General features: G+C 28.4%; 1 protein-coding gene and 1 pseudogene across 2 annotated transcripts; both read right to left on the reverse strand.

The window, feature by feature from the left end:
- Positions 1-44,752: 44,752 nt before the first annotated feature.
- Positions 44,753-45,719, reverse strand: LOC111620514 (annotated as a pseudogene).
- A 1,153-nt stretch (positions 45,720-46,872) lies between these two features.
- On the reverse strand, positions 46,873-102,221 carry LOC111620513 (DNA-binding protein SMUBP-2-like). Of its 2 annotated transcripts, XM_023362440.1 has the most exons (17): positions 101,894-102,221; positions 99,122-99,198; positions 93,760-93,923; positions 93,447-93,642; positions 93,219-93,319; positions 90,539-90,699; positions 86,980-87,180; positions 86,678-86,902; positions 84,204-84,301; positions 77,207-77,389; positions 77,025-77,143; positions 69,604-69,698; positions 68,287-68,410; positions 64,326-64,502; positions 58,606-58,783; positions 52,912-53,047; positions 46,873-47,834 (listed from the first exon to the last, which is right to left on the reverse strand). In XM_023362440.1, the coding sequence occupies exons 1-17, from the start codon at positions 101,996-101,998 to the stop codon at positions 47,148-47,150; spliced, it is 3,027 nt and encodes a 1,008-aa protein (XP_023218208.1). In that variant the 5' UTR covers positions 101,999-102,221; the 3' UTR covers positions 46,873-47,147. The 2 variants fall into 2 exon arrangements, with proteins under 2 accessions (XP_023218208.1, XP_023218209.1); XM_023362441.1 differs by lacking the exons at positions 99,122-99,198; positions 101,894-102,221 and adding an exon at positions 94,332-94,429.
- Positions 102,222-137,445: the final 35,224 nt, after the last annotated feature.

Below are 137,445 nucleotides of genomic sequence, written 5' to 3' on the forward strand. Positions count from 1 at the left end.
AATTTTTTAAATTGTTAAATATTTATTTATTTGAAGAATATTAACAATAATATAATATAGTTAAATTAAATATATTTTAAACGAGCCATTATTTTATTGTGACTTCGTCACAATGCCGGACTGCAATTTATTTAATTTAAAATATATGCTCTCCACCTCAAATTAGTAGTGTCTTGCCCCTGTAAATCATACTATTCTTTTAACAATAGAGTCGTGCCGGTCATCTATTAATTGCTTTCAGGGGAAAAGATTTGAAATTTTTATATTGTGTATTCTCTGTTGATGCTTGTGTTTCCTCTGGAGTTGTTCTATGTTTGTGTTTCTCCTGTATAATTCCAAATGACTATACAAGTATTGGAATAAAACATGTGTGTGTATTGTTTTAATTGTTCATTCAGATTTGTTGTCAATACCAAGTTGAATTTGCTGTTATAATCTTTTGTTATTCTTTGTTTTATTGTGTTTTGTTATTCTTTGTTTTATATGTTCTTTGAGTTTGGCCTGTTGTAATTTTAAATAGTTGTAGACTTTGCTTTTGTTCTTAGACTCACAAATGCTTCTATTTCATATGCAAAGTCCTCCACTTTTTCTATTTATTTTTATCTTTTATTGTGTTTCATTGCACACAAGTAACCATTTCAAATACAGTATATACGTTAACAAGAAAGGAATTTTCTTACTCTATACAAATTCTAATTAAGTATCCTACAGCTTATATAACTTTGCTGAGTATATCTCTCAATATACATTTAAAGAATGTTAGTGATTTTTATTGATATAAAACTTATTGTTTTATTTTAAAAACATCATAAAATATTCTTCTAAAATATATTATAAAAAAATAGAAAAAGTAAATTTAGCCTAAATTACTTAATTTAAATGATAAATATTTAACAAAGAGAAACGTTATTGTAGTCGTTACCTATGTTAATATTAACTTAGAAAAGTTTTGAAAATGTTATTTTTGTATTTTGTATGTTAATTTTATTGTTTTAACTAAGTTGTATTTAAATATAAAATAGATAAAGCAATAAAATTAACATATAAAGTACTAAATGCAAAAGTAAATGTACTAAAATTATTATAATCAAACAAAAAAAAAATAATGAAACTATGATAAATAGGTCTAAAACACGAATTAATAATTTAAAATTTTGTTTACAATAGAATTAAAAACTTTCATTTAACTCTCCATATATTAAAATACTTAACTTGTTTATTAGAAAATTAAACTGTAAATTAATTAGTTCTAGTTTAAATTTAATTAACTATTTATACATTTTTAATAATTAAAAATTTGAAATTAAATTAATTATATAGAAATGTTCTTTATTAATTTAAGAGAAAAGAAAATATAGTAATGAATAAAATTAATATTTAATTATGATATTTACTATGTTTTTATAAGGATACAGTTCAATATTTCGTGTTCATTTCTGGATATTATCTTCAAAATAAAATAATATAGTAGCACGAAATATTTAAAAATTAAAATAAACATATTGTTAGTTTAATATTTAAAAAAAAATAAAATAAAACAAGGAATTTTATATGATTTATTCTTTTTCTATATTTTAATGAAAAAATAATTCAATTAAATAAATTATAAGCGAAAGATTTTATTGCGAAGATAATAAAATAATCCTCATTTGCTACTACAATTAATCATAAAATAATTAATAATTTACATTAAAAACATAATAAATAAATTATCAATTAATTAATTTAAAAGCTAAATTAAAAATTAAAAACCGTTATTTTAATATTGAATTAAATAATATTTTTAAAAAAATCGAATAAAATTTAAATTTACAAAAGAAGCATTTTATCTAACAACACGTAAAAATATCCAGATGAAAAATGTTAAAGAATGTCTTCTAACGGTCAGTTCACATTCCGTCATATTGCCAGACAGCGCGTAAATTCGGCCACCCCATAAGTCCTTTTACAACATAATCAACAAAACTGTAAATGGCAGCCATATCGTCGCTTGACACCAGCATATTTCATTACACGGCACGGTACGGAAAGGACGTAATTACTGCACCTATCCTTAACTAGTGGAGACACACCCGCCCTCATAAATAATGAGGACGTTTGTAAGATAGCAGAACCCGCTTCTGTAAAGCTCATAAATCATGAGCTCTCTGATGTCTGTTTTATATATATATATATATACACACACAAATTCAGTACATATATGAAGAAGAAGAAACAAAGAAAATACTGTTTTGAAATCAATGGACCTTTATTATTTGATTGCCATTGTAGAGGATATCGCAGCTGTGACATTTCAACTAAACCCCAAACCTTTAAGAGCCTAAAGACAAAAATAAAATGAAAAAAAAAGGTTTAATCAATCTGAACTATTGAGTGAGTAAAAGAGAAGTTAAGCGCTCTTAAGTCGCGAGATGGATGGAACAGACTTTTTTTTTATTTTTATTTTTTTATTTTTATATTTTTTGAAGAAACTTTCACCTTGAGCTTTTTCGTATAACTTGAACTCGACTGTATTCAATAAAATCGAATTTCATAGATGTATCTCAGTGGTTGTAGTTGAAGTTTCGATAATAAAATTTCTTTAGAAATTCTGCTGATGAAGTCTTTATGATTGAGATAGATGATATTTCTTCGGAAGTTAGCAAACAAAGGAAAAAGTTTTAAAGCACTTTAAGCCACGATAACGAAAAAATTCTATCATTATTTTTGGATCTAAATTTCTATAATATTACTGCCAAAAACGAAATATAAATCGTTAATATAGTTAAGTAGATTTTTTTTCAATTGTTTTAAAAATAATAACAATTGAAGCTGAGTATTTTATTAAGTATATAGAATGGGGGGATAATTTTGTAGATCACGTGATTTACATGCGGCTACGACGTTTAACATTAAGCTCTTGTTAATCTGCATGGTAATCACGTAGCCGTAAAATCACACGATCGGAATAACGATTAGCATGAGAATAGCTCGAGTTTTACGATCACATATTTTACACAACTCATTAGCAGCTTTAAATACTTGATTATGGGTTAATATAGAAATAATGTACAAATAATCGATTACAGTCGAGTCGTAATTTTCATAACAGAAAAAAAATATTTAAACCCGACCTTTTCACATTCTTTCAAATATCGCATGCGACGGTCGCGCGTCGTGTCGCTATTAATTCGAGTTTTATATTTCTCGAATACTTTTTCCCTTATTTGCGTTAATACATTGAAGAATTTTGCTAATATTAGCAAATTTAACGAACAATGAATTCGATAGGAGATTAGTATTACGGAATATATGCAATAGATTAAGTCTCTGCTATGCGAAGCGATGCAACCAAGCGCACAGTGAGCGAAAAGAGATAATATGTTAAGTGATAATACATTCGCATCAATAAAATTGTATTTTATTGTTAAATTAATATAGAAATTTTAGCATTTTAAATATATTTTGCAGTTTAGAATATACTCAAATTTCTCTTCGTCTCACAGCGTATTTTATCCTTTATTTAATTCGAAAATTATCCGAATTAATCATTAGCAATTTTAATTTGTAGAAATTTTATGATTTAACTCATTGTGAATTACTTTAATATGAATCGATGATATTTAATTGCTTTTAACTGACAAATTTCTGTGTTATTTGTACGGATACGCATTAATTCCTTTGTAATTCGTCATTGATTTATGCAAATTATATTCGAGGAAGCTCCGAATTTTCTAGTTAGAGGATTATGGATTGTGTTTATGTACTTCGATTTCTACGTAATTTAGCTTTGGTTTTTCTTTTTTTCCTGATTATCGAAAGAACAGAGAATGCCAACATTATTTAAATAACAAGAAATTAAAGTATGTATTTCTTCATTAAAAATAAATATAACGTGTATATATATATATATATATATTCTTTTAGAGATAGTATTTGTTAATTAATCACGACACGAAAAATTAAATTTTTTGTTTCGTTGTAATTCTTTCAAAATTTTAGATAATATTCCAATAAAAATTAGAAATATTTATTTAAAAACGTTAAAACTTTATAAAATGCTTACTTCTAACTTCGTTTACTACTTGATCTCACTCCATATACCTTAATCTGAGTGCCATTTTAAAAGATGTGATATATAAAACACGAGCAACTTTTTCAATAAGCTCCATACCAATTTAAAATGGCGGCATTTGTGAGAAGTATTTGATTTCTTTATGAAGAGAAGAGAAAAATTGAATTTATAAATTCAGTTTTCCTCTTCTCTTCATAAAAATTGTGAAAGGATATACATGTTTAGTAGGGTCTTTCAGATGTCGAGAGAAGCTCGAACCATTTACCTTTTTTGAAATATTTCATTATATTTGAGAAAGAAAACGTTAAAGCATTGTTTGAAAATATAAAATTTGACCAAAAAATAAGGTTTCTTTTTACATCGGAATGAATAATTAATGGTTCAGCGAACGTGAGGCCCGAGACAAGTGTTTCTGCTGACCTCCCTTCAATGGACTCTGATGTTTAGAAAAAAGATCAAAAGTTAAAATTTCTTGGTCTAGTGTTCTTTCTTAATAATTAAGGACAGTAGACAAAAATATAAGTTTAAGTAATATTTTTTAGACTGTAAATGAATAAATTGTTTAAATGAAGTGATAACGCCCAAAATAATCAATTATATCTATTATTTTAATATGTTAAATAGTTTTATACTTACAAATTATTTGAAAAAATATTAAAAATTAAAATTTTACAAAGACAAAAATCATAAATTCAATGTAAATTTTATGCGCAATCATGGGAGAAAGTATGCAAATGAAGTTATATGAAACATTTGCATATAGTATACAGAGATATACTGTAATAATCATTGAGAAAACAAGAAATATACCACGTGGATGTCAATTCAGAGCACCTGAAACTAGAAAAATTTGGATATTTCATAGCGGCGGAGCAGCCCAGAGGGAAATTGTTACTGCAATTAGCTGTTCTTAATGTTCTGTAGCTAATAAAATGCGGAATTGACGGAGTCTAAAGCGTCCTAGAAGAAAAAGTTGTTTATCATCTTGTGACAAAATACAGATTTATTTAATTAATTTGATCTAAGTTGTCAACGAGTAAAATCAAAAGTGCTTCTGGGCTTTTCTGTTCAACTCTAGCTATTTCTCGAATTTTCACAAAACTAATGAGGAAACCAACATTAACAAAGAAACATAAAAATTGCTCATTTGGATATGGCAAGAAATACCATGAGCTGGACTGATCAATGATACAGTATATTATTTTTAGATGTAAAAAAGTTTAACCTTGATAGGCTCGATGGTTGTCAAAAGTATTGACATGACTTAAGAGCCGAAGTTGATTTGAAAATTGAGTCAACAAATCAATAGTGGCTCCGTGGTGGTTTGAGCTGCATTTTCTGCACAAGGAAAGATTGATATCATCTTTGTTCCTCGATATTTGATCTCTAAATCCTATTGGACTCTATTGGAAGATCAACTTAGTATGTTCATATTCTTTGATGTGAAAATTTTATCTTTCAGCAGAATAACTCATCTTGTCACAATTCAAAAATGATGAAACAATGGTTTTCTTGAAATAATATTGAAGTTTTACACGACCTGCAAGCTCCCCAGATCTGAATCCAAAAGAGAATCTGTGGGAGCTTTTTAGGTTTACTTACACATATAGGAGACAATTTTCAACAGATGCAGACCTAAAACAAGCCATTTAAAAATGTTGGAATAAAATCCCAGATGAGCTGCTGATTAAATTGATTGATTCAATGCCGAATAGAAAGTATGATGTTATTCTATTAAACTATTTAACACAGTAAAACAATAGATATAAATTATTGTTTTATATGTTATTATTTCGTTTAAACATTTTATTCATTTACAGTCTAAAAACATTACACATATTTTTGTGTAACAATGTATTATGATTTCAATAGTTTCATATAAAAATTTTTCTATCCTGGATAAGAATTCAAATGTTTAGTAGGACAAAATAGTTCTTTACTTGGTAATTGGCTGATAAATTACTCTTTGCATTACCCTATTCTTAATCGATTAGGCTAAGTTAAAATATAAATATTTAATCAAAACTTTACTTTTTAAATATTTTATCAACACATTTGTGTATACTTTTGACAGTGTAATCAAGAAAAAACTTAACAAACTACCAAATTAACAACTATTCACATTATTATATCTATGAAATTCTAATGTAATTAGTTTGGTTTACATTTTCATTAATATTTTAATGATAATTAATAATACACGAATAAAGCAAATCTTAATTAACAGTTTATTACTATTATTATTATTATTATTTAACTAATTGATTATAATTTAAATAAGAGTTTAGAAATAATTATTTAATGATGAAATTTCTTAAATTTAAAATATATTAGTGGAATAAATCTTTTCATGGGGTCGAATAATATATAATGGTATTGTGTTTTTTGAAAAATACATATATTCCGTACAAAATAATTGATTTATCTCTATAATATCTTGTATTTTTAATACAGTATTCTATTTATACCCGTGTCGTTCTTATTTTGCCCAAGTAGACGAAGTATCAGTATGGTCATTTGAATAGCCAGTAGATACAGAAACCCAGCCAAATTGCTTCACTGACATCAAAATTTAGTCTTCTGTATACATAAAAAAGTGCATTTAAAATCAAAATAGATCTAGTTTAGTTAGTTTTATTGATTTTCATAATATATTTTGGGCTATAAAAAAAGAGATGGGGTCTATATATATGACTAGACCCGACCTTATTTTCAAAATTTGCATTAATTCTCAGTCATTGTGTTTCTAATAATAAAATTTACGTAATAAATTTATTTAAACAATAATTATTATTATCATAAAAAATTAATTTATTCAAATTTCTGTCGATCCATTTAAGAATATAGCTTTTTATAAATAAATGTCTAAAATTCTTAATAATACAATATTTTTTTTTAATATAAACGCATTACGAATTAAATTAAAAATAGCATCTAAATATATAAGATTAAGTGCAAAACTAGGCATCTTTTAGTTATTTTGATTAATTCTAAACAACTGGAAAAAAATCTTCATTAAATATTTTCAAATTAGGCAAGAAAGCTCATTAGTTTCACATCGTTCTTATATGCAGCCATAGCATATATAAGCAAACTGTGCAGCATGTCAGATTAGCGAAGTAACCTCCATTATCGACCTCTCCGTTTTTCTGGATTAACAAATCCGTAGGGGTTGTCTTTCCGTAAATTTCTATCTCAAATGAAAATATATTGCTCCGAGTGGGAATAACTTGGAACGATTCGTTCGATAAGTTCATTACTTACTCCATATTTTGTGCGAATTGAAAAGTATGTAATATAAAAATTCTCCATACATTAATTTTCATTTTTCTTTGACTTCCAGTAATAAAATAATAATAATAATAAAAATACTTGCTTCGTGTATATGTTGGCTTCAATAAATTGTTGAACGTTGTTGTTATTTTAATTGCGAATCATCGATTAACGTCGAAGAATAATTCAATATAAATCTTATCTTTTATGAAATGAAATGAAACATATAAATAATTAAGTTCTTTAATTCCTTTTGGGAATATTTACCATTACTTGCTTTTAAAAGATATTTAATTGCTAAATCGTTATTCATTTTGAATATTTATGTACCTTAACTTTATTTTAAAGTATCAACTTTGATACTTTTATGTAGAAAAGCAGCTTGAGTATTATATTTTTAACGACTGGAAAGTTATTTCTTTGTGTCGATGTCTCTTCTCTCGGAAGACTGATGGCTTTTTAATTTTATGTTTTCAGGAATTTCAGATCGAATTTTACTAGATGTTTCATTATTCGTCTTTCCTAACTTTTCCATAAACATTCTTTTGGTTTTTCTTCCATTTTTCATTGAAAAGTAAAGTAAGAAATTGATGCCAAATATTTTAATGTTAACAAAAACCATATTTTAAGACAACATTTGCTAATACATTTAAGTCGAAACGAGTATGTGCGCATTCTTTTCAAGTTGCATACCATCCCGCGGCCATGTTTACTCCTTTTTTTTTAATACTCTTCCTATAAATTCTATTAGACATAGTTGCTCTGGAATTTTAAAGAATAAACATTTTTGTTCTTAATTTTCTATTCTTTTTAAAATTTTTATTCGTTACTACTACAATTCCAGTATTTAATTTACTTTGAATACTTTAACACACTCGTTTATATATATATAATTACATATTTATTATTTTAATAGTTATATTTAACTAAATAATTAGCTTGGTAATAAAAAGCATAATAATAACAATACTGCATATTAAAGATTATAATATAATTTTGAAAATTAAAAATGAATACATTCGAATACAAATTTTTTGGATTATTAAATGTTAAATTACTTAATGTCAAATATCAAATGAAATGTTAAAGAATTTCATATTAAATACTCAACCGTAATTTATTGTACAATTATTAGAAGTTTCAATTGTAGAAATACGTGTATAATCGAATATACAATTTACTGTTGAGGAATAAACATGGCGGCCTTTTCTGAAAGAAAATTTCAAGTGTTGCAACGCCACCTAACATTTTTGAAGAAAATTATTTTGTGCACGTATTTGAAAACGTTTACTAATAACTTTAATAGAGGGCTAAACTTATAAATCAGTATAAATCGATAGATAAATTTGTTAAACTCAAATCGAAAGTTCTTGTAACTCATAACAGAAATTTAAGAAAATTCATGTTAAATTGTTAAAAATATTTAGATGGCTCCGTAAATATTATTATTATGACGACAGTTGTTCATAAATATTCAACATTATATAAAATATTTTACTACTAATTCAAATATGGAACGTGCTTGCTTCACGTCATTCTTTCCGAAATTATCTAATTTATTAAAGCTATTTATCTAAATAAGAGCATTCAGATTCTTTGTAAGAGTCTGAATTCTATGAATCCGATCCGGACTTTCGGGATATATTTATGAACAATTTAAAATCAAGATGTTCCTCATCCTTCATACATGTTGGCTAACTCTATTATAAATCAGACAGGCGCCTTAAGAGAAAAATTGGTACTGACTTTCCAGTACGCGAATTGTCGTTGACTGTAATTTGTTTAATCTTTTTTATATAAATTACGTACTTTAATATTTTAAATTAGATATTATATAAATTAATATCAATATAATTATGTATGCTAAAGAGAGAGAGAGTAATGGGGAATATGGTATGTCGTATGGTATCCAAAAGGAGGACGTGTCCTCTTTTTTGAGTACAGTATGGTGGACATGGCCTCCATTTTTAGTAAAAATACTTTATAAATCGCTTAAGTATTACTGTCAAAATAAATAACTAAATATTCCTTTTATAAATGTGAAGTCATTTTCTTTAGACTTATCATATGAATGGTGAGTCTAATTAGGGGAGGCTTTTGTCCACAATAGAGATGATTGTATTGGTATAATATTGATTGTAAACTAAATAATAGATATATAAATATTGTTGTATTTCTTGCCTTAAATCTTAATTATTAAATATTTTATATTTTCTGGTATTAAATTATGAATTTTTTAAAATCTAAGTGCACTCAGTCGCGTCGTATTCTTTGTCGCTTAGATAGGTTTCAGTTGAAAGGAGGAAGAAAATCTTCGTGTTCATTTATCAATATAGGAATTTTGATTCCGTCTCATCCTGATATAAATCTCTGATAGATTAAGATAAATGCATTGAGTTGATTAACGTGCTTTACTTAATACCATCAGATGCATGTTAATCGATATCGGTACGCATTTCATCGTACAATATAAATCTGATGTATATCACTCATCCTTTACGTTTCTAATCAATCAAGCTTACATTAGAATACCTAACTCTAAATACAATAATTAGCAAATGTACTTTATTAATCGCTTGACATCCTTTCTACAACATTTTCAATAGTAAATTATGTCAATTGCTTTTTTGTGTGACTTAAATCTACTTTACATTATAGATTAATAATAATTTACTACTGCTTTTGAAATAAAATTCTAAAGAAAAATAGATTGCGTGCTTTTTAAACAAAGTAGTAAGATTTTATGATGATATTCCATTCCTATAGGAGTTAAATTTGCTTGTAAAATATTATTTTATGACCCTATTTTGATGCTTATTTAATATAAACTATGCCTTTTGATAATATTAAAACTATTTTTAAGTTTTAGATTATAACAAATTTTAAACTAAATTGCTTCACATGCCATAAAAAAATAAGTTTTTATACCCTTTATATATTCAATCTAAGGGTTTTTCGTCATTCAATTTTCTATGCTTTTATTACAGCAAGTGTGTGAAATACAAAATGGCGAATACTGTTTAAGATAAGTTAAGCGTATTTAATTTACAAGAAAATAAAGGAAAAATTAATTTTATTCTTTATAAATTCTTTCAACAAAATAACAGTTAATCAATCTCTTTTTTTTTTTTTTGTCTTTTAAGAGAGGTTTTTCCCCTTAAATTATGAAAATAATAATATTATTACTTTAATTATACTTTATACAGGCAAAAATAAATATATTGTTTATATTTAAATTAAATTTTATAATGAATATGTTTGTAATAAATTTTTTTCTGGTATCTTTTGTTAAATTTTTAATCTTAATTATACTATGGACAACCCATCTTCTAACAAACTCTTATTATAGTTAATGCTTTCCTAGGGACAAAGAATAATATTGGTTTGACCTTAATAACGGTTTAAACTTTCACTTAATTAAAATTTATATTTTAGTTCTACTTAATTTATTATTTCATGAGAGCAAAGTCAACGTTAACGATCAATCAATCTAGTAGAAAAGGAAATTTAAGAATGTAGGCGAGTACATGGAGGGGATATTCTTAATAAAGGGGATCATTGAACGAATACTTTCTTCTAAAGTACAAATTGTAGGCTTCAGGTTTAATACTAAACAATGTTTCATCTCAGGCGTTAAAGAAAGAAGAAATAAAAGTATCTGAATCGAATAGAAGGCGATTTTCTGCGGATTTTCTTTCCTTTTCCCGAAGAAAAAAAAAACTGTTTCTTCAATTCGGAGCATAACCTACGGCACTCGATTCATCCTGCAACTTTCAATTTATTGATTTCCGGCCCGGCTGATAAGATTTGTTTTTCTTTATAACTTTAATATTAATGTTATATACCGAGTATTATTAGTCTATGAGTCGATTAACGTTAATTTCATTTAACCGTGTACATATATTGAATAAATTTTACGCTATGGCTCCATTTTAAACAAGAGTAATTTTATTATCGTTTATTATCTTAACGGATAGAATTTCGATTCATTTCAAAAATGAGTGGTTTTTAGTATGGAAATGTAGGAGGGAGTTATCCACCATCTGCCACGATATGCCTCTCCTCTCCCCCCTCTGGGTGATCCGACTCATCGTCCTGATACAACCACACAAGAGGAATACTTAATGAAGCATTTCCTGTTACCTCACCGGAATGAATACAATCTGGCGATCGAACCCAGTGTCATTTTATCAGAAAACGTAGAAAACTTCATCTACAGACCCCATAAGTTATCCGAATCAAAGATTTATTCAAAAATATAGTAAGGTAGGATCCACTTACATAAGGTAAAACCATAATGGGGCATGTATCTTACATTTTTAGTGATTAATCCTAAATCTGTGTTAAGATATTTACTAAAATTCTACAATAAAAAAGTAGAAAGTTAGTAGTAAAACAGATATAACTAGAAGAAGAAAAAAATAAGGATCCTAATCACAACTCTCTACTATTTCCTGTCATATTTTCTTACTGTGATATTACTTTATCAATTCGTGTATAAAATGTATATTTTCATTCATATCGGAACGTTGTATCTAAGTAACGTGACAGAAACAAGTAACCCCATTATATTTCAAAGGTAAAAATGTACGTGACTTCACGTTTCACATCATTAGACATGATAGATGTTGCACCATCATGTTCACGTAGCTCACGAAACCAGAAGGTGTTTTTCTTACAATGTTTTTAACCAGATAGAAAAATATATATTATATTGTATTCCAACATCAAAAACATACTTTAATGGCTTGGAGTCACGGATTCGAGCGAAGTGACAATCCTTCTTTTGTTTTTGTCTAGTTTATATAACATGAACAACAGTTTCTTCTTGAAGTTAATTAGATTTATAACCATTAATAAATTCTGTTTGAATGATTCTCTGATGTATTAAAACGTTAATATTTTATGGATAAAAATCATTTTTTTAAAAGGTATCATTCGGTTTTTAGTAAATATGACTTCTTTTCTCAAAATTAAAGTATTATAAGATAATATATAATTTTCTATTAAAATTAATTATTATAATTTCAATATATTTAGGTAATTCTAAATTTTATTCCATAATTTATGTATTGCAACATCTGCGATGCTTAATTCTTGTTTTACAGGCATTTAAATAAATCTTGAATAATTTATTATAATCTAAATCTATTTATTCAGACAGCTTACTGATGAAAATATTAAACTTCAGTTTCATTCTCATGTATAATCAGAAAATATTTATTATATTTAGTCACAAAGAATTGAAAACAGTTTTTTTTTTTCGTTAGAATTAAGTTTTCGTCGGTCGAAATTTCGTCACAACGTATGGAAAGTAGCAATTTGAATATAACCAGTCGAAGACAATATACAGGACTATTGTGTACACTGGCTTTTATGACTGACTGCTCTTTCACATGGCATGTTGACAGTTGGGTTAATTACAAAGCGACAGTTGCAGGATAAATATTTGTTTGTAGGATTAGCGTGTGTGGAAAGTATTATCCAATATTAGAATAATAAGTAAAACTAAACGATGAAATAAATCTAAATATTTTGAAATTAGTCAAATTTATTTAATATTATTCAACGCACTTAGAGAAAATTAGTAGATTTTTTTAAAATACATATGTTGACTTTTAACTAATTTTATCAAATTTAAACTATTTTAAATAAATACTGTATTACTTACATTGAAATATAAGAACATAAAGAATGAATAGCTAAAATTATCTTTATTCCAGGCCCTTTTAGATGAGGCAAACTTAGATATTTGATCCGGAAGGCCTCAAAAACTTGTTACAAATTATTTATTTTCCATTGTATTTTTTAAAAAATTAAATTTTTTGTTTCGTTGTAATTCTTTNCAACGAATTTAAATCCTGCTTTGGTTGTAGTTATAAACATGGATAATACACACTTTTATGAGTAAGGTGTTGCTTATGAGGTGTGTCTGTATGTCTGTAACAAAATTAGAAACTTTCACAGTAAAATATTTAAAAATGCCAGTAAAATGTCAGTTTAATAAATAATTACTAATGATGGATATGCTTCAGTTGAAATTTATAAAATGTTGATAACAGTTAGAAAAGTTTAATTCTCCATTATTTGTCAAAAGATAGATTTGATTTAGAATACAAATTTATTATTAAATACATTTAAGTCTTTAATTATGTTTGTCAGAAAGATAAAACCGGTAATTTTAAAAGAATATTCTAGATAAACACGATATTTTAATAAGGTTCATCTCGTAAGATGTCAAATGCTAATTAAAAGGTTGAAAATTGACAGATAACAAGAAAATTAGCAGGTATTATATATATATTTATTCATTATATCGAGTTTGAAAAGAGAAAAAAAAAGCATAAAAAACCTACTTAGGTCTCGAATTTTAATTATTAAAAAAAACACATTAATATCAAGAATCGTTATGATTAACATTGAAAGAGTTTAGTGAAGTCGCTTCGCTTTGGCGCGTCGCATCGTAACGCCACGCGCGCCACTAACGAAATGTTTGATAATTCGCTATTTCATATAGAAATACATTCACACTATTTGTACTAATAGTAAAATACTGTATTTATTTTTATTATGTTTAAATATTTTTATAAATATATCAATGTGTTTCTTTAAATTAAAAAAATAATAATAATAACTTATAAATTTTTATAATAATGATGACAAAATAATTATTATAAACGAAATCAGTTTTAATGGAAAAATCTGAAGAATAAATTGCATATCTTTTTAAATAAGTTTCATAAATTTGTAGTAATGATTTCATTTATCCAATTAATTGATGATAATGTTATTTTATTTCAAAATTGTTAAAGTTAATCTAATTATTTCTGGATAATAATACTATTAGTAAAACTGTTCGTGATCTGCCTCAGACAATATAATCAATGATGCTATCCGATCGGGTCATGGTATTATTTAATTAATTATCTTACATTCAAAAATACTGATACTACTTTAAGCTTAATTTTATTAATCCGAACGAAAAAAGAATTCATTGGATCAATTAATCTTTCGTGTTCAATTAGCTTAAGTTTTAAACCTAAACTAAATTATATTTAATATTATATAATAGCATATTATTATAACAATAATTCCGTTATTGACGTAATATTACAGTTTAATTGTTAATCCTTTAATCCTTATATATATATATAATAGAATGCCTGTCCGTTTGTCTGACTTCTCTATACACTGATAAACCGATCTGGATCAAAGTTTTCAGAATTGCTCTGTAAGACCTTGAGGAAAATATAGATTATTATAAAATCTTTCGACCCCACCCCCAAAACATAGGGCCTCGTGCTTTTAAATCTATGTATTTTGTGGAGGAGAAGGGCCTCCTATATGTTAGTTTAAGGCCTCAACGAATTTAAATCCTGCTTTGGTTGTAGTTATAAACATGGATAATACACACTTTTATGAGTAAGGTGTTGCTTATGAGGTGTGTCTGTATGTCTGTAACAAAATTAGAAACTTTCACAGTAAAATATTTAAAAATGCCAGTAAAATGTCAGTTTAATAAATAATTACTAATGATGGATATGCTTCAGTTGAAATTTATAAAATGTTGATAACAGTTAGAAAAGTTTAATTCTCCATTATTTGTCAAAAGATAGATTTGATTTAGAATACAAATTTATTATTAAATACATTTAAGTCTTTAATTATGTTTGTCAGAAAGATAAAACCGGTAATTTTAAAAGAATATTCTAGATAAACACGATATTTTAATAAGGTTCATCTCGTAAGATGTCAAATGCTAATTAAAAGGTTGAAAATTGACAGATAACAAGAAAATTAGCAGGTATTATATATATATTTATTCATTATATCGAGTTTGAAAAGAGAAAAAAAAAGCATAAAAAACCTACTTAGGTCTCGAATTTTAATTATTAAAAAAAACACATTAATATCAAGAATCGTTATGATTAACATTGAAAGAGTTTAGTGAAGTCGCTTCGCTTTGGCGCGTCGCATCGTAACGCCACGCGCGCCACTAACGAAATGTTTGATAATTCGCTATTTCATATAGAAATACATTCACACTATTTGTACTAATAGTAAAATACTGTATTTATTTTTATTATGTTTAAATATTTTTATAAATATATCAATGTGTTTCTTTAAATTAAAAAAATAATAATAATAAGGCGTCTCCGCGCGTTACGACGCGCTTCATATTTGTACAAATNTTAAATATATATATTTACATCATTGAATTGAGTTTTAGTTTCTGAAATATTTGAAATAAATTTTCTTTCTTCCTATTTAAATTAACTTTGCCTTCGTTATATCAGTCTATGAATTGATTCGATAGAAAAATCCTCGTATAAATTCTAGAAAAATACAATAAACTTTAACTTAAGATAAAAGAAAATGAAATTAATTAGCTAATTTATAACTTTACTAAAACTCTAATCAGAAAATAGAATGAAACAAATGGAATGAAATATTTTATAACTCATTATCTCTACATTTTCTAGATAAACAATTACAGTAATGATCGAGATGAATAAGGATCAAATAAAAATGATCAAATTGTGTAACACAAAACTCATCTTTTAGTTTCTTTAAATCATTAAAAAAAATGTTTCATTCATTAGAACGTCATAAGGGCTGTAAGTAACAAACCATAGATTTTTGTCAATCAAACGTCACGTAAGAAGTTTAAACAGAATTAACTAAATTTTAAGAATTTTAATCGATCAAAATTAAATTGTCTTGCTTTAATCTATTAACATAAAAAAATATAAACTATTTTATAGTCTATGGTTCCTAGTATATACTCCATACATAAATAAGGAAGTAAGAACAATAGTGATTAACAAAGTCGGAGCAGTTTATGTACATTTTTATGGCTGTTATTGTCCCTCTAATCACCATTATTGTCAAGATGTAACTAATAATGCATTATACTTATATAGAATGTATTATTATAGAAAAGAATGCGCTTGGTCGTATAATCTTCTATATAATATATAACATTTTTACTTAATTATATTCAGAATTTAAACTAAATTCACGAATTCCTGTCCCCTTGCTACAATCAAGAACTGGTTTTATGTGTTGAACGTAAAAATAGTGAAAGCAATGTTTGTCTAGAGGGTCTTCGGTAATGAGATTGAAGAAAATTAAAGTAACCACTTTCCTGTAAGTAACAAACCATAGATTTTTGTCAATCAAACGTCACGTAAGAAGTTAATCCCAAAGTTCTCTTCACCTTTCCTATATTAAAACGTTTCCAATTTTACAAAGAGCTCACGGTATTGTAATCTCATCTCACGTTCTTTAATTCTAATTTATTACCTTTAATTTGGTACGTATTTTATCAGATAAATTTTAAAGAATTCACCAACGTTAACGGTATCTTGAACACTTTTAATATTCTGATTTTGTATTGCAAGAAAGCCCTTCTATTCAGGCGTCACTCCTAATTTATATACACGGATACGGGAATTACTGCAAATACTGTCAACACCGATTACTAATAACAGTTTGGGAAATATCACAACAGAATGCTAATTAAAACTAATGAAATTCCTTCCAAATTCAAAGCTTTATCGGAGTTTATTTCTCCTGTTGACTAATGAGTCATGTCTGCAACATTTTACGATTTCTCTCGATAGTAACAAAACTTAACAACCGTTTATATCAGTGATTATCAAGTAAATTAATTTTAAATTTTACAAGCGTGTTTCTAACTTTATCGGGTATTTATATGCTCTATCTGATTTCGTTTTGTTATTCTTTACAGAATTATTACGTAAGCGACAATTGTGAAAAATGATATTGCTATCTCTTCCTGTTTTAAATCACAATTATTACAATTTAGAATTTAATAAGCAATTTTAAAATCAAGTCATGAACGTTCTGTATCCATAAAGTTCAGATAAAAAAAATATTTATCAAATAAAAAAACGAGCCTTTACACCAGAAATTTAGTGAAGAAATCTTTAATTTCTTCATAAAAACCCACTTTAAACATGTGTAAACAAGTCAAAATCTTAAATTTTTTTTAAATTTTAAGCTACAAATTAGTCAATTTTTTTTTTAAATTATAAATCTAAAACACTAAAATCAGACTTATTTTCCATCTTTTTATCAATAATGATAATGCGAATTGACGTATATAAAATATACGTATAGCTAGCTCCATTCTCATTATTAGTTGGGGGAACGAGATGAGATTTATAACAAAAATGCATTATCATCATTCATTCCGATCGCAACCTTTAATTAAAGGTTATAGGAATCGTATCGAGGAGGATATAGTGATCTTAATGAACCGGAAGCTTAAAATGAAAGTAAGTTTGATTGGGAAGAAGAAAAGGTATAGCAATCAAGAATTGAATGACACTATTAGACGTAGTTGATCTTGGGTCATGTGCATTCCTGCTTTCCCTTCTGAGACTATTATCCCTGTGCCACAGAAAAGGAACATCGATCTGCTAAAGGGTAATAGGCACGGTTCCAACTCCACCCCGTTTCTAGTGATGGATTTGTCGTTGTAGTCGAGAAAGAATTTATTGTGCCAATCGCCTTCTTACTTGAATGCATCACCAACAGCTGACGGAGAGGAGTAAACAAAGGTGCTGATTTTTGATACTTCTTCCGAGTACTTGTTTGATATCTCTAGTAGGCAGGATATTGATGATGCTGAAGATCGATATCGTTCATAAATAATAGATTTATAAGATTTGAATGATGAGTTTAGAAGAAGAGTAGAGTGAAGATTTATAGATTCTTTTTTCATAAAAATTCAATTAAAATTATTATTTTTTTAAATATATATATTTACATCATTGAATTGAGTTTTAGTTTCTGAAATATTTGAAATAAATTTTCTTTCTTCCTATTTAAATTAACTTTGCCTTCGTTATATCAGTCTATGAATTGATTCGATAGAAAAATCCTCGTATAAATTCTAGAAAAATACAATAAACTTTAACTTAAGATAAAAGAAAATGAAATTAATTAGCTAATTTATAACTTTACTAAAACTCTAATCAGAAAATAGAATGAAACAAATGGAATGAAATATTTTATAACTCATTATCTCTACATTTTCTAGATAAACAATTACAGTAATGATCGAGATGAATAAGGATCAAATAAAAATGATCAAATTGTGTAACACAAAACTCATCTTTTAGTTTCTTTAAATCATTAAAAAAAATGTTTCATTCATTAGAACGTCATAAGGGCAGTAACTAACANTATTGAAGAAAATTAAATAATTTCGTTAGAATTGGGGGAAAGGGAAAGTAAAATTAAAAGAAGAAAATAAATTTCTATTATATATTTCATGTTAGATAATTTATAAAAGAAAATTGGAAGAAGTTTGATTGAAAAGTAAATGTAATGAGAGAGAGAGAGAATTCTCAAAAAAGAAAAAAAAAGTAAGTTAATACATGTAATAAATTCAAAAATCCAATCGTAAATTTGCCTTTATTCATATAATTTCCACAATACAAACGACAATCTTCCTGTGTCAATGTCGTAATAGTTCATTTGCCAAGTAATTTAAATGAAACTTTAAATCCAGTTTAAACTATAGGGAAGCAGAGAAGCAGAATGGTACTTGGAAATTGGAGTAGAGCCACAAAGGTCCTCTTAGAAGAGACGAGAGGCCTTCTTTATCTCTTGTAGCTTTTGTTTCCTTAATTCAATAACATAGCCGAGGGAGATTAAAGCCCTATAGGATCTTTGTCTTCGGGGATCAACACAAAATGGAAATTGCTAAGTAGGTAAATAGTAGATAGATCCAGACTCTCGAACCCATAATTTAATTTTCTTTGCTTCGTTTACAAATCATTCGTATACATTCAATTTTGCATGATAATTTTATTATCATCAATTTTCGATGATTTGTATTCATTAATTTTATATTCTTTAAAATTCTTCAAGGAGAAAAGTAAACATTCTTTCTCTCTCTTAAGCTTAGTAAACCATTCGAATTTTTTAAGATATTTTTTCTTTTTAACGTGGAACCGGACCAATTTTTCTTCGATCGATAAAGAGGAGAGGGCTTGATTTTCTTTCTATAACAATTCATCTTTCCTTTTTTTTTTGTTTTTTGGACGAGTCCTTAGTAATCTATATTTAGATGATCCTATTATTGGTTTCTAGGAAGTAAGTAACATAGCTTCTTTTCCTATTTCTTTAATATTACAGAAGCCCGAAGCAATTACGAGTCGGGTACTGTCCCTATAATGAGAAAGAAATTATTAATAAGGAAACCGAATTGAAATTGCCGCAGTCCTTTTATGTTGTTTTATATCTAAAGATCCGAAAATTACCCAAGATTATACCAAAAATCTTTTAAGAGGAAAGCTTCTCTCGTATCTTCCATCCTCCTCCTCCCCCTCTTCACAACCCGAATTTTCCACTTTGCAGACTTAAAAAACTCCATCTTCTATCTCGGATTAGTTTTCTTTTTTCTTCTAAAATTCTCCTATTTATAGGTCTACTTATAAAAGAAAATGAAAATAAAAAGATTTATTTAAGGAAAGTTTACACTTTAAAGCTTTTTTTCCGAGAAGTAATAGGACTATTTTGCTCTTATATGGGGCCATTCAAACTAAGATTTAATGCGTAAAAGAATAATTTTGCTAATCTAAAACAGTTTAAGTGTCGTATAAATGACTCAGTTTTCTTCTGAGTTAAAAAATTTATGAATGAACACGAACATAAAGTTGCATTTTTCTCCGTAAGACTATCGTTTGACGTTATGTCTTGGGGGATTTTAACGGAGGAGAAAATGTGCATCAGACTAGAGAAGAATCAAATTTAACTTTTACCTAGGACCCTGTGCTATTCAAATATATTAAATCACGTCTGCATCAGCGATTCTTCTCTATTGAAAGTGGAGATAAGTGCTGACGCAACCTCAATGTCGGAAGCCACATTATGACGCGCTCGACTAATTCTGTGGTAGCATAATTTCTGACTTCCCTGTCGATCCATTTGCAACATCCCGCTGTGGGTGTCATTTAGTCACACCCGTTATGAGAAGGAGAATTAATAAATCGCGACTCCTTTTCTCTACCATTGATCATCTGTCATTGGTTCCACATCTGATTTGCTATTCCCATGCCATACTCATAATATGCTAAAATTCTCTGTAGTCAATTTTAAGACATACGATAACTATTCACTTTTACAACAAGCTCCGTATCACATTCTCTCATTCGTCGACAAAGTTATGAATAATAAATCAAAATTCCGACATGCAAAAATTATATAATCGCTTCAATTTTATCTATTTTTTTTTTAAATGTAAAACGTTAAAATTTCATCCTTCCACCTGTCATCAATCGCTTGAATTTTTGAAATAATAATAATAATGTCATGTTTAACATGATTTAAGTTTAAAAAAATAATAATAAAAATAGATTACCGTCTCAAACAGTTAAAATATTATCGTTTCCTCTTAAATAAAGCAAGGTATAAAAATTATTCTGTTTACAGGAAGATAAGAAAGAGAAGCTTAAAGGATAAATAAAGGCAAGAAAGAACATATTCCAGGAAAGTTTTCATCTTGTATTTCCTATATTATAGACCTTACATACCCAATTATAATTGGTATATAAGATATAGGAAATATAAGAATCGCTGATGCAGATATGATTTAATTAATAATTGGTATGTAAGGTCTATGATGTGTGATATTTTAATCATACTTACCTAGTTAAAATGAGTAGAAATATAGATTAAAACTAAAAAAATTGGACTATAACATGTTTGTTTATATTTATCTAACAGTTATAACTGTTATCTCTTCGGTTCTATAAGAAAAAGTATTATTTTCACCCCTCTGTGTTATACGTTATTTCCTATCTTTTTAACTTTTACTTTTAACATAATTTTTAATATAAAACCGACGATTCGTCATTATAAAAACTATTATAAAACTAATCTTTCAATAAGAATCTCATTGCATCTAAATTAACGAGAAGGTATAAAAAATAAATAAAATTTTAACACTTATAAAATTAATAATAGTAAAAAGAAAAGGGGGAGAAAAGAAAGTAAGTAATGTAAAGTTTCAAAGAAAAGTTTTCTTCAGAAGTCATACTAAATGTCCGGAGATAAGCAAAGCGAAAGAATTGTAAAAGTCGAAATGTTGACTCTGTAGCAGCTCAGATAATGTCAACTCTAGCGACACTTCTAGTGAAAACGCGAATATAGAATATCGATGAAGGCAACCAATGCTAAGGAAAGAAAGGAAGAGGCATAAATTTCTTCTAGATTACGTCATTCGATTTCTGAGTTGGCAAACGGGAATGGTAAATCCATATTTCACTTTTATCCGGAACTTCAAAAAATTGAAAGGATTTATATATGACATTTCCGAGTTAAATATGTCGATATAATAATTTTCTGTGGTGCGAAGCATCATTGAGTTGGCACAGAATCGACTTTTTTTTTTCTTCTTCTTCTTCTTTTTTTAAGAATCTCAACTAGTAAATAAGTTTTTAACCCCACGAAGAAGTATTCTAAAGTCGCATCGCTCCGCTGTGTTGCGTTTGTAATATGTAGGCAATGCAAAATTGAATTTTAGAGTAGTAAAATAGGATTTTAAAAAATTTGTTTTCGGTATTATAAGCGGGGAAATTTAATTTTTAATTTTTAAAAAAAAGTTAATTAAATGTTTATATTTTAAAGAATTTTCGGTGGAATTAATATTAAAATATCGCCTTTTTTTAAAGAGTTAATTAATCCGAAAGTAGCTCTGTTGATTCAGTTTATATAAAGATTAATATATTTTCTTTAAGGAAAAACATTATTGTATAGTTTAAAATTGTAAGAAAATTTAATTAAATTTTAAGGATTTTAAGTAATTACGTCCGTATAGATATGAAATTTTATACATAATTAAGAGTTAAATTATATTATAAAATGCGAGAGAAACTATAGATGAAATTTCTAACTGTTAATGAATTTTTAACATAATTTTAATGGGGAAATTTCGAATAAAAACTATAAAATGTAAATGTTTAATTGTAATCAATAAATAAAGAGAAAATCCTTTTCCATTTTATCAAAACATAACAATTGAAGAGGAACCATCCTCCCATTGGTGATAGATAAGCTTGCATCTCTTCCTTTCTCTCTCTATTCAGTTGCACAGTAATATTTACAAGCTATAGCTAGATAGGGTAAAGTGTGTATAGCGAATTTTATTGGGAAATAAGTTCAATCATCCTCTAGTTTTCGTATCCTCGGCTAAAATTACATTACATTCGATCCTAACTCCACACGAACCACTTTCTCATTTCCTTCGTTTGCGGGAGACACAGGTGGTCTACTAAATCTATTGCCAGCTCCATCAAATCCAGTCGCTGCAGAGCTGCACCTGAGGGTGGTTGCCGGTGATGTCATCGATTCATTGTAGCAAACGTAATTGGAAGCTGCTGGCTTTACTTCTCCCTATCTTCCTTTGTCTGCTTTTAATACAAATTCCGATTCGAATATATATATCTGATACTTATTAAAGATAATGCAGAAAATCTGCAATTTTCTATGTAATTTAAGAGCATCCTTCCCTGCTTGAAAGATGCTTAACATTTAGCTGCATCTATAGAGATGGTACGGAGATTTGGCTGCGGTTTAGAGTCAATAATTCGTATTTTAATCCACTATACATCCACCCAAGATATTAAAACTGACGCTGAAGGTGGGATAAACAATCTTCACTCGTTGCAGAAGGGAGAGAAGTAGAGATTAATGACTTTTCCCCACTGGTAAAATTATTTTCCGAGATAATCTATCCCTTAACAATATATATATATTTTTTTGTTATAAATGTCATCGATTACAAACGTCTTTTTTTCAAATATACAAAATTCATCGATCTATTTAAAAAAACCGAGAATTTCTATAATTTAAAAAAAAGTATTTTTTTCTGTTACGTCAGCATTGGAATTGTTTAACGTCAGAACGTCCACTAATCTTTAATCTATCAATGAAATTTTCTTACGCTTCATTAAATAAATTAAATATATTTATTTAAATTACTAAATCACTTAATTTTCTATTAAATTTAGTTAACTCGTGTTAATTTAATAACTATTTGGCCATTTTATTTAATAGAAAAACATGTAAAAAAATTAAATATATACATTAATATGGCTCATAATTCACATATGTAATAATTTTTTTAAAAAGTACTTTTTTCTGTTATATAGATAAAGAAAGTAAATATAAAATTTTAATAAGAAATTAGTATTAAATTAATACTTTCTAACTGTTTCTTCTTAAATTTGTAACCATTGCAAGACCGTGACATTGGATGCGACCACGAATACAACTGGCAATCCCTAAGGGAGTCGCGATCTACTGGTTGCGAAATAATTTTTGTCAACTGGAAGAAATCTTCAATTGTTTTCTCTTCCTCAAGCAATATTCTCGATAGTATTAAGGAAAACACACTGGCGACAATAGTATTAATTTCTCCCTCCCTCCCTCTCTCTCTCCCTCTCTCACATACACATATTCAACATATAAAAATAGCACTAATCACTTTATAAACTAATGTTTAATATCAGAAAATAATAAAAATACACCATTAAACAATTATTTTAAGGTGTTAAACCGAAATGAAGATAAATCAAAATATCTACCAAATTAGTTTAAAAAATTAAAGGAAATTTTGTTATATATATTTTAAAATTCGGGTCCGAATTATTACGAAGAATCATAAAGTTACGCTTTCTTTTAGTATTAGAAAGTTTATTGCTTCTGCAACGATATTCTTAGCCTTTAAGTGTGTGAAAGGTAAGTTCCTGGGGGTAACCATTCCATCGCTGTCTACTTCATTTTTTCTTTAGGAGCATGCGCAAACACTATTATCCTTCTATCTGTCTCCTCCATCTCTCGGACCGTCTTAAAATCGAAGACGGTATTCTTATCTTTATTGCACCTCCTCCCATCTAATTTTACAGCCCGAAGGTCCGTAAGGGCTCCACACACACACACACACACACACACACACACACACACACCTCTACTTCCTCTTTCCTACATCGATCTTCTACACTAACGTTGCTGATACTCCGTGGAAACTGCAAAGATACTTTTTACAATCTTGATAATATAAACTAGTAGTTTCTTCTGATATTATACTTGATCAATTTTGTGCATCTTTCAACTCCGTAACATGTTTCTTCCTTGATGGTTATATCTCGCTACCCTTTAGGCCATGCAGATAGGGAATTTTCAACAAATTTTTATAACGTTTAAATTGTTGATTTTTTCTTCTTTTTTTTTGTAAATAGCAAAATAAAAAAAGAGAGAGAAAAATATATTTATATATCGAAAGTTTACTATGTTAAAAAATCGATTTTACGGTTTCGGTTTTTTTTTTCGTATTTTGTATAAGGAAAGAAATTCTGTATCAGTTTTTTGTTTTAGTGTAATTCGTGTTTAAAATTTGGGGATTGTTAGGGAAAATTATAATATAAAAAGGGAAAATAATAATTAGGGAAAAAATTATATTAATTTCCCTGATAGTCGTTTATTTCCTGAATATCAGGGAAATTTATTAGGGAATTTCCTATGTTTTTATTATTATTATTAAAAAATAATAATAATAAACTCATTTTTGTATGATACATTCAAAATTTTAAAAATTTTATTTTCGTAAACTTCTTAACAATTTTAAAGTTTCCATATTTTATGAATTAATTTCGAAATTATTTCAGATTTCTACAACTCAGGGAAATTTCCCTAGATAATTTTTCATTATTATATTTATGTTTTAAATGGATTAAAATGGTAATTCTTAATCCATTTAAAATATATAAAAAGTACAGTTTAAGGGCCTTATTTCTAATATAACCGATAATCTTCAAGGATTTTTATTTAAGAGAAAATAAAATAATTTTTCTTTTAATTAAAATTTCTTAAAAGTTTTATAATCTTTATTGAAAATAAATCTTTTTTTTTCTTATCTGGAAATTAATTTTAAGATTGAGAGGAGGAGGAGGAAAGAGAGAGAGAGAGAGAGGAAGCGAAAGAGAAAGTGAAGTTTGTCTACTTCCTTTCTTGGTTTTTATGGAACACATTAACCTTTCTTTGTTTCCATCGATGTACGGGGCTAAAATATGAGTCATAAGAAAGTATTAGAATAGTCTATGTAGTTTTACATAACATTTTTTCTCTTGGAACTCATAAAAACCTTGGATATTGTAGGGGAGACTTGGTCTCTTTTTATGACTAGGATTTAACCATTCTACTTTGTTTCGATTCGACTAAACTTACTTCATTTGAAAATATTCGATCTACTGCTGAATATCTAGAAAATAATTATGTTAAAATTATAATAAATTAAAGAATTTACATTATAAAACATATATATATATATATAAAATATATAGGTAAATAATAAATGTACAGTGTAAAATATATAATTAACTCGTGTTAATTTAATAACTATTTGGCCATTTTATTTAATAGAAAAACATGTAAAAAAATTAAATATATACATTAATATGGCTCATAATTCACATATGTAATAATTTTTTTAAAAAGTACTTTTTTCTGTTATATAGATAAAGAAAGTAAATATAAAATTTTAATAAGAAATTAGTATTAAATTAATACTTTCTAACTGTTTCTTCTTAAATTTGTAACCATTGCAAGACCGTGACATTGGATGCGACCACGAATACAACTGGCAATCCCTAAGGGAGTCGCGATCTACTGGTTGCGAAATAATTTTTGTCAACTGGAAGAAATCTTCAATTGTTTTCTCTTCCTCAAGCAATATTCTCGATAGTATTAAGGAAAACACACTGGCGACAATAGTATTAATTTCTCCCTCCCTCCCTCTCTCTCTCCCTCTCTCACATACACATATTCAACATATAAAAATAGCACTAATCACTTTATAAACTAATGTTTAATATCAGAAAATAATAAAAATACACCATTAAACAATTATTTTAAGGTGTTAAACCGAAATGAAGATAAATCAAAATATCTACCAAATTAGTTTAAAAAATTAAAGGAAATTTTGTTATATATATTTTAAAATTCGGGTCCGAATTATTACGAAGAATCATAAAGTTACGCTTTCTTTTAGTATTAGAAAGTTTATTGCTTCTGCAACGATATTCTTAGCCTTTAAGTGTGTGAAAGGTAAGTTCCTGGGGGTAACCATTCCATCGCTGTCTACTTCATTTTTTCTTTAGGAGCATGCGCAAACACTATTATCCTTCTATCTGTCTCCTCCATCTCTCGGACCGTCTTAAAATCGAAGACGGTATTCTTATCTTTATTGCACCTCCTCCCATCTAATTTTACAGCCCGAAGGTCCGTAAGGGCTCCACACACACACACACACACACACACACACACACACACACCTCTACTTCCTCTTTCCTACATCGATCTTCTACACTAACGTTGCTGATACTCCGTGGAAACTGCAAAGATACTTTTTACAATCTTGATAATATAAACTAGTAGTTTCTTCTGATATTATACTTGATCAATTTTGTGCATCTTTCAACTCCGTAACATGTTTCTTCCTTGATGGTTATATCTCGCTACCCTTTAGGCCATGCAGATAGGGAATTTTCAACAAATTTTTATAACGTTTAAATTGTTGATTTTTTCTTCTTTTTTTTTGTAAATAGCAAAATAAAAAAAAGAGAGAAAAATATATTTATATATCGAAAGTTTACTATGTTAAAAAATCGATTTTACGGTTTCGGTTTTTTTTTTCGTATTTTGTATAAGGAAAGAAATTCTGTGTCAGTTTTTTGTTTTAGTGTAATTCGTGTTTAAAATTTGGGGATTGTTAGGGAAAATTATAATATAAAAAGGGAAAATAATAATTAGGGAAAAAATTATATTAATTTCCCTGATAGTCGTTTATTTCCTGAATATCAGGGAAATTTATTAGGGAATTTCCTATGTTTTTATTATTATTATTAAAAAATAATAATAATAAACTCATTTTTGTATGATACATTCAAAATTTTAAAAATTTTATTTTCGTAAACTTCTTAACAATTTTAAAGTTTCCATATTTTATGAATTAATTTCGAAATTATTTCAGATTTCTACAACTCAGGGAAATTTCCCTAGATAATTTTTCATTATTATATTTATGTTTTAAATGGATTAAAATGGTAATTCTTAATCCATTTAAAATATATAAAAAGTACAGTTTAAGGGCCTTATTTCTAATATAACCGATAATCTTCAAGGATTTTTATTTAAGAGAAAATAAAATAATTTTTCTTTTAATTAAAATTTCTTAAAAGTTTTATAATCTTTATTGAAAATAAATCTTTTTTTTTCTTATCTGGAAATTAATTTTAAGATTGAGAGGAGGAGGAGGAAAGAGAGAGAGAGAGAGAGGAAGCGAAAGAGAAAGTGAAGTTTGTCTACTTCCTTTCTTGGTTTTTATGGAACACATTAACCTTTCTTTGTTTCCATCGATGTACGGGGCTAAAATATGAGTCATAAGAAAGTATTAGAATAGTCTATGTAGTTTTACATAACATTTTTTCTCTTGGAACTCATAAAAACCTTGGATATTGTAGGGGAGACTTGGTCTCTTTTTATGACTAGGATTTAACCATTCTACTTTGTTTCGATTCGACTAAACTTACTTCATTTGAAAATATTCGATCTACTGCTGAATATCTAGAAAATAATTATGTTAAAATTATAATAAATTAAAGAATTTACATTATAAAACATATATATATATATATAAAATATATAGGTAAATAATAAATGTACAGTGTAAAATATATAATATAAAATGATAAATATACATACAGTTTAAACATATAAATAATTATACATTTTATAACATATTCTATATATATATATATAGACATGTAAAATAATGGATGTGTATTATAGAATATGTAATAAAATATATAATCTATAATTTAATTCATAATTTTACATGTATAATGTATATTTTTTTACGTAAAATAATGAATATACTTTATAGAATATACGTGTAAAGTGATAGGCCTTATGTATATTGTAGTTTATTCATGTAAAATAATGAACATACATTCAAAAATATACAGTAAAATAAAGAATATAAAGACATAAAAAATGATAAATTAAAAATAATAATCTAAAATTTATAAAAATAAAAATTTCATATTAATTAAATCTCTTTGAAAATAATTTTTTAAATATATTTTTTTAGATAAAAAAAATTCTATTTAATCTGTAATGTAAAGAAATTTATTATTTAAAAAATTACTTTTCATACTTTTTTTTTTAACTTCATTTTCCTCTTTTATGAGAGAAAATAAGCTATAAAAATAATTTTAAAAGTTATAAAAATAATAATTCTAATTCTAAATAAATTATAAAAAAGAAAACTGTAAAATCCTTTTCAAATTATTAAAACTTTTACTGTTAATTGCACACAGAAATTTATTTAAAAACTGCCATTTAATTCGCTTTAAAAAAAAAGAACGAAATTTTAAGCACTCATTTGAATTTTATAACAATAATTAAACTAAAAATAAATAAATAAAAATTCATCAAATTAAAAGACAAATATTACAAGTAAGCAATTGAATATAAATTTATTTACAAAGGAATTCCAGAAGAAAGAATAAAGGGAGGAGGGGAAAAAATGTTTAAATCATTAAAGAAGCGTGTGACTTTTTCCCATTTTGTACAACTCGCATCAAAGCCTAGAAAATGTCAGTTCTTTAACATAAATTTGAAAGTGGATCCTCGATAATAACACGAATGTAACATTAAAGCATGACTAAGAAGGAGTTTTATCAAGGAGAAAGCGTGCCCCTGCTAATTATACCTGTTCTCTACTTGCTCTAATGATTGCACCCAATCGAGTGGTGGTTGTCACTACCGTCTGCCCTTGCTCAGCGTGTGACATAAGTACGTGCTTTCTGACAGTTCCCCAAGCCGTGACAAGAGCCAGCGGTTGAAGTACCTTAGATAACGAGGTCTCATCTACATGACTTTCGGCACACGCGAGGTGATACTGGATGGAGTAACAAGCACTCGTACAGGAAGAGCTGTCAGGTTTCCATCAAACTCTGTCAATAGAAGAAGAAAGTAAGCGACCACACATTGACGTCGTTTATTCCAAACTCCTATCTACTACCTGTTCAAAGGTGACTTGAAAGGATATCTCTAGTTTATTATCACTAACTGCCGATTTTATGAGTAATTTAACTTCCCTCTCTTTACATGCAAAATTGCTTTTTTTTCTTCCTTCCTTCCTTTCCTTCTACTTTTAAATTCTTTTCTGAATTGGGAAGTTGCAGAAATTATTTCTATGCAGATAAAGTTTTATATAGTCCATTTTCCAGTATAAAATAGTTTTTCCTCTTCCAGAAATTGATACTTTTCTATTTTATCATTCTACAATTTTTCTTCACTTATATTCTTACTCTTTTTTTGTGTAGAAAAGTTTAAAATTATATTTTCTACTTTCTAAATTACTTTAATTTTCATATAAAGTTTCAAACGAGGTGATGAAAATCAAATAATTTACTGTCTCAAAAAATATGTTACATATCTAATTTTTAAATTTTATTTTAAAATATATGAGGAATTATCATATTTATCTTCTTAGTTTGAATTTTTTAAAAAAATAATTTATATTAATAAATAAATCTTTTGGGGAAGTCAGAAGGATTTTACTTGAATAATTCAAAAAATACCTTAACGTGGTAAATATGATATTTATCGTAAAGTTATAACGATTTCAGTTTTAATTTTTTATAATTTCAAAACTAAATAAGTGTAACTTAGATCAATTCAGTAATTTCTCCGAGATTCTTGTAAATAATTTCGTGTAGGCATAGACAGAAGGGGATACAGATCTGTGTGTCTAGATCAGCGTTTCTCAAAGTGGGCGATAACGCCCCCTTGTGGGCGCTGGAGGCTTTCAGGGGGGCAGTAGAAGGCTAAAAGAGAATTGGGGGCGTTAAGGAAATATAGAGGGGCGACGGCAGACAAATTCTATATAAAAAATTCGACGGAATATATATAAAATGTTGACATTTCATATATTTTTTATTTTTTATTGAAGGTCACAACTTGAATATTTCTAACACATTGACTTTTATTTTAGCTCAGCGTTTCTCAAAGTAAGCAATAACGCCCCCTTCTGGCTCGATGAATAGATCTATGATAGAAGCAGGGTATTGAACGGTGACCAAAGGCAAAATTGGGGCTGATAAGAGGAAACATTGCGTTTAATGGTTTCCAGATGATGAGAACAATGTACAGTAAGGGCACAAAGTGTGAGATTCATAGAAAAGTTTTCCTAAGAATATTTCCAATCCTTTTCTCACACAAGAGAAAATGGGTTAGGGGGCGTTGGGTATAACTTTATGGAACAAAGGGGGCGGTGGATCGAAAAAGTTTGAGAATCACTGGTCTAGATCCTATGTTTTGGGCCCTTTCTGCGTGCGAGCATAAAGCGAGGCCCTAAAATTTAGTCTCCAATGTAAAAAGTCTGATATGAAAGAAACATTTTTCTGATTTTATTTATTTTATTGATTTTATTCAAATATTTTTTATGGCTTTCGGAGAAGAATGAAATCTCACATTTGTGATCAAACCATTTCTCTCTTTTTCTCTGACCTTTTCTTCGCCCATTATATGTGAAAATATTGGAAACAAAATAAAGAAAAAAATAATAATTCGAACAGTTTTAATTTAAAATTACTATGTTTATAAATAAATAAAATTATTGAAGGTATCAGTGATGAAGACGACGAGACATAATTCGAATTAATTTTATTAACTTTGCATAGTGTCGTTGACAAATTATAAATAATTTATATTAATAAATAAATCTTTTGGGGAAGTCAGAAGGATTTTACTTGAATAATTCAAAAAATACCTTAACGTGGTAAATATGATATTTATCGTAAAGTTATAACGATTTCAGTTTTAATTTTTTATAATTTCAAAACTAAATAAGTGTAACTTAGATCAATTCAGTAATTTCTCCGAGATTCTTGTAAATAATTTCGTGTAGGCATAGACAGAAGGGGATACAGATCTGTGTGTCTAGATCAGCGTTTCTCAAAGTGGGCGATAACGCCCCCTTGTGGGCGCTGGAGGCTTTCAGGGGGGCAGTAGAAGGCTAAAAGAGAATTGGGGGCGTTAAGGAAATATAGAGGGGCGACGGCAGACAAATTCTATATAAAAAATTCGACGGAATATATATAAAATGTTGACATTTCATATATTTTTTATTTTTTATTGAAGGTCACAACTTGAATATTTCTAACACATTGACTTTTATTTTAGCTCAGCGTTTCTCAAAGTAAGCAATAACGCCCCCTTCTGGCGCGATGAATAGATCTATGATAGAGGCAGGGTATTGAACGGTGACCAAAGGCAAAATTGGGGCTGATAAGAGGAAACATTGCGTTTAATGGTTTCCAGATGATGAGAACAATGTACAGTAAGGGCACAAAGTGTGAGATTCATAGAAAAGTTTTCCTAAGAATATTTCCAATCCTTTTCTCACACAAGAGAAAATGGGTTAGGGGGCGTTGGGTATAACTTTATGGAACAAAGGGGGCGGTGGATCGAAAAAGTTTGAGAATCACTGGTCTAGATCCTATGTTTTGGGCCCTTTCTGCGTGCGAGCATAAAGCGAGGCCCTAAAATTTAGTCTCCAATGTAAAAAGTCTGATATGAAAGAAACATTTTTCTGATTTTATTTATTTTATTGATTTTATTCAAATATTTTTTATGGCTTTCGGAGAAGAATGAAATCTCACATTTGTGATCAAACCATTTCTCTCTTTTTCTCTGACCTTTTCTTCGCCCATTATATGTGAAAATATTGGAAACAAAATAAAGAAAAAAATAATAATTCGAACAGTTTTAATTTAAAATTACTATGTTTATAAATAAATAAAATTATTGAAGGTATCAGTGATGAAGACGACGAGACATAATTCGAATTAATTTTATTAACTTTGCATAGTGTCGTTGACAAATTATAAATAATTTATATTATTATTATTATTATAACAATTCCAATTTATAAAAAATAAAAGTGTATTATTAAAATTTAATTTATACCTTTTCCCTTAAAAATAGCTTTAAAACATTAATTTAAAGAAGTTCTAAAAGTAATTTTTTTTAAAAAAATCTATTATTTAAAGAAAGTTTCTTATTATATAAAAGGTAATCCGTTTTATTTCATTAATATCTTTTCCATTTTATAATCTGCTTACGAGCAATTAATTAATTTAAATTAAGAGAGAGAGAGATAAAGTTCAAAAGTGTCACCGTTTAATTCCCAATATTCTGTTGTACATTCTTTTATTTTACATAACACGAAGACGAAGTTTTCCAGATGAATATTTTCTCTCCTCTCCTTTTTTCGTGAAAAGCATTGAGCTTATCAGAAGGAAACAGTCGGAATTAACAAACCAAATCATTTTCATCCGCTTCAGTTTGTATTTTGTTAAGAGAATTAATTAAATTCTCCCTTGGGATCCAAAGCAGGTAAATGGACAAGAGCAGTGCATTTTTATCCCCTCTTCCGATTTCTGTGTAAACATACGAGAAGGAGATAAGAAAGAGGAAAATAAGTCACCTTTTAAACGCTTAAAGAATCTGTTTACGGAACCGAAATCCAATGACGACGACAAAGGATTGGTTTTGGTGTGACGTGTTATCGCTCTTAAGTAGAATTGTCATTTAAATTGAAGTCCCGAGCGTGGATAACACACCAGATTAGAATGTTTCCTCCAATAAAAAGCCACTGACGAATGGTTTCGGTGGTTGAAACGTCTCGAATTATTCTCTCTATATATATATATATCGACTTTTCTCATTGGTTACTTGCCAAAACTTTAGCAAATCTTTTATATAAAACGGGCTGTCTCGAGTAAATAAATGATAATACGAGTTTAATACAAAATAAACAATCTCTTCTATACTTAATATCTAGGAAATTAATTTTTCTAAAGGTTAAAGTGTGACTTTAAAATCCTTCGAAATACTTTAAAACTTAACAGATTAAAATAAATTCTTGATAGAACAATTAGAAAATATTTATTAATTAAAACCGTTTATCTGTTTAAATTTATGAAGTTTTCTATATTTTTTTGAAGAAAATAACCCATTTTTTTTACTTTAAATTTATAAAAAGTACTTTAAACTTTGCTATTTTATCCCTCTGATTAAAATTGACATTGTAATTTCGACTTTTTTTTTATTGATTTACATTAGACAAATGTGATTTCAGTGACCTTCTAAGAGTGTAAGCGGGGTCGAATTTAAACTTATTATAGCCCTAAGCTATAATATATAAGAGGACCTCCCCTTCACTAAACAATAAGGTTAGAAGCACGAGACTCAAAGTCGTAGTTAAGTAACAAAAGCCCTAAAGTTTATATGTAAATAAGGCACCAAATACACGAAATAAAATTAATATTTGTAGAAATTTATAATAAAAAAAAAATGTTAATTTTTTTCGGTAAATATTAGTAAAATGTGCGGTAATTTCCTCCCCTTTCGTGGGGCATGCTCGCTTCGTTTAAACAGTTTTACGAGGCCGTAATATAAGAAAAATTCTGTGTTTCTCCAGAAGAAATTACTATAAAAATAATGTTTAAAAGGTTCAATTAATGTTAAAAAACTTTGAAAAATTTTTTTCCTTCTTTAAATAGTACATTTAAGAACAATTGTCGTGTCGATAAAAATGTCAAATTTCGTAAGAAAAAGTTGGGAAAAAAATGATTCATTTCTGATAAATTCTTCTTACGGTTGAATATTTTATACGCAATCATCATTTCCATTGTATCTTTCTTCACTTGTTGTAATTCTGCATTGTAAAAAAGGTCAGCGGAGTATTTACATGTAAATTCGCCATCAGAAAAGAAAAATCACCATCTAAATGCTGTCACATTAAGGTAAAGTCACGCGATTCTCTCTTTATCATTCCTTCCTTTCTAGAAACATCAGCGAATCAGTTTAATTTCTTCACGAATGATTAATGAACCAATGGCTGTTGGCCTGATATATTAGCAAAATTTTTGTTAAAGGAGCGTAACGCGCCGTAACCTATGCTGGAAAATTAATTTTTACGATTGAACGGACCCTTATAGAGATCTTTACGCATAATCGTCACCCGAAAAATTCTTTATATATATATATTTTTTTCGGTTATATTAAATTGCTCTTATAAGAAACTATCGTCGTTTTCCATTATTTTTCAATGGTCACACGGAACTATCCATTAAATCATCTTTTGATAGAGAAAGAAATGGTCGAATATAAGCGCACTATCTAATGAAAAATTTAGTATTTTCTATTTTTAAAAAAAATATAAAATAGTATATTTTTATCAGTATAAAAAGCTGAGAGTCTTTTAATAAGGTATTTTTATAAGGAAATTTTATATTAAGAAGGTTGGAAACTGCATTAAATGTATAAACTATATGAGCTTGTATGGAGCAGGAGATAGATAGGGCTCCTTTCGCTTCCTATCAAGAAGGGGTCTCTTTAGCCGTTTGTTTTATAAACAAATAAAATACGTAGATTATTTATTAATTTAAAAAAAGGTCTTTTATTTTATTTTAGTAAAGATAAGGTTAATTTTATAGGAGTTTGAGTCCGGAGAAAACTTAGGATTTGTAGTGATTCCTATACCTATTAAACTTAGGGTCCAGTTTCTCATCCGGTGGTCCTCGGACCTCTAGGGGTCTGCGGTTTGTCATGGTGTGAGTGTTTTAGGGATCCGCGACACGAGAAACGTTAGGAACCATTAACTTAGGGTCATCGAGGGATGTAGATGGGAAAAATCCCCCACCTCGGTGGCCCTGTAAGTATATATACATAACTAAAATTATATGTAATTTTTTTTTATTTATAACTGTATTGTAAACAGTATAATTTTTTAATACAGTTTACTTGTTTACATAAAAGAACATAATTGTATTATATACAGTTACAAGAATTCTATAAAAATAAATTTAACATTAATTAGATAAATTTAAAATGATGATATAAAGAGTTTTAATATGTTAATAATTATAAAAAAAAATATTTAAAATTTTGTGAAAAATAAATATATAAATATTTGAAGCAATAAAGAAGAAAATTGTTTTAAAATTTAATTAATATTCTTCGAATTATTTTTATAAGATAATAGAGGAATAAAATTAAGCAAAGAAAAGAGAGAAGAGTGAAGATAAGTCCACAAAAAAAAAAATAAAATAAAATGGGAAAAATAATTTAATTTTAATTGTTAAGACAAAGTTAACCATATTTTAAATAAAACTTTATTAAATTTAAAAATTATGTAAAACTCTGCTTAATAGAAGAAATATTCTGTTTATATTTTTATTTATTTAATCATCTGTTATCCAGATCAATAATTAGATACAGAAAAACATAAATATAATACCTTTTCTATTTCATCATCAATTATTAATCTTAAGCAAATATTTTATCTTAATTTTTATATCAAATCATCATTAAGATAAAGTCCTTTTTAAATAAAACTTTTCGTTAAAATCTTTTAAGCAAGATAAATTATGTTTATAGAAATTTAATTAAATTTCTTCTCCATCGATAAATCAGAAAATTAGTATATTTTATTATTACTTTTCTTCAAATAAAACTAATAATAATTTTATACCTANAAAGAAAAGTAAGATTTAAATAATTTCAAAAAATTTGATGGAAGATTAAGTAGAGAGAAAAATGTTTCTTCTGTTACTTTATGTCGAGAATTATTCGTAAGGTCCTTCTGCAAAATCAAATTACGAATGGTTGGCGTATTCGTCTTGTTCTAGCAATGTGTCAGCACATTACTTATCTGGAAGCACGGGACTTGCATGTCAAATTGACTGTTCAATTGGACGTGAGGAATTCAATCAGGGACAATTTACGTTAAATCCCCCTCTGACTGACAGGACGGGTCCTGTACCATTTCCCTTCCTGGCTAAATCAGAAAAATTCCACCTGACATCTATCAAATACCTCATTCCTAATGACGTCCTTCAATTTAACTTAAAAGCAGAATGTTAAACATTTTAACATATTTTCTAAACATATTTTCCTATCTGAATACACGACTTTGGGTTGTATTAATGTAATATTTATGCATGTAAAGCATAACTTTACACGATATTTAGTAAGAATAACGAGTACAGATCATTAATGATGATTGCACGTAAGACGCCGTCAAATTTAAATATAAATATAAGTGATTCTTATCGAAAACACTCAAGTACACATCCAAAAGTCAACGAAGAGAGAAATAACAAAAAAAAATTCACTTCTTATCTATCAAAATATTGAAAACTAATAGTAAAAGTAAGTATAGATAAAGTGAATCCAAGGTGGATCCGGAGAATAGAAAAAAAAAGGAGCGATAGTGCACAATTTCTAGAAAGTAAAAGTAAAGTAATATCAGTAACACTCGAACCTCGATCACAACCCAAATCGTAAATCGAAACTCGACAGGGAGAAGGGGAAAAGCCGGTAGAAAAATAATGATCCTAGTCTATGGCTTACCCTCAAGACATCTCTACCTTGCGGTGCAGACTGATATACAGGGGCTATATTTCATTACAAGGTTGGATAGATGGAAAGAGAAGGTCGTGATTTCTAACAGATCGACAACAGAGGATGTAAAAAGTTCTTTCTCTGCTGGCGTAATTACAGCCGGTGCCGTTCGAGTTGTCACTAGAATGGAGAGGACAAGATTAATAGAACACACCCACCCAGGGGAGTGTTGTGCCTTCTGCTGGTTTAAGGGAATGAATGCCTCCACTCGTCAATAGAAAGTGGATAAACGGATAAAATATCGCAAGCAGGCAGGAAATGAAACGTCTACTTGATATTAAAACCTTGCTTTGATTTATTCATTTTTTTCTTTGTTGTTTTGCGGGATAGAAAAAAAAAATAGAGAAAAGAATTTTCTGCTACTTTATCCCCAAGCTGTTTCGAAAATGTTTTCCAAGACGGTTTAGCTCTCGAGGAGTTTATTCTTTCCAAAGATGAACAATAGAGAGGGTAATTTCCGTTTTCTTTCTGATCGATCTTGTCGCTTCTTTCTTCCCTTAATAGTTGACATACTTCCAGTAATCAAATTTTAATTATGATATTAATTTGTTTATTTTTTTAAAAATCAACAAATTACATCATTAATTCGAGAGTGGACGATGGAAATTAAAGATTAACATTATTTAATACAAAAAAAATTTCAGAAATATACAAATTAATTTCTTTTAGAAAATAAAATAAAACTTTATATTACATTATTGGGGAAAATATTACTAGTTTTACTAATAGAAGAAGAGAGAAACCGCAAAAATTTATAAGATTTTTTTTACAAATTGATTTATTTTCAATAGTAGGAAATATTTTTCCTTTGAGGATTTAATACGGATTTCATCTTTCTCTTCTTTAATCTCGAATAAAAGAATTTATGTTGTAAATACAACTAAAAGATAGAGAGCAAGACAAAATCAACTTTAATGCGAGGAAAAAGATGAGGGATTTTTTTAAATAAAAGTTACACTTTGAACAAACTCAATATAGGATTATTTATAGTACGTCGACACGAATTAAGATGCAGTTCTGTTTCTGAATGATTTTAAGCTTATTGGATCTGTAAGGATTTAATAGTGTGGTTCTGGATGACTTTTTAAATTTATAAAGTAGATCTAACTAAGAAGGGGGAAAAAACGCTGTAAATAATATTTAAGTCTAGTATATCAATGCCTCGTTCGTTGTAAAAAGTAAAAATATCAAAGTTTTCTATCTTTTATTTAAAAAAAAAATTAAATTATTAATTTTTAGCTTATTAAATTTACTAGTTTTAATTGAATGCTTGGATATTTTTTTCCTTACAAGAAGTACGAATGAGAACTTATCACATCTATTCAATAAAATACTTGGCTTCCAGTTTAAAAGAGGGGAGATCTTTTCTGATAGACTTTCAAATATTCCAAATATTTCCCTTTTCATTTATAAGTTTACGTGCAACTTCTACGTTCCTGTAAGAAGTTATGATGTCCAGCTGGTGTCCATCTTCCATAAAAATGCCAACTTGTAGATATTTACTCAATGGACTTTATCAAAGGCTACTGGTGTAAAGAATCTGGTTTACGTCCTCTTTTTATTGTCTGTTTACTGCTATCTTTCACGATAAAAAAATCTCTTTGATTCTCTTGCTGGAAAGAATGTCGATTAAAATTCTATTTATTATTAATTTCAGATTTTTTGGGTGACATGAAAGAAATCTTGTTGTTTATTACTGTTTTTATGTTACATTTATCTATACAAATACCATTTTAAAAAACTATTTATATACTTGATAGCTTTATATTTAAGATTATTATTGAATTTAATGTATTCTTTTTCTATTGACAAATATCTTCGGGTCTTATTTCTAATTTTAAATATTAAATAAGTTTAAATTTTTAAAATTTTCTTTATATCTTCATCGTCAACGTCTTAGTTTTTACGATGTAATTTCATTAAAAAAACAATTAAAATATATAAATTGAGTACTCATAAATTGAAATTTTATATTTTTAATTAATAAAATTAATAAATAAAACAATTTTATTTAAATTTTATCATTCTAATTACATTATAACGTTAAGCATCCATCATCTGTATTCTGGATTTAGAATGCTCTTACGAGGATCTCAATGTAGATTATGTAAACTTATACAGATAAAAAAAATAGCATCTGGCATATCTTATTTATCAATCTTTAACAGTATATTTACTACAGGATCATTGTTCTTTCTCTCGCCCGTCCTGTCACCACAATCAGTACTTCCTTTAATAAATGTACCGCGTTTATCCCCATTCGTGAGAAGTAAAGAGCAGAAAGACAGATGTCATAGACAAATCCTGGAATATTCAATAGAGTTGCACCCAATCGAACCAAATTTGACACGTGACGTCCACACGGGGAAGCAAATGTGGGATAAGGTCACGATCTGAATGATTCCGTTTCTGTTGTTCTCGTGGGAAACGTCTGCTTCGCTCCGCATCCAACATCTCTAAATGGAGAGATTACACCATAAAACTTTTTCATCGTTCTTTCGGTTAGAAAATTGAATTTATAACGCGTTACTTAGTGCAAAAATCTACGAAAAATCGAATGAATTAAAAGGATAAATTACGAGTATACGTGATGCATGCGTGACGAATATTCTAATAAATGCAAATCTACAAAGTAAACGAGCAAAAATTATTGTGACGAGCAATTTTTAATTTATTTCATTTAAAATATACGCTCTCGATCTCAAATTATCAGCGTCTTGCCCCTGTAAATCACACTTTTCCTGATATCAACAGAATCGTGACGATCATTACGTATGTTCCGTCAAAAAATTTTTGAATTGAAATAACGTGACTTATATAAAGTTCATATATAGTTAATATAGGCCTCCTTTCCCTAAGCTTTCCATGCCTGGTCTCGAATTTCATCTAACACTGTTCTCGAGATTAATTATTAAGCATTCCCTCTTCAGAAATGAAATTTCACTTGTAGTAAAAGAGGAGGAATGAAGTTAGAAGTGTTAAGGAAGGACAAACAGACGGACAACAATGAAAATTTACAGGTCTACAATTTTTTTTCCTTCAAATAGTAGCCCAAACAGCTTAAATTTTAAATATCGAGAAGCCCTACGTTGGGAGAAGTGTAAAATTCTAAAAATGTACACTAGTTTTTACTTATATAAAAAGCTAATTTTTGTTTTTTTTTTAAACTATAAACAATTGATAATTTTTTTTTCTATTATCTCAAAGTTACTTCTAGAATTCTTGGTGGTGACTCTGTTTTTATAGCTCTTACAAGAGCTATTGATGACCAAGTTTATATCCGCGAGAAAAAACAATAATTCGTTTCAAAGATTAAAAACAGAAAAAAAAATTAAATTTGGGGAAAACAACAGAGATTTAGAAATAACCTTTAATGATAAAACAATCCTTAACAAAAAAAAAGTCCGGGATATTTCGTTGGAAAAAATAAAATAAAATAAAAATAAAACAGATAAAAAATGTGTTTATAAAGAGGAAAAATGTAGAGTGGAATTCATAAAATTTCTAAAATTTGCTTTTGTCCATATATCAAATTCCATTTGAAATCTTAAAAATATTGCTTATTCCAAAAATGTTTTTTATTTTAAAAATCATATTAGATTTTGAAATTGTAAAACAGGATTTATAAACTTTTTAATAAACTTTTTATTTAAAAAAGGGAAAAATATCACCAAAATTTGCTAAAAATTAAAAAAATAAATAAATAAATAAAAATGAAGATGATAAAGAAGATAGAATCTCCATATTTGTAAAATTTTGAAGCTCTCTTCCTCTTCTTAAATTTTAATATAAGATGCTTCTTATATAAAACCTTATTTCTGTTTCTCTCTATAAAACAGTAATCAGTCGATTCTTTAAAATTTAACTTTCCTGTACTAAATCCTGCCACAAAAAGCTCATTAAAGCAGTGAAGCAGAAACACTCGAAAGTAGATATCATGGCTCGGGGGTGTAATCGATTCTAAACGACATCTGGTGCCTTCTTTTCTCACTAAAATCCGTCGGAAAAATTTCCATGGTATAAAACTCACTGGCAACTTTACTATCTTTTACAATTTCCAGGCGATACGGTTCTTAAATTAATGCAGTGTGAAGCAACAAGAGGAGCATTCGTCTCGGGAGAAGTATTGTGACTGTATTAAGTCGGAAAATAATAAGTCGGGCAGAAACGATCTTCAATAGAAGCTTCTGGTAAGGAGCTTATAGAAAGTCCTTCGTTTATTTGTGTCTATGAATAGGTAAATGCGAAAGGAAGGTTTTTCTTTCTAGAAAACGTTTCGCATCTGAAACGTAATGGCCTTTCTCCCTATCTTCAATACTCGTCTAATATATAACTGCGATTAAAAGTAACTTAAAAAATTAATTAAAAAGATTATAAATACTTGAATTTGAGAACTACGAAGAAAGGATTAATTTCTGTATTTTGGCTGCAATTATTTAAAAATTGTAGACCTGTAAATGCCCACTGTTATGTCTCCTTCCTTAATCTCAAGAATGGAGTTAGGTAGATAAAAGTCTAGACCAGATACGGAAAACTTAGGGGTAGAAGGCACAGATTAACTATATACGAACTTCCGGGCTAGACAGGAAGTCACGTGATTTCAATGCAAATATTTTTCGACGGAATTACATAGATGACTGGCATGACTCTGTTGCTATCAGGAAAAGTATGATTTACAGGGGCAAAACACTAATGATTTGAGATCGAGAGCATATATTTTAAATTAAATAAATTACAAATATGATTTAAGATTTCCGGTACTAATAATTGTTTGTCTTTCTTGAATTTTTTTAGAATTTAACCAACGTCTGGAGTCCAAAAAATGGAAAAATATAATAAAGTGATGATGAATCGTATTAACAAGCAATAATGATTTTTAGATGAGTTTGATCTTTTTTAGCAATAAAAAAGGCTATTGTATTCAAAATGTATGTTTGTCTGCCTGTTTTCTCGGAAAAAGTAAGAGTTAAATTGTTGGGTGGGAAAAGAAAACAAACATTAAATGCTATCAAATTTCACTTATATATTGTGATCATATTTCTTTACGTTGTGTATATATAAACGTTGTTATAATTCTAAGACTTCTAAGAAATCAATATCAAAAGGAACATCTCGGATAGAGTTCGTAATCTTAGTAATGAAGCGTGCCTTAAATTTTGTTTAATTATTAAAAATACTCCCTTGTATGCAATGATGTACGGATTATAGTTCAAGTTAATAGGTTATATTAATAGGGTGTTGTATTGTTTATACGATTTTGCTTTACATCTCAAGATCCCCTGGACTTGAAATTTTTGGTCCAAGGGATGATCAGTGCCCCATATATACAGAAATGCATCTATATATATGGGGCACTAATGCTATTACATTTTATGTAGAGGAGTGAATAGGGGTCATCTCGATTGGAATCAGACTTAATAAAAGTTTCACTCAGAGCTTATAAGCTCTGAAAAACAAATATTATTGGCATTTATAATGCTTTTCAAAACCCATCCCTACCCTTAAAAATAAAGCGTAATCTCGTTGGAGTGTCTGAAACTCGTGCAAGAACCAGCATTTTTTGTATCGAGAAAGTATAAGATGACGTCAAACTGTACATTATTTTTGACAAAACAAATGCAAATTTTATTTTTATATAAAAATGCTATCTTTAAACATAAATCTGATCGTCTTATACATTATAAAACAGTATTTTTATCACGAAGAACAATCATTTTGCAGTATTGTTTTGTTTATGTTAGTCTATATGAAAAAAAATGAATAAATAATGCACAGAGCTATTTAAGCATTATAGAATAACATTAAGAATGCAATAAATTTTTAAAAAGATCTTTAAATATTCTATGCGGGCATAAACATTATATTATTATTTTCTTATAGAATAAAAAAAATGTAATGATTATGGCATAAAATTGAGTATATCTGTTTCTAGCTGGAAATTAAAACGCTTGTTTTTATTCTGTACTTAGTTTTAAACCATTAATTTATTAAAATTATTCCATTATAGATAACTGGTCGTCACAATCACTTATGGGATAAGATATAGACTTCTATCTACAGAATGGACGATATTCATCTGTGCAGTTCAACAATACTATGTTCTACAGGTTTGAATTATTTGAAAAATTTCTAAGTTTAAATGGAAGTTAATGCAAAATCGTCCAAATTACATTAACTTTCATTTCTAATTTAAAACATCTATCATAATAATAATTGATATTATTCAGTAACTATCTTCACAATCAATCAAGAACCTTTAAAATCCAGTAAAATCCAGCACGCACGTCGGGGTTAGTGGCATAAGTGGACAAGGCGGTTGTATGCCTTTTGTTTACAATGTTGTACCTACGTTCTTGCACCTTTATTTGTACTGAGCGTTTAATGGAACCAATGTAAACTAAATCCCTTTGGAACCTGTTGTCCCTCACCGGAACCCTGTATACTCCTGAGACTCTACGTTCATTGGTCTTGTCCTTCCCGTTGAGTAATAACTTATATATCGTGTGGGANTACAATGTAAAAAGCATAAAGTGATGCTTCATGCTGTTTATGAAAGATTGATTGAGGTTGTCATAATTTGTATTAATTAATTTTTTTCATGTTATATTAATACATGAAAAAATGAATAATTTTGATGAAACATTTATGAAAGCTCCTCAAATAACTTATATAGTCTAACAAATTATCTTGAATCTTATTATCTGGTTTACTTCTGAAAATGGATGAATAATCCATCTTCAGAAGTTTTTTTATAAACTTTAACATGTTCTCTTGAAGCAAAAGTCGAATTATTAGGCTGCAATCTGAAAAAATTGTAAACCTATAAATTCCCACTGTCGCCCTTCCTTAATCTGGAAAATGGAGTTAGATAGATGAAAGTTGAGACCAGATATAGAAACCTTAGAAGTAGGAGACCTCATTAACTATATATGAACTTCCCATGTAAACTGGAAGACATGGTTACTTTAATTCAAAAATTTTCGGAAAGGAATTAGATAGATGACTGGCACGACTCTATTGCTAACAGGTAAAGTATGATGTGTAGGGGCAAGCCAGTACCAATTTGAGGTGGAGAGCATATATTTTAAATTAAATAAATTAAAAATATGATTTAAATTGCAGCCCGTCATTGTGACGATGTCACAATAAATGATCGTTCTTGTTTATATTCTTAAAGAAGAAAAATGTTAAAACATACTTTTTTTAAGCCCAGATCTATTTTCAAAATTTCTTTCTTTATAAAAGTAAGTGAAGAAAGAAATTAAATAACTGATTAATCCTTATTAATGTTGTTTTAAGAAATAATTAATTTTTTTAATATCATTTATAACAAGCAAAGATATCTTAACAATCAATTATTTATTGTGACATCATTATAATGCCAGGCTGCAATTTTTAATCATATTATAGATATACAATTTTTTCAAATTGCAGCCCAATCAGAAATTAAAATAATTTTGTTAGAAAAATTACAATATGAGGTAAAATAAACATAATAAATTTTAATTTTAAACTCCCTTTACTTGAATTTTTAAGAGATTAAGGTCAAAATTTATTAAAAGAAACTGTTTTCTTTCTTAATAAATCTTGATTTCATAATCATTTTAGCATCTTGAATTGTAAATTGTTTTCCATGGAGTTAAAAATGTAATGGACAAACACAAAAGGGAAAAAATATATTTTATGTAATGTCTTTTTACTTTTGAAAATTCAAATAATTTATCTTTATAACAATGCTTATTTTACTACTGACTGGAAAAATATTTGGAATAGTTCACAGAGAATTAAATAATTAATAATAATTTATTCAAAACAACTGAAAAACTTTTTACATATTACCTACGAAAATCTGTTCTTTAAAAAGAAATAATTACAATTGACAATAATAATTTCTGAAATACAGAAATTAAACTTATCTATAAATCATCAGCATATACTGGAACTGAAAAATGTATTATTAAATTACATTATATTCAATATTTTTTGTTATCCAGAAAAAATCTTGATTTAGAATTTTCAAACATTCCTCTTTTCATCAATGTCTTATGAAAATATATTTAATATTTAAAATAGTTTATTTTATACATAATTTAATTTAAAATCATAATAAATATAGTTACAAATTATTTCTTTTTAATTTTTCTCTGTTGTGACATTTCTGAAAGTTTTTTATCCAGTTTTTTCTGAAGATGTGCTCTTGTTGTAGGATCTGGTTTTTTGGAAGGTACTCCGCTACCACTATACAGTTTTCCCTGCTTGCGAATTTGACTTCGTGCATGCGATCTGGCAGCGTCGCCGCATCCGTGAATCTCGGGCATGTGATGACTAAGGCAAAAATTATTTCTGCAAAATTCACATCTTTGACTCAAAACACTTATATTTGTTTTGCATTTTGTGAAAAAGCACATGCTGTCTGCTTTTTTTATTTCTGTAAGAAGTGTATCTAAATCTTCATCGATATTTATATCACTATCTTTCTTTTCAAATTTTGGACGAAGTTTCAATTTTTGTGTCTTACATTTATCTTTAGGCTTATCCTGCACAACTGGTTTACAACGAAATATGTGAAGCTTTAAGTTATTTTTAGGTAACATTTTATTGCATATTGGACAGTTTTCTTCACTTTCTGATAAATAATTATTTGCAGAATTGTCAACAACCTCTGATGATAAATTTTTCACATTTTCATCTTTATCTTTAATAAAAGAGTCAGTAACATTTACAATGGGATCTTCATGTTTGGAAAGAATAATGTATCGATCAGATCCTTCTCCATGACTTGAATGTATCAGACCAATTCTCTCTGCTAGCTATTAAGGAGAAAAAGAAATTAAATATTTAAACTCGACACTCGAAAATTCCTCAAAACATTTTGTGCTCGCTGGTAATTTTGTATTAAGTAATTTTCCTATTTGAATATTACTCTCCCATTGGTCAGAAAGAAAGGGGGAGACGGAGGGTTGAAATCAATTCGATCAAAATTAGTAGTACTGCTGAACGAGATTACCCCCGAAAAGTTTCTTTGCATTTGTTCAAACCGTGAATGTATAATGAACAAACTAACAAACTTTCTTTTTTGTAAATTAGAAGATTATTCTAAAATAAAAAAATTAATCAATACTTTATAATTATATTAATTTGAGAATCGTTTCTTATTTCTCATTTTAAATGTATCTTATATGTAAATCGCAATATTTGAAACATTTATTTGTTTTATTGGCAGATCTATATTTTTCTGTAATGGTCTCTAGGCTATATAAAAGCTATTCTCTACAGTTTATATAATACTTAGTTTAAAAAAGTCACAAAAATAAATAAAGTAAAAATAGAAATGGAGATATCGTGATTCGATGAATTGTCACGAAAGTTTTAAACTAGGCGAAGCGAGGGGGCATAGTTACCCTCTAGTGGAATTAAAATTATTTTAATTATAATGGTTACATAAGTTTGATTTATGTAATGATTCATGAATCGTGTTTTTATGTTGTTCTTTANATAATGCCAGGCTGCAATTTTTAATCATATTATAGATATACAATTTTTTCAAATTGCAGCCCAATCAGAAATTAAAATAATTTTGTTAGAAAAATTACAATATGAGGTAAAATAAACATAATAAATTTTAATTTTAAACTCCCTTTACTTGAATTTTTAAGAGATTAAGGTCAAAATTTATTAAAAGAAACTGTTTTCTTTCTTAATAAATCTTGATTTCATAATCATTTTAGCATCTTGAATTGTAAATTGTTTTCCATGGAGTTAAAAATGTAATGGACAAACACAAAAGGGAAAAAATATATTTTATGTAATGTCTTTTTACTTTTGAAAATTCAAATAATTTATCTTTATAACAATGCTTATTTTACTACTGACTGGAAAAATATTTGGAATAGTTCACAGAGAATTAAATAATTAATAATAATTTATTCAAAACAACTGAAAAACTTTTTACATATTACCTACGAAAATCTGTTCTTTAAAAAGAAATAATTACAATTGACAATAATAATTTCTGAAATACAGAAATTAAACTTATCTATAAATCATCAGCATATACTGGAACTGAAAAATGTATTATTAAATTACATTATATTCAATATTTTTTGTTATCCAGAAAAAATCTTGATTTAGAATTTTCAAACATTCCTCTTTTCATCAATGTCTTATGAAAATATATTTAATATTTAAAATAGTTTATTTTATACATAATTTAATTTAAAATCATAATAAATATAGTTACAAATTATTTCTTTTTAATTTTTCTCTGTTGTGACATTTCTGAAAGTTTTTTATCCAGTTTTTTCTGAAGATGTGCTCTTGTTGTAGGATCTGGTTTTTTGGAAGGTACTCCGCTACCACTATACAGTTTTCCCTGCTTGCGAATTTGACTTCGTGCATGCGATCTGGCAGCGTCGCCGCATCCGTGAATCTCGGGCATGTGATGACTAAGGCAAAAATTATTTCTGCAAAATTCACATCTTTGACTCAAAACACTTATATTTGTTTTGCATTTTGTGAAAAAGCACATGCTGTCTGCTTTTTTTATTTCTGTAAGAAGTGTATCTAAATCTTCATCGATATTTATATCACTATCTTTCTTTTCAAATTTTGGACGAAGTTTCAATTTTTGTGTCTTACATTTATCTTTAGGCTTATCCTGCACAACTGGTTTACAACGAAATATGTGAAGCTTTAAGTTATTTTTAGGTAACATTTTATTGCATATTGGACAGTTTTCTTCACTTTCTGATAAATAATTATTTGCAGAATTGTCAACAACCTCTGATGATAAATTTTTCACATTTTCATCTTTATCTTTAATAAAAGAGTCAGTAACATTTACAATGGGATCTTCATGTTTGGAAAGAATAATGTATCGATCAGATCCTTCTCCATGACTTGAATGTATCAGACCAATTCTCTCTGCTAGCTATTAAGGAGAAAAAGAAATTAAATATTTAAATATTACTTTAAATATATAATTTATTATATATAATATTTTTTTTTAAACTGCTAAAACTTTATTGTATTCTTTGTTGTTGTAGTAGCTAAAAAGGAAAATGATAAATCAAATTGCACTCTATTAAAATTGAATAAAAGACGACACATGTTTTTATATGTTTCTCATGAGTATCTGTTTAATCCATTGTACTGTATGCTTAACAGAGACTTTGAAGAATAAGAAAAGTAGGATTTTTATCCATTGTGTAAAAGAAGCAATGTTTACTTAATCAAGTTAAAAACACACTAATATTTCTATTTCTATGCCAGGATCATACATTTTGTCCAGTAATTATAGGTTCTGATAAACCCAAATTTCATTGTATGTGTGTGAATATATAGATTATAACTGTATTAAATGTTTAAAATATTATATTTCATCAATGGTAAGAAGAAATTTACTATAATTTACTATGATTTTTACATTATGTTAAGCACTTTTAAAAACAGAGACTGTCATTCCATGAAAATGTCATTGTATGATACTTCAGTAGTCATATTTTGACATCTCATAGATTTGTATCAAAATATTTTACAAGCTAAGAAACTTTCTATTGAGAGCAGTTTTTGTTGATAAATAGAGAGATGAAGTATACTTTTTTGCTATCCTAGTATGAACTGCCATCAACCATGGATAGCAACAAAGTATAGTAAAAAAAATATAATTATAACAATCACTCTTATTGCAGTAACACCATCACCAATTCAATGCTAATGGAAAAGATGTACTGCAAAAAAGAAGAGTTTGAAATTTTTCTTTCCTGTGATAGTATTACTGAATAAAAAATAAGGTGGATTTATCTCCAGCAATAAATTTATTAAACAAAATTGTTTTCAACTCAACTTGATAGACCAGCTTCAGTTGTAACCAGGGCTGTGGAGTTTAGGTGTTTTAGTCAGAGTCGTCAAAAAATCCGCCGACTCCGACTCCTTTTTACTTACCAACTTGTTATGTATATAAAACAGAAAAGTATTGGAATCATGTCAAATTTGACCCTCCAAAGTTTTTTTGCAAATCTACACATTTGGAGACCTCCTGAATCCCTCAAAAAAGTCAATAAAAAGGGAAAAATTCATGCACATGTGTGTGTTGGCATCTAATTTGTTTAATTTCTTTATTTTCTGTTTTGAGATATTAAACAATATCTCAGAATGGGTAAAGTTTAAGAAACAAAATGTGGCACTGTAGCTTGCATATAAAGGGGCATTAATTAATACTATTAAATTTTGGTTCTTAATTAAAGGTTGACAGGGTGAAGACATAAAAGTGGTCATGTGTCATATCTCTTAATGAATATTTTACTCATTATTAGCGTTCAAAATTTAAAAAAATAAAATAAAAAAGCTTATTTTGAGGGTAGAGATGAGTTTTGTCATTTTATAATAGTAAAACCCATTAAAATGATGATCTCGCCTAAGATGTTAGAATGTATATGGGGACATGATTTAGTTCAACCACTTTGACACTTAATAACTAACTCCTGTGTTAAACCATCTGACCACAGAAATTATTAGGCTTCAAACAGGATGAACAAATTCATGCCCCCCACAAACATTCTAACATCCACATGTATAAAAAAAACTTTTGCATATCTCAAAATTTCAAGGTGTCCTGAGTCCAAAAATGTAAAAATTTGGGAGGGGTCATTTTTTTGACCGAGTGCTGCACTATACTTTTCCTCTGTTATATATAACAGCTGGAAAGTAAAATTATCAAATATATATTTATATATTACTTAGACGAGTCTTTTAGCTTTGGAATAAAAAGTTTCTACGCTCTATCTTTATTAGAACTCTATTTATTGAATCTTTTATTCTGAAGTCACGTGATGACATCAGAATTTCTGGGTCTCTTTTGGTAATAAGTCCACCCCTGGTCAGAGTTGCATGGTAAGGAAAAGTCGGAGTTGGAGTTGGTAGATTTTTACGCGACTCCACAGCCCTGGTTGTAACAAAGAATAAATAGAATAACGCTTTTAGAATAAATTCAAAATTTGTAACTGTGCATTGAAGAATAATTTGTAATGTATAAAAATATAAATTAATTATGCTGAAATCTGAAAAAATTGTAGAGCTATAAATTTCCAGTGTTGTCCATCTGCCTGTCTTTCCTTAATCTCAAGAACGGAGTTAGTGGATGAAAGCCTAGATAAATATGAAAAGGAGTAGGAGGCACCTGATTAATTATACATGAACTTCCAGTGAAAACTGGAAGTCATGTTATTTCAATTCAAAAATTTTCTCCTGAAAGGAGTTAGATAGATGACTAGCATGACTCAATTGCTAACAGGAAAAGTATGATGTACAAGGGTAAAACACTACTAATTTGAAGTGGAGAGCATATATTTTAAATTAAAGATAATATCTTGTCGCAATAAATAATTGCTTTATCATCACAATGCCAGGCTGCAATTTTTAATCATTTTTAATTTATTTAAATAACTTCCCATATCATTTATAATTGTATTCTGTGTAGTAATTTTATGACATTGATAAAGAATCCACATCATGATAATTGATGTAGCCTTGTATATTTCCAGCATCAAGATGTTTTAAGTTATAATGGGGTCATCCATCAGTCTTACTATTTTAGTAACCTCCCAATGCACTTCAATATTGGTTTCCATAGCTTATGCAAAAAAGAGCTGCATTGACTATAACTTTGTATGTAGTCCATTTGCTCACTAATTCTTATGGCACAACAAATCAGATGTACTGTACAACAGTTTCCCCATCAGATTAATGACAACCCTTATGATCAATGACTATAATTGGAATGACAAAGCAACACAGAGGTGCATATTTTTGGGCATTAATGTCACCTTCAAGCATAGAGCAATCTACACAGAAGTTTATCAACAACCAAATTACCACCCAGTTTTCATACCATACCAATCCTTTGACCCACCCTTCCCATATCAACATTTGTTTCAGATCCTTAATCACAAGAATGCACATATTTCTCTATGGCCATGGATGATATTCTATCAAATTGGTTAACTCTCTCATCAATTTGTTTACAGAAAGTCATAGCACAACATGTATTTAAAGTAGAATAAACAATTGTTTTGAAATACTTTCTTGCCTTCACAAGGTAAGAAAGTATTACATAAGATGGTAAAGAAAAGCAGAAACATCACCTTCAAGTACAAACATAATTCCACAGTTTTTGAAATACAATATTATGCAATGATAAGCAACCCCCCTGTAATCTTTCCAATGCAGCAGGAATTTATTCCATACTTATGCACAACAACCAATACATCAGGGCCACTATACGGAATCTTGCCAGTAGAATTTAAAGACCACAAATGGGCTATACAAAGTTACAAGTAACATCACACTCTCTGCTTATGCAATGAAAATCAATACTGAAGTACAATAGGAGGATGCTAAAACAGTACAATTGATGAGTGACCTCTATAACTTAAAACATCTTCATTCTGGAAATATACAAGGTAAATTTTGGACAGGGCAAATTTACATGATGCAAATTCCTTATCAATGGCATGGAAATCACTTTATGAAATATAAATTAAGACAATTATATTTTCTTTTATACATTAATTAACTCCTTGCATCACTTATATGTAAAGGTTATATTTTTTTTTATTAGTGTAACTTGCACATTATTCTCCAACAATATTAATTTGCTATTCTGCATTCGAATAACCATGTTCTTTTTTCAAATTTTGAACACATTCTAAGAAATTTGTTCTTTGTTACAATTGAAGTGGATCAATCAAGTTGGGTTGAAAATGTATAACAGCTGAGAGAGAGAGAGAATACAATCAGTGCTGCCTAATTTTAATGTGAGAAACTCAGTCATTTCATCAATTCAATTACTTTGAATATTCTATGAATTTATTTTCATCACTCACTTTTTAAATGCAAATAAGAAAATAAATACAATGTTTAATGAAACAGCTCTTATTTGCAATGTTACTGTAAATAATTCTTCATAGATCTAAGACATTATTTATATTGGTTATAATTTATATTACTTTTAACTTCATACATTCATAACTACAAGTAACATGAAATACAGTAGACACTGATATTGTTGTCAAAATAAGCAGGTTCCTAAAAATATAAGCTAAAATATAAAATATACTATAAAAATTTCACTTAATGATAATGATGTATGGCAATCCTCTACTTTCATACCTAATTGGTTCCTGAAATGTATGAAAATACAGCTATGTAAATAATATCAAAAAGGGTTTTTGAAATATTTATTTTTTATTGATTAGTATCTGGTGTTTTCTTCATAAATTTGCCAAGAGAATTGAATTGTACTCTTCTTCTTTTCTTGATATAGAGTTCTGTAACATGCTATGTCTTTTTCTATTGCCCTTCGTACATAAGATATACATTCTCAATCAAATGAAGGTTATGAGACCTTGATTTCTTTTTCTCCGTATCAACACTACTGTTTTTTTCATTTTTCACTCATGTTTATGAATTAATAAGGGCAAATTTTTTTATAAAAACAACAATGCACATTAACTAATAGCGCACATCCTAACGTAAACTGATCTTATCAACACAAACACTAACTCAAGACACAATCTGTGACACCAAAAATGGACATGATTAATGTCACAGAGGTGGGGGAGGGACTAGCAACTAATAGTTCGTGAGAAGGGAAGAATCATTACATGAAAGTGTGTGTGTTTCGCCATATATATAGAAAAAAATCGAAAGTATGAAATGTGTACAAAACAGCAAATTGTATGAAAGTAGAGAACTGCCTACTCAATTTGATTATCTTTGGGTAAATAACAATTACAATAATTTAGCACTAGTTGAGACAATGATTTATTGTTATCATCCATAATGTGTGGTTTATAGCCATTTTTTTAAACTGTCTTTACATGTTATTTGCTTACAATAACATCGTTTAAATTGTTGGCAAAATATAATTGAAGTAAGAAATGCCAACAATTTAAACGATGTAATTATATATAACAATAATTAATAATTTATGTATAAAAACAACCTACCTCATGGACAATTCTCCTTTCATATGAAGATAATATTGTAGGAAATGTCAAAATGTTTTCTTCACTCTGAAGAAAAGCATTAATTTTCATCTGCATCTCATTTTCAATTGTTTGTCTCTCTTCATCTACTTCAGGACTAAAAGATTTAAAAATTTATATTAAATAAAAATGATAAATATATTTAATAAATTTTATTTAACACACTATATATTGTGATAGGATATTTTTAAAATGCAATGACTGCATATTGCATTTCAATATTTTATTTCAAGTACATTTACAAATTGAACCTATCTGATTCATAAATTCTATGAAACTTGGCACCATTTTATATGAGAGAAACCAAAATCTCAATAAGAACTGAAAATATTTTTGATTATTACGGCACCAGATTTATTTAATTAACAGCTATTGGTTTCTCTCATCATATCTTATTTTTTAAATAATTTTGTCAATTATTATTATTATTATTATTATTATTATCTGTAATGATTTTTTTTAACAATAAACTGAGTGAGTGCTTTTTGTAGCTGAACATACTCTCAGGCACAATTATAAAAGTGATAATTAGTATTATATTTCTTGTATATAATACCATTAATTTTTCCTGAATAACTTACAATTTCTTTTATAATGTAAATATTTACTAAGTATGACATCTTGTTTGATGAATTCTATTAAATATTAAATAAAATTACAGCCTAACAGTCATATAGGCCAAGTTGCTTGCTGATGAGATTGAAAAAATAAAGCAGTGTAACTCTAATTAGCATGTATTGTTCAGAAAGAAATCTAAAAAGAGTTTTTTAAAATATGTTTAACATCAAAATTGGTTAAATTATGAGGTAAGAAGAGTCACAACACCTCAATGGTGATGTCTAAGAACTTCAAATTTGTTGCCTTATATGGTAAAAAGAGTAGGAACACCTAGCAAGAAAGTATCAACAATCTGGCCCACTCTGGCTGATGCAATGGCACATCCTGACCTTAGACCACTGTAAATCAAAATCACCTGATTTGACTCCCACACTCAGGGAGAATAAAAAGGGCTTGAACACGATCATTGGGGCAGACTCCAGCATAGAAGAAGCTCTACCTGCCAGCTCCATGATTTATCTTGCCGATGTCATGAATAGGATCCAGAAACATCAAGTTATCTTCACAAGGTATCATACTTACAAATGGAAGTACAATTCTAAGCTTTCTCTCTCTCTCTCTCTCTCTCTGTATATATATCTTCATGCTCCATTAAACATGTAAAACTGTCTCAAACCTAAGTCAAATATTTTATTTCTCATAATATTTGAGTCAAATATTATGAGAAATAAAATATTTGACTCCTCAAGTGAGGTTTGAGACAGATTTATATGTTTGAGATTAATCAATATTATATTAAAGGAATAATTATTCAATATTACTTTTATGTGAGTATAGAGTTAGAAATATTCTTATTAATGGAAAAAAGACTATATTTATCTAAACATATGTAATCTTACTTATAAATTTTAGTAAAAATAAAATTTATTTATTAGAAAATGAATGCAATGGAATAACATCACGATAAACTGAAAAATAAAAAATAAATTAAAGACTTATTTTGGATAATTTTTGACTACCTAAAGTATAAGAAGTATAAATATTTTGTCAGTCTAATTATAATTACCCTTATTCGTATAATATTTAAATATCAATAGTAATGAAGTTATGCAGACAATAAAAAAGTTATTGGTTTCATTGTTCTAACTTTGGAATTATGTACATAATGCAACATAGTACAGAATTATTTTATAAAAGTCACAAGTATGTATAAATAATCATAACTGAAGAAACCAAGCTACATATGCATTAAGAAAATATGAATAAGCACTGATTTCTGTAAGATATTGTATGCATATACATATGTATAATTTACTATCATAATTACTACAGTATAATTTTATATACAGTGGAACCCCAGTTAACGAACGTCCTGGTTAACGACCAAATCGGTTAACGAACTATTATTTTGCAAAAATTTTGTCTCAAATAATGAACAAAATTCGGATAACGAACTTAACGGCTTTTTGTGTCAAATTTGTAAGCTTGCCGACTTTTAGAGAAAATCAGTTAATCGTGTGTCGGTGATGGTCTAGGGTCCATTCGTACATTGGTGATGGTGGAGGAGACAAAGATGACAAGTATTTCATAGTGAAAATCGTTTATTAGAACAGGAAGATGCTTACATATTTGAGGTAGTTGGAAATGGCTTATCTACAGTATTTTCTCTAAGCACTGAAAAGTGGCGTATCGCTGGTCCTACAATAGTGCAAGCTGATCAGTCGTAGCCCCAGAGCGGATGAGATGGGTTCGCTTGGTCACAGAAGAGATGGTAGGTGACAGAACCGCAAGACTGGAGCGGTCCGCGAGACACAACACAAATTTTAGCGGGAACGACTTCCGACTTAATCCAGACGAAGACGACACAGATTAATCGCCATAGAATTTTTAGGAAAACTGCGTTTTGACCTTGATATTCGGGGTTTTTATGGTATTTATTCCTTAAATCTCACCTTACGATTTGTCCTATGTCCCATTCCTCGCTTCCTGATTGTTTTCTTCTTTGTCTCCAGGTGAAAACCGAAACCAGATCAGGTCACGAGAAAAGTTTGTTCCGAGGCGTTTATTCAACACCTGTTCGTCGACTCTGATCGGAGATTGTTGATAAACCTATAAGCCTTTCGCTTCTGCTATCTGTCATTTTAGAACAGTGATTCTCAAACTTTTTCAATCCACCGCCCCCTTTGTTCCATAAAGTTACATCCAACGCCCCCTAACCCATTTTCTCTTGTGTGAGAAAAGGATTGGAAATATTCTTAGGAAAACTTTTCTATGAATCTCACACTTTGTGCCCTTACTGTACATTGTTCTCATCATCTGGAAACCATTAAATGCAATGTTTCCTCTTATCAGCCCCAATTTTGCCTTTGGTCACCGTTCAATACCCTGCCTCTATCATAGATCTATTTATCGTGCCAGAAGGGGGCGTTATTGCTTACTTTGACTTTTATTTTAGCTCAGCGTTTCTCAATGTGTTAGAAATATTCAAGTTGTGACCTTCAATAAAAAATAAAAAATATATAAAATGTCAACATTTTATATATATTCCGTCGAATTTTTATATATAGAATTTATCTTTACCAATGGATACAGGCTTTCAAAATCCATAACGGATCCAACTTCTTCATCCATTAAACTTAACTCTTGTAACTCCTTAACGACATTGGTCGGGTTATGTGCAACAAGATCACTGTTACATAATTGATCTGAAATGAATCTATGTAAACGTTTTTTCAAAATGTACATGGGCCCTCTGCATTTCTCCACCACTGGTCTGATCTCTTTGCCTTCCTTATGTATTTTTGCAAAGGCAAATATTCTTGGAATTACTGGGTTCGGGTTATGAGATCGTTTAAGAAAAGTTAACACGGAACTTAATGGAGCTCGTTCAAGTTTTTTTTTACTCTTCTGTCTACATTTGTGACAATGCTTTTATTTACCCGCTCACATTCTGTTCTTCTAATGTATTTCTTCCAAGGCTTTGTTATAGCTTTTTCTTTCCATTATAACCATATGTTTACTCTTGTCAGCTCGTGTTAGGACCAATTCATTGTCACTCAACCACTGTTTTGCACGTTTTAGCTGTTTTATTTCCTTATTCTTCATTCTGCTGGTGTGATCCCTAAGAACATTCTTCCATCGGAAAAAATCCCTTTCTAACTCGTTAAATTTTAACAATCCTCTTTCCATTTCCGCTAATGAAGTTTGGCAAAAGTTTTCATCTTCTGGAACAAAGTTAGGACCTTTTTGTAGAATTTCCTTGATTTCAGTTGGGATGTGATGGGATTGTCCCATAAAACAAAAGGCGATGGGTTTACGTTTGATTTTTTCTTTTTTGATACTTGCTTACTCAAGATCCATGTCATTTTCTTGATATATCTTTTCCTTAAACTTTTTTGTACCTTTTTCTGTCAACCCGACCACTTTCGCATTAAATTCATTGAGACTCCCCAGGTGGTTAATATATATTTGATTTTCTAATGCAATGAGATCTTGTAGCATTCCATACCTTTTATTTTTCGCAATTCTGATGGATTTACGTAGACAGTCTTTTCTAATTTTTTCTTTCAATGAAGTACATTCCTTTGGAATACAATGGTACCTCAGGATACAACATGAAATTCAAACATATTTTTGCTCCACAATACAAACAAAAACTCACCATATGACATTACATTAGTTCGCAGCGCCATTTTTTATTCGCTTCTGTTCATCAGTCTCAGTCCACGTGTTTGCTTCGTCATGGAAGGATCTCGCTCGATAAAGGAAATCTTGAGGTATTATCAGAAAATGACTAATTTTATTGAAAAGAAACATCCCAAAAAGGTTCACACTGGCCGTAATGCTGCTCGGAGTAATGAAATTTGGCTAAGTCATTTTAGAAATATTTTAAAAAGTAGGCAAAGCCTACTTTTTAAAATGTTGGATGGATATTTTAAATGTTGGATGGATATTTTACCAAGTGATCTCTTTGGATAGATATTTTACCAAGCGACCTCTGTCCAACGAAAGTGCTGGTGGAAGTGAAGGAAAGATGGCAAAAAGCAGTGAATAAAAAATTTTAAAATTATATATAAAACAGAAAAGTTAAAAAATTAGTGTTAATGTAACAATAACTTAATACTAAAACTTAAAAATAACTTATGTTATGTAAGTTATTTCACTTCTCCCTCTCTCTGCCACCATTTTATATCTCCACCGTCGTCTATTCTCAAAGGTAAAGTGCAAATAAAACTACATTTTTTTTAATCAATTATTATTCTATTATGGTTATTTATACATTTCCAACTACAAAATGCATTTTCAGTGTTTTCCTTACTATAGTTTTTTTTAATGTACTACTTAGCTTTAATTTGAATGTGTTTTTCGTGTTGAAATGAATTATTTGGTTTTACATGTAATCATATAGGGAAAAATGATTCACCTTGCAATATTTTCATGATATGATCTCAGTTTCGGAATGGATTAATTTCGTATCCTGAGGTACCACTGAACATATTCTATAAATGGATATCAGGAAAACTTTGTTAAGCAGACATTGCTTAAGAAATTCCAGCTTACTATCCGCCTTTATTAACTTCAATGCCAATTTCCTATACTCCTTATATTTTTGTTCTTTTGTAAAAGAAAAGTTAAAACACACAAATTCTTAATTTCTATCTGCCCTTTATAATGTGATGCTTTTTGATGTATAATTTTTATGAATTTAATACTTTTGTGCATTTAATCTTTTAGGTTTATTTTTGTTTTTGTTTTTTATATTGCCTTATTTTATTATTTATATTAATGCTTTAATCTATTTATTATAGTAATTTTGAATATTGATTGGTTAATTTATTTTATGTTTTAATTTTGAATTTGTAATGTTCAAAAGTTCCGTTTTAATACAATTTTCAAATTTGTTCGATAGCCTGTCACCTGATGATGGCCTATTCCATTAAGCTGAAAACATTTGTGATTTTAATAAATATTCTCAGCGTTATAAGGTGTTAAATGTTTTATTAAATATTTAAAAGAAACTGAGTTTGATATTCAATTTATTAATATCTCACATTATTTGGATAAAATTATATTAAAATATAGGCTTATATTTCTTACCCTTTTAACGATGAAGAAATGTTTTCTTTTTCCTTTTCTGATGTCTGATTTGTAATTTTCTCTTTCTTTGATTTAACCTGCGTATTTTGTTTTTTATTACATTTGGATTTTTCTACAGAAGATTGTACTTTCTTAAATTGTAAATGTTCTGGTCGGTTCACATCAAATTTTCCCAATTCTAAAAATTATGAATTAATTAATTTGTTAATTCTAAAATGTATCATCATCATGTTTAACAGTAATATTATAACCATTAAAATATTCTAAAATTTTTATTAAAAAAATTATTATATATATTATAAAATCTGTTTTACTATTATTATTATTATACATACATTTCAAAAATAGATAAATATAACACTATGACACACATACCTTATGTCTCTGAGAACCAATATTTATTGTTTTACAAACATTTGGTTCTCAGAGAAATAGTGTGTCTGTAACATGAAAGTGAATTAAAAGATGTCTTTATTTCATTAAAATTGAAAACAAAGATTACTCTATTTAAGTTTCTTTTTAATGACCTAAAGTAAACAAAATTCAGCTCTAGAGATCTAAAACAGACCTTTCATAAAATTTATTTCTACTATATGATTAATAAAGAATATTTTCCTCACAGGGAATGAAGGAAAACCAACAAAACACTGGAAAAAACTTTCAATTCCATTTAATCTCAATATTATTGTCAATGGCTTCTTCAAGGAAGTTACAGTATTTATATTTTTAATAACAATATTTACATAAATGCTCCTTGACCTTAATTTTAAGGGTTCTGAATATACTTTCTATGTACTATTTTGTAATGCCTTACAGTGTAGTGATTTGCAAACATTTATAAAATCCTACATTTTGGCATCACATAACTTTTCTAATTATTATTTCTAATGTGTTGAAAATTATTAAACTTCTTAAACCTGCAGATTATTAAGTTGCTTGTCACCTTTTAAGATACTTTTGATGTCAGTAAGAGTGTAATGAAGGAGTGATCTTGTTTTTTCATATAAAGATATAATATTTTGGTGATTATTCTTTTATCCAATATAGATGAAATCAAGTTCTTTTCTTTTTCAAATGCAATCTTAACTTTCTTCATAATGTTCTCTATTAGCTTGTTTGCATACTCAATCCATTTTACTAATTCTTTATTAAAGACAACTTTTCTGATAGCATCTTGCTTCTTCAAAAGCTATTTTTATAAGATTTCTGAAGACAAATGCAAATTAAATGGCTCCTTTTATTTTTCATGAATATATATAGGATTTATATAAAAATATATTTCTTGATAGACTATACATACGAGTCCATATCATTCGGTCCTTTCATATGCTATTGAGGCAATAACAATTCCACAGTGGAGTCAACCTTTCTGCATTTAGTGATGGACTTGTCCATCACTAAATGCAAAAAAGTTAAAAAGTCCTCTAGCGGTAGCACAATGATAAAAATTAATAATTACATTTTTAAAGCATGTGATATAAGATGAGTCCATATCATTCGGTCCTATGTATTATAGTTTATCAAGAAATATATTTTTTTGTAAATGTGAATTCGTCCTGGAATTTTTTTAAAATATATATAAAAATTTATATATATAAAGACTAGCTTAATTCTTTATTGAGCTGCAATTTGAAAAAATTGTAGACCTATAAATTCTGACCGCTGTCTATCTGTCTTTCCTTAATCTCAAAAACAGTGTTAGAAGTTCATATATAGTTAATTAGGGCTTCCTGCCCATAAGCTTTCCATATATGGTTTCATCTTTCATGCATCTAATTTCCACCAGAAGTCACGTTATTTCAATTCAAAAATTTCCCCTAAACAGAGTTAGATGATTGGCATGACTCTATTGTTAACAAGGAAAGTATGATGTAAAGGTGCAAGACACTACCACATATTAAAATCAAGGTCTATATTTTAAATTAAGTAAAAAACCAACAAAATAGCTTACAATGAACAATTATTTATTGCTTGTAAACTGTACATGCTGGACTCCAATTTTTAATCATATTTTAAAAATTTATTTATGGACTTTTTTAACCAAATAGTAATCTTGGCATTTAAATATCTGTAGCTTTAGTTAAAATCATAAGATCTTAAAATAAAAAAAAAAAATAAGCCAAAAATATGAAATTTGAGAAATTAAATGTCTTAAAAGCATTTCTAATATCAACTGTAAAGCTAATATCAGACAAGCATGATTTCATGTCTGTCATTTTTAACAGATGCCATGAGAATGCAAAATTATATGAGAGCATCAAATGGATGTAAATGTGAAAAATGATGCTGGTGCTGCATGGACAGCCTTCTGGATTGTCCATAATACTCTCATGATGCATGACCTATCCTGATGCATGATAGTGGAGCTCATTTAAAATGTAAATGGCCTATTAAATAAAACAGCATACATGTGAATACTTTACTGTGTTCTTTTTTTTATTCCTCCCTGAAATATGCTCAGTAATTTATAACCCTGTAAAATCTTTTCAAACATAATATGTATTATGTTTTTTGCAGTTACATTTATTGTATTATAAACTACACTTGTTTTCATTTTACAACAGAAAATTATTGTCAAAACTTTTTTGACGTTTTTGAATCGTTCAGTTTGTTCGCTTATTCCGTCGCGTGATATGCTTGAAAATGTTCTAATTTGACGATCAATGTTCAATTTAAGAGAAAGATATTAATGTGATACTCAAAAAAACGTGTTAGTGAGATACACAATTATTTAACATTCTCACATGTTACCCAGTACCTTTTATTTTAAGGCTTAATAAATATTATTTCGCTATTACTCTGTATGTAGTAGGTTTTGCCATGCCATAGAAAGGCCGATTTCGTCTCTTGAATTAATACAATTGGATGTGTCGTATGCCTTAAAAATTTCCATCTCTTCCAACCATTTTAGTTGATGAATGTGGGGTGTGGTGGCAATTATCTGCACTTTATTGAAGTCCGCCACTATTTCGGGATCGGTTACATAGGTGGAGAGTGATGTTGTGTGTCTGTTGCGTTGTATATCAGATATATGTTCTTTTAACCTGACCCCTAATGAACGTTTAGTCAATCCCACGTATACCAGATCTCTGTTAAACCTGTTATCCCTTATAGGGATTGTATAGACACCTGATAATTTCTCCATCTTGGATCGATCCTTTTCGTTGCGTAGGATATTGAACAACGTTCTGCACCTTCTGTACGTTATGTTAACTTTTCGTTCTTTAGCAATGGTGCTGTATAGAGACTTCAATAGTGGGTTGAACTTGATAGGTATCCTCATATTTTCCATAGTCTTGCTAATGTTTTGCGTGCTTGCTGTATTGTTGGAAGAAGCCTGTGGTTGTTTGTGGCCCTCCGAGAATTTTTGTATAATATTGCGGTAACTGTGGGACCTGGCAATTCCTTCCAAATATTTTAACTCATCCGTTAGCGCTTTTTGTATGGAAGAGTGCATATAAGCTCGTTTGACCAATGCCCTGAAGGCAGCCATCTTGTACTGGAATGGATCACATGAGCTTACTGGTATGTATGCCGATACACTAGACGGTTTGCGAAAAACCTGGCAAAACCTACTATATACAGAGTAATAGCGAAATAATAATATTTATTAAGCCTTAAAATAAAAGGTACTGGGGAACATGTGAGAATGTTAAATAATTGTGTATCTCACTAACACGTTTTTTGAGTATCACATTAATATCTTTCTCTTAAATTGAACATTGATCGTCAAATTAGAACATTTTCAAGCATATCACGCAACGGAATAAGCGAACAAACTGGACGATTCAAATTCAACAGAGTTCGGATTTATTCAAATTTCTCTGTTCGTTGCTTAGTGTTCAATCCAGCTTTTCACCTGAAGAAGAGCCCAGAAGGGGTTAGGAAAACGTTTGTCGTTGAATGAACAATTAGATACACATCGGTTATAGGTTTGGTACGTCATATTTGCAAATAGTTTAATTTTGAGGGTAGAGATGAGTTTTATTCAAAATTGCAAATGCTAATAACGAGTAAAATGTTTATGAAGTCTGACTCCACTCAAGTTATAACATGCAACCCCTTTCTATCTTCCCACTCCTCGATCTATAACCACCAAAATTTAATAGCATCAATGCTTTTTATACACAAGCTACCATGCTATATTTTGTTTCTTAATCATGAATGATCCAATCCTGAGATATTAAACGAAATAGATGCCAACATACACAGAATTTTTTTTGCCATTTTTGGATTCAGGAGGTCTCAAAACATGCAAAAAGCTCGGAGGATCAACTTTGACACGATTCCAATATTTTCCTGTTTATATACATAAGCTGGTAATGTAAAACACTGTTTTTATTTACAGGATTTACTGAGGAATAATAATCTTTTATAAGGCTATAAATTTATTAAACTGTCCCTTAATAAACTCCCAAATTTTATAAAAATATTAACTTGAAAAAATTTTAATTGATAATTTTGTTACACTATAAAAATTATTAAAACAAAAAGTGAAAAATGATAAACAAACATAATTTAAAAGGACACTATTTATCATTTTTCACTTTTTGTTTTAATAATTTTGATAGTGTAACAAAATTATCAATTAAAATTAGTGATATATTGCTGAAATAGTTGAGAAAAAGTGACTAATTCTCACTTTTTCTGCTGTTATGGGCAGCAACATTATGGTGATGCCAAGCTGTCACATGTTACTTCATTAATTAATGTTTAATTAAATATTTAAATTGTGATGTCCAAAACATCTTTCTCTTCTTGCACATTGAAAAGTTCATGTTATTACATAACTTTGAGGTCTTAAAAATGTCAGTTATGCAATATCATAAATTTGAGAGTGCACAGTCTAATGTGGACAAATTTTTTTTTGAAGTACAGTATTTTAATTCCTTCTGACCCCTCACAATTAACCTTCACACCTTCAATTTGAGGGCAGGTGTTAATAAACCAGCTTAAAAATGAAAACTAAGTGAAAAAATGATAAACAAACATAATTTAAAAGGACACTATTTATCATTTTTTCACTTAGTTTTCATTTTTAAGCTGGTTTATTAATACCTGCCCTCAAATTGAAGGTGTGAAGGTTAATTGTGAGGGGTCAGAAGGAATTAAAATACTGTACTTCAAAAAAAAATTTGTCCACATTAGACTGTGCACTCTCAAATTTATGATATTGCATAACTGACATTTTTAAGACCTCAAAGTTATGTAATAACATGAACTTTTCAATGTGCAAGAAGAGAAAGATGTTTTGGACATCACAATTTAAATATTTAATTAAACATTAATTAATGAAGTAACATGTGACAGCTTGGCATCACCATAATGTTGCTGCCCATAACAGCAGAAAAAGTGAGAATTAGTCACTTTTTCTCAACTATTTCAGCAATATATCACTAATTTAAAAATAGTGAGAATAGTAATCCATTCTGAGGCCTGCTACAACCATTAGAGCACTGGTCATCTGCTTTCAAATATGATTAATACTGAATATACTCTGAAATAATCATTTTTGAGTATTATACAGTCTTCTATGATAAAAATTCAAACAACTTTAATTCAGCAATTAATTAATTATTTACTTATAATTAACTGCTAAATTACAGAATGTTTATATGGAATTTTTATTTCTTGTATAATACAACAGCTTCAAATAAAAACATTTTATATTTAAGCATTTTTTAAAATAATTTTTATATATCTAAGAGTATTTACTTTACCATTTTCATATTGATGAGCTGTTTGTACATCTCCTTCACTGTTTAAATATTCAACAAAACTTTTCAAAAATTGGTGATTAGACACAGTTTCGCTATCACAAATAACAGCTAAATGACGTCTGGCTCTAGTGATTGCCACATTTATTCTTCTATCTTCAGCAAGAAAACCAACTTCTCCTATAAAAATATAATTTTTATATTAATAACAATAATCTGCATTTTGTAGATCTTTATTTATTTACTTAAAAACATCAAGCTTATGCTTATCCAAACCCAAATATGTATTTACATTAACTTATAGTTTTGAATTTATATCCTAAATGCATTCTATTTTAATGTCATTTTACTAAGATGGTAAATAAATGTAATTACAATTTGCATTAAGTGAGCAATATATTAACATGATGCATGTTTCATTAATGCACTTTCATGATTTTATTTAACAAATTTATTCATAAAATTAAGCAGTCAATGGCAGATTTCTTTTAGAAAATGTTTACATTTATAACTAATGTTTATAACAATTTGAATAAAATAAGGCAATTAAATGAAAGTCAGCTACTTTTCATGCTTTTCAAGTGCTTTGTTATTCTTAGTCAATATTGCTTTTCTTGCTTCTAATGAAATAATATTTAAATGTAGATTTTATTTTTCTTAGGAACTAGTAAGCTTTTCTTTTTTCTTTTTTTTATCATGATTATTTTTTCAATGATATATTTGTGATTAATTTTAATTGCAGTGGTCAAGATTTTGAAGCTGAAGATCATTCTACACATATACACCAACAACTGCCATAAATGATTGGGCTAAATTTGGATATAATGATTATAAAAAGCAGGACTCAAACCTGCAACTCCTGCTTACCACGCATACACATTTCCAGTTACACTACCTGAACCTTCAGTCTGATCTCCTCTTCCAGTATATATAAGCTTAACTGGCAACACGTAAGCAGGAGTTGTGGGTTCGAGTCCTGCTTCAGGCCGATTCTTTTCTTCCAGTTTAATCTAAATTAATTATTTGATTCTGATGAAACCGTGTTGTTGTTATTAAGCTGTTTCTTTGCAGACACACTAAGGTGACATATATCAACACTATTAAGCTGTTTCTTTGCAGACACACTAAGGTGACATATATCAACACTTGGCAACTTATTGACTAAATAATAAATAATGTCACCTTAGTGTGTCTGCAAAGAAACAACTAAATTAATTAATTAAATATTATAATTATTAATTTTAATACAAGATGGTGCCTAACGCCTCACTCTAGTGCCAAATTAATTTCTAATTTATAATCATTATATCCAAATTTAGCCCGATCATCTACAGCAGTTGTTGGCGTATATTTGCTTAATATCAGGTTTCAATTGGTGTGTATATTTGTAGATCATTCTACAATGCAGAGATTAAAATAAAATGTCTTTTATGGAAAATTATAGTCAGTTTCAAATTTAAAATCAAATATTTATTGTATTACAGAGTTTACTCTCATTAAAGAAAAATTATTAAAAACCTTCCTTTGGTTGTTAATAACTTTTCCTCATAATGAGAGTAAACTCAATTATATATTTTACAATTTTTATTTTTTATATACTATAGGTATTATGTTTAAAAAGAATTTTTCCTTTAAATTTATTGTTATAATGTGATTATACATATTTATACAACTTTGTACAGAAACTTATTAACAATTTTTATTTGATTGACTTTATAAAAATATTCATATAACACTTTTTCCTCTATTATGTTTTGTAATTCCACTAGATTATGAGGCCTCTTCCATGAACAACAAAAAAAAAATGTGTTTGGACAACTTGTCCTTATATCTGTAATAGTCATCATCATCTACAAAAATATATACATTGTCGTTAACAATCAAGTAAACTATAATAAGTCATGGCTGCATGAAGAATTTTTCATACAATGCACATAACTATTTATTTTGGGATGGTTTAAGATAACTGAGTATGAATAATGATATTCTGACTTTAACCAATGAAACATCATTAAAGTAGAAAAGTATTAACTAAGACAGCAAACCTCTTAACTCACTTCTTTCTATAAACAGCCTTACAGAAAAACCTACTTTATTTATAATATTAGATGCATATGGTAAACCCAATTATTTATATTTTCTGGCTTTGTCTGAATATTCTGAAACATTTTTAACAGCTATGACATTAAATTATCAACTATTTTTATCAAGAATTTGATTACCCTTTTTATGAAGTATGGGAATAAACTAAATCTATTTATTTCTAATCTTAATGCATTTCTCAGTACATAGCTTTCCAAGAAATTATTAATTTTTGATAGAATTTTCTTCCTGAAGAGTTTTCAAATTTTGCAGGTTTATGAAATGTTGGAAGAAGACAGAATTTATGCAGAGAAAAGACATTAGCATCAAGTAAAAAAATTTATTATTTAATTCAATCATGTTATTTAGTATGTTTTTCAGTTACAATCTCTTTTATCTTGTTCATTCATTAAAACTCCATTACTGTGAATATAATATTATAATAGGCTTTATTCCAATATGGATGTTTAAAAAAATGCGTAGAGATTTGTTTATATAAAGCAAATAACACATTATAATTAATTTAATTAACATAAAAAATAGCTTAAATTATCCAAATTCCTATACTTTATTGCTATATGTTTCTTTTATTTCATTAAAAATTATTACCTGTAAAAATGATGAACAAAGCTGGAACTACGATTAACCTGTAACTCTCAACACCATCCTTGCATTTCCAGCAAACACATTTATTAATAACACAAACGTTTTCAGCATATTTCATAAGCTTGTGTCAGGTTCACATTCTAGCTTCAATTTGATAATGTTGGAAAGTTAAATAATCACCTACAGAGTAACATTAAATTTTTAAGATAAGTGATGTTACTTAATTACTGTTCTATATCTTAAAAATTGAATAATCACCTACAGTGTAACATTCAACTTTCCAACATTATCAAATTGAAGCTATAGTGAAAACTTATAGTGAAACACTTATAAAATATGCTGAATATGTTTGTGTTATTAATAAATGTTTCTTAGAAATACAAGAATGGTGTTGAGAGTTACAGACATTATATGTAATTAAACTTTTCTTTTTCTTAAGATGCTGACATGATTATCCTCTACTCAAATCAAGAACCAACCAAACAAACATTTTTAACCATTTCCATTTATTTCTGTTCCTCCAATCCCCTTTTATAGTCCTTTCCCATTCCTTTGACATGTCTATATCACTCCAATCTTTTCTATTCCTCTGTTTGTATTATTTTATTTTTTATTTTCTGTAGCCTGATTATTTTACCTATCCCGTCCAAAAATTCATTTCTATTAGAGCAAAATCTGAAGAGTTATCTGAAAGCCGGTTAACTGAAAGCATTCCAGTTGCAAATTTTAATTTTCGCTAATGCTGTAGCACTGCAATCTTTGGCTATATCTTGGGCTACTCCAATATTTTTTTTGTTGGTGTGTGTTTTAGCTGGCAGCATTGGCACTTTTGTGTAGTGCTGAATCGAACATTTTTGATACTAGATCAACTTCTAAAGTATATTTTTTTTGGTTTTTTATATTTTTCAATATATTTATTTTGTTTGTAAAAAAACAAGAAATAATTTTTAATGATACAATAGCCACAATTATTATTTTAAAAAGTTTATGTTAGGCTTAACATTGATGAAAATTCAACACGAAGCAACACATAACGGAGAAAAATTTCAACATGGGATAAATTAATATATTTTTTCGTACATAATCAGTTATCCAAATGACCTCAGTCCCCAATTGATTCGGATAGACGACTCTCTACTGTAATTTCTTTTAAACAATTAACATATAAAAAACAGTTGTATTATATCAAGCAGAAATATAAAAGTTTAATTGCATACACAAAACTTTCTTTTAAGCAAAATATTAATTACATATCATAAATCACATATTACATTACCTTTAGTATTTGATCTTACAAAAGATAAAACTACAGCTTCCTTTTCTCTTCCTTGAAAACCATCTACTGATTTAATTTCAAGTGTAGGATGTTTGGAAGTCAATCTTAGTCTGAGAAGATCTACCTAAATATAAGTTTTTTTATATTTAATTTAAAACAGATAATTTAATGTATAATTTAAAAGATACATTTGCTAATTTTAGACATTTTATAAATCTAAAAGTTTTAAATGTATAAAATTTTAATATTAGTATATTTTTTATTATATCTTCAACATACACCATTTTAATAATCATGTTTTTGAATTTACTATGTTTCAAATTATGTGGCATATTCACAAAATAAAGATACAAAGTCCTGAAAATATTTCTACAGAATTTTACTGTTAGATTAGTCCATTTGATGAGCCTGGAAATAAGTTAAGATTCGTGATGAATATTTTAAAAAATAAGTGTACATCTATCTGTTCTAAAGGAATAATGAGTTTCTTGAAGCCAACATCATAGTTAAATAACTACCACCTGTTCTCATATGTCATTACATCTCAAACCTCATTGCCATCATCAAACTTTTTTCCAGAGAGATGTTCCTTTAACTTTAGAATGATATGCTTGATATGAAAGCAGGCTGTGCTTTGGATGTTCCAAAACTTCCCCCTCAAATGTCTGACAACTGTCATGTGCAGATGGGTGTTATCATGCAATAGGATATCAATTTGTCACATTTTACCTGTTCAAGTCTTCACCATAAACAGAAACAAGCTGCTGACAAATTTCACTGGCATTTCTCCTTTCATGTAAATGCTGGGATTACAAATTGACAGGGCCATTTTAAACACACTCAAATTGCATCATCCTTATGTCTGCAGTGTGATGGAAGTCACTTGACTTTGACTCTAACAAACATTGGCCGTGCAGCAAACTGATAAAATAATTTTCCTTGAATCTCTACTAGTCTTATATCTTTACATTCTGAATATGTCTCATATTTCTGTTAAAACATTCCATTTTCTAAATTTCTATTAATACAAGCTTTACCTAGTTAATCTTAAAATAATAAATTATATTTTATTTCAATAAATTAAAATCTTCTATACAAGTTGTTAAATTACTTCTGATCAATAAAAATATCTTTATGATAAAATAAAGCACAACTAAGAATTTCAATTATTTATTACATTAACTATGTTAAATTATAATTTGTTTTTGTCCTATATTTTTAATAACAATTAATAGCTTAAAGAAAGAAATAAAACAAATTTAATATATAAAAAAATTAATGCTATCAGACAGCATGATCCATATTAGAAACAAATACCTGCAAGTTATATGGTGTAATTACTGCTATGTCTTCAGGTTTAATTCCACTTTTTATTAGTTTTTCAACATGAATAGTTACTAAATCTGCTTCACCTAAAAAAAAAAAAATATATACATTTACCTTCTTCAATTTGTTTAATATTCTTTCTCTTTTGAGATTATTAGTAATCTGAATGTTGATTTATTACACATTAGTTTTTGTTTTTTTCATCTCACACCAGTCATCGGTTCATAGGGTACGTTTTTTTATCTTGTCTGCCCCATGCAATGAACTTAATTATATTTAAAAGATTAATGTCTTTCATAAGAAATATATTACTCAGAAACAGAAATTATCGAATTTTTAATAGTTATGAAAAGTACTTTTTAAAATTATTATTTTAATTTAGATCTGATGTGAAATAACAATTAATTTTGATATTTATTATCTCAAATATGATTAATTTTCAAAGATTCGGTTTTCGAACAGACTTTTCAAATTATGCAAGGCACGTGGATAGAATATAGAACAAAGATACTAGAATGCTACTCATACCCTGGAACATCAAGAAGATATTAAAAACAACAGACCAGCAACTGAATTATCTAAAAGAGTACTAGACCAGGTTATCTACTACTTTGGGCACACACTAAAATACTTAAGCAGTGCAATGATCGAAGACAGGTATTTATATAGGAGAACCTCTATATTTCTGCAGTAACACCATGCAATACATCAACTTTAGGAATCCCACAACTGTGGGTAACTTTATTCAAACAATTTAATCTGTAATTTTGTATTTGAATGTATTTCACAACCATATTTGGCTTACTAAATTGCTTTTTAAAGGGTTTTTGAAAATATGACATCAAATACAACATACTTCTATAATTTTTCAAAAATATTTCAATTTGTCCTATATTCTATCCACATGCGTTGCATAATTTGAAAAGTCTGTTTGAAAACTGAATCTTCGAAAATTAACTGTATTTGATTTATTTTTCGCCTGAAGATGGTGGTTGTAAGCTATCGAAAGTACTTGCTAGTACTATCGATGTGAAATACAGTTAATTGTTTAGAAACTTCAACTACACTAAATATTTAATAATAATTTATTTCCAATTAATTCTATTAATTAAAATAATTTTTTGCTGCTTATACAAAAAAACATCTAGTTCTAAAAATGATATATTGTAAAGATTTCCATTTTTGTTTCTCTTAATTTTGTTATCAATTTTATTCTTTAATTAAAAAGTATGCACTAAAGAGAGATCTAAGGAAGGAAGTGACACAGATCTGATCAAAACTATTTAGACAGCAGGAATATAATCAATGACTTGATAAACTACAGCCATAACTCATTATCAGAATCTAATGCATTCCTGAAAATAATCCAAATATTCAGGGCCAGATTTAAAAATTGGTGTAAACAGTATATTTCACAAAACAGCAAATAATTCCAAATTTTGTAATATTTACAGTAATTTTATTTATGTAGACATTTTAAATAATCTAATTGGTCAGATTTATCTAAATTATTATCTGATGTACTTATTATGTAAACATATGCCAATATGCATGTCAACTAAAAATTGAATAAATTTAAAATGAAGGTTGCCTCGAGTTTTTTGTATTTACACTATATGGTGTTCAAAACAACAAAAATAATCACTGACACGGTTTCAAGAACGTAGAATATAATTTTTAATTAATATAAAATGTATGATTGTAAAATAAAGATATATTTCTTCCTGGATTTTTTATTTAAAAATTATATTATTGAAGACTAAATACAAAAGATATTCATGAGACTTTAAAAATGTGTGTGTTTACAATCACCAGAACAGTTTTTAATCTTTATTTTACAAATAACTGATTTCATGGTAAGTTTTAAACAATTTGAACACGTATAAGCAGAGAAGATCCTAAAAAGAAAAGTCAATTCCACTAATGATTGTGAACGAATGTTCAGAAGATTTCAAAAAATAGTTTTTTGTATTTAGTCTTCAATATTGTCATTTTTAAATTATACTATATATCAGTATGTTAACTGTACTATTTAGTAAAATGCATCATTTTCATATTTAAAAAGTGATACTAAATTTAGAACACTTACATATAATATTTCATAAGCATGAATGTTTCTGACATTAGGACTTTTATTATATCAGAAAAGGTGGCATTCTAGCCTGTACCCACAATAGCCTTATGATTAAGCCCACCAATTTCTCAAAATGACTGAAACACTGCAAAAACCTATTCCATGAATTTTCAAAATCCTCACAATACTTTTATGACAGTCTCTCTTTTCTCAATATGTTACAACACTATCTTTGACCTTTTTTTTTTTGTGGGGAACTCACTGCTATTATGTTGGATGTGATTTTTCAATATTTCTATTCTATTTTGTTAATCTTGTAATGGTAGTATGTTTAATAATTTTCCTGATGAATAGTAGTTAAAATGAATTTTTGAAATAATTGATTTGAAATATTTTCTGTACTTCAATCACTTATCAAAGGCACAAAAAATATTTGGAATAGATTAAAATGAAATTAAAAATCAATTTCAAATGATTTCAATAAGTGATGGAAGTGCAGAAGAATTTTTCAATTTTGCACTATATTAGAATTATAGCTTTACCACTCTAAACTGGAAAATAACAGAAAAACAAATACATAAACATGGTATAATTTACATCAATAAAAAATAAAAACACAAATTTTCTCAAAGGAAAAAGTTATTGCAAATTTTAGAAATATTTTTCAAATTCTCATAACTATTAAATTTCTTGATCAGAATCAAAACTGCACCATCAAAATTACAAAGGTAATAGTTTGGTGACCCTGAATTAAACAATGAAAACAATGTCTGCAGCCAGATTCGGTCTCAAAGGTCAGTTCATCCAGCCTGCCACCACACTGTGCCACAAATGAGCTAAAATATAATTATTTATATAGAAATATCATAGATTGTAGATATACTTAATACATAGAAAAATTAAAGTAGTCCAATCTGATTTTTGCTTCTGACAGTAATATAATTTTTAAGGAAATCATTGAAATAAAAAATTTGGCGACTTTTTGTAACTTTGGATATCAGACTGCTTTTTGTGTAGGAAAAGCGATTATGAGTCTGCTGCAGCAATCATGTTTGTGTATAAATATGTTGGTTGTCTTTATTTTATGTGTATTCAGTATACTGTATTGAACAAAATGGCTATGCGGCCCACACTCATCATTCTATCGGTTATCTCACCCACTGTGAAAGTTTGATGACCTTTGGTTTAATTAATGTGATGCAATATAAACATACTAATCATATAAGTTATTTGTTCTTGCAGATGAATGAAAAAGTAATTGAAACGGAAACTATAAATCCTACTTTCAAACTCTCTTATAAACTGATTTTCTGAAATTAAAAAAATTTTAAGTGTTTTTATTTTTGCTCTATATAATGCTGTATAAAAAGCAAAGCCATCAATATTAAATACTTGATAAAAATTTGTATTACCAGGATCAGTTCATTCAGGAAATAAAACAGGCAGAATACAAAATTTTTAAAAAACATTCCAATCCTAACTAACATTTTGGAATACCAGCAACGGTAGAATACAAAAAGATATTTAAATAAAAAGCACGCGCTTATACTGCGCATGCGCTAGACGCCTCTATATTGTGGATTTAATTGCGATGTTTTATATAACTGTACAAGCTGATCCACAAAGGGGGCAAATCCAGTGTGGGGGTGTTGCAGGGCCTTAATGCGTTGGTGATGAGGGCTTCCCAGATGTATACGAGATTTTTGTTGTCACAATGTTTTAGTATGACCACATCATTCCACAGAGGAGTATGCTTGTGTTGTAGTACCATTCTGGCGAGTTCTGTGTCATTTTTGCCGTCCCTGATGGAATGTTGATGCTCTAAAATACGGTTAGCTAACATTCTGGTTGTCGCACCAATATAATGGGTGCGACCGCCTAAATCATTCTCTAATGGGACTGAATAAACCCCCGATTTTTCAATGGTGGATAAAGGATCCCTGTCGTTGGACAGCAACCTCCTAAGATTCGGCCGCGGAGAGATCGGCAGAAACAAATCATGTCGCCTAAAAATACGACAAATACGGAGGGTGACACGGCCAGAAAATGGTATCGCGGGCAGGACTCTTGTGGACTCCTTCGGACGGTGTAGTGTGGTGGCGGGAAAGAGTGATGTTTTTACCTTATTTAAGATGTAATTAAATTTGGCTTTGCTGTAACCTGCCTCATTTATCGCTTGGTAGATAATATTAAGTTCGGTGTCAATAGTCGCCTGGTTGGATGATAAGAGGAAGGCCCTTCTTATTAAAGGTGAAATTGCCGCATTGACGTAATGTTGCGGTTGATATGCCGTAGCTGGGATTAGAGGAGGTACACCACTGAATTTGTGGAACACGGAGTATGTAGTGCTATTTCGGGATTTATTAATTTTTAAGTCCAAGAACGCAATTTCATTTTCCTTTTCTTTTTCCCAAGTGAAAGTAATAGTGGGATAAGTGGTTGCGAGACGGTCTTTGAAGCCCTCATCACCAACGCATTAAGGCCCTGCAACACCCCCACACTGGATTTGCCCCCTTTGTGGATCAGCTTGTACAGTTATATAAAACATCACAATTAAATCCACAATATAGAGGCGTCTAGCGCATGCGCAGTATAAGCGCATGCTTTTTATTTAAATATCTTTTTGTATTCTACCGTTGCTGGTATTCCAAAATGTTAGTTAGGATTGGAATGTTTTTTAAAAATTTTGTATTCAAAAAAGGTTCTTATGCAGTATCTTCTAATGACCTGAAGAAGACGAAAGTGTGTATCGTCGAAAGCGTTCGTCAATTTAGTGACATACGTGGTTAATTTAACGCTTATATCGCAAAAACAGGCAGAACAGAATTGACACAATACCTCACCCTTTGACATGAGACCGGCTGTCAAACTAGAGCAAATAAACCGATGACGTATTTTCGTAAACAGAACTGGGACTGTGAGGGAAAGGGGTGTGATACAATTTAATTGTCACATCCCGAGATCTAATTGACACATATCCAGTCATAGATTGTGAAGGAGAGCAGGAGATCGACAGCCAGGGAAATTTTGGTGGTCACCTTACACAGAGTTCAAAGCGGAAGATGCAAGTGCTCCTTTGGAGGAGGTGGTAGCTGGAATCGTATGAACCCAGCTGTGTCTTCTCCGAGATATAGAAAAACACATTGGCAAAAATTTACAGGACAGTCAGTCAGGAAAGAGTATGACCCAACCCAGGGGTAAGCAATCTGGATGGGGGTGTTCAACAACCTTGTGGCCCAAATCGTGTCCCTGACAACAGATTGAGGACCACCATTTCAGACCAACCAAAAAGTGGGATTTCGGGGAAAGATGGTATAAAATCCCAAAATCTCAAGGACATGGCAAGTAATTGGACAAGATTGTTTGTGCTTCTGGTCATTACACCATTGCGAAAACCAGTGGGCTCTGAGACATCAAACACCTGCCACGGGGACGATCAGGATTCAACTTCCTGCCATCATCTCCACCCTTGGGCAACTCTCCAACCTCTGAATCTATCTATACCATCGGAACAAACTCTTTTGTGTACTCTTCTTCTTTGTGAGCTACCTTTCAAACAGATGACACTGTATCATTTAAGCATGTTTGTCTTATTAAACGTGATTAATTTTGTGACTCTGGTGTCCATGTGAGTATCCAGCATCATGACTCCCATATGTACAAATCACTCTCACGTCATCCTGATAGATCACGAGAAAAGTGAGTAGCTCTGCCTCCCATCAAGGCCGTTTGTTGGGCCAAATTCCTTACATAGAACTTGCTAAATTGGTAGGAGACAGTGTACAATTTGTAAAATTTCTAGAGTGGTATCAGAGATGTAGCCACTTTGGCCCCAAGGGGTACAATTTCCTACACTAACACTCTTCTTCCCCTCACTCTGTCAACCCCTACTGTCACTCAACACAACTTTAAAATTTTCCGATAGTTTAGCTGTTTGTATTGTTGATTCAGTAAATGTCTCTTCAAACAGAAAAAAAATTCTTTTCGGTAGATTACCTCACAGCCAATATAGGTTATAATTACAAAAAACTTTTGCGATATAAGCGTTAAATTAACCACGTATGTCACTAAATTGACGAACGCTTTCGACGATACACACTTTCGTCTTCTTCAGGTCATTAGAAGATACTGCATAAGAACCTTTTTTGAATACAAAATTTTTAAAAATTTTGTATTCAAAATTTAACGCTTATATCGCAAAAGTTTTTTGTAATAAATGATTAGCGTGCTGTCCATCACTATATTATAGGTTATAATTCCTTTTATTGCTTTTTACAGATGCATTTCGAGCTAGGTTAATTTTCTAGCTCCTCCTCAGTGCTTTTAAGAGTTTCCATGAGTTTTTAATTTTTTTCCCACACTTATATGGTACTTTTAGTTCCGTATACAATATTTTTACCAGCGTATGCAATTATTCACAGGGTTTTTTATCTTGTATCGTACAAAAGGTCTGCTTGCTACTGGTTTCTTTCTAATTAAATTACTTTAAGAACATGTATCTTGTTACATCATAAAAATGTACTGCTTGTTACAAGGTTTCTTTTCCATTAAAAGCATATTATCTTTTAAAATTTCACCGTCTTTGTGAGGTAGTCTACCGAAAAGAATTTTTTTCGGATTGAAGAGACATTTACTGAATCAACAACTTTAAAAGTAGACAGCATAAAAATGTCCCAAGCACTTGACTGCTGGATTAAACAGAGAACAGACACATCAGACTAAAATACTAGGCTACATGAATAGCCACAAGGTAAAGCATAATAAAGTTTAATACTTGTTCTTGTTCAGCCTTTTCTTTTTCATTGAATATTGTCATGTGTGCATATGAAATGCAAGGAGCTGTCATACTGATATGGCAGTTCCTTGCACAATACTGTGTTGTGCTATTAGGTAGATAGCATATGTTTTTACAGTAGTCTAAATCTATGTAAGCTATCAGCAATGCAGATAACCCTCACTCAGAAATTTCTGGTTACATTCCTGGATATAATTACTTGGCTTATTAAAATGAGATACTATTGTAAAACTATTTAGACGGAATATGGCACAAAGATCATGACAGAAGTACCACTGTAGTGGGAAAAATCTGCAAATGTCTACATGTATTGTAACAATATTTCAAATCACTTTAAAACATGCATGAAACATTAGAAGAACACCATTAAACAACTCTTCACTTGATTTCTATAGTTCAGAGAGAAACTTTCCAGGTAAGCATCTTAAGCATTTCTAAACATTGTCATCCAGCATTACTGACAGCAGTTAGTAGGAAAATAAAGTTAATTCATACTCTGCTTTCACTAAGTTATCTTTATAATTATATTTAGAAAACAAATACCTTCATTTCCCTTTGATTCCTCCTCTTCTAATTCTAATTCATACAATTGACAACCAGCTGTATCAATTAAAAGTAAAGGTGTTGATGTTTCTTCTGTCACCTCAATTCCATTCATATCCCTAAATTTTTGTCAGTCTATATTTTCATTAATTAATGATAATTAATTTTTAAATTTATCTTACTTTAATAAATGTTGAGCCACTGAAGAATGGGCAATGAGTTTATTTTCATACATCTTTGAAGAAGGCCAAGCCATTATATCTTCATGCATTCTGTACTGAATAAACAGCATTCTTGTAATTGTTTCTCCATACAAATTAACAAGTCTTTCCATTAATGACACTGATAATCCCTCTTTGGCAGCTCTATTTGTTTTAAATATTAAAAATAAACTTTTTTAATTTTTGAAAGATTTATTTATTTAAGTATTTATAGAAAAGATAATTAGAATTAAAGAATAAACCAAGAGATGTTTATTTAAATATGAAATATAATAAAATTACTTAGGTTTAATATGAATAATTTAATTAAAACAAAGTATTTTCGTAAACAAAATATTATCGTAAGAAATAACTAGAAAATAATTCTTGATCATGACAAAATCATTTTTATCCTTTCTGATTACTTTTTTAAAAAGCTGCTTTGATTTCTATTATTTTCATATTTTTTTTTTATCAAGCAAGTTTTTACAGAATAATTTATTAAAAATGGAATTTATTAGAAAAAATGCATTTTTGTTTGTCTTATCAAACTATTTAGTTAGAAGCAAACAAAATCACTTATTCCCATTGATCAAATTCAGCAAATGAAGTCTCAAATTACACCTTATATTTAAATTCTTATACTTTTCTACACATAATATTTCAACTTGATCAAATTATTAATGATTTAAATAATTTTTAATCGTTCATATAACCTGTAGTACTATCATATGATGTATTATAATCTTTTGCATTATATGATAATATACATATTAATTATGTAAGATACAGATTTCATAAAAAATCTAAAGCTTCATATGTATTTGTAATGTTTATACTTAAAAAAAAATCTTTTACATTTTGTCACGTAATTATTTGTGTTATCAAGTGCTTTGCTTTGACCATATTATTTGTAAGAGAGATATTAAAAATGTTAAATTTATTATGTATTATACTTTATACATCAGTGAGAATAAAATAATTTTGTTAATAAAAATATTCTTGAATTTTAAATAACTATTGAATAAAACACCAGAGATTGCAAGTGTGTACCAGCATACATAGTCTATACTGTCAAAATCACATGTCAATCTGAAAGGTTTAGTACTTTGTAATTTAAAATAGATATTTAACAAAGTTCGTAAGTTATCAAGATCAAAAAGATGATGATGTTGCCAGCCTGAAAAGAGTGTAAAAAGTTTAGGATAAACCATTAACAGAGCTAATGGTTCATTACAACAGCATTAAGTTTAGCCAATAATATTAACATAAGTGAATATTTTCATTTATTAGACCTTTTTAATATGTTTGTTTGTATTTATTTGTTTATTTCATTAAAACTGTATTAATATTTACATAAATATACTAGATATTAAATTCAAAAATAATGATATCAAAGAAAATCTGCAAACGTTGAACTTGCTGTAGACACTCGATTTCATATAAGCTTAATCTGATGCAGGCCCCTGAATGTAGCTAAAAATATTTACTTATGCTTGTTTATTACTGTTGGAAAGTGTGAGAAAGGTGTGAAGTTTCTTTATTATAACAATCAAAACTAATTTAATTAAAATTTAATATAAATAATTTCTATGAGATATAAAACAAAACTAAAATGGCAATAAAATAGAAGTCTATAAGATGACTAATTTGACAGAAAAAGCTAAAAAAATAACACATGTGATTTTATATAACATGGTCAAATTAAATTAACTCATTAATAAACCTCTGAAATAATTACTTAATTTTCCCATTTTTAGGTAATGTGATGATGATAAAAATACCAAATCACAATTTTGATTACTATTTTACGGAAGAAATTACTACTTTCTTCATTTCCAATGTCCCTAAGGCTATGAACAGTGAGGTGTACCTATGTTGGAGTGAAAATGGACCATCTCACTGATCATATATGTGGTACAGTACATGTTAGTTAATAACTAAGCAAATGTACCATTCAAGTAATTTTAAATTGCACCATTAGATTCTTCATGAAAAGTTACATCTTAGATCCCTTTTTGGCACCATAGACAGTTCTCATTAATTATAGCAGACAGACACACATATGCGAGTAAATATGGTATCTGAATAAGACGAGGTTTTTATTCATTTTTCACTACTTCAAAAACCTTGGTCGTCCTATATGCACAAGCGAAGGATTTTTTGTGATTTTTTCAATAATTTTTGTAAACCATGTATTTGCATTTTTCACTGGATGCTCACACTCTGGTATTTAAAAACAAAAGATTTTATCTGGGTCATTTCAATTGTTCTTGTGTATTGTCAGTAGTAAAGATGAATAGCACTCCGAAAAGCAAAGCTTTTGAATTGAATTTCTAAATCACATGGGAGGCCCAATATGAGTTTTAATCCATTCCCATGTAAGAACAGATGATTATTCAGAAAAACTCATAAGTGTAATCCACGGAGAGTGGATTCAACTGTTAAGAATTGGCAAAAAAGTTTTGTCCAGCTTTACATGAACAAATTATGTTGATTTTACAAGATTTTTCTTTAAAGTTTAAAATTCCAGTAATTTTTGTGGGACAAATGTGTGCATTTACATGCATTTGATATTTTATTTGTGATAATACAATTCTAATTTTATTTCATTTAAATAAATCTGATTTTCTTTCATTTAAATAAATCTGATTTTCTTTATTTTGATCTTTAAAGTCACACCTCATCTTATATGAGAGTAAATACGGTATGTATACAGGAATGTTACAAATAAAGTGAACCAGTCTCATAACTTGGAAATGACTAAAGATCATTTCCAAGTTATGATAGGAAGATCAGACAAATAATGGTCAAACAAGATGCAAGTTACATATCCAAAAGTTAGCAAGTATGTTTTGGAGATTCTGGGTTACAAGGTCCTAAAGGGGATTTCTTGCCAAAGTTCAATGGTAGACAAAAATTGTACCATTGGAAAGTACTGTACATGAAAATCTAAACAACTTTTATTCTGGGTAAATTTTGATAACTCACACTATTGTTAAGTAAACATAAGCATGAAAGTCAGAATATGCAGACAGGCAGCTAGGAAAGCATGTAAACAGGTACAAATGTCATTAGTATGGTTACAAATATATAATACAATGACAAAAAACTTAATAAAATTTGATTCTAATACTTCACAACTGGTAACTGAATTTTATAAAAATTATTCTCTTATAAAATTAATATTTAAGATTTATTATTATAATACAATATATATTACATATGTGAGATAAGCAGTGGGTCAGGGGTTAATCTCGTACTAACCACTTAATCTGCATGGGCTGGTAAAGTCCGATCTTGGATTCGTTTGAATGGCTAGGAAGGCAAAACGAGTGGGGAGTGTGTCGGTAAGTCAACAGGTTTCAACAACAAAGGAGTTTATTGTATAACTAAAGTTAATTTACAGGAGTGTACATAAGGAAGCTACTGATTTAATGCTTAGATATGGATAACACACAAATCTATCTATAATGGCGATCTAACTAGTAACTATGCCACATGTCTAACTTCTAGAGTGAGAGAGTTTACAAAGGTTACTGCACTCAAATATACCTTAATATCATGTTGGATGACAGTATGCAACGATCATTCTAGAAGCTGGCTGGCTGGCTGTCACAGGCTTATGTCTTCTACCAGTTTCTCCTCAGACAGGACCTGGATGGGAGACACCTGTACTCAGACCTTCCTGAATGATCGCGCAGAGAGACGGTCACACTGAGGGGACGATTTCCCTGAGCTTCCTGTGACGATTGTTTTTATACGATCGTCGTTGGCACTGAGCCAACTGGTCATTAACTCATTATGATGACTAATTAGCATGTGCACATTGACTGACTAACAAATGGATGATGAATTGCTTTTCTTCCTTCCTACCTTGTTGATGTGTAAGATTTGACACCCAATCTATTTCCGTTATAACTCGCAATAATTTTTTTTTTATCCTCTAATGTAAAAATGTGTTAAACTCAAAAATTTACGCCCTCAAAACCCTCGGGCTCACACATATAATATAGATTATAAAGACATATTCAATTATTAATATGATGCAATTATAGTTTATTTATTTATGTGATTATATAATACAGTGATGCTTTGTACTATACTTCAAATTTAATTCATTCCAGAAGGTTGTTCAAATTCTGAATCAATTTTTACCATTAGAAATAAAGGAAAGTAAATTAATCCATTTCCAGACCCTAAACAATACCTATTTCAACAAACTTAAAACAGCAAATACACATAATTTAAGGAAAAAATAATACAATTAAATACCCTAATAATAAATTAAAACACAAAAATCATAAATAAAATATGTAAGTACTGCATAATAAAATAAAAATTGGATTTATTGGTTCACACTGTGGACTTGGCATCTTAACATAGATGTATGATTTAATTATAATAGTTATGAAATTTAACATATTACAGATAACAGACTAAAATCTCACAGTTAGAAGTTTACTTTACATTTTGTTTGAATAAAATCAAGAGTTTAAAGTCTATTGTAAAGTAGTGACCTCTTAGCAGAGTGGGACAAAAGAGGCGCGACCTTGTCAATTGGACCCACGTGCGGTCGGGTAATACCACTTGTAAAGTATTGACTTGTAAACAAGGGTAAACAAAGGAAGTGCCGGCTTTGTTAATTGGACCCACCTGCAGTCAGATGGTAGTACAGTTGCCATATGGTAAACAAATGAACGTAAACAAGTGGCGGATGTTTGTGTAAGCTTCACTCTCGTCGGATGACGGCGGACCCGAGTGTAAGCTGTTTGGGCAAAAAAAAGGGTTGTGATTGGTCGGAAGTCCCCGTTCCAAAATCCCTTAAATTGCGGGCCGAACGAGAGAGGAGGAGAGAAGGGCAAGAGACTGATACACGGTTGTCTCAGGCACTTGGGAAGCCCGCTGAGCGTAAAGAGAGAGTGTTCTCCTCTGTGAATCTTCTCAGAGACGGGTTAGTGCCGAGACCGGACCGACCGTGCAGTTGAGCCGACTCCTCAAGCCGACTGAGGTCTCTCCAAAGGTTATTAGTTCCCAGACGCCAACCTGGCACGTGAATTCACCACGCATGGTTATCCTGTACATATGCTATGTTTCTAACTTGTACTTTCTACAACTGTAAATAAACTGTAAATATATTCAATTTGAGTGTGGAGGTGTGCTTTCCAACGAACCAGATTCACTACATCGAGTCGTGATACACAAGAAACCCTCTTCACTCTAGACGGAGTTGGGAAGGAACGGCAATAAGATCTTCACTTCTATAAACCACCATCTACAAACCCAATGTATATATGCAATAAGCCAACAACTATTGAACCATATCAAGCTATTATATCATGATTATTTTAAATTAATTACTAAATGATTTATCACTAGAGGGAGGCGTTACATGCTATCTTTTATTAAATTTAATAATTATAATTTAATTAAATAATTTAGAAATCTAGTGACAAATTATTTAGTTATTACAGTAGAGCATCATTTATCCGAAAGTCGGTTATCCGAAAGAATTCCAGTCGGCCTAAAGTATAATTATTTGTTTTTACATTTTTCAATGTATTTATTTCGTTTGTAAAACATAAAGAAATCATTTTTAATGATACAATAGCCACGATTATTATTTTAAAAAGTTTACGTTAGGCTTAACATCGACGAAAATCCAACGCGAAGCGANTCGTTTGTAAAACATAAAGAAATCATTTTTAATGATACAATAGCCACGATTATTATTTTAAAAAGTTTACGTTAGGCTTAACATCGACGAAAATCCAACACAAAGCGACACGCAATGGAGAAAATTTCAACACGGGATAGGTTAATATATTTTTTCGTACATAATCGGTTATCCAAAAAATCAGTTATCCGAACAACCCCAGTCACCAATTGATTCAGATAAACGATGCCCTACTGTAATTTAAAATAATCATGATATAATAGCCCAATATGGTCCAGTAGTTGTTGGCTTATTAAGTTGTAATGACTTCAGATAAAAAGCATATTATGGACATATTGTTTTATAAGTTTCAAAAAGGATATAATGCTGTACAAACAGTAAAAAAAAAATTGTAATGTGTACGAGGAATATGCTCCTAAACTTTGAACATGTCAAATGTACTTTAAGAAGTTCCATCAGGAAGATTTTGAACTAAAGCATATAAAATGTAGGAGGCACCCAAATGCTGCTGACAAAGAAAAATTGCAGAAATAAATTATTAAAAATCGACAAATAACACATGATATAACCAAACACTAAAAATAAAGCAAAAAGAGCACCAAAAACATACAAGCATAATGCAAGAGCAAGAGGTGGCATGGACACACAACAGATTGAGTTTATGCTTCAAGCATACTTTTTCACTGTGTGCACAGTTCACACTTCAAAGCATCATTCAAACACCAAGGTAAACTTTTGTTGAATTTTGCATTTGAACTCTAGAGCATTTGAAATACAAGATACCACTATATATTTATCTACATGTTTGTTCTATTAATAGTAAAATTAAATTTTAAAAGATATTTAAAACATTCTATTGTTACTAGTTTAATTTTGAAGTTAATCAGATAACTGTTCTAGGAAATAGTTTTATGAATTATCATCTGTGTTACTCTCTAAATTTGGCCTTTCAAATTAAAATAAGATAAATCTCACTTAAAATAATATTACAAAATACAAGATAGAGATGGTAAAGACATCAGCATACAGCTCTAGATAATCAGGATAGAATCAAGGCAAATAACTCCCAAGGAATTTTTCATGAACAGTCTCTTCCTGATATGTCAGGCTCTGTCCCTCACCAAACTCATGATGAGTACAGAAAAATAGAGCTTAGTGCCCACAGGAAAGAGAGATCAAAAATAAATTAAATAGCAAAAGAGCTAGATAAAAAATTTATGCAGAATCATACTTAAAAATATTACTTAATACATAATACATATTACTTAAAAATCTGTTAAATAGAAGAAAAATCAATTTTACCTTTCTGAAACAATTGTTGGTGGAAGTTGTTGATGATCTCCAGCTAATACACATTTTGGAGCATTTAATAATGGAATCCAACAAGCAGCTTCAATAGCCTTTACAATACAGAAAAATTTATTAGATAAATACATAAATGTAAGTTGTACTCATAAAAATTCTAAATAATTCTACACATTAAAAAATAAATAAATTTAAGCTAATGTGCTGCAATTTCAAAAAAATCATAAACATATAAATTCCCATTGTCATCTGCCTGTCTTTCCTTAATCTCGAGAATCAAGTCAGATTGATGAAAGATGAGACCAAATAGAGGCAGGAGGCCCCAATTAACTACATAAGAACTTCTGATACAAACCAGAAGTCATGTTAAATTTTATCCTGTAAGGTGTTAGTTAGATGATCAACACAATTCTATCGTTAAAGGAAAAGTATAATAATAAAAAGACACTATTTGGAAAGTACAACCGGAATTACAATGCACTTCTATAATTTTTGAAAACATTTTAATTTCATTTCATTCTGTATTCTATCCACATGTGCTTGATAACTTGAAAACATCCATTAAAATAACCAAATGTTCAAAAATTAATTGTATTCAATTTCTTTTCTGCCTGTGGATGGTAGCTGTAAGGTATCAAAAGTACTAGCAAGTACCATAGATGTATGATTTAATTATAATAGTTATGAAATTTAACATATTACAGATAACAGACTAAAATCTCACAGTTAGAAGTTTACTTTACATTTTGTTTGAATAAAATCAAGAGTTTAAAGTCTATTGTAAAGTAGTGACCTCTTAGCAGAGTGGGACAAAAGAGGCGCGACCTTGTCAATTGGACCCACGTGCGGTCGGGTAATACCACTTGTAAAGTATTGACTTGTAAACAAGGGTAAACAAAGGAAGTGCCGGCTTTGTTAATTGGACCCACCTGCAGTCAGATGGTAGTACAGTTGCCATATGGTAAACAAATGAACGTAAACAAGTGGCGGATGTTTGTGTAAGCTTCACTCTCGTCGGATGACGGCGGACCCGAGTGTAAGCTGTTTGGGCAAAAAAAAGGGTTGTGATTGGTCGGAAGTCCCCGTTCCAAAATCCCTTAAATTGCGGGCCGAACGAGAGAGGAGGAGAGAAGGGCAAGAGACTGATACACGGTTGTCTCAGGCACTTGGGAAGCCCGCTGAGCGTAAAGAGAGAGTGTTCTCCTCNAAGATATAACTAAATCTTATAAAGCATTGATAAAATTTTTCATAATATCTATTGTGACTTGTAGCCATAACATTTAACAGCTTGAAACCCTCTGGTGGTCCTTTTGGATAATCGAATAATTATTTTTTATGTCTGTCCTTTAATGCTTCAAATGAAGATAATCCTGGGTTATGTTGTTTATGCAAATAGCTACATTGTTTAAGCTGTTTTTTATGTAATATATTAGTTGTTACTCAATATTCTGATTGTTTACTGAATAATCACAATGTATAAAATTTATACTTTTGTGAACAAAGAAATACTTATAATCTTAATTTAAATAGTAACAAAGAGCTGTTTGCCAATGGTAAAATTTGATGACATTACACTGTATTAAAAGTTGAAATTAGATTAATGAATTAACTAATATTTTTAAATCAAATTTGAATTGAAATCAATTTGAAATATTTATTTTTCTGAACACCAATTAGTAATTACAATCCTAAATTATTTTCAAAATTGGTTTTTATGATTTTCAGTTCCATTTATTACTATATTAATTTCATTATGTTCACTTGAAAGAACAGATTCATAAAAATTATATATGTAGCATATTTAGTCATACATAAATATTTGCTAATATATGATGTTTGAATAATGTTAGTAAATTTCAGATACTTGCCTAATATTGGCTCTTGTTTGAAACTGAAAATGAATATAGGATATAAACAAAAGCAGGATTATAAAATAAACTCAATATGTAAAAATCTTTTGCCTCTTTTACTAAAGCCTCTTCAGTTAAAAATCATTCAAACAGAACAAAATAAATTTAACCAAGCTAAACAAAATAATTTTTTGCTTTGTTCAAGTTCTATATTAATAACAGAAGAAAAACAATTTTAAGCAAAAAAAAAATGGTTTTAAAGTTATTCTGTTTTAGAAAATCACAGATGAAAATCTTCACTTTTTAAGTAATTGTTACTTCACTTTTACATGCTAAAAAATTTAATTATTTACAATTCTTCCCATTTTTTAAATTTTGTTTACTTTAGGAAACCACAGAAAAACATTTTTAGTTTTATTTCTTATTTAAAATACCAGTATTACACTAATATTAAAATGACATTTTTTCATGTTCCAATTTATAAAGATATCTATAAAAATTAACATATTTTTACAAAATTTTAATCAGTATAGAAAAGTCAATATAGAAATGTCAATTGTAACAATTCTATCAAAATGAACATTTTAATATGTAGCTAATAATAAAATTTTAAAAATATACCTGTGAACATTCGTCAATAACAACTACATCAAAATGCTCTGGTGGAATATGCTTTAAAGGTCCATCATCAGATGCAGAAGTTAAAGTCGATAAAATTACATCAGCTCTCTTTAATATTCTTTGAACAGCAACCTTTTCCCTTTCACGTAACTCTTTTTGTAAAGATCTTACTTCTTTTCCAGCTATTTCTTGTTGTATTTTACTTTTACTTTGTTTATTTCTTCTCTGTAATTATGTTTAAAATAAATCTATATTAATACCTATCTTAATATAAAGTTATAATCAATGAAACAAATCTATACTCTTAGCATATCTATTTCATTTCTCAAGTCATTGACTATTTCATTTTCTTCAGATCTTGATAATATAGCATCCAAAGAATATTGTTGTATGTCAAACAGAAGACGAGCTGGATGACCTAATCTAACAATTTTTGCTTTATGAACTGCTAATTTTTCCACAAGATTATCTACTGCAATATTGGAAGGTGCACAAACAAGTACCTAAAATAAAAACATTTTGTTCACATTTTATTTTCATAAAATTATTATTAATATATTTCAATATTAAATTATGCATGCATTAATTTTATTAAACTGAAACATATGTATAAATTTTAAAAGAATTAGAAATAATAACTAATAATTATATAACAGTACTATCCCTTCTATTTTAAAGTAAAAAATTTACTATTCCAATAACATTTCTTATTCTTAAAAAAAATATAGCTTCTTTATAGTTTTTTTAGACTAGAAAGTTAAAAATGTTATTTGAATAAAAATTAAATATTTCAGATATAAATTAAACCTTAAAAACAGTTTTATTATTTAGAATTTTTAAAAGTAATTCAAAATCAAATAAAGGTTACATCAACTAAAGGGGCAAAAGCAATATTCCATTTGTAAGAATTTACATTAGAATGCATTCTTCATACTTAAATATATTTGTATATCATTCTTTAATAATTTAAGCAAATATAACAAATTTTTAGTTTTATTAAAACTGTTTGGCAGGTAGAAATTAAGAATATTTCTTAGTATAGAGGCCACTCAGCTCTATACTTCTGATCGTCCTGTATTGAAACAAGTTGTCCAAATTGCAAAACATTTTCTTTTCAAACTATCAAATAATTCAAAAAACTACCATGCTTACATATAAAATAAAGCTTTTTTTGCTTGCACACCTCACAACTATTTATTGGGGTTACTTCAGATCTTTACATTGTTAAATAAAAATTTGCAACCGACAAGGCATTTATTAAAAAAAATTTTTTAGCAAATTTTGAAGACATTAAACAAAGTATATAAATTTTAAGTTGTACTATTGTAAATAAACCTACTGCAATAAAATAAAATTATATTCACAAAGTCAAGCAAAAAAATTTTTGTGATAAAAATATATAAAAACTACAATTGGTTACAGTATTAAAACTCACATCAAGAATCACATACTAAAATTCTTTTCAATAAGAATATAAAAATGATGACTAAGTGGATGTTACTTATTTATTACATGTAAATAATAATTTTATTTAATCAATAATGACATCAAAATGACTATATATAAATAAAATGAAAATATAGATGGCTGATTAATGAAAATTCTTTAATTCATTAATCAGCCATGAGCACCTATGAATTATTAATGCAAAACTGTTATTTAAAAATCTAAGATTTTTCTATATTTAAAATACATTTCTTTCAAAAAAGCTTTTATGCTCTGAAGGACATTCCATCTGGTAACTGTTACAGCACCTGAAGAACTCAAAAGGAGTTAGAAAATGTTTATCTTGAGATAGTTTTTTGTTTTCTTCACACCAGTTATTGGTTCTGTGTTTGTCATTATGTGTTTCCTGGCATGGTGTGTATTATTTAAAATACAGTAAAACTTTTTCAATTCAAAGTGTGAATAAAACAAAAACTTATCTATTAAAAAAAATTTGTCAATTCTAGCAAAATAGGACCTTTCCTTATATACAGCATTTTGCTTTGTATAAAACTGAAAACCAAATTAATTTAATACCACAAAACATTAGTCTTAAAGTACATTTTCAGTTTAGTAACATATCCAGTCGGTTGCGCGGTACTCCAATTGGAGTAACCGGTTTTAGTTAAAATTTTGTGCAGTACTCCAATTGGAGTAAGTGTCAATTTTTTTTCGTAATTAGCTAGTTGGTGGCGATTTAAGCACTGATTGGCATTTATCTACATAGACTAAGTCTGTTTCAACGAATAAGATATTTGTTACCACGCCTTATTTTTAAATTTACCCACAAAACTTCTCCTTTCTATGTTAAGTCTATGGGAGACCCTTCTTTCGTTCATTGGACAATAAAATTCTTGTTTGCACGTCTGTTGACCTCTAATTGGTATATTATAGTTAAATGACTATCTTTTAACGAATAAGCGTTTACTTGGGTTTGTGGGGTGGGAACTTTCTGGGAAAAAGTTATTTTTATCGGAGCTACATTGTTAGCTACAAACGTAAACAAACAATTATAAATCATTATTCTCGTCTATTTTTAGCTTCAGTTTAGTAAATTTTTATAAATATTTATCCTATTTAACAAATAAGCATGTTTTTTAAACCATCTAATTATAAATCTTTTAAAAAACAAAGTACTTCCGGTTATCACGTAACTTTCGTAATACGTAAAAAATACACGTATAATCGTTAATATATTAAAGTAATAATCGCTTGATATATACCACTGTTAGTACAATAGTGTAAATAACATAAATAGAATCAAATATACTTCATCAATACCAAAAAGTGTATTGACCTAAATTTAGAATAACCACCACCCCCCTCACACGCCGATCGGCGTTATAATCTATAGGTCGTATTATTTCTCTACATCGGTTTAGAAAGCTGCAGTTTTTTTTATATGTGTGTATATAGACCTATCTATCTAACATATATAACAGATTAATCAGATGTTTATTAAAAAATTTCTTTTTTTAATTTTTTTAATTTCCCAATTTTATAAATTTTTAAAAATTTTTTGGAATATTTTTAATATTTTGAAGTTAACAATCGTAAAGTGCGATATGTGAATGATAAAAGGCAAAAAACAGATCAGATCTACAACAATTTTTAAGTGAAATATTGCAAATTTAAAAATTACTATAAAAACCAGAAAATGTCACGCAACAATGGTGTTGTTTCAGATTATCGCGATGAACAGCCGACTGGATATTATAGAAAATATTTTATTTCAATTTCAATCAAATTTATAATTTAAATGCAATGGCAATATAATCATAATTGTTTTAAAGACTTATTTAACGATGTTTTACAATTCATACAGATGACTATTACTTCATAAAAAGTTTCCTCCTGTTACCAATCAATGCTTAATCTCTGTATTTTCTCATCTACTTTCTCTCATATGCAACAGTGGCCATATTGGATGTAATAATTGGATATCAGCATAACAAAGTTTGGTATCTCAAACAACTTAGTTGTTCTGGTTTTATTACTACTTACTAAAAAAATACTTATTAGTATTTAATAAGATAAAATATGTACTATACAAAGCATGAAACAGTGTTAGAAATAATAATAATGTGATTTGACTGCCTGATCACTTCAGAAGTACATTTTGGTTGCCTGTGACAACTGAACAATCACTTATTTTAAATCTTGTATTTGTCATTACTTTAGAAGAATTCTAATATTGACAGCAGTTTGTATTGTTTTACGTGTTAAAATTAGGTTAGTTTTTATAGTTTTTATGAAACACTGAATTATCCAGATTTTCAACTATATTGGAATATATATTATTATTTATACATTAAAAATTCTTGTAGAATTTATGCCTTAAGTTAAATATATTTTGTAATCAGAATAATAACTTACTTTTAATCCATTTTTGATAAACTGTAATATAATTTCTACAAGAGTAGTAGTTTTACCAGTTCCGGGTGGTCCATGTATAATTGCTATTTCTTTTTGTGAAAGAGAAAATCTGACTGCCTCTTTCTGACAATTATCCAATTTATCATTGAAAAATACTAGTTCTGAAAAAAATAACAATTTTTATGTAATCAACATTATAATCAAAATTAATATGTATTCAATATGAATTAAAATAATAATAGTTACATGTATAGTAGGATTTTGTTTAAATGAGATTAATCTAAGCAAATTTGTGCTTTGTGGATAGTAAATGATTAGGTTAATCCACTTTTAGTGCCATTGAATTTGACTATTGAATCAGCAAACCATAAAGCATGGTTTGCTGATTCAAGAGTCAAATTATGTGATTATTAGATCTCTGCTCATCAACGTCATCGCAGCTCGGTAAATACATCAACACTGAAATGAAAATCAGTCTAGCACGGGGAAAATCAGGGAATTACACCACAAAACGGCAAATTGCGCAGTGGCGAATTATTGTGAATCGGCATAAATTGAGCCAGCGTAAACTGAGGGCTACCTGTACTATATTTTTAATTCTAAGATATACTGTTTTACTTATTTTTTTACTTATCTACAGCAGAGATGCTTTTTACAATCAGTGGTATCATACAGACAAAAACAATGATCAATAATGCACTTGATAATCAATAATACACAATAATAAACAATGATCAATAATACAATCAATAAACAATAATGATCTATCAAGTAGACCAACCATGCTTCCATTCCCACAAGCAAGTATTGATTTTATAAGATTGAGGTGGTATCTTTGTATCCGTCTGTACCACATTTTGATGCAGTAATGCTTGCAAATTGCCTTATTCTAACAAATAAGGCAATTTGCACTGGTCACTCCATACCCAAGGTATTGTATTTGAGGGAAGTACTTTTTTCATATAATGAAGAACAATTATTTTCAATTTAACAGCACCATTTACAAGCAGAAGCATGATGTACCTATGGTCTCACCCTCTCTGCTGCTCTTGAAGAACTTATCATGAGGAATGTTGAATTTAGATATTTTAGTTCCCTGTTGGCTATTAGCTACCCACTCTTATATCTGCATTATGTAGATGTTATCCTGCTTGCTTGGGATGGCTCCGAGGAAGAGTTGTATGACCTTTTAGACATGTTATCTTCTATCTATAGAACAATTAATTTTTCTGTTGAGCAAGAACAAGGCACTCATCACTTTTTAGACTTACTCATACTTGCTGGACTTATGTTTTCTGTCCACCACAAAGTTGATACATTACCACAAATTGTCCATGCTACTGCCTTCCAGCCCCCATGCTTTGTAAATTCTGCTATTGTGGCTCTCATATATACAGTGTTCTTAGTTCCATCCACTCAAATATATGTAAACAAAGAGATGCAAATTATATCAGATGTAGGATGAAGGGTAGGTTATTTATTCCCTTTCAAAATTTAAGTATTTCCTCGACTGCATTAGGAAACTGATATATCCTCAGACATTCCTTTCTAATAAACAAGATTGCTGCATTATTCTTCCACCAACTCCTTATGTGGGCACTTTATCTTTATGCATAGCCCATCTCTTCACCAATTGTTCCCCAGCCTATCTTACATAGGTTGTTATGTAATGCTAAGGACAATGTTGCCATATATGAAAAATCAGGAGTTTATCCAATTCCATTGCAGAAGCTATTATCAGGAACAACTTTAATGTACATTGGAACCAAGTCTAGAATGTTCCAAGTTCCGGTAGCAGAACATCAAGAGGATATTGCCAATAGTAAACTCAAATTCATGTTTTTAAAAATAGTAGTAGGGCATGGTTAGATGCCCTTTTAGGCTAATACTAGATTACTGAAGTCGTGCTATGACAAAAGAATGTTATTCTTATGGGAAAATCTTTATATTGTGTTGTTTTCCCCCTGCAATACCCCTACTANGGGACGGGTTGTTCAGATAACTTATTTTTCGGATAATCGGTTATGTATGAAAAAATATATTAACCTATCCCATGATGAAATTTTTCTCCATTGCATGTCGCTTCGCATTGAATTTTCGTCAATGTTAAGCTTAACGTAAACTTTTTAAAATAATAATCGTGGCTATTGTATCATTAAAAATTATTTCTTTATTTTTAACAAACGAAATAAATATATTGAAAAATATAAAAACCAAAAAATATATACTTTACAAGTTGATCTAGTATCAAAAACGTTCAATTCAGCATGACACACAGTCCTCAGAAAAACACCACACAAAAATGCCAGGGCTGTCAGCTAAAACACACACACCAACAAAAAAAATATTGGAGTAGCCCAAGATATAGCCAAAGATTGCAGCGCCACAGCACTAGCAAAAATTTAAATTTGCCGACTGAAATGCTTTCGGTTAACAGACGTTTCGGATAACCAGCTTTTGGATAAATGACGCTCTACCGTAATATGTATATTGTTTCATGCAATAACGAATTAGCCAATTTTATTAATAATATTTTTCATAAATTTCATCAATTAAACATAAATCTTACTATTAAATATCAAAATATCATTATTTGATTTTGGAATTTCTATTATTTAAAAATTTTGAACAAATAAGATTAAGATGCATTCTTTATGAAAATAAAATGAATTAATTTTACCTTTATTTAAAATTTGAGGATTATCACATGGTTTGCATTCATTGAACAGTACACTAATTAGTTGATATGAATTTACATTATCTTTGAGGTTTAACAAAGCCCTAAATGAAATACAGAACAAATAGTTAAATACTTATAGTACTTTTCATTAACAATACAATTTTTCATTCATAAATTCATCTTAAAATCATTAAAAAATTAAAGCAGTTATTTTTATTTTTAAAATACCTCTTCATCCTTTTATAAGTTACTTCATTTGCTAACTTGCAAATGTGGTATTGAACATCATCCTCTATTCCAAGAGAATCAAATTTTTCTTCAAAAGACACACTTATATTTGCTTGAGAAACACGAGACACAACACCAGAGGCAATTGTCTCTCTGTTGTCATCACTTCCAGATGTTACTATTCCAACTATATCACCTGAAATAATTTTTCATAAAAATAACATTATATAATGTTAAATATTTTAATATTTAAAATTTAAATTTAACGTTTTAATATTTAAAAATTGTAAAAAATTAAAGTAAATTAAACTACCTGCTGTAAAGCCATGAGCCTCAAATGTTTTACCAGGAGTAAATGGTTCAAAAACACAAATACTTCTTCCAAACAAACCAGTATGACATGATCCCAAACGTAACTTTGATATACAAATCCCTTTTCGTTGCAAATTAGCAAGAGAAATGCCAGTTTGCATGCATCTATAAAAAATACTTTATTCATTAGATCACATTCTATTATTGTTTTTGTAATAAATTACTCAATTTATGTTTATACTTAATTTATTAAACATTAAATATAATAATGTTGGAATAATAATTAAATGTTTTTCCTCTAGATTTCTATAACTCTCTTGATAATACAATTTACAAGAGAACATTATCTACAATTGTTATATTATTTAAATATTGAAATAGCAGCTCGGTAAATACATCAACACTGAAATGAAAAATCAGTCTAGCATAGGGAAAATCGGGGAATTAAACCACAAAATGGCAAATTGCGCAGCAGCGTTATTGTGAATCAGCGTAAATTGAGATGGCATAAACCAAGGGCTACCTGTACTATATTTTTAATTCTAAGATATACTGTTTTACTTATTTTTTTACTTATCTACAGCAGAGATGCTTTTTACAATCAGTGGTATCATACAGACAAAAACAATGATCAATAATGCACTTGATAATCAATAATACACAATAATAAACAATGATCAATAATACAATCAATAAACAATAATGATCTATCAAGTAGACCAACCATGCTTCCATTCCCACAAGCAAGTATTGATTTTATAAGATTGAGGTGGTATCTTTGTATCCGTCTGTACCACATTTTGATGCAGTAATGCTTGCAAATTGCCTTATTCTAACAAATAAGGCAATTTGCACTGGTCACTCCATACCAAAGGTATTGTATTTGAGGGAAGTACTTTTTTCATATAATGAAGAACAATTATTTTCAATTTAACAGCACCATTTACAAGCAGAAGCATGATGTACCTATGGTCTCACCCTCTCTGCTGCTCTTGAAGAACTTATCATGAGGAATGTTGAATTTAGATATTTTAGTTCCCTGTTGGCTATTAGCTACCCACTCTTATATCTGCATTATGTAGATGTTATCCTGCTTGCTTGGGATGGCTCCGAGGAAGAGTTGTATGACCTTTTAGACATGTTATCTTCTATCTATAGAACAATTAATTTTTCTGTTGAGCAAGAACAAGGCACTCATCACTTTTTAGACTTACTCATACTTGCTGGACTTATGTTTTCTGTCCACCACAAAGTTGATACATTACCACAAATTGTCCATGCTACTGCCTTCCAGCCCCCATGCTTTGTAAATTCTGCTATTGTGGCTCTCATATATACAGTGTTCTTAGTTCCATCCACTCAAATATATGTAAACAAAGAGATGCAAATTATATCAGATGTAGGATGAAGGGTAGGTTATTTATTCCCTTTCAAAATTTAAGTATTTCCTCGACTGCATTAGGAAACTGATATATCCTCAGACATTCCTTTCTAATAAACAAGATTGCTGCATTATTCTTCCACCAACTCCTTATGTGGGCACTTTATCTTTATGCATAGCCTATCTCTTCAGAACTCATGGCCTCTTTTTACCAATTGTTCTCCAGCCTATCTTACATAGGTTGTTATGTAATGCTAAGGACAATGTTGCCATATATGAAAAATCAGGAGTTTATCCAATTCCATTGCAGAAGCTATTATCAGGAACAACTTTAATGTACATTGGAACCAAGTCTAGAATGTTCCAAGTTCCGGTAGCAGAACATCAAGAGGATATTGCCAATAGTAAACTCAAATTCATGTTTTTAAAAATAGTAGTAGGGCATGGTTAGATGCCCTTTTAGGCTAATACTAGATTACTGAAGTCGTGCTATGACAAAAGAATGTTATTCTTATGGGAAAATCTTTATATTGTGTTGTTTTCCCCCTGCAATACCCCTACTATCAATATTCTGCATTTATATTGATAGATAGAATTATTTAAACAATTCACATTGTGGATGCTCTAAAGATCTTTACACTTGAGGATTTATATTGTCGTTAATAATCTTGCACGCATCTTATTTTATTAGACTGTTCAAATTTTTATTGAATATTTGATATTCCAACCTCATGTCTTTATTTAATTTTAAAAAAGAAACTTTGCATTTATGTTCTATTCTTATTCTTATCATACAGATTAAAAAGTTAATTAAAGTAAAACCGTGAGCTGTTTTTTGTTATTTTTAATTATTCAAATTAAATATTTGACTCATGATTGGAATTAATAAATTTCAAATCCAATTTTGACATACCTTTGGAAAAGGGATGGCCATCACTCACCTAATTCACGACATATTATATTGTTTTTTCTAATTAATTGAAACTTGACAAAACTTAATAAAATTTGTTTAAAAATTTCTCTCCATAAAAATATAATTTTAAAATTCAGTTTTAAAATTGTGGCAAATCTTAGAATTGAAGAAATACAGCATAAAAATAAAAGTTATATACAAAGTTAATTAATCAGATGCGAGGTAAAACTAGAGTTGGATTACTGAAAATGTCAGATTACTGAGTGTTTTTGTAATTTTGCAATATTTAATAAGTTATATATGATCTGAATGTTGACATCATTGAACACTTACATCATGACATCAATGTACATTTTGTATCATTGCATACTGCTCTATGCATATGATTTGTTTACACATGCTCTTTAATCAATCCAAAGATGAAACAGTGTATGATTATAGTGTGTTAAGATTAACCAAAATGCTGAAAAATCATTACTTATTATTTCACAAAATCAACATTTATAATGATTTATGTGCAAAAATATTTATTTCTCTGGCATGTACTATATAAACATGGTTCTCAAAAGTTACATATGCTCTGAGTATAAAAAACTTGTTTTTCAAATGTATAAATACTATCTTTGAATTGGCCCATGGAAAAGAAAATACATCAGTTGTCCACATTACAAGAACAAAAAATTTATGACTTGCTCTAACATGTTCAAACAAATCCTTCATGGAATACTAACATGCCAGATTATCATCGAACAATTCTGGATTATTGAATTATTGCCAAATTAATGCTAGAAATGCCATAAAATTGTTTTACCTAAAAGCACTATTTCCAGTCAATATGAGTGGTATAAAAATGTCCCATTTATTAAAAAAAAAAAAAAAAAAAAAAGTCAATCACAATTTTTATTATTTTGAATAATTGACACAGCACAATTGGTTGAACAATGCAAGCTTAATAAAACCTTTGTTTTAAAACAAGTTATTTAATTTTTACTTGTTTTAAAATTTTTATTTGTATTTATAGCCATAGTTGTAATTATGCATTTTCCATTTAAAACTAAACATCATACAATAGATATTTCTTTTGAATATGCAATGTTCAGATACAAGTTTCTTGCATTTTGTGAAAGTTTGTACAGATGTGTTAGTGCATATTTTCCTTTAATGAGCTTTTGAACTCAGCACTTGCACCATTTGATTCCAACAGTTACTGTATTTTCAGGATGTTACGCCACGGCTTATCAAAGAAAAACTAGTGGTTAAAACATAAATGCAGCCTATCAAATATACAGTATAACAAACAATAAAACATTTAAGCGCTATCAATCACCTTAAAGTCAATCGTGCCACCTGAGCTGCATTTGAGTTTGGATTCAATTCCACGTATTGGTCTGCAAACTCCTTTGTAAAACAACAGCCCAGGTGTGAGAAATACAGTTATTAGCTTTAAAAACAATCATATAAATTACTCCTCAAGGCTACTGGTTTTAAAAGAGGGAAGGAGGGAGAGAGAAAGAGAGAAAGAAGTCATATATCTGTCAGTCAGGTCATCTGGACCAAATCAATTTAATTAACAACTGTTCTAGAGTTTTCCAATGATCTTTCAGTTCCCAGGCCATATATTTTGTACATATCAAAACTGGAGACCAATTTTGGGGAGGTCAGGTGGGCTAAGATCCTATTCATCCTGTAATTTTTCAGAAGATGAGGAAGTGGAAGATGTTGAATTAAATAACAAATTGTTAGAGGCAAAAATGACAGAACTATTCATCTCCAATAGTGAAGCCAGCAATTTTGAAGGTTTTGAGTGAAGGAAAAAAGGTTAATCCTTTGCTATGTATACATATATGGTATATTTATTTTCTGTGTACTGGTACTAAATAAAACTTTTTTTAGTGATTCAATGTTCTCAATATCATTATTCATTTATTGAAAGTTTAGGATTATTTTAAACATTTTCACTGTGGCGTAATGTCCATGCAGTATATCAAACAAAATGTTTTATAAATATTTGGTTTTTTAACAGTGCAGCCTGTAGTCCAGAAAACATTGTAAATGTTCTTGGTGATGGAACTGAAGAGATTTTCATCACTAATGGCCAAGTGGATAAAACAACTGAATACTAGTTGCTGGTCACAAATTCATGCTCAGGAGGTTGCTTTGAAATTTTCTGGGTTTTCTTCATGAGAATAATAAATAAATAAATATAATATCAATTAAATAAGAATCAGTTTCCTATAGAAAGACCTCCTGAGAGGCAACTTGACAAATTGTTCATATTGTTTTATCCCATCAAATCTGCTTGAATTTTTCAGGCTTAAAACTTCCCAAACAATCCTATCTTTTAATTAATATTTATTTCTAAATTTTTCAGATTCTTCTTCTAGCCACAGTGATTTGCTGTAGAAGGATCAGGAGAGAGAAAATTGATCTCTATCATTAACAGTCACTATCATTTTCAAAGGTTATACTACAGAAATTCACTAATTCATTGCTTTTGTGCTGAAAATTTTCTTCTACTTCACCATCAGAATCCCCTTTATCAACATTTTGCAATAATTGTAAATAACAATCCTAAGTTGTCATTTTCTATTCATTGTTGCCATTATACCGTTTGAAAATTCAACTATCTATACTGACTGATATAAATGCCAGACTTTTAATGCTAATCTCTTAAGACAATCATGTAAATTACTCCCCAAGGTAACCAGTTGTAGAGAGAGAGAGAGAGAGAGAGATACACACACACACACACACACACAGACATCATACATTTGTGATTAGCACTTTTTGGTAAACATGTGTATACTTGTTAATTATTAAAAATTTTGTCAAAATGTTTTAGAGATCTATTCTAGAACAAAAAACAATAAAAATTATAAAAGTACAATTGCATGTAAAGAAATGTTAAATTTAAGAAGCTAATAACATCGTGTTCCAATCAAATTGACCAGTATGGTGCTTCTAATGTTAACTACCTTATACTGTAATCATATTGAAAATGAAAACAAACTTATCATAGAACAATAGAAAGTGATGGAATTATTAAATTTTATGTTAAATATTACTTACTGGCTTTGTTCCACTTCTGCATCACGTTCAATATTAAGTAATTCAAGATGTTTCGATACAAATTTATCTACTGCCATCTAAAGAAAAAACAAGCAAAGTTTAAATAAATCTTTATATTGATGACAATAAAAAATGACAACATAATCCATATATTAAGCAAATCTAAAGAAGCAAGATATTTACTACAGAAAAAATTTAAACACCAATATTAATTTTCTTATTACTGTAATTATAAATGAAAAATTAGGACACTTATATATAACTATTTATACTATTATAATCATCATTGAAAAAGTAAAGCTAATTATTTATATGATTAACTAATCATATAAATAATTTATTTTGAATTAGCTTTATTTTTTCAACTTACATAATATAATACAATATTAGTACTCAAGAAAATGAATTACAGATTTTTTTGTTTTCTTTTACATTTTACTTATCTTGTTTTTATAATGTTTGTCCCGTAGGCATTAAATGAGAGCCATTTTAAAGCTCATTTTGGGTTTGACCAGACAGACAATGGGAGTGATGATGAAGAGAGATGGGACTCAACATATTCAAGTTAGTCCAGTTAGCAAACAATTACTTCAAAAACAGAAACATATACAATCTTCCTATATACTTCAAACATTATGTTAACAATACAGTGCAGTAAAACAATACATAGCAGTAAAGAATTTGTTTTAAAAATGCAGACAAAACTTTACAACAAAAAGACAAAGAACAAATCATAACACATTCTTAACAATGTATCTTGATACTTCTGTAATTGAAGAATTAATTAACTACAGTTACTCTCAAAAGTATGTTTAGGCTTTCAATTTTACAAGATATTGATATAATATAATATTGTCATGCCTTTTCCAGTACTAGCTATATTTGAGATGCATATTCCATTTCTTGACATTTGGGATAAGTTTTAAAATGTTCTAATATTCTAACCAATTATATTTGGAATGTAACTTAAGATCTTGTTTTGTTAAAGATATATTGAGTGTAAGAACTCAATTTCAGAGAATTTTTAAATCAAACAGAAATATCATCATTATTAAATCTATTGTATACATATATATGTAATACTTAGTTTAAAATTTTACATTTATATGTCCAAAAAACATTAGAAATGGTGGCACTGAGAATTGAAAATCATAAAAATTTTGTTACAAACATTCTATATTGAGAATAAGAGGTCTAAGAGGCCCTTGGGGTGAGTGAACAAAGCAAGCTTGGAGCAAAGTCCCCCTAACATAAAGTATACATAATTTCATTATAATTATTGTAATTAATTAAAATATATTTATTATATTAATTAAGAAATAAATTTACAATTTATATACTCTATACATAGTAAAAATAAATAAAATAATTCAGTAAGTGATCAATGAAGATCTGATTGATAACTGATTTTGAATCTACCAACAGTTGACCACACATTTTATATGCATAAAATTATAATAAAAAGCAACTGACTTTATATACAATATATTATAAAATATATGTTATTATTTATATAATTGAATAAAGTAATTATATTACTATCTTAATTATTCAAAAGTTATATACAACATATTAATACAGGTGACTAGCCACTGTGATTACTGAGTTTAATTAATTAATTAATACATCTTTAACAGTAATAAAATTTAAAATAATGATAACATTTTTGGCTTGGTTAACTAGCCATTTTCAGGCATTACAGTTAAAAGTAGAAAGAGTATTCCACTTCAGAGACCCCGCGTTTCTTTATGCAGCGCTCGAGAAGCGCTTTACAGCGAACACACTGAAACTGGTTTCTAATTGGCCAACACTGCTCGTGATGTCATTTCGCTACACTCTCGCTGCATAAAGAAACGCGGGGAGAGCTAGACTTATATACAATAATTCGCTTTGGTCTTTGAAAATTTCTGAACTCTGGCTCATAACAGACGGGATCTAAAAACATTATTTTCATCCATTAACAATAAATCTGTTGTTACAAAAAACACAGGAGAAACAACATAAGAAATCATAATTGAAGCTAGTTTTAGATCATTTATTTATATACTGTACATAAGTTAACTTATGTACAGTATATAAATAAATGTTCTAAAACTAGCTTCAATTATGATTTCTTCTGTTCAAAAAATGGTTCCTAATTAATATTCCTTTTTTTTTATATTTATATTGTGTTGTGCCTTCTATTTCTATACTACTAATGAATTAGTTAGTAGTCACATAAGGTGGGAATTTTATTGAATTTGCATTGAAAAGTTTTTATTACTACTCTTCTTGAGATTAAATCCTGAGTGCACCATTAGTTATGTAAATATAAAATGACTTGTGTTGCTACTGTACATAAGTTAACTTATATACAGTAGCAACTTAAAAGCAACTTCTACCGGAAATCATAAGCATTATTTTAACACTTAATATACTTTATATAAACACACATAAGTCATTTTATATTTACATAACTAATGGTGCACTCAGGATTTAATCTCAAGAAGAGTAGTAATAAAAAAACTTTCCAATGCAAATTCAATAAAATTCCCACCTTACATGACTACTAATTCATTAGTAGTATAGAAATAGAAGGCACAACACAATATAAAAAAAAAGGAATATTAATTAGGAAACATTTTTTGATATCTCCTTTTTCTTTGGAGGGTGCCAAGGCCCCTTGGCTTCCCTTCTGGGTGTGCCATTTACTGTACATAACATATAAACCATACAAAAATAAGACATTACTAAAAGTATTATATATTATGTGCTTTCGTCGATAGTTATTACCTGGCAATTCCAGTTGAATTTTCGATTAATTAACAAATGAATGGCGTTTTTTGAATTAAACAACTTCGAAGAACTCGAACAGAATCGAGAAAAAATTATTTGCATAGCAAATTAATACAAAACTTTACATATCTTTCTTATAGTAAAATTAAACATATGAAAGTAAAATTTTTATTTTACACTTTCTTTTAAAAATGTAATAATCGATGTGTTTATTTAATGATAAACATAAGGATTCAAATTATTTGGTCAAAAACTCACGATGACAACTTATATACACCACAAATCGATGTAAATACACGTGTTAACTGGCGCAAAACACCAAAGTACGCGAAAACATAGTTACTCAAAATCGTCAACAGAGGGCGTTTCACCTTCAAAAATTCAAAATTTCCGACAGAGGAGTAAATTCTTTAGTGAAAAATAAAATGCAATAATATCGAACTAATATTTTTAAAGTAAACATTGAAATGTTTACATTCTTCATATATACCAAGTTATGCATAATATAACTTAAAACAATAAACAGATATCGCGATATGAAATTTACGAGGTATTTCATAGCGAAATTACTACAGAAATTTCAATCTAATATTTTAGTATTGTATTTTAAGTTTTACGTGAAATCTTGCCTCTCTTATAACCCTATTTTTCAGCCACGCACGTAATAAGTAATAATAACACTGATAATATGCTTTTCTAATAGTTCTGTTTCAATCATATATTGCAATGGCCGGATGGTCGAGCGGTCAATATGGTAGCCTACCGCTTCTAGGGACCCAGAATCGAATCCAGACGGATCGAAAAATCCCCCAAAAATTTTTCGGGGATGGTCCGTCCAAATATGTTGAGCCCCGTCCTTCACCACCATTGTGGGCCTGGACGGACCCATAATGGGCTTGCGAAAAAAAGGCCCTTTTCCTTAGTTCCCTCAGGACAGAAAGAATTAAAAATAAAAAGCTATATAATACAGTATACAATATATACTATGAGAATTAACTTTTCATATACAATATTTTGTATATAATGCATTCTGTTAGAATTATTTTATCGTTATATTGCATAAAAAGTTTAACAAATTCTTTACAATAGCTTTAATAATTTTAAAAGCGTAAACAAACAATTTAAAAACAATTACAGTAACTAGAATTAATAATTATAATTGTAATTTTCATCATATGTCAGTTATAAATATTTTGTTAATTAGAATGATATGATAATAATTAGTTGTTCATCTTACAGTTTTACGTTACGTAAATATTCAAATGAATGCTGTGTCAGATCAATATTACGACTAAAATTGACCATTAAATGTTATTATTTAAAGTATTGCGCATAAAATAAACAACTGTCTCTTGGTCAATATACATTCGCCTGAAAAATTCAATCAATAAATGCATTTTATTGAAAATTGACTGCTTAGAAATTCAATTCCTTAGTTATTTTCTTAGGGGAGAAATAAGATAGGAGTTCTGTCGCAACAGTTACGTTACAAAACAATATTATTATATTAAGTTGAATAAGAATAAATATAGATAATCAAGTACTAAATCAACTACTAAGTACTCTGAACATAAATATATTGCAATTCTTGCATGTCCATGGATGAAGCATCCAAATTAAGAAAAGTGGTAAATCCAATTTGTGCTATACATCCTCTAAGCGAAATAGGAAGAATATTTGGTTTAAACACCATATTAGAATGCGATTGTGCTAATGAAAAACGACAAAAACAAGTCTATAAATTGAAATTATTTCGCATTTATTCAATTGCGTTTGAATGTTTCATGTGGATAATGACGTTACTTTTCTTTCTGATTCTAATTGACGACAACTCGTTCTGTGCTGGATGGAATAAACTTTATGACGACGGCTCGTTTATTATGAAAATTATAACTTTTCTTATTGGCTTATACTTCGCTTTCGAATCATCTATATTTCGAAAACACGAAATACATTGGACGGGAAATAAAAGCGCATGCAACAGAGAAACGGAATTCTGGATATCTATTGAAAAAATGAACTATTGTTGGTTATTCGTATTTGTTTCTGCAGGAATAATAATTTCACTGGCTCTTGATTTATTTATATATCCTGCAATGACAAAGATTAATTCACCAACGGTTGCTCTAATGTGTTCAACATCTTACATGATTTGGGCAGTGATGGTTGCTGGACAAATAATAACTCTCATTTCCTTAGTGTATCCAATAATATTTTTACTTTTCAAAAGATTTCAATACATACAATATAAGATAGATACCATACATGATAATTCACGGCAACTGAAGAAGATAATTGAAAATATGATTGACAGACACACCGAAGTATGGGAATTATTTCAAGACATAAATAAATTATTTAGTGATCTAGCAGCTGTAATGTATTTGTTTTTCTGTTATATTATTTGTTTGTTTTGTTATGCGATTATTTTCATGGAAATGGATTGGATCCTGAAAATAATACTTGGATTTCTTCCCGGAGCATTAATTATCGGAATTCTCGTTATTGCATTTCTAATGTCTAGGTTAACTTCAATGGTAAGAAAATAGATTTAAATGCTTCTGACTAAATAAAAATATTGAGCACATTCGTTTTCCGAACAATAAAGGTAATGGGCCAGCTTTCGAATTTGCATAATAATGATCTATTCCAGATTATCATTACACAAATTAGGCAGTCTGTCCATAAAAGTTCGACTCCCATTCTTTACCATCAATCTGATGGTGAAGAACGGAAACTTTTGTCTCAGATCTCTGTTGTCTGTCTGATGGAACCAATGACGGAAATCGAAAAAAAAAGTCTTTATTAGTTTACATAGAACAAAAAATGTTGACAGGTTTGATAAGATACTGTGATGCAACATTTTGGTGTCACTGGTGGGCTAAACAAAAAGATTTTAGAAACACTAACTTTCGGATACTCTGTGCTTCAACTTCCTGTCAGATTTCTTAGAGCGAAATACCAAATAAATTTGGCAGTTTGCTTTAAAAAGCATATTGCATTATTTAACATGCAATATTTAAATTGTGTAATATAAGAACTTCGCTTAACTTTAGACGATTCTGAATTTTGTAGTTCTAATAGTATCTCGTTACTTTTATCTTTTGGTCGATTATTCAGAGATGTAATAGTTCCAATATAATCTAGACATAATCTAGCAATGCAGAATAATTATTTCAATTATTTATATGCTTATATTAACTTTTCAGGATTAATTTAATAAATGACTAAATTAATACAGGTCAATTTAATCAATGAATCAATATATACTATAATACGCGGCGATTTTAGTAATTATTCAAAATGCCCGAGCATTATAAATCAAAACCTATTAATCCCTTGACCCTAATCGTATAAAATAATTTATAAAATAATAACATAATTTAAAGAATAAAAAATAAAGTAAAATTTATAAAATAAGAAATTCTAATCAATCAAGATGTTTATGATTAATGTTTATTATAAGAAATTTATTAAAATTTTATTATTGAATTTATAAAATTATTGTATCATATAGTTATTTATGTTTTTTATGCTTAAATTTTTATTTTTTTAAACAAAGATATATAGTAATTTTATTGCGATTGGAAGAATTTCATCTGCAAAACTTCCTCTGGTATTAAAATTAAAGGTAATCATAAATAATTAAAAATTTATTTTCAAAATTACAAGTAAACATTTGTGATATTTTCGAATGAATTTATTTTCAGATATTAAATTTTATGAAGAGATTTGGAAGAATGCCTCTTGGCGTATCAATAGGCGGATTTTTCTTCGTAAGAAAGGACTTCGTTTTAAGAGTAATTAAATACATTTTATTTTATAACAGTCATTATTAATTTAATTATAATAATGCGATTAATTAATATCAATTCTTTTAAGTTTATTTTAAAATTTTAGTACAAGTGAACTCCCCGATTGCCAAGGGATCTTGGCAATCGGGGAGTTCGTTTTCAGAAAGTGATGCAGTTAAGTTAGTTAAACTGTAGTTGATAAGTGCTTCTTGTTTTTAATTACTTATAGTTTTATCCATTTTGGACGTGCTTATGTACTGTACTAGGACTTGTTATACTGATGGAAGAGAAACATACAATTTTCAATTAAAATATAAACTGTAGTTGCCAAAACAGAGGTACTATGGGGCAGAACAGTTCTTTAAAGCCCTGGTCACACTATGCCATTTCTAGCCGCGCAGGCGACTGCAACTGCAACAAGCGAGAGTCGTACGCGTCTTCTCGTGGTCACACATTGTTCATTGACTTGCAACTGGGAAACACGTGACCCTATAATAAACCAATAAAATTACTGTAGCTTGTTCTTGACTACTTTCGTGAGTTTTCTGACATTTTACGTTCTACTTCAGAGTATTTACGGAATTTTAGCCACTTTTCTTATTAAAATAGCAAGCATTTCATTTTCTGGAATGAATAAAAGAAAAAAGGCGATTATTTTGATAGAACTGGCGAGAATACACAAAAAGATAAAATCTTCGATAAAACGAAGAATTAAAATCCTACAGGTTCGTGAGCCTGAATAAGCTCGATCAATCTCGATTCTGTAAAAGCATTAATCCTCTATCAGCCATGATGATGAACTATTTTCAATGTTGTCACTGTATGACGTGGCACAAAGGCGTTTGTTGATTGGATACGCGTTTGCAATCGTCGCGAGTAGAACAAACTTTTTTTTTTTTTTTCTAGTTGCGGTCGCAGTAGCGCCGGTTTTCGAGGGGGATCACTAGTTAACGGGAACAGCTATCGTGGTTGCAGTTGCATGCGCGGCTAGAAATCGCATAGTGTGACCAGGGCTTTAGTCTTTCAAATCATCTAGTATCTTTACAAATGAAACTACTTTTTTCATTGCTTGCCAAAAGTGTCATAGTGGCAAGTTTTTATATTAATGCTTTTTTTTATTTTTTTAAGGAAATTTCTTTAGCATGTCCTGAAATTCTATGATACCAAATTTAGTTGCATTTAGACTTTTAAATGTGTCTCTAGACAGCGTTATGTATATAGATAGATAGATATATGTACATATGTGTATGTGTGTTTATATCTAGTATGCTTATATGGATTAGAGGAATTAGAAGAATCGTTCCTTTTACAAATAGCAATATTTATAAAATTTCTTTAAAATACTTATCAAAGAACATGAGGATATTTTTATCAACAGAAGATAACTTCATATATAAATATGGTCTCTTCTATTTTATTTTATTTTTTTTTCGTGTGATAGTATTTATTTTAAATAGATAGGTATAATTTGCTTCAATAATTAATTTTTTAAAAATTTTTACAGGTTATGAGTTCTCTCGATTCTACTTTCAAATCCTTATTGAATCTGAGAGAAACAACAAAGAAAAGCAATTGCCTTTCATCACATATCTATAAAAACTCCAACTACACTACAGTAAATTATTAATACTTTTGTTATTATCAAACACATCTGCACTTAAATCAAAGTTACGAATGATATCTTAGTACTTTCTATTTTTGTCTTATCAATAGATATTATTTATATAACGATTAGAAACACCTAAATCCCATAAATTAAGCCCCTCCTTTTGCATTCAGAAGCAAGGTTTGCGTCTGTATCTCTACAATTTATAGGTCCTTTCACGTATCGTTAATTAGAATGTTACTTTCTCATCAATTATAATTACTTGTTTCTCTATCCCTATCACTATGAAGGCCCCTGTCTAACGATAAAGATAAATGAGTCAATGGAAATTCTGGTTTGTGTAGCATCGCCTCAGCAAAGATTTTGATGTCATATTTTACATTGGAGCCACTATTATCGCTGTGTAAATATGTCAGCGAACATAAAAAAATAAAATAAAAAAAAAATAATAATAATAAAATAAAAAAATAAATAATAGAAACGCAGAGGTTAAGCACTGTATTAGCCAGATTAACTGTTACTGAAAGTTTTACAATGGATTGAAACAATGTGAAAATAATACATACACCTTCCAATTGTTTTATTCTTGGCATAAACTGTTTTAATTTGATGTTAATATAACTAGACTCTAGCAAATATGTTACTGATAATTATGTTAACTGTATACCTTAAAAATAAATAAATTTTTCTTAATGTGTGAAATCTAAATTTACTCTCGATCATATTTTAATTATATATTCTTCAGCTCTGGCAATTAAGGAATATACATCTTTCTGTTTAAAAACTGCAATGTAGCACAGTAATCAACACATGGCATAACTCATTCATTTATTCAAGCTTTTGTTGATCTGTTTAAAAACTGCAATGTAGCACAGTAATCAACACATGGCATAACTCATTCATTTATTCCAGCTTTTGTTGAGCAACAAAAGCTGGAATAAATGAATGAGTTATGCCATGTGTTGATTACTGTGCTACATTGCAGTTTTTAAACAGATATAAAGATACAACACGGTTTCGGAATATGGAAGAATATACATCTTTATTCATAAGCAATAGATCTTTTATGCCGTATACGAATCGACAGATACTTGCCTGGGCGAAGCCCAGGCTTCTGCAGTAGCTTTTTCACTTTTTTGTCTGACTTTTTAAAAGAAATTCCCATGTTAGATTTTGATGATTTTGGTGTCAAAATTTTCAGTGGAATCCTGGCATGTGCATAAATTACTTTTTGGAAAATATCTTTGATACAGAGAGAAGATATATTTAAAACACGAAAGTGTCGATTTTCGCCTGTTTGATGCTTAATAACAAAAAAGTATTTTGACATTTTTGGATGTTTTTTTTGGAATATAAAGCCACACAGTTGCTTGATATTTTTCTAAAGTTTGGTGAATTTCGTTTGAACGACGGAAAAGTTATCCAAGTCCAAAGAAAAAGAAACCAGATTCACGTTCCTCATCTCCATTAGATGGCGCCACGTTACCCAGCTCTTCGATTGCCTCTGCTGTAATTGCATACTCAGGCCAGTATCGATTTAAAGTTTAAATCGATACGTTTAAATTTTAAACAGATTGTTTTTTCCTTTTGTCAACATGTCAGCAGTTACGCTCAATTCCTTCTTTTCTTTTTTTTTAAATGCATTTTAATATATATATTTAAAAAAAAAAAGAATACATATTAGTTAGCACCTCTCTACTAAATGTCTTAAAGAAAAAGCCGACAGAAGAAAGGAGTATGTCCGAACGCGTATCGGTGTGTAAGATATTTCTGAATAAAGAGTGATGTTAAAGATGCCCAATGTCTACCTATGCACCTAGTTGTAAAATAAAAAATAATTTAATTTTTTTATTACACTTTTCTTTTTTATCTATACTTTTCATCAAATTTTTTTGTTTTCTGAACAATAAATCACTTATAATATTTCATTCATTTGTGACATATTACTGCTCAAACTACTTGCCCAGGCTAACTACATCGATAAACATCGTTTCGCATTTCTCGATGTGACCTATCTGGTAATAATAAACGCAGAGCCCAAACGGTTAAGAGTTGAAAGTTGACATTTGGTACACAGTTAGGGTACGTCATATGAATGTACTCTAAGAAGGAATTATTAGAAATTTTCTCCACGGGGAGAGGGAGAGAGTTAATCTTTGCTGTTATTTTTTGCCGGAGCAACGCCTGGCTCATCTGCTAGTTATATTATATTTTAAAATAATTATTTATAATAATAATAATAAATTATACATTTATTGGAAAAGCTAAAACTTGAAAAATTTTAATTAAAAAGAAGTTGCTTACTTGGTCGCCCTCTGGCGAGGTGATTAGGCAACAGCTACTATAAAAAGAAGTTAACCGGAATGTACCGCCATCTCGAGGAAGAAATAAGAATTATTTTTTTTCAAAACCATTAATCAAGTAATAAAATCGACAGATAACACTTTTTAACGACGTTAGAAAATAAATTTTAATAGAAAAGTCGTGTAATTTAATTAATAATGATTAAAAATAATTTTGATGTTAAAAATTAAGTTCATTTTTTTCCACATCTTGTCAAATAAAAACAATAATTGACGTTAATTGAGTCATAAAGATGAAATTGTCATTTTGTCAAATAAATTTCATCTTAAAATCATTGTTCATTTATTAAAATAATTATATCGAATCAATAAATTCTCGTAATATTCAATAATTAATTAAATTATCGTTCAAAACAAGGAAGTTAATTGAATCAAGCAATAGAATAACCAGCAGTTTATCATAAGATATATTCAGAAAGTATTTAAATTAATTAATTTAAAATATTTAAATTAATGAAACGTTAAATTGTTTTAAATTTCATTTAATTTAAATTATATATTTAAAAAAATTGATAAAATTTAAACAGCATCAAGAAAAATCATTTGTTAAACGTGATAAGTTCCTCAATTGTTTTGAATCCCAAAGAAGATAATGAAGAGTTTCTGTTATCTCTTCCAAGAAAACAATAGAAATTCCTTATAAATTAACATAAATACTAATTAACTCGAAGTTTAGTTATATAAAACATAAAAAAGTTCTTTATATTTATTACTGCATTGATATAAATTAAGAAAATGTTATACGGAGTTTTATGCAAGATTTGTTTACAAATTTACATAAATTTATAAAGTGGTGATTTTCTTTGATGAAGAATAATCAAACACATCTTAATAAAAGACGAATTAGAGTTAGAATCAATGAAACTTGGAAATTATTCTTATTAGAGGAAGAGCCTACTCAAGTCTGCTGGCTGAAGAAAGGAAGAGAATAAGAGGATGAGAAAGGATAAGGAAGAGGAGAGAAAGTCCCAGTAGGATGCTGAGAAGTTAAGATGAATGAGAAAGTATGGATAGTTGGAGATTCAAATACAGTATCGAATTGTAGTACAGAAAAGTTAAAACTTTCTTTCTTTGTGTTAAAATCATATTTTAAAAATTAGATGACACTTTATTTGCGTTTTGATTAATGATACTTCGTATTATTTGACTGTGTAATCGGAGATAACTGTATTGAATTGCAAATAAACAGGAAAAATAAAGAGTTTCGGAGAGAGTTTATCATAAATTAATAGGGGAAAAAAATTCAAACATTCAAACATTATGTATCATATTCACTCAATATTAGAATGAAAGAAAAGTATATTATTATTCTAGTTCATAAAAAAAATTAGTTGAATAGAATTTAGAAATATATGAACATTTTTTAAACCAATTTTTTCAAACATCTTTTACGAATTGATTTGAAATTATAAAATAAACTTAGAATTCTCTTCAAAAATTCTAGGAGTTATCTTTTTTTTTTCTGTTTTTAAGAATAAAAAGTAGGAAGAGAGCCACCAGCTATTTGTAAACGAATTGGCTAAATTCCCAATTTCACATCAGTTAGCATCCATTCGAAGTACAGATGACTTTAAATATGTTTTAAAATAGGGGCGAATGTTCTTGACAAGTCCAAAATACTTTTACTAATGTAAAAAGTCTCTTTCTAACTTTTTGGGAATATAAATGATCTATTTTTTTACTTTATAAGATTAATTTCTGTTTACTGTAGGAAATTCTAAACAGTTATATATACATAAATACAGTACTTACTGTTTAAAGTTAATTATTAATTATATATATATAATTATTTTATAACTTATACTGTATTTTATTTTATAATATATAATTAAAAATGTTTAATGTAATATGATATAGTAGACGTTGAAAACAAAATATAAAGTCAATCCTCTAAAGAATGGCCGCTAATGGATACATAAATATATGGCCTCTATTTAGATATGGTCGTTGTTGGGAGGTGGTCGTTATAAGAGGTTCTGCTGTATACGGATATTCAATCCACATGTATCAAACATCTTACAATTAAAAATTATTTAAATATATACATGCCTACATACGTACACAGTCGAACTTCCAATAGCGGCCATTTTTATATTCCATCCTCAAAAATTGTTTAAACTTATTACGAAAATTTTGAACTTTGGAGGTTAATTTGCATAATAACAATTACAGCGAATTATATTTATTCGAATTAATATAATTTTGTTTCTTTAATTCTTAATACTTATTATTCTGACTATGAAACCTGCTTTAGATTCCATTACTGTGAGAGAATTATTGAAAAAGATTGGTTTTATAGAGTTTGAATAATTACTAAATTTTATATCCATACTCATTGCATTGATGATTTTTATGAAAATATTAATACTGTTTTTCTTTCATTTTCATATTTAGTAGGTGCTTTAAGGCTGATTGTAACCTCTTTAGTCATGCACGCGATTTCCAGTAGATGGAATTTAAACATTTAATGCTTTTTCTACGGAAAAAACCTTTACCAAAAATTCTCGAAAACGAAAGTAGATAAAACCAAACAGATTTTTGCATTAGAATCCTATTTAATTCTTCTATTAACGTACGGTTCATAATTATGAAAATCGAATTCGTTAATTTTCTACGAATTTTCTACCACTTTAAAAATTCCTAGAAAATTAACGAATTTGATTTTCACAATTATGAACCGTACGTTAATAGAAGAATTAAATAGAATTATAATACGGAAAACTGTTTGGCTCTATTTTTGTTTTCGAGAATTTTTGGAAAAAGATTTTCTCATAGAAAAAGCATTAAATTTTTAATGCCATCTGCTGGAAATCACATGCATAACCGAAGAGAGATCAGCCTTAAGAGATAAAACTATTTTCTAGATAATGAGGTCCTTCAACGCCTCTAAATTTTGAAAGTGCCCTTAAGGTTCCATGACAGAAACTTTCTTTTGGACATCTATGACAGCTTATTATGTCTGGATAAAGAACTTTCTTACATCGACGATGCCTCGATTCTTTTTAGAGATTAAATTCTAACCTCATTTTTGCAAGAAGCTCTCTCCTGGGAATTATATTTTAATTCAAAGAAAAACAATAGGATCACTTTCAGTTCTTACGATGCACTACGTCTAAACAAAATTACGTTTATTATCAAAATGATTTGCGAAAGTGCTTCAATGTTCTCATAAAACTGATAAATTTATGAAGCTGAAACGTAAACACATTTACGTTTATTATACCAAACAGATTAGATATCAAGTTGATATAATTTATGATTAGTGTAATTTTTAATCAATTGGAAAGATTTACGTAACGTTGGACAAATTTTTCCGGCTGATCAAGACTCAACACTGAATTATTCTATACACCGCTATAACACTGTTGATTTTTCCGTTTTATATAAATTCCATGTTGTACGAGTCACTTAGATTTTACAAATACGTGTGCCGGGCTGTGAACGGCTCACGTATTTGTAAAATCTAAGTGACTGGTACTTATGTTATACAAAACTTCTCAAGCAAAACTGAATAAAAGTTGAAAACAAAGCTGTTCTTGCTCCTTTTGAGGTATAGAAAAATTCTTTCACGGAGATTCATATTGTACTATTTGCTGTTGAATATTTAGAATATACAGTACAGTAATACCCCGACTTACGCTACCCCGACTTACGCGAATTCGACTTACGCGGTTACCGCTCGGTCCCACCTATCGCGTAAGTTCTGGGTATTACTGTATTTTTAATTGGATTAGGGGCCACGCAGAACATAGATATAATTGACTAAATAGAAAAATACATTATAAAATGCAGTGGAATATTGCATGGAACTTCTCTATTGGATATTTAGAAAAAAAAACTGTAAAAAGAAAAGATTAATATTAGAAAAAAGAGGAAATACTGTTGAAATTGGCAGATACTAAATTGAACTCTTGTAGACATTACTAAATATCTACAAGAGTTCAATCCAGCATGATCAAAGGAGATTACTTTATAATCTCCAACTATTTCTTGATTGTGCTGGTTAGTAAGTTTATTTATTTTTTGATTCTATCGTAAATTCCCAATAATATCACCCGTAAATGAGACAATAATCATAACAAAATTGAGTATTTATATTAATTTTTAACTGTAATGTATGTATTTTTACTTAGATGTAATAATATGAACGTTAATGGTGCGCATATTTACTAACTTAGACTGATGTTTATTAAAAAGTTCGCGTTATTCTCTGTAATTTTCTTTATCGAGCTGTTTCGTGATTTATTTCTATTTATAAAATTTTTCAATAATATTTTGTTTATTTATTAAAAATAAAGACTGGAAGAATCTCTTTGAAGTGTTCAAGAAAAACTGAAAGATATTCTAATCATTCTAAATAGAATTAATAAACCTTAAAAAGTTGTTATTTGAAATGCATGTTTGCTGATTAAACAACTTTTTAATTTAAAATATTAATAAAATTTCATTAATTTCGAATTATATAAATAGAAAATTTAATAATTATTTTATTATATAATATAGACTTTATTAATTATATCGAAAATTGATGCTGAGAGGTAGAATTAATTTATATGATAAGAGACATCCGATTAGAATCTAATTTATTAACTTTAATCTCAAAAGTTTAATGTCTAATGACGACTATAAAATTGACATCTTATTTAATATGTCTATGAAATCTTAACATTTCATTCATTTAATTTAAATATATATATATAAGAGATTTATAAATTAATGTATAGAAAAGTATACNGAGAACGTCGATACAACCTCTTTATTGTTATAAATTCCCACTGTCGTTTGTTCGTCTATCTGTTCGTCAAATTGGAGCCCAATAAATATTTTGCATATTGAATAGTTAATTGCTGCCAAATTCAAATTTTAATTAAAAAGAAGTTGCTTACTTAGTCGCCCTCTGGCGAGATGATTAGGCAACAGCTACTATAAAAAGAAGTTAACCGGAATGTACCGCCATCTCGAGGAAGAAATAAGAATTATTTTTTTTCAAAACCATTAATCAAGTAATAAAATCGACAGATAACACTTTTTAACGACGTTAGAAAATAAATTTTAATAGAAAAGTCGTGTAATTTAATTAATAATGATTAAAAATAATTTTGATGTTAAAAATTAAGTTCATTTTTTTCCACATCTTGTCAAATAAAAACAATAATTGACGTTAATTGAGTCATAAAGATGAAATTGTCATTTTGTCAAATAAATTTCATCTTAAAATCATTGTTCATTTATTAAAATAATTATATCGAATCAATAAATTCTCGTAATATTCAATAATTAATTAAATTATCGTTCAAAACAAGGAAGTTAATTGAATCAAGCAATAGAATAACCAGCAGTTTATCATAAGATATATTCAGAAAGTATTTAAATTAATTAATTTAAAATATTTAAATTAATGAAACGTTAAATTGTTTTAAATTTCATTTAATTTAAATTATATATTTAAAAAAATTGATAAAATTTAAACAGCATCAAGAAAAATCATTTGTTAAACGTGATAAGTTCCTCAATTGTTTTGAATCCCAAAGAAGATAATGAAGAGTTTCTGTTATCTCTTCCAAGAAAACAATAGAAATTCCTTATAAATTAACATAAATACTAATTAACTCGAAGTTTAGTTATATAAAACATAAAAAAGTTCTTTATATTTATTACTGCATTGATATAAATTAAGAAAATGTTATACGGAGTTTTATGCAAGATTTGTTTACAAATTTACATAAATTTATAAAGTGGTGATTTTCTTTGATGAAGAATAATCAAACACATCTTAATAAAAGACGAATTAGAGTTAGAATCAATGAAACTTGGAAATTATTCTTATTAGAGGAAGAGCCTACTCAAGTCTGCTGGCTGAAGAAAGGAAGAGAATAAGAGGATGAGAAAGGATAAGGAAGAGGAGAGAAAGTCCCAGTAGGATGCTGAGAAGTTAAGATGAATGAGAAAGTATGGATAGTTGGAGATTCAAATACAGTATCGAATTGTAGTACAGAAAAGTTAAAACTTTCTTTCTTTGTGTTAAAATCATATTTTAAAAATTAGATGACACTTTATTTGCGTTTTGATTAATGATACTTCGTATTATTTGACTGTGTAATCGGAGATAACTGTATTGAATTGCAAATAAACAGGAAAAATAAAGAGTTTCGGAGAGAGTTTATCATAAATTAATAGGGGAAAAAAATTCAAACATTCAAACATTATGTATCATATTCACTCAATATTAGAATGAAAGAAAAGTATATTATTATTCTAGTTCATAAAAAAAATTAGTTGAATAGAATTTAGAAATATATGAACATTTTTTAAACCAATTTTTTCAAACATCTTTTACGAATTGATTTGAAATTATAAAATAAACTTAGAATTCTCTTCAAAAATTCTAGGAGTTATCTTTTTTTTTCTGTTTTTAAGAATAAAAAGTAGGAAGAGAGCCACCAGCTATTTGTAAACGAATTGGCTAAATTCCCAATTTCACATCAGTTAGCATCCATTCGAAGTACAGATGACTTTAAATATGTTTTAAAATAGGGGCGAATGTTCTTGACAAGTTCAAAATACTTTTACTAATGTAAAAAGTCTCTTTCTAACTTTTTGGGAATATAAATGATCTATTTTTTTACTTTATAAGATTAATTTCTGTTTACTGTAGGAAATTCTAAACAGTTATATATACATAAATACAGTACTTACTGTTTAAAGTTAATTATTAATTATATATATATAATTATTTTATAACTTATACTGTATTTTATTTTATAATATATAATTAAAAATGTTTAATGTAATATGATATAGTAGACGTTGAAAACAAAATATAAAGTCAATCCTCTAAAGAATGGCCGCTAATGGATACATAAATATATGGCCTCTATTTAGATATGGTCGTTGTTGGGAGGTGGTCGTTATAAGAGGTTCTGCTGTATACGGATATTCAATCCACATGTATCAAACATCTTACAATTAAAAATTATTTAAATATATACATGCCTACATACGTACACAGTCGAACTTCCAATAGCGGCCATTTTTATATTCCATCCTCAAAAATTGTTTAAACTTATTACGAAAATTTTGAACTTTGGAGGTTAATTTGCATAATAACAATTACAGCGAATTATATTTATTCGAATTAATATAATTTTGTTTCTTTAATTCTTAATACTTATTATTCTGACTATGAAACCTGCTTTAGATTCCATTACTGTGAGAGAATTATTGAAAAAGATTGGTTTTATAGAGTTTGAATAATTACTAAATTTTATATCCATACTCATTGCATTGATGATTTTTATGAAAATATTAATACTGTTTTTCTTTCATTTTCATATTTAGTAGGTGCTTTAAGGCTGATTGTAACCTCTTTAGTCATGCACGCGATTTCCAGTAGATGGAATTTAAACATTTAATGCTTTTTCTACGGAAAAAACCTTTACCAAAAATTCTCGAAAACGAAAGTAGATAAAACTAAACAGATTTTTGCATTAGAATCCTATTTAATTCTTCTATTAACGTACGGTTCATAATTATGAAAATCGAATTCGTTAATTTTCTACGAATTTTCTACCACTTTAAAAATTCCTAGAAAATTAACGAATTGGATTTTCACAATTATGAACCGTACGTTAATAGAAGAATTAAATAGAATTATAATACGGAAAACTGTTTGGCTCTATTTTTGTTTTCGAGAATTTTTGGAAAAAGATTTTCTCATAGAAAAAGCATTAAATTTTTAATGCCATCTGCTGGAAATCACATGCATAACCGAAGAGAGATCAGCCTTAAGAGATAAAACTATTTTCTAGATAATGAGGTCCTTCAACGCCTCTAAATTTTGAAAGTGCCCTTAAGGTTCCATGACAGAAACTTTCTTTTGGACATCTATGACAGCTTATTATGTCTGGATAAAGAACTTTCTTACATCGACGATGCCTCGATTCTTTTTAGAGATTAAATTCTAACCTCATTTTTGCAAGAAGCTCTCTCCTGGGAATTATATTTTAATTCAAAGAAAAACAATAGGATCACTTTCAGTTCTTACGATGCACTACGTCTAAACAAAATTACGTTTATTATCAAAATGATTTGCGAAAGTGCTTCAATGTTCTCATAAAACTGATAAATTTATGAAGCTGAAACGTAAACACATTTACGTTTATTATACCAAACAGATTAGATATCAAGTTGATATAATTTATGATTAGTGTAATTTTTAATCAATTGGAAAGATTTACGTAACGTTGGACAAATTTTTCCGGCTGATCAAGACTCAACACTGAATTATTCTATACACCGCTATAACACTGTTGATTTTTCCGTTTTATATAAATTCCATGTTGTACGAGTCACTTAGATTTTACAAATACGTGTGCCGGGCTGTGAACGGCTCACGTATTTGTAAAATCTAAGTGACTGGTACTTATGTTATACAAAACTTCCCAAGCAAAACTGAATAAAAGTTGAAAACAAAGCTGTTCTTGCTCCTTTTGAGGTATAGAAAAATTCTTTCACGGAGATTCATATTGTACTATTTGCTGTTGAATATTTAGAATATACAGTACAGTAATACCCCGACTTACGCTACCCCGACTTACGCGAACCCGGAGTTACGCGATTTTCAAATCTCGTCGATTCGTCTTTTGTTTGAGCGCCATGCAACTCTCGATTACTCACTCCCCTCACACTATTGTTCGGCTTAAATGTTCGGACGTGTCGCGCGGAATCGACATATAGCTACAATTTATTTTGTGTTATTTATTTCTGTGTTTGTTATATCTACGGAGACTCAAGAGACTCTACTATGTCATCCAAACGAAGTAGAACTAATTCTTCCGCATCAAACAAGAAAAGAAAAACTTTATCTTTGGAATGTAAAGTTAACATTGGGTATGTTCGTAAAGTCGAACGAGTTAAGCGAGANGAAAAGTTCTTAATTTATTAATGAATAACTCTATTTAATTTTTTTAAATGTATTCTTTAATAACGATTAAAAATATCACACATTTAAAATATAGATTTATTTTAATAATTATAAAGTTTATATAATTCTATTACGAGAATTTATTTATTAAAGTTTAGAGAATTGTCAGAATAATCCTTAAAGCCTTTCAAATTATTTTAATTTTGATCTTTGGGACGATAAAGAGCATCTGTAGTTTGTTTAATAAGATATAAATTAAAAGAAAAATGTAGCTCAAGAAAACAAGAACAAATGGTCTTCAATATATTTCTTCCTATTGCTTGAGATATATTTAACCTTAAATGTCCGCTTCTCTATTAAGTCGTTGTATTTTACAGAGAAGCTACAGGGGCATCAACTTTATCTTCTAAAGAAATGAATTTAGAAAGATTTAAATAAAATCTATTATTGTTTTAACAAAACAGATAATATAATTTGTTAAATTAATAAACTTTTTAGTTGATTAAATTAAAAAGCAATTAATTTAGAAATTTAACATTAAATCTTTGTATTTGGGATCGATATTTTGAAATTTTTAATAGGATTTTCACAAATAAAATAACTTTTTCTTTTAAAATAAACTAAATTACTGTTGTGATATTATAAATGAAATATCCTTTATGAGATTTTAAATTGAAAAAAATTAAGATTCATTAACTTTTAACTTCTTATTAAAATAATCTTAATAAAAATTTCTTTGTCGTTTTCATAATTGATATTTATTAGTTTATCTAAAATTAAAAGACAATTAACTTAAATGAAATTCTTGTTATGTCGACTAGAAAGTCAATTTGATCTCAATCTAATTAATAATTATTTGATTAACCGAATCGAGATAATATATAAATGCTTCTTCTACTTTATGTTATAGATGATTATAATGATGATATAATTGAATAATATATAATCGGATAGAATTTATGGTTAATTTGTTGAAATGGTTAACATTTATTTATACAGAAAAATTTTTGATATACACTATATCCCAAAAGTCAGTTAACCAATATATAATCACCCTAAAGTTAAATGAATAAAGTTAATGTGAAGGGAGCCATGCCTTGTCTTTTTCAAGTGTTGTATGCTAGTGTATATAGTATATATATGTGTACATTTACATGTTAATATATAATAAAAAAGAATGTAGAGTGTGTTAAATAGATCTTACATTTTTTTCTCGTTTAACTTTTACATAAGTTTATTGTAAGGTATTAACAATAACAAAGAGAACAATATGTTACAATACATATCTGTGCCTATCTGAAGATTTTATTAATAGTATATTGGTTTCTTATATAAGTTTTCAGTACGTTTAATCTATTTAAATCTTCTATTTATTCGTTATTTAAAATATATTAATACTATTAAAAATGTTTTAAATAATTAATGTTTATAAATATAATATTTTGAAACACAATATAGTCGACATGAATACACACTCGAAATTTTTAACTTATAAATCAAAAATTCAGAAATAATTTATCAAATATTGAAGATTTTTACAGCTTATCTATATATTTTTATATAGATAAGCTGTTCTTCTCTCTCTGTTATATCAAGGGAAAAGGGCATATCATCCAATTTCACAAAACTTGATCACTGTATTAAAACGTTAAGTTTAGTAAATTGGTTGTCATTTTAACATAATCAGATGAAGCAAAAATTTTCAAACAAGTTAATTAGCTCATAATATATTCAGATAGTGCAAAGTATTAAGATTAAATCTAGCAGAAAGATTCTAATCAAATCTGTGAACAGACGGAAATGATGGAGACAGGAAATGGTGATGTCTACACAGGAAGAAGCTTTTGCAGAAGGAACGCAATTTTATTAAGTTCTCAGCAGGAAACTGGATATGGAAGATTGACTGCTAGCACTTTACTTCAATGGAATAGACACAGACTGATGCATTCTGCTATTGTTGCCCTTTCTTTCATTAACGATGAGTAAAAAGTTTTAATAAGTTTCTTTCTACATCAGATATACGTGTTTCTTAATGATGCACGGTTTATGCGATAGATGGCAGGAAGAGTTTAATTTCAATGTGACAAATTGTTATTTTAATATACTTTCACTTGTACTCGTTACTTTCCAATGGAACTTCAGTATTTAAATGAAACATATTGAACTTAATTTCATAACTTAACAGGGTAAATAAATAAAAAAAATTAAAGATATTATTTTTAGGAACTTTTTCGTGGGTGGTCTCAAATTTCTCGAGGCCTCATTCCTCACCATAGGAATAGAAAAGGTCCTCTTGTTAGTACAGGCCGGGAAAAGCCGAAAAAACTTATTTTCTACATTCTAAAATTTTCTATGATCCTCCAAATTTTCTGCAAAATTCAATCTTCTTACTACAAAAATCTCTACTAAAAACTTATATCTGATCATTTTGAATTTGTAGTAACATAACAGCAAGAAATATATAATAAATATTAAACCTTTTTTTTTCATCACTGTGTAAACTTCGAGTAGCTACAATTTAAGATAGAGGAAAATTTGCTTATACCTCCATAAAAAATGACCTAGTTTAAGTTCTTCTATGTCCATTTTTTAATAAACGTTTCATATCACTCCAAATTTGAAACAAATTAATAACTGGATATCATCCTTCTGAAGCGATAATTTAGAAAACAATTCGGTTAAATAAACGAGGGCAAAAGATCGTAGATGAATGAGCATTTATTCCATTCTTAGGTAACAAATTAGGTCCAAGCTTAGGTAACAAATAGATATCATCAGGAAAGATATCGATCGTATGTGTGACTGGCCTGAAATTCCAACTAATCATAGCAACCTTATAGATGATAATAAGGATAATAACTGTTTAATACAACCTATAAATCACTGGTGTTGTAAATATGTAATTTTATCTTCTCATTATAATTTAATAATGATGCAAAATTTTTCATTGAAAAGTTCTTAATTTATTAATGAATAACTCTATTTAATTTTTTTAAATGTATTCTTTAATAACGATTAAAAATATCACACATTTAAAATATAGATTTATTTTAATAATTATAAAGTTTATATAATTCTATTACGAGAATTTATTTATTAAAGTTTAGAGAATTGTCAGAATAATCCTTAAAGCCTTTCAAATTATTTTAATTTTGATCTTTGGGACGATAAAGAGCATCTGTAGTTTGTTTAATAAGATATAAATTAAAAGAAAAATGTAGCTCAAGAAAACAAGAACAAATGGTCTTCAATATATTTCTTCCTATTGCTTGAGATATATTTAACCTTAAATGTCCGCTTCTCTATTAAGTCGTTGTATTTTACAGAGAAGCTACAGGGGCATCAACTTTATCTTCTAAAGAAATGAATTTAGAAAGATTTAAATAAAATCTATTATTGTTTTAACAAAACAGATAATATAATTTGTTAAATTAATAAACTTTTTAGTTGATTAAATTAAAAAGCAATTAATTTAGAAATTTAACATTAAATCTTTGTATTTGGGATCGATATTTTGAAATTTTTAATAGGATTTTCACAAATAAAATAACTTTTTCTTTTAAAATAAACTAAATTACTGTTGTGATATTATAAATGAAATATCCTTTATGAGATTTTAAATTGAAAAAAATTAAGATTCATTAACTTTTAACTTCTTATTAAAATAATCTTAATAAAAATTTCTTTGTCGTTTTCATAATTGATATTTATTAGTTTATCTAAAATTAAAAGACAATTAACTTAAATGAAATTCTTGTTATGTCGACTAGAAAGTCAATTTGATCTCAATCTAATTAATAATTATTTGATTAACCGAATCGAGATAATATATAAATGCTTCTTCTACTTTATGTTATAGATGATTATAATGATGATATAATTGAATAATATATAATCGGATAGAATTTATGGTTAATTTGTTGAAATGGTTAACATTTATTTATACAGAAAAATTTTTGATATACACTATATCCCAAAAGTCAGTTAACCAATATATAATCACCCTAAAGTTAAATGAATAAAGTTAATGTGAAGGGAGCCATGCCTTGTCTTTTTCAAGTGTTGTATGCTAGTGTATATAGTATATATATGTGTACATTTACATGTTAATATATAATAAAAAAGAATGTAGAGTGTGTTAAATAGATCTTACATTTTTTTCTCGTTTAACTTTTACATAAGTTTATTGTAAGGTATTAACAATAACAAAGAGAACAATATGTTACAATACATATCTGTGCCTATCTGAAGATTTTATTAATAGTATATTGGTTTCTTATATAAGTTTTCAGTACGTTTAATCTATTTAAATCTTCTATTTATTCGTTATTTAAAATATATTAATACTATTAAAAATGTTTTAAATAATTAATGTTTATAAATATAATATTTTGAAACACAATATAGTCGACATGAATACACACTCGAAATTTTTAACTTATAAATCAAAAATTCAGAAATAATTTATCAAATATTGAAGATTTTTACAGCTTATCTATATATTTTTATATAGATAAGCTGTTCTTCTCTCTCTGTTATATCAAGGGAAAAGGGCATATCATCCAATTTCACAAAACTTGATCACTGTATTAAAACGTTAAGTTTAGTAAATTGGTTGTCATTTTAACATAATCAGATGAAGCAAAAATTTTCAAACAAGTTAATTAGCTCATAATATATTCAGATAGTGCAAAGTATTAAGATTAAATCTAGCAGAAAGATTCTAATCAAATCTGTGAACAGACGGAAATGATGGAGACAGGAAATGGTGATGTCTACACAGGAAGAAGCTTTTGCAGAAGGAACGCAATTTTATTAAGTTCTCAGCAGGAAACTGGATATGGAAGATTGACTGCTAGCACTTTACTTCAATGGAATAGACACAGACTGATGCATTCTGCTATTGTTGCCCTTTCTTTCATTAACGATGAGTAAAAAGTTTTAATAAGTTTCTTTCTACATCAGATATACGTGTTTCTTAATGATGCACGGTTTATGCGATAGATGGCAGGAAGAGTTTAATTTCAATGTGACAAATTGTTATTTTAATATACTTTCACTTGTACTCGTTACTTTCCAATGGAACTTCAGTATTTAAATGAAACATATTGAACTTAATTTCATAACTTAACAGGGTAAATAAATAAAAAAAATTAAAGATATTATTTTTAGGAACTTTTTCGTGGGTGGTCTCAAATTTCTCGAGGCCTCATTCCTCACCATAGGAATAGAAAAGGTCCTCTTGTTAGTACAGGCCGGGAAAAGCCGAAAAAACTTATTTTCTACATTCTAAAATTTTCTATGATCCTCCAAATTTTCTGCAAAATTCAATCTTCTTACTACAAAAATCTCTACTAAAAACTTATATCTGATCATTTTGAATTTGTAGTAACATAACAGCAAGAAATATATAATAAATATTAAACCTTTTTTTTTCATCACTGTGTAAACTTCGAGTAGCTACAATTTAAGATAGAGGAAAATTTGCTTATACCTCCATAAAAAATGACCTAGTTNCAGTAGGATGCTGAGAAGTTAAGATGAATGAGAAAGTATGGATAGTTGGAGATTCAAATACAGTATCGAATTGTAGTACAGAAAAGTTAAAACTTTCTTTCTTTGTGTTAAAATCATATTTTAAAAATTAGATGACACTTTATTTGCGTTTTGATTAATGATACTTCGTATTATTTGACTGTGTAATCGGAGATAACTGTATTGAATTGCAAATAAACAGGAAAAATAAAGAGTTTCGGAGAGAGTTTATCATAAATTAATAGGGGAAAAAAATTCAAACATTCAAACATTATGTATCATATTCACTCAATATTAGAATGAAAGAAAAGTATATTATTATTCTAGTTCATAAAAAAAATTAGTTGAATAGAATTTAGAAATATATGAACATTTTTTAAACCAATTTTTTCAAACATCTTTTACGAATTGATTTGAAATTATAAAATAAACTTAGAATTCTCTTCAAAAATTCTAGGAGTTATCTTTTTTTTTTCTGTTTTTAAGAATAAAAAGTAGGAAGAGAGCCACCAGCTATTTGTAAACGAATTGGCTAAATTCCCAATTTCACATCAGTTAGCATCCATTCGAAGTACAGATGACTTTAAATATGTTTTAAAATAGGGGCGAATGTTCTTGACAAGTCCAAAATACTTTTACTAATGTAAAAAGTCTCTTTCTAACTTTTTGGGAATATAAATGATCTATTTTTTTACTTTATAAGATTAATTTCTGTTTACTGTAGGAAATTCTAAACAGTTATATATACATAAATACAGTACTTACTGTTTAAAGTTAATTATTAATTATATATATATAATTATTTTATAACTTATACTGTATTTTATTTTATAATATATAATTAAAAATGTTTAATGTAATATGATATAGTAGACGTTGAAAACAAAATATAAAGTCAATCCTCTAAAGAATGGCCGCTAATGGATACATAAATATATGGCCTCTATTTAGATATGGTCGTTGTTGGGAGGTGGTCGTTATAAGAGGTTCTGCTGTATACGGATATTCAATCCACATGTATCAAACATCTTACAATTAAAAATTATTTAAATATATACATGCCTACATACGTACACAGTCGAACTTCCAATAGCGGCCATTTTTATATTCCATCCTCAAAAATTGTTTAAACTTATTACGAAAATTTTGAACTTTGGAGGTTAATTTGCATAATAACAATTACAGCGAATTATATTTATTCGAATTAATATAATTTTGTTTCTTTAATTCTTAATACTTATTATTCTGACTATGAAACCTGCTTTAGATTCCATTACTGTGAGAGAATTATTGAAAAAGATTGGTTTTATAGAGTTTGAATAATTACTAAATTTTATATCCATACTCATTGCATTGATGATTTTTATGAAAATATTAATACTGTTTTTCTTTCATTTTCATATTTAGTAGGTGCTTTAAGGCTGATTGTAACCTCTTTAGTCATGCACGCGATTTCCAGTAGATGGAATTTAAACATTTAATGCTTTTTCTACGGAAAAAACCTTTACCAAAAATTCTCGAAAACGAAAGTAGATAAAACTAAACAGATTTTTGCATTAGAATCCTATTTAATTCTTCTATTAACGTACGGTTCATAATTATGAAAATCGAATTCGTTAATTTTCTACGAATTTTCTACCACTTTAAAAATTCCTAGAAAATTAACGAATTGGATTTTCACAATTATGAACCGTACGTTAATAGAAGAATTAAATAGAATTATAATACGGAAAACTGTTTGGCTCTATTTTTGTTTTCGAGAATTTTTGGAAAAAGATTTTCTCATAGAAAAAGCATTAAATTTTTAATGCCATCTGCTGGAAATCACATGCATAACCGAAGAGAGATCAGCCTTAAGAGATAAAACTATTTTCTAGATAATGAGGTCCTTCAACGCCTCTAAATTTTGAAAGTGCCCTTAAGGTTCCATGACAGAAACTTTCTTTTGGACATCTATGACAGCTTATTATGTCTGGATAAAGAACTTTCTTACATCGACGATGCCTCGATTCTTTTTAGAGATTAAATTCTAACCTCATTTTTGCAAGAAGCTCTCTCCTGGGAATTATATTTTAATTCAAAGAAAAACAATAGGATCACTTTCAGTTCTTACGATGCACTACGTCTAAACAAAATTACGTTTATTATCAAAATGATTTGCGAAAGTGCTTCAATGTTCTCATAAAACTGATAAATTTATGAAGCTGAAACGTAAACACATTTACGTTTATTATACCAAACAGATTAGATATCAAGTTGATATAATTTATGATTAGTGTAATTTTTAATCAATTGGAAAGATTTACGTAACGTTGGACAAATTTTTCCGGCTGATCAAGACTCAACACTGAATTATTCTATACACCGCTATAACACTGTTGATTTTTCCGTTTTATATAAATTCCATGTTGTACGAGTCACTTAGATTTTACAAATACGTGTGCCGGGCTGTGAACGGCTCACGTATTTGTAAAATCTAAGTGACTGGTACTTATGTTATACAAAACTTCCCAAGCAAAACTGAATAAAAGTTGAAAACAAAGCTGTTCTTGCTCCTTTTGAGGTATAGAAAAATTCTTTCACGGAGATTCATATTGTACTATTTGCTGTTGAATATTTAGAATATACAGTACAGTAATACCCCGACTTACGCTACCCCGACTTACGCGAACCCGGAGTTACGCGATTTTCAAATCTCGTCGATTCGTCTTTTGTTTGAGCGCCATGCAACTCTCGATTACTCACTCCCCTCACACTATTGTTCGGCTTAAATGTTCGGACGTGTCGCGCGGAATCGACATATAGCTACAATTTATTTTGTGTTATTTATTTCTGTGTTTGTTATATCTACGGAGACTCAAGAGACTCTACTATGTCATCCAAACGAAGTAGAACTAATTCTTCCGCATCAAACAAGAAAAGAAAAACTTTATCTTTGGAATGTAAAGTTAACATTGGGTATGTTCGTAAAGTCGAACGAGTTAAGCGAGAATGAAGTCATCGTTATTCCTATTTCGTTAGACTTTTCGAACGATTCGTTACTAACGCGTTTAACTCGTTTGACTTTACGAACGTACCCATTATTAAAGACTTCGATACAAAAATGAAAATTTGTGAATTGGCAAAGAAGTTTGATCTACCGAAATTGTCGGTCAGAACAATTATAAAATTCAAAGAAAAAATTCTCGAAGCTGTGAAAAATGCTCAATCTTTAAATTCAAGCATCATTCGTAAACGTCACAGTATTATCGCTGAGATGGAAACAATGTTAAAATTATGGCGTAATAATCAAGTAAATGCGAAAAATTGTAAAATAATATAGGCCTAATTTGTTATACATATGTATTATCTAAGATTTTATTAAACATTTTTTTCTAAATTATTGTTTTCTTTAGTCTCCGGCCCCAATTAAAAATTATTTGTATGTATTTTTATGCGATACCCCGACTTATGCGAATTCGACTTACGCGGTTACCGCTCGGTCCCACCTATCGCGTAAGTTCGTACTGTAAGTATTACTGTATTTTTAATTGGATTAGGGGCCACGCAGAACATAGATATAATTGACTAAATAGAAAAATACATTATAAAATGCAGTGGAATATTGCATGGAACTTCTCTATTGGATATTTAGAAAAAAAAACTGTAAAAAGAAAAGATTAATATTAGAAAAAAGAGGAAATACTGTTGAAATTGGCAGATACTAAATTGAACTCTTGTAGACATTACTAAATATCTACAAGAGTTCAATCCAGCATGATCAAAGGAGATTACTTTATAATCTCCAACTATTTCTTGATTGTGCTGGTTAGTAAGTTTATTTATTTTTTGATTCTATCGTAAATTCCCAATAATATCACCCGTAAATGAGACAATAATCATAACAAAATTGAGTATTTATATTAATTTTTAACTGTAATGTATGTATTTTTACTTAGATGTAATAATATGAACGTTAATGGTGCGCATATTTACTAACTTAGACTGATGTTTATTAAAAAGTTCGCGTTATTCTCTGTAATTTTCTTTATCGAGCTGTTTCGTGATTTATTTCTATTTATAAAATTTTTCAATAATATTTTGTTTATTTATTAAAAATAAAGACTGGAAGAATCTCTTTGAAGTGTTCAAGAAAAACTGAAAGATATTCTAATCATTCTAAATAGAATTAATAAACCTTAAAAAGTTGTTATTTGAAATGCATGTTTGCTGATTAAACAACTTTTTAATTTAAAATATTAATATAATTTCATTAATTTCGAATTATATAAATAGAAAATTTAATAATTATTTTATTATATAATATAGACTTTATTAATTATATCGAAAATTGATGCTGAGAGGTAGAATTAATTTATATGATAAGAGACATCCGATTAGAATCTAATTTATTAACTTTAATCTCAAAAGTTTAATGTCTAATGACGACTATAAAATTGACATCTTATTTAATATGTCTATGAAATCTTAACATTTCATTCATTTAATTTAAATATATATATATAAGAGATTTATAAATTAATGTATAGAAAAGTATACAGATCATAAATTAAACATATAAATGAATTATTGATGTATATTTAACATTTATTCTAATAAAAATATTATGTTTCTGGAAAAATTTATGTTTCCTAATAACTTATCTTTATCAGCTCAGAGACATTTTATCAATATCGTGTTATTAAAGATATAATTATTCAATTTTCATTAAATAGATAATCGTGTCAATATTTAATGAGATAAGAAATGAAGAAAATGAAATCAATATACTTATCAAAATTTAAATTCTTTGAAAACTGCACTTAATGAATATTAGCAAGTATATAATGACTTCTTCTCTTTAATTCTTTCAAATTCTATTATATTTACATTGAGATATGTGGCAGATGCCAATATAAAAATTTAAAGAGTTATCAATTGAAAACTCTTCTCCTCCAATTTATATTATTATATGATATCTTTATCTGTTTCTCTGAAACTTATTAATTTGATATAAATATAAATTGTTATATAAAATATAACTTATAATTAAATTCTTTCAAAATTAAATATTTTTTAATAACTTTACCAAAAGTTAGTTAATCAACACGTCTTCATTTTATGTTACTAATAAAAAATTCTTTTAAGAGAAATATATATATATATTGTAAAATAGATTCCAGTAAAAATCATTTATTTCATTTATTTTACTTCAAATGTAAAGAAAATTATCATCAGGAATTTAATGATTATATTAATAATTTTAAATCTAATTTTCTCTTAGGAGTAACCAGGAATTAAGTTTGGTAGGGATTAACATAAATAACAATAAGTATATTGTTCTTACTTTTTATTATCAGAAAATATCAATCACCAGAAAATTAATATTACCAAGTTCAAAATAACAAAAATTCCTATTTAAATTAAAAAAAAATTGATTAAAAGAAAATTCAAATTTAATTTATTTTTTATTAAAATTATTTTCTTGGTGATGTAGTTTCTTAGCTGTTCCCCTGACTACTTCAGTAATCATTTATTTAATTACATTACTTACTTAATTTACATTATTTTAATTTTTTATTTATGTTATAATCATTACAGTAAACTCTGTTATAAATTAATTTACTTGTCTATCTAACCTACCTCATAGTTAATATTTATTATAAAATATATATTAATCTCTTTTATTTTAAAAATTTAAATTACTTTTTTTCAGTTTTGTTGACATTTAATAGAACAGATCACTTTTAATAATGTTATGTAACCAGTTATATTTTTAAATGAAGGTAAAGAATTTATTTAAAATATATTTAATAAACTTTTCATATCACTCCAAATTTGAAACAAATTAATAACTGGATATCATCCTTCTGAAGCGATAATTTAGAAAACAATTCGGTTAAATAAACGAGGGCAAAAGATCGTAGATGAATGAGCATTTATTCCATTCTTAGGTAACAAATTAGGTCCAAGCTTAGGTAACAAATAGATATCATCAGGAAAGATATCGATCGTATGTGTGACTGGCCTGAAATTCCAACTAATCATAGCAACCTTATAGATGATAATAAGGATAATAACTGTTTAATACAACCTATAAATCACTGGTGTTGTAAATATGTAATTTTATCTTCTCATTATAATTTAATAATGATGCAAAATTTTTCATTGAAAAGTTCTTAATTTATTAATGAATAACTCTATTTAATTTTTTTAAATGTATTCTTTAATAACGATTAAAAATATCACACATTTAAAATATAGATTTATTTTAATAATTATAAAGTTTATATAATTCTATTACGAGAATTTATTTATTAAAGTTTAGAGAATTGTCAGAATAATCCTTAAAGCCTTTCAAATTATTTTAATTTTGATCTTTGGGACGATAAAGAGCATCTGTAGTTTGTTTAATAAGATATAAATTAAAAGAAAAATGTAGCTCAAGAAAACAAGAACAAATGGTCTTCAATATATTTCTTCCTATTGCTTGAGATATATTTAACCTTAAATGTCCGCTTCTCTATTAAGTCGTTGTATTTTACAGAGAAGCTACAGGGGCATCAACTTTATCTTCTAAAGAAATGAATTTAGAAAGATTTAAATAAAATCTATTATTGTTTTAACAAAACAGATAATATAATTTGTTAAATTAATAAACTTTTTAGTTGATTAAATTAAAAAGCAATTAATTTAGAAATTTAACATTAAATCTTTGTATTTGGGATCGATATTTTGAAATTTTTAATAGGATTTTCACAAATAAAATAACTTTTTCTTTTAAAATAAACTAAATTACTGTTGTGATATTATAAATGAAATATCCTTTATGAGATTTTAAATTGAAAAAAATTAAGATTCATTAACTTTTAACTTCTTATTAAAATAATCTTAATAAAAATTTCTTTGTCGTTTTCATAATTGATATTTATTAGTTTATCTAAAATTAAAAGACAATTAACTTAAATGAAATTCTTGTTATGTCGACTAGAAAGTCAATTTGATCTCAATCTAATTAATAATTATTTGATTAACCGAATCGAGATAATATATAAATGCTTCTTCTACTTTATGTTATAGATGATTATAATGATGATATAATTGAATAATATATAATCGGATAGAATTTATGGTTAATTTGTTGAAATGGTTAACATTTATTTATACAGAAAAATTTTTGATATACACTATATCCCAAAAGTCAGTTAACCAATATATAATCACCCTAAAGTTAAATGAATAAAGTTAATGTGAAGGGAGCCATGCCTTGTCTTTTTCAAGTGTTGTATGCTAGTGTATATAGTATATATATGTGTACATTTACATGTTAATATATAATAAAAAAGAATGTAGAGTGTGTTAAATAGATCTTACATTTTTTTCTCGTTTAACTTTTACATAAGTTTATTGTAAGGTATTAACAATAACAAAGAGAACAATATGTTACAATACATATCTGTGCCTATCTGAAGATTTTATTAATAGTATATTGGTTTCTTATATAAGTTTTCAGTACGTTTAATCTATTTAAATCTTCTATTTATTCGTTATTTAAAATATATTAATACTATTAAAAATGTTTTAAATAATTAATGTTTATAAATATAATATTTTGAAACACAATATAGTCGACATGAATACACACTCGAAATTTTTAACTTATAAATCAAAAATTCAGAAATAATTTATCAAATATTGAAGATTTTTACAGCTTATCTATATATTTTTATATAGATAAGCTGTTCTTCTCTCTCTGTTATATCAAGGGAAAAGGGCATATCATCCAATTTCACAAAACTTGATCACTGTATTAAAACGTTAAGTTTAGTAAATTGGTTGTCATTTTAACATAATCAGATGAAGCAAAAATTTTCAAACAAGTTAATTAGCTCATAATATATTCAGATAGTGCAAAGTATTAAGATTAAATCTAGCAGAAAGATTCTAATCAAATCTGTGAACAGACGGAAATGATGGAGACAGGAAATGGTGATGTCTACACAGGAAGAAGCTTTTGCAGAAGGAACGCAATTTTATTAAGTTCTCAGCAGGAAACTGGATATGGAAGATTGACTGCTAGCACTTTACTTCAATGGAATAGACACAGACTGATGCATTCTGCTATTGTTGCCCTTTCTTTCATTAACGATGAGTAAAAAGTTTTAATAAGTTTCTTTCTACATCAGATATACGTGTTTCTTAATGATGCACGGTTTATGCGATAGATGGCAGGAAGAGTTTAATTTCAATGTGACAAATTGTTATTTTAATATACTTTCACTTGTACTCGTTACTTTCCAATGGAACTTCAGTATTTAAATGAAACATATTGAACTTAATTTCATAACTTAACAGGGTAAATAAATAAAAAAAATTAAAGATATTATTTTTAGGAACTTTTTCGTGGGTGGTCTCAAATTTCTCGAGGCCTCATTCCTCACCATAGGAATAGAAAAGGTCCTCTTGTTAGTACAGGCCGGGAAAAGCCGAAAAAACTTATTTTCTACATTCTAAAATTTTCTATGATCCTCCAAATTTTCTGCAAAATTCAATCTTCTTACTACAAAAATCTCTACTAAAAACTTATATCTGATCATTTTGAATTTGTAGTAACATAACAGCAAGAAATATATAATAAATATTAAACCTTTTTTTTTCATCACTGTGTAAACTTCGAGTAGCTACAATTTAAGATAGAGGAAAATTTGCTTATACCTCCATAAAAAATGACCTAGTTTAAGTTCTTCTATGTCCATTTTTTATGTTGAATAGTCATCTTTCTTCATCTTTTATCACACTTTATATACCACCACACATTATGATTTAATAGTTTTTTCAAGATATTCGACTTCTAGCTAAATAATTTTTATAAATGTAAGTCTAAACATTGTTAATGAATCAGTAATCAGTGCGTAAATCTGTAATTTATCACTACGTAAACAGTTGGGTTTCATTGCATTTGCCCTACAATTCGCAATATTAATACTCTATCCGATTTCTAATATTTATTTTTAAATATTTGTATTTGAAACGAGACGATAAAGTTATGCTATTGTAGATCATTGCGTGAAGCAAATCGTCCTTCTTCATTAAACTTAACTTGTGTAGACACATTTATTCTAATAAATAAATAAATAAATAATTAAAACGAATTTAAATTCGCCTAATATGATAATTTTATAAATTCACTTTATATGGTAGATGCTGCCATAAATCATTCTCGACGCATATTAACCAAGAATTCGAAGAATAATTTATGGTCATACATCATAAAAAAATAATAATAATAAATTTCTTCTCAGTCTCATTTGGTTTAGATTGTTCGGATCGTTTCATCTCTTTGGAATCTCGAAGTAGACTATAATGTCATAAATTATTTCGTGATTAAAAAGTCTCGAGAACTGAAACAAGAAACGTGAGAAAAAGCAACAGTAATCGACGTGTTACAATTGTTTCGAATAGTTTAGAAGTTTCCATTTTGTCTTCTGTCTTTCTAACAAATAAGAAAGAGGGCAAAAAAAAGATTATTACCCCGGAGTAAAACGTCAATATGAAAGAGAAGTTGTCACTTCTTCCTGCTTCTTTTTGTCATCTAGTGGAAACTTCGAGGATAAGTCATTTTGATTGATCGTCACAGTGGTTTCTTTTTCAGGCATATAAACACTGTTGTAAGGAATAAAAGTCATAGTATACTTTAGTAATACTCTTCTTAATTTGAATGAATAGATCTGTCACTGCATGTCACAACAATCTAAAAATGCAATGCTCTTAGCTGGATAAATTTCATGTAAGCCATAGTTCACATTTATTCTTCTTGAAAAGTTTTCTCATTTAGAACTGTCATCTAATACATATATTACACTGTTTTTATTACTTTTTTCTCAAGTTTACTTTTTAATTCTGCTATTAATTTATTTTGATTTATATTATTTTTATATATCTTTATCTGTATGCTTGAATATCAATATACCTTAAGTTATACACACACATATACACATATATATAAGCTATATGTCGCAAGTGTATTGAGTATTTAAGCAATTCCTAGACATATTACAAATTGTCAATATATTATCAAATTTAGATTTATTATACAACCAGGATAAATATTAATTTGCTCGTGTTAAATTCGCTTGATTCTTATCAGTCACATTAAATATATTTTTATAAATTACAGTTATATAATTTGCCTAAATTTTAGACATATTGTCCTTGTGTTTACTTTTATCTTTATAATTACCTGGTGCTGCTACTAGTTTTTTTTTTTCGTTTAAGTTGTTTCTTTCGCTTTCTGACAAGTGTTAATTAATGTAAATTTTTCTCTATGTATTTAGTTGTCTAAAAGCCTGAAATAGATAAGACGTAATCCAAAACAACATGTTTAGCTGTAACGGAAGACAAAGAAAATGAAAGTGAAGAAATTACGAAACTTACTAGTCCAAGTAGTAGCAATGTGTCTGGAAATTGCAGAGGAAAATTTTCAGCAAAAGTCGTATTCATCAAATGAGATACATAGAAATTCTTTAAGAAACCATGTGTATTTTACAGATTATAAAGAAACTGAAATAAGCAAAATCTCAAAACAAAGAAAGACTGCTATCTAATACCATTTGAGCAAAATTTACCCGTAATTTGAGCAAAAATTAGAAAAGCAAGTGGAGCTGATATTCCCATATTTAAAAGAGAAAAGAAAGAGACAAGATGATCCAATAGGAAATGCAAATTTGACGATCATGATATACGGAATACAGTACATTCCATTAAAAATAAATTTATATTGTAACATATTCAGTTGAGTTATTCATTTCGCTCTGTCAAATATGCCAGAGTAAAATCAGTCTAAAAAGTGTTAGCGTCATACTCAATAACTTTTAACGATTTCAATGTTAGTGGTCAGATTGATTTTAACAAATCTACAGTTCTACTATAATTTAATAGCTCTTTTGAATTTTCTGTCAGAATAATTCAAATGGTATTAAATTATCAAGGCAATGGAACAAAGTATATTCATTTGAGAGGATCTGAAACAAAACGAGCAATTATTTTATTGACATCACTACAATGCCGGGCTGCAATTTTTAATCATATTTTTAATTTATTTAAGTTAAAATATATGCTCTCCATCTTCAAATTAGTGTAGTGTATTTTCTCTATATATCATACTTTTTTTGTAGCAATTTGAGTCATGCCGGTCATCTATGTAGGAAATTTTAAATTGAAATAACGTTATTTACGACCTTCCTCGGAAGTTCGCATATAGTTTAATCGGGGCCTCCTGCCTTAAGGTTTCCATACCTGGTTTCATCTTTCATCTATCTAACTCAATTCTCGAGATTAAGGAAGAACAGACAGACATATAGCAGTGGGAATTTACAGGTCTACAATTTTTTTTTTTCAAATTGCAGCCCAACAACTGAAGAATCTTCATAAACGAGATCTGGATTTAAAAGAGACTGAGCAGTAGATCCATTCATCTCATTTGGAAGAATAGAGTTTACTACAGCTCTTATGCTACAAAGAAATTACCAATGCCCATATCCGTGTACATTGTAATCCGCCTGTTCATGTCATTTGTAGAGAACAAAGAAAAGAAAATAAAGATATAAGATATTTTGTTTTAAGTGCATAAAAAGAAAAATATATTACAAAAGAAAGCAAACAGGAACATCGCGCCTAAAAGCGCTTTGCAAATCTTATGAGTGAAAAATTCAATAAAATATTGAAATATTTGGAAATCGGTAACAGTATATTTCTAGGTGTTCCAAAACTTAAATTGTGGTTTTATAGAAACACAATGTTTTAGAGAAAATACGGAAATATAAGTATGGTTTGTATCAGATTTATACTACAATTGGGAAATTATCAAAAATCGATTTTCATATAGTGATTTGTAGATTAGCGCTTCCCCTTTAACAGGAAACATTTCAGAAATATCCATCACACTCCCAGAAACTGCCGTTTAAGTGTTAGATGTGCTAACAAAAAAGGGTGTTAGTCATTAAAAAAGTTATGCTATGAATATAACAATCTAAAAATGAACATCTATTATAATTCTCAAAATATACTATTTCAAAGAATTAAAATTAGAAGATATTCAGAGTTAATTATTTATTTTAACAATTATCTTTGTTTTTTGCTATTTTGTTTTTTACTTTCCTAGGTCTGTTACATATATAGCAGAGCGAAAGTATGGTGATCGGTTAAAAAGTAATCCCCCAAGATGTTTACATTTTTGGACTTGGGGAACCTTGAAAAGTCGAGAAATGCAAAAAAATTCAGGCATTTTTCTGTATGTATGGATGTTAGTGCGCGCGCCTGTGTGTGTGTGGGGGGGCACTCTGTTTGAAGTTCAATAACTCCTGTGCTTTTTATCAAAAATTTCTGAAATTTTTCAGTGAGATTTATGTATTAGGGAAATTGATGTTGTTAAAGTTTGGTGATTAAAGGTCTTTGGGGTAAAGAGATAGAGGGAATCGTATGACATATCGCGAATAGGGTCGAACTTAACTCATTATTAACAGTAACAATTTTTTTTATAAAACCTCATCCCTATCCTCAAATTAAGTCTTTTTCCATTTTATAATAATTAAAAATATAAAGAATTTTTAAAAATAAAATATCACAACAGATGGCGCAACAAAAATTTTAGTTGTTGCCAGTAAAGTTAAGCAACTCATTGCTGGATTTTTTAATACTCAAAATAAAGTTTGGATTTTATTTTACTTTTTAATAATAATAATATTATTATTATATTTGTTTATTTTTTAAATTTTATTTTATCTAATATTTTAATAATGAGTTTCTGTTATTTTCAAAATGATAAAAATCTACATTTAAACTTAGATTTTTAAGTTTAAATTAGTATATTTCAGAATAGTGTAAGAATACAGATGGATGAAAGAGATAAGGCAACATACACTTGTGTAATCAGCCATGGAGGTTTTCCGGAAGGATTTTCTATAGGAAACATTGACCCTTATTTAGGTGTTAGACACGGGAAGAAAATTCGGAAAATTCCACGTAGTCAGCTGGCGAGGCGTAAATCCGCCGCCAACTCCCAGCCACGAGTGGACGAAAGAATACAAATAAACAACTATATTAAAAAAATTATAAGAAAATCTTAAAAACTTTTTTACAAAAAATTAATTGAAGAAAACACAGGAATTTTTCATCTTTCTTCATCCTTTATCGTTTTCACATCTCAGGAACAATCTTCTTGTAAATTTTAAAAATGTAATTATCGTCCTGGCTATTTACTAGTTTTTAATAGTTTTATTAATGTTAAATATGTTTTTAAATAGAAGAATTTGTGTATATTTTTACATTTTTTAAAATATCATTCAAACTGT

Source organism: Centruroides sculpturatus, unplaced genomic scaffold (assembly GCF_000671375.1).
Source record: "Centruroides sculpturatus isolate CEXI.00-Female unplaced genomic scaffold, Cexi_2.0 scaffold265, whole genome shotgun sequence".
NCBI classification, from domain to species: Eukaryota; Metazoa; Arthropoda; class Arachnida; order Scorpiones; family Buthidae; genus Centruroides; species Centruroides sculpturatus.

Bases quoted from the DNA above. Each gene is read 5' to 3' on its own strand.
- LOC111620513 (XM_023362440.1), bottom strand. From the start codon at position 101,998: ATGCAAATAATTTTTTCTCGATTCTGTTCGAGTTCTTCGAAGTTGTTT. The intron at 99,199-101,893 runs GTAATAACTATC...TTTTTTCTTTAG, and splicing joins AATTCAACTGGAATTGCCAG to ATGGCAGTAGATAAATTTGT. The intron at 47,835-52,911 runs GTAGGTTGTTTT...TCTCCTTAATAG, and splicing joins AAAGGAGAATTGTCCATGAG to CTAGCAGAGAGAATTGGTCT.